Source organism: Uloborus diversus, chromosome 7 (genome assembly GCF_026930045.1).
Source record: "Uloborus diversus isolate 005 chromosome 7, Udiv.v.3.1, whole genome shotgun sequence".
Lineage (NCBI taxonomy): Eukaryota > Metazoa > Arthropoda > Arachnida > Araneae > Uloboridae > Uloborus > Uloborus diversus.
In genome coordinates this window covers 36,272,697-36,409,547 of record NC_072737.1, presented here as the reverse complement: position 1 = coordinate 36,409,547, position 136,851 = coordinate 36,272,697, and the positions used below count along the sequence as shown (strand labels likewise).

Genomic DNA, 136,851 nt, shown 5'->3' with positions numbered 1-136,851 from the left:
TTTTGTGCTATAATGATTGATATTGCATCAAATCTTGCAACAAAACATATGGCCAAATCAATCAAATGCATTTTGCGGCATTCCAATAAGAATGAATGAAAAAACGTTATCCGCATACAAAAAAAAAAAAAAAAAAAATATTGAAGTATCATTAATTTATTACGCTGTGAACATTGTGGCAACCTGGAGGGAAAACTTGGGTTGGGTCATTTTATACGGAGTACAAATCTTGTGTGTAACTTTAACGGTCATCGATGCTGCTCATCCATTGTGTATTGTAAATCTATGACTTGAAAGACATATTTGCAAACCCTTGTTGTTGGAGTACATAAGTTATGCTGTCCGTAACAAATTAATAATAGTTGTCTGTAGTGTTTTGAAGTAGACCATGGAAGCTTAAGTTGAAATAGAAGTCTGTTTACCAATCCAAACTATAAAAGAATGTGTTATTACGTAAAACGAAGAAACAATTTTTTTCCATGCAAATAAATATGAAATTCTCCCATAAGTGAAGACAGCGTTATTGTTGTAAAAATATTTCAGATGTAGATATGTTGATGTAGAAAATATTGTGCATCCATCGTTTGCTTTTTATGGGCAGACAAAAACCAGGAAATGAAACTGTACAGTATATTTTGCCGTGAGAAAAATAATGACACTGTTCAAAATTATTCCTGCGGCGATGCCATCGCAGACGATATTAAACTTTTAAAAACTCTGTTCAAGTGGTTTCTCATTACTTTCCCACAAAATGAAAATTCGAATACAAGTTGTAAGAAAAAGTTCTTGAAGCATTTAAATGTCATGAATTTCTACGCCATTTATTTTGGAATAATCGAGTTTCGATCTTCGATTGTGTTACCAGGATCGCTGGGACTAAGCATATCCCTGGGGAGTGGAACTGCTATTGCGATAGCTCTAAGATTATACTTCTGCAAGCAAGTGAACGTAGCGTGCGCTTCCCTAAACAACTCTGTACAAATTCTTTTCAAAATGCAGCAATTTTTTTACAGATCAAACAGAACTAAAATTCTTCTGAGTTTCATCTCGTGTTTTGCATTGTCTTGTTCATTTTTCGTAACATATATGATGGACCCAGACCTACCAGAGACACTTAACTTTTACGTCGATTATTTTTTCTTCGGCTTGGAATGCAAAAATTCAACACTGGCTACGTGCATAGTGCTGTATACTATGTGCGTCGTGATGGAATTCAATGAAATATTACTACTTTACACATTCCCAGGACTTATTCTGATATTCTGCTGCTTTCAGTATGCCCTGATTATGAAAATGAATGAAATTCTGATGAAAAGAATGAAGAGGAATGCTACTGTGAAGGGTTCATTGAATGAGTTCCTTTTATTTTATTCGGAGATTACTGCAGCAATTAAATCTACAGAGAAAGCATTATCTCCCATCATATTTATACTCTATGCCTATACTCTTAGTGTGTTATTTCAGGTAAGTTTTTTTTTTTTTCAAAAGTGAAATTTAAGTACAAAGGTTTTGAATGAATACGTGTGTTAAATGTAACGTCAAAAATAAATAAATAAATAAATAAGAAAAAAAAACAGCGGTTAAACATCAAAAATCCGAACGTACTTCCTTAACTTTTTATAAACTGCTTGGGAATCACAAAGGGGCAAATACATTTCTCAAATTAAACTAGCTGTGTCGCCAGGCTTTGCACGGTCTACCTCGAAAATAAAAGTTATGTCAAGTGACGCGTGTTCAACTATCAGGTTTGAGTATTAAAAAAAAAAAAAAAATCAGTAAAATTTTACGGCTGATTGCAGAAAAATAAGCAAAAGGGAAAAATTTTAAATCCCTCGATCGCAGGAAAAGCTTCAAAACAAAAGCCAGAATTTTATTTGTTCATAAATGGCAGATCTTTCTTCTCGATGATTTTCTTCACGCTACAAATTTGAATCAAAGCATTGTAATGGAAAGTTGAGACCAAGCACTGAGTAATAACTTGAATCGAGGAAAGCCTTCGAAAAAAAAAGGGATTTTATGTCCGCTAATTATTATCGTAGGATTATGTTAAATAGCCAAACATCAAGACGGAAAAATTACGAATCTATCGATACCTGGTTCGATGGTCAGTTCACTGGCGTTCGGGAGAAGTAACTCGGACATAGATACATACATAGGTACATACGCTCAGTTTTTAATTATTTGAGATAATATTACATACAATGACTGAAGCAATGAAACCAAATACAGTGTAATCTCGTTCAATCCTGGTCAAATATGTAGCTTAAAAAGTGTTCACAGATAATTTTAAAGTAAGATAGCAGCAATGTAACTTACAGTGCTGGCCAAATTATTAGACAAAAGATTTTTGTTTTTTGTTTTTTGTACACTATTTGTACTAAAATACTATTTATTTTACTGTTAGTACACACTGCACACTGATTATTACGTTATTTTAGTATAATTTAATGTTTGCAGGTGGCAGCACTGTCTGCTTTATGTTCTTTGTTTATCTACGTACCAGGAACATAACCACAATCAGCTTAAACAGTTCACTAGTTCTTTTTATTAGTGTGTTCTGTTATATTTAAAGTTAGTTTTAGGTAATTAGTGAGTATGTGTATGTGAGTATATATAATAGTGAGTATAAACAATTTTTACCTCATTTTTTAAAAAGTTAAGAGATGGTGTAAAACTTGTGAAAAGTATGCTAAAAAAACTTGAAATGCTCATCAAGAACAAGGGAATGCATACCAAATAATAAAAAATTATTTCACTGTTCGTTAATGTGTCAATAGTTATGTAATCAATAAATAATTTGCTTTTAAATCAGTCTTAGTCTAATAATTTGGACAGCACTGTACAAGAACACCGAACATTCGCTTTTTATTTTGATTAACTGTACAGCGCCTGTATAGATTGTAAAGTAAATAATGGTAATCTATCAAACACCACTGGGGTTGAACTATGATGATAAAGTGTTAGATTGACTTCGTATTATTTAAAAGTCATACGCGTTTGAACCATAAAAAAAGTGGAGCTATTTTTACTTCCTTTTACAAAAAAGGAAATATTGTATTCGCGAAAAAATTTTCTCTCAAAAATCGACCTTAATTTCCATTTTACTCACCCCCGAATGAATATTAAATTTTGTTTTCCTACTCGACCACACATGGATGCCTAAGAACGCATAGACACGCGAAATATACATAATGACGATTCGCGAGTTAATTAGAATGAATTTTCTCGTGACGTCTGTATGTACGTATGTATGTAGCATAACTCAAGAACGGTAAGTCCTAGAAAGTTGAAATTTGGTACGTAGACTCCTAGTAGGGTCTAGTTGTGCACCTCCCCTTTTGGTTGCATTCGTGTGTTTCTAAAGGGGTCTTTTGCTCCTTTTTGAGGGGGAATCATTGTTAGTTTCGATGTAAACTCAAGTGGTGTTATAATTTGGCGGAAACTTGGCAATATATCGCCAGTCTTTTGGTCGCAAAGTTTTGTCACCAACTTGGCGACAAATTTGGTGATTTTTTAAAAAATCTGTTTCAATTTGACCACTCTTGGTGATATTTAGAGAGTAAACTATTGAATCGCATTAAAATTGCCAGTAATGGGGAAAGGCATCAAATTGGAGTAAAAGGAAGTCATGTGATGCACACATCAGCTCGTTTGTTTAGAAGTTATGTGAAAAAGTGTTTTGATACTTTTTTTTTTGTCTTTTAAACAACTATACATAACTATTTTTCTCCATGGCCGTAGCTTAAGATGGCATTATAGGGCAATGCCCTATCATTTGTGACTGGTGCCCTACCTTTAAAATTACACATAAAATAATGAATTTTTCAGGGGGACAGTCCCTAAAGCCGCCTTTTTATAACATCAACAAGGATCCATTGGAATTGCATTTTAGGAGCTTCAAATTCTAAAAACTTCTGGAGAAGAGTATTGAACTTTTTTATCCTAACGTCATCAAAGGTGGCCTACAGTCACACATTTAGAACTACCAATTATAAAAAAAAAAAGTCAGAGAGTTCCAAAACCCATTCCTTTACCTAACGTCTGCATATATGGCCTACATATACAATTTTAGGGGTTTAAATTTCGGAAAATTTCTTCAGGAATGGCCCCAAACTTTTACCTTTCTCAAACACTACTAAAGGTGGTCTGAAACTGCCTTTTCAGAACTTAAAAAATGTTCCAAATTTTCCATAACATCATCAAGACAATTGCGTTGTTAAGACTGAGATTCGAAACACTTTCCGGGGGAGAACTCCTGAACTTATACTCACTTAAGATCGTCTAAAATTGGGCTTTTGGAAATTCAGTTTCAAAGAAGTTTCAGGGAAAAGTTTGAATTTACCCCACCCCTTCCCTTACCGTTTTAAATTGACCTACAAATGCGATTTTAACACTTTGTTTGAGACATTTCTGTGGGAAGACCCCAAACCTCCCCTCTCCCTAGTACCACTAAAGAGATCTAAAATTGTATTTTTGGACTTTTACTTCCAAACTTCCGAGGAGGAGTTCCGAATTCCATTCCTTCCTTCATCACGTATGAATACAATGGTGTTTTTTAGAACTTAAATTCTAAAAATTTTCCAGGGGAGAGACCTCGAATATCCCTTTCCTAATATCATTTTATATGATATTAAATTGCATTTCTGAAACTTCAATTTCGAAACATTTCTAGGTTAGATTCTTTGAATTCCAATGTTTCCTTCCTCTAACATTACCAAAGATGGTCTACGTTTCTAAGACTTCAATCTCAGAAAAACATTGGCCAGGAAATACTTCCCCCTAACGTCACAAAATATCGTTTAATCTTGCAGTTTTAGAGCTGCAATGTCGATTATTTTCTATGGATGAGTCCCGTACCCCTGTTTCAGTGCGAATATTAATTTACGTTTAATTTCATACTGCTAATTCAAAACTGACCCCCAAAAGTGAAAAATAACCCTGACTCCCCTTAGAAGTTTTAATGGCAGAGTCTGCGCCATGATACCTCTCCCCCCCCCCCTTCCTCTCCTTGGCTAATTATTATCTTTCTCCGCATATAACGTGATGCAATTTTTAAACCCTGTTACGGTACTGGGTTATGAATAATATGCGTGAAATTCTTCCCTTTTTGGTAGTGCCCTGCAACGGCCCTGGTGTATGCCCAGCGGTTGAAATTCGACCATATTCATAAATGAAAATTTGAGAAAACTTGTATGAATTTTCCTGTTTCCAACATTTTTATTTCTACTCCTATACATTCGTTTGCTGCACATCCGGAAACATACAATTTTTACATGTACTTACAATACGAAATAATTTGCTCCAGTTTTGCTTTTTGCATGTTAATCTCAAAATAAATGAATGAAAAGGGATATTTCGATAATTGGAAATTTGGAGTGGTTGTCAAATTCCTGGCATCAATAACTTTATTTTGGATACCATGTTGCTTTGTGATAACCATAGGCAAATATATCCCTCAAATACATCCTACTCTTTTACGTATGCAAGGGAAAAACATTTATCGTGCTGGCATTAGTGTTAAAAATCTGAAGCCAAAGGATAAAGATCACCAATTTCCCAACGATCGAAATCTTCCCTTATAAAATGTGCACTAGTTGGACCCCAAGTCGGGCCACCTCAAGGGTCTAGTTCCTAGTTTCCGACTTGACTGCAATGGCCTCTCATCGGCCCTGTACGGTAAACTAAATAAAGACGTCCAATCTTAAATCCTGTCTAATCAAATCCGCGTAAAATAAACGCGTGTAAAATGAGAGTGCATTGTATTTCTGAAATTTTTTTAATTTCTTTTAAACATTAAAATAAGCATAAGAGTTTTATCGGCTGAGTAAGATGCCCGCTATGATAGTAACCTTAGGACTGGATCTACGAGGGCAAATCAAAAAGTCTTTGCGCCTATTGTTTTTAAGCCAAAATATGGCTGGGTATACAAAACGAATATGTACGTTCCCAGCAGTGACAGTTCCTTTAACCGTACCTGCCGTATCTGCTTTTTGCTCGAAAGAGCGGAGCTGCTATCGGTCATTTAAGATGACGGTCTGTCTTCAGACGTCCACAGCTTATGAGCAGCGAAGTGTTATTCGTTTTCTATGGAGCAAAAGGGACAAACGCCCCTTGTGTCTCTCCAAGTGAGTTTCCAAGAGAGACACTTTTTCCCGTGCGTGGGGAGCATTTCCCTGCGAATTGCTATTGCGTTTGTCCCTTGCTCCATAAAAAACGAATAATACTTCGCTGCTCATAAGCTGTGGACGTCTGAAGAACGACCGTCATCTTAAATGACTGATAGCAGTTCCGCTCTTCGAGCAAAAAGCAGATACGGCTGGTACGGTTAAAGGAACTGTCACTGCTGGGAATGTACATGTTCGTTTTGTATTCCCAGTCATATTTTGGCTTAAAATAAATAGGCGCAAAGACTTTTTGATTTGCCTTCGTATTTGCTGCACGACATTTTGATTTTAGTTTGTTGATACTTCAGAACATTTCACATGTTCACCACATTTTATTCTTTTAGGTAACTACAGCAATCGTCATGACTTTACGAAGGACCGACCCGAGACGATACCTGCTGCTTGTATGCAGTTTGTTGCTGTTCATAGCTGGCATTGGATCCTTCATATCATTGAGCACGATAACCTCTCGAGTTCACAAATCAGCTCTAAATATCAGACGTAGTGTTTATAACCTTATATCGAGAAAGAAAAGCAGTGAAATCGACTACCGAACATTATTCTTGTGCTTTCTTATGGCTGATAATTTTCCTGATCAAGTATTAGTCACTGGTTGGGGCTTTTTCTCATTGGATGGAGGCTTTGCTTTGACTGCAGTAGGAGGAATCATTACGTACGCCGTTATACTGGCTCAGTTTCACTAACTCTCATAACTATAAATGCTGAATATCTATCCAACAAGAGGCTATTATTGGGATTGTACAAATTCGAAAAATACCAAAGGAGAAACAAGAAAATAACTTTCAAGACTTCTTCAGTGGTAATGATATTGGGATTTTTAGAGTTCGAGCGCATGGGCGGATCCACAATTTTTTGAAGGAGGGACGATTGTTTTGTTTACTTACTACGTATCTGATTTACCCCTGCTGGGTAAGGGAGGAGGTCTTAGAACATATTTCTTTCCTTTTCCGTTGATAGATGTATTCTGAAACTGTATTTTAGAAATTCAATTTCGTAATATTTCCGGGTCCGGGGGATTGTTTCGAAACCCACTCCTCCTAGCATCATCGAAAGTTGTTTAAGATTGCTCTTTTTGGTACTTCAGTTTTCAAAAACAAACGCAGGAAAGTCACTGTACCCACATTTTCCCATAACACTACCTGAGGTGACTACAATGGCGTTTTCAAGACTTAAATTTTTAAAAATGCCCGGGGGAAGGCCTTCAAACTCCTTCTCCTAACATCACAAAAGATCGTTTAAAATTGCCTTCTGGAAATTTCAATTCCAAAAAGTTTCCGGGACGGAGATTCGAACCAGATTCCTTCCCTTAACGTCAAATAAAACACAGCCTACACTTTCGGTTTAATTTCTCAATTTGGAGAAAAAAAAAATAGGAAGGGTCCTTCAAGGCCCTTATCTTAAATCCATTTTTGTTCGAACGCCTCCAAAACTGTTTGTGGCTGCCAAGCTAGGACTCACAAGCAAATACTAAATAGCTCTTTACGGCATCCAGAGACAGCAGTTTCACCCTTGTTGGTGATCATCAATCTGGAATAGCCACAATACAGCTGGAGGTAGTAAATTTAACATATATGCTGAGATTGCCTTTATACTGGAAGCTAAAACTAAAATTAGGACACCGAAGGGTCTGCAAGCATGGCGAAGCTCCACATCATATTTTGAAGGCAAGAATTGGATTTGGCAAAATTTCCGGAGCTAAGGAACAACTACAAGCAAGTACTAAACATCTCGTTAGGACACACAGAAGCCGCAGTTTCATCTTTGATGAGAATCATCAGCTTGGAATATCTATAACAGAGCTGGAGAGAGTAAACCTCACATGGATGACAATTAAAGTCGATATCCATTACAAGTCATCAGTTGAGTCGACAGAAAACAAAAGAGGAAATAAAACATTTCTTAAAATTCTATCAAAAGTTTAGCATTTTTAGTGCTACGAATAAAATTTTTTCCTTGTCTTTTATTTTTTAACTTATCATTACAAATTTGTGACTTTTCATACTTTTTTTTAATTATCTTTTCCTTTTTTTTTCCTTTTTGATTCATTTTGGCATTATTCGAAGAACGCACTAACCCAATATTCCTTACAATATAATATTGCCTCTTACATTTTTACGATTTAAGTGAAGTTTTCCGTGTACGTAGTTTTTTGTTTGCATATATTCATTATTGTAGAAACAGAGTGTCTAATAAAATAGTAGTTGAAGTTTTCCATCTAGTGCTATTCCTTTTAAGAAAGTTTAAGGGCCCCTGACTTAAATGGATCATAGCTAATAACTAGAGTTTAGATTTTATAAGCTAAAAATCAGTAAAATATGCATTTAAACTTTTAAAGTACGCACTAATAGGGTTTAGTCATTTTGCGGACAAAATGGTATTTTTGCCAAGACAGTGGCAAAAACCGGAAAAAACCTGATAAAACCCAGTAAAAAGGGAAAAAAGGAGATAAGTTATCTGGAGATGAGTTAGCTCATCGCTCCCCTTTAGAAGTTGACTGATATCTCCCCCCCCCCTTCCTTCTTCGTTGACGTGAGGGAAAATAGATATTTTTGAAAATTTACATACCTAATTTTAATTTGAAGTGGCATGTATATAATAAAGCAATTTTATCCAATCACTCTTACACTAAAAAAAAAAAAGTAAAACATACATTTTTAAAGCTAAATTTTCATTTCTTTTCCAAAGCGAACTGATAGTTATTTGAGTTACTTGAAGGAAAATATTTACCAAGATCATTGACGTATTTTTGAAAAACAGATGTTTTTTTTTTCAAGAAAATTTTTGTTTTCTGAATTGGAATCTGGAAGAATCAAAAACAAAAACTTCGGTTGTTCACTCAGCAGTTAAAAAGTCTAACTCGTTTGTAACGAGAGCGAAAGGTCAGCGATATTTGGTCGTTATAACCGAGTGCTCGCAAAAAATATTTTGTTAAAAAATCTTAAACTTAATTTCATAAATTTAAATAACTTCAAATAAATAAATAAATAAAAGTTGAAAATTCGTGTCGTGAAGCGTTCACAGTCGTGTGACTTTGACAGACTAATTTCAAGCCTGATCTTAAGCAAGATGGAATACTCTTTTAAACCGACTACTTGAATCAAAGAAATCTTCGAAAACCTGCATTATTTGATAAGTTTAAAATGCCTATTGCTTAAGTTCGGCCATAAAATAAATGTGCGAAGTTTATTACCTAAAAATGGCGTAAGAAAGAAACACTAAGACAGCTCAAATCATATTAACAAAATTCTTTGGAACTGTAAATACATTTTAATAACAGATTTTTTTAAAAAATACTAAGCACTTTTCATAATGCACTCAAAAGAACAAAATTACTTTTCTGGATCAGAAAGGACAATTTTAGTATTATTGTAGTTTTCAATTATTTCAACAAAATGACTCCACAAACGAAGAAAATTGCTTCTCAAGTCAGGCAGAGAATTTCTCTTATCATTATCTAGCTTTCAATCATAAATTTGAGAGTTGAAACATGCATATTTTTCAGGGAAAGCTTAATTTGAAATGAATTGAGCCTCACTTTTCTTCGTATGTGATGTCATTTTCTTGGAATAATTGAAAACTACAAGAATACGTAAATTGTCCTTTCTGATCCAAAAAAGTTATTTTGGTCTTTTGAGTGCATTATGAAAAGTGCTTAGTATTTTTTTAAAAGTTCTGTTGTTTTAAAGTTTTATGTTTTCAAACAAAATTTTTATTTAGCGTTAAGTTGTACCTTAAGATTAAACAAATTATTAAGTAAAACTCCGAAGTCTCTTAGTGGTCAAGTTGCTGAGATATAAGCAAAAGAATGGTTCACATAAATTTTTGTCCTACTATAATACCAAGATGTTGCAAAATTATTCTTATTAAATTATAGTCATGATTTGAGGTTCAGTATTTTCAATATATTCGTCGGGTACGTATTCTTTTGTATTGCTTAAATTAGTGTGGTATATTCAAAAATGTATGTTATATATTGATAAAAAGATCGATGTTTTAAAACATCGATGCTTGGAAACACCGATGTTTGGAAACATCGATGTTTTTTAGTCGATGTATCAATACCATCGATGCTTTAATTTCTAAAATCGATGTTTTGAAGCATCGATGTTTTGTTATCGATGTCGCACCTCTAGTTCACAACATACAAGTTACTTGTGATTAAGGTCCTAATATGTCTCTTTACTTAGCCCCGTCATCGATCATTGGCGTAGGTGAGGATAAAAAGCTTACGATAGCAATGATTGAATACATTTCATGCTTGCTTCAGCGAAGCCTTGGTTCAAAATTTTCATTATGATTACTACATTAACATTACTGTTCCAAAGCAACAAAATTTTGTAACAATCGATTTTATATTTAAACATTTAATGTGGAAATTACATAAAATTTGCTGTTTTCCAACCCAACCGAAATAATTATTTTATTTTAGAATTTTAATTTTTCAGCGTTACGTTGTACCTTAAGATTAAGCAAATCATTTAGTGAAATCCCGAAGTCTCTAAGCGGTCTAGTTACTGAGATATAAGCAAAAGCAGGCCTCAGATTTTCCCGTGACAATCAGGCCAAGTATAATCAAAGTGCATAAAAATCAAAGCAAGCATAGCATGTATTAAATTTTATAAAATTTTCACAAAATCATTTTTTACGAACACTCGGTTATAACCAACAAATATCGCTGTCCCTTCTCAGTCGTTATAAACGAGTTTGGCTGTTTTTTACTGCTGAGTGAACAACAGAAAATGAAACAGAACGTTCCCAAATCACTTCGACTTAAGCAGATTTTTCCATTGCAATGCAACATCACTGGTGATTAATTTATCTGTTTTATTTAATCAAGACAAACTAAACTTCAGGGCACCGAGAGGTTCTAACACGTGATAATGAGTTCCTGATAACACTGAGCAAATTTTGTCTGGGGTGAAAAAAACAACAACCACATCGCACTGGATACTGTTTCTAACGTGTTTTTAAAGGTGCATCATTTGTTTTGATTTAACCAATTTTTAGGTAAGAGATTTGTTTTAAAAACATTTATTTTAAAGTCAAAATATTAATGTTGTAAAAATAACATTGTAATACGTATATGTATATGTGTCTCGCAATGTATGAGATCCGGTTTACTATAGAATGCCTGAGCTGGACATTTTACTTAACAGTGCCCGATTGTAATACCGGACATTCTTTTGAGTGGTAGCTGTTCATCTTAGATATTCAATAGAATGCTAGCAGTTTATCTTTAGGCATTCTACAGTATACCGGATTTCACACATTTTCGACTCTATACATGAAATAGCTTTGAAAAATTGGGAAATGTACAGTTTTTTTTTTCTCTTTTTTTTTTCATTTTTGTACATTGTCAATTTTCGCTTAAATTGTACTTTCCCTCGAGCACGCTGTTAGTTTTAAAATGATAATGGGATCGTTTCCAAAATTATTATAAGTATTTTTTTCTGAAAGATCATGCTTAAAAACATAGGATCTGACTATTTTTTAAATAATTTGTTTAAATTTCATATTTTTAAAAAAAGTTCTTAAATCGGTGTGCTTTCATTGTTTACACTTTTGTCGTGTGACATCACAAATGATGAAATGCCATTCTGTGTTGCCATTCACAGAGCAAAATATTTAATTTGCATCTTTTCTCACGTGTATTGGCAACGATATGGATGATTGCAAGCGTAGAGCGCAATTTTAATTCGCTTCTTGATTATTATAACGTGGAAACGCGATAGAAAGATGCACCAAAGAGCATCATTTGTGACGTCATCAAGACCACGCCTTGTTTGAAAATTCGGACATTTTGAAAAATTAATTAAAAAATAACTGTTGGGGAAATGAAAGTATTTTCTGGGTCCATGTTATTATTATAATAATTATTTTTTTTTTGCTTATTCTATCAATTTCAGTGACGAAAAGTAATACTTTTGATTGAAGGAAACAACCCCATTTTGGATCCTTTTACGGGCCCTTGCTCTTCGAAGGTCCCCGGCATCTGCGACATGTTATCGGTAACACGCATGTTTTTGACGTTTAAATAAATAGAAAAATTAAGTTACTCAAGCTAAGCAGTGGAAAAAATATTACTGAACATGATGCCATGTGAATGTAGAACATACACACACATAAAAAGTGTTTTAAAACAGTGGCGGACTTGCAAATTTCGGAAACTGTCGCAACGCATTTTTGAGATCCGCTTTGTCTATTATGGAACTACTAGTGGTACCCGCACGGCTTTGCCCGTAATAGAAAAATTAAAAAAGCTTTTGGTTCGCCTGTATATTTACAAATAATGTATGGTGAATTTTCTCGCCAATTGGCTTGTACCCATGTTACGGTTCCACGTTATGTTAATTTCGTATCTCGCCAATTGGCTTGTGCATATGTTACGGTCCCACGTTATGTTAATTTCGTATCTCGCCAATTGGCTTGTGCATATGTTACTGTCCCACGTTATGATAATTTCCTAATTTACTCGTCCATCTTATGATAATTTTGTTCTTAAAATTGGAATAGAAAAAAAACCACATCGAATTTTCGAAAAATCGCTTCCAGGTGCACACCCCCATGCTACAAACTAACTTTGTGCCAAATTTCATGAAAATCGGCCGAAAGGTCTAGGCGCTATGCGCGTCACAGAGATCCTGACAGACAGATAGAGAGACTTTCAGCTTTATTATTAGTAAAGATACTGCCGTGTGCAGGTAAACGGCTGTATCTGCAGAAATGAATTTTCGAGATATTTGAAGAAACGCGTTTCGGATTCAATATTAACAAATAGGAAATATTGGAATTAGACGTCTTTTTCGCGCTTTTTTTTCAGAGGAAACCAAATAAGTGAGCTTGTACAGTAAAGATAACGTACAATGGATGACAGAAATGCAAAAAAAAAAAAGTGAAAAATTTGCAGTTACTGCCTTTTACCTGCACACGGCAGTATATGTAACGTTTATCATGTGCATTTTTGTAACTCCCAATGGAACTTAAATGGTAATGGGGGGAGGGGGGGACACTTGTGATACGGTAAATTTTCCACTGTTTCTAATTTCTTGTGTGTTTCATTACATAGAGTATTTATTCACCGAGAAACTTTTCCTGAGTTCTATATGAAGCGTCATTAAAATATTTTGCGTTTTATTTCACTTAAATTGCTAAACAGCAAATTATCCTAAGAATAACTTCGTATTTCATATAGTCAATGAACTGAAAAAAAGCATGTTTCGAGAAATACATGAATAGTTTTTCTATAAAGAGAACAACTTCTGAACAACAATAATGTTGCCGTAGTTTGTTTCTGAATGAAAAAAAAGCAAATATATTCATACAATCCCGAAAATAAAGAGCAAAAAAAAAAAAAAAAAAAAAAAAAAAAAAAAAAAAAAAAAAAAAAAACAAAGAACTTATATTGTTCATAATAACAAGTTGAATTTCAAAGTAAGAAAAATTGCATGAACGTGAAAGAGGGGGGGGGGGGGCGAAGGGAGAGAGTCATGCAAATGAAAAGACGAAATACAGATACGGGGCTTTCCGTACAAGTGATGTAACTTTCTTTTCAACATATGAAGCAAAAGGATTAAGTGCCAAAATTAAAATTTCGGAGATAACCAGTAAAAATAATAGAACCTCTCCTTTGCATTGGGGCAAGAGATATAACTAGTAGCACTGGTGGGTGCTGCTATAGAGCATGATTTCGAAAAAAAAATCAATGAAAGACAACCTGGGATCTGAACTTCAAACGCGTTTTATAAGAAACTTTAAAAAGTCCACTTTGCTTCTCACTGCTTCACATATGACACAAACTGTCACACCTCCTTCAAAGCGTGGTATCATTTGTGAACGACCTCTGTTTCCATAGTGAAATCATTAATAAAACTGTGGCAATATTGATTACTGATGAACAATCCCTAAAAACCCAAATGTTATCAATGTAGAACCTAAAACAATATAAAATTATTATTGAAAGAAGTAAAAACAAATTATCCTAAGAATAACTTCGTATTTCATATAGTCAATGAACTGAAAAAAAGCATGTTTCGAGAAATACATGAATAGTTTTTCTATAAAGAGAACAACTTCTGAACAACAATAATGTTGCCGTAGTTTGTTTCTGAATGAAAAAAAAGCAAATATATTCATACAATCCCGAAAATAAAGAGCAAAAAAAAAAAAAAAAAACAAAAAAAAAAAAAAAAACAAAGAACTTATATTGTTCATAATAACAAGTTGAATTTCAAAGTAAGAAAAATTGCATGAACGTGAAAGAGGGGGGGGGGCGAAGGGAGAGAGTCATGCAAATGAAAAGACGAAATACAGATACGGGGCTTTCCGTACAAGTGATGTAACTTTCTTTTCAACATATGAAGCAAAAGGATTAAGTGCCAAAATTAAAATTTCGGAGATAACCAGTAAAAATAATAGAACCTCTCCTTTGCATTGGGGCAAGAGATATAACTAGTAGCACTGGTGGGTGCTGCTATAGAGCATGATTTCGAAAAAAAAATCAATGAAAGACAACCTGGGATCTGAACTTCAAACGCGTTTTATAAGAAACTTTAAAAAGTCCACTTTGCTTCTCACTGCTTCACATATGACACAAACTGTCACACCTCCTTCAAAGCGTGGTATCATTTGTGAACGACCTCTGTTTCCATAGTGAAATCATTAATAAAACTGTGGCAATATTGATTACTGATGAACAATCCCTAAAAACCCAAATGTTATCAATGTAGAACCTAAAACAATATAAAATTATTATTGAAAGAAGTAAAAACAAATTATCCTAAGAATAACTTCGTATTTCATATAGTCAATGAACTGAAAAAAAGCATGTTTCGAGAAATACATGAATAGTTTTTCTATAAAGAGAACAACTTCTGAACAACAATAATGTTGCCGTAGTTTGTTTCTGAATGAAAAAAAAGCAAATATATTCATACAATCCCGAAAATAAAGAGCAAAAAAAAAAAAAAAAACAAAAAAAAAAAAAAAACAAAGAACTTATATTGTTCATAATAACAAGTTGAATTTCAAAGTAAGAAAAATTGCATGAACGTGAAAGAGGGGGGGGGGGCGAAGGGAGAGAGTCATGCAAATGAAAAGACGAAATACAGATACGGGGCTTTCCGTACAAGTGATGTAACTTTCTTTTCAACATATGAAGCAAAAGGATTAAGTGCCAAAATTAAAATTTCGGAGATAACCAGTAAAAATAATAGAACCTCTCCTTTGCATTGGGGCAAGAGATATAACTAGTAGCACTGGTGGGTGCTGCTATAGAGCATGATTTCGAAAAAAAAATCAATGAAAGACAACCTGGGATCTGAACTTCAAACGCGTTTTATAAGAAACTTTAAAAAGTCCACTTTGCTTCTCACTGCTTCACATATGACACAAACTGTCACACCTCCTTCAAAGCGTGGTATCATTTGTGAACGACCTCTGTTTCCATAGTGAAATCATTAATAAAACTGTGGCAATATTGATTACTGATGAACAATCCCTAAAAACCCAAATGTTATCAATGTAGAACCTAAAACAATATAAAATTATTATTGAAAGAAGTAAAAACAAAAATTCTTACTCAAAGAGCTTGAGTGTTTTGTCCAAATCCTTTTCAAGGAAAAGGAAAATATCTACATTTTCTTTCAATATGCATGTATTTTTTTACTTGATTGACTATGTACCATTATCTTTTCACTCACGTAACTATATTGGTATCACTGAACACATATTTCAAACTAATAAGAAATAACGATAAAATATGTTTGAAGATTGATATTAGAACAAAGTAATTCAATATCCAGGTATTCATTTAATATACAAACATAAACATCTGTACTGTACAGAAGATAAACTTAGAACACCGATTCTTATATGTTTTGGAACAAAAACACATAATGATGAAAAGAAACAAAACAAAAATGCTTACCGCTGTTTCCCGCTTCACATGAATACCACCAAATCGTCAAGTTCATCCATTCCGTTCGTTGAAATCTTTATATTGCTGTATTAAATTACATCAAGTAATCATGTTCTAACTCTGAGATAATCCTAGGACAGTTCTGTGCTATAGATAGGCTTGCTGTTTGCTAAAAACTGACATAATTTTCATCAGTAAGTACATGATGTCAATTCTTTGTTTTTTGTCAACAAAGATTCAATCTTTCGCGTGCGGCAATAAGGCAAAGGTGGGCGGAGCCTATAATTGAAGTGCTAGTATACCATTGTTTAATTAGAAGTAAGAAACGAGAAATTCATTTGCTTCATTAATAGTTTGCAATTCTTTTTCTATAAATTGTCGGAAAAAAAAAACAAATGAAACCATAAATTTTCTGACTTTTTTGAATGAATATAAAAGTACACGATAAAAGTTTTTAAATGTATATGTATTTACTTAATACATATTTTTTAACTTGCATGACTGAGTATCACACTAATATTGAATAAACATCATAAGGAAGACAGATATCCGAGGTGGAGGGAGGAAGTCGAACCTGCCACTTTATTACTGCTAGTTAATATGTAACGGAGCAGGGCGCAGGACCTCTCAGCCATGAAGAACTTTAGGATCTTTAAATGGAACGCTCTTGTCTTTACCTGGAGCATTATAATTGGGCGCTGCCCGGTTTTGAACTACACTCCTAGTTGAAACCTGATTTTTAGATCTACACTACTAACCGATTTTTAGATTCAGAGTATTTACGGCCGTAAACGAGTGACCAGACCAGTTTTGTTCGAAAAAAATACCCCTCCCCCATACGTTTTTGGCGTAACCAAGTTTGATCTGTGTGCACGATTTGCTCGCGTATGTGTGTAATCCGTTGGTAGTAAAGAGCAATGTTGTTTAACTAACACATACACTGTTATCGTTTCTTGCTGCAGTTTAATTGTTTGTGAGTATTTTTTAAACTATTAGACACTAATACTGTTTTTGGGGCTTTTTACTGGTTTAAGTGCAACATTATGAAAACGTTTTTCTTGCAATAAAAAAAAAACTATTTCAAATAATGTTAATTGTGTTCAAAATTAACACACATTTTTGAAAAATATCTTTAAACCACTATTTAGAACAAATTTTTAAAGATTTTAATACTTGATGCAGTTAAAAATGGAGAAATTGTGGGCAAAAGTTACTCTGAATTATTCTATATTATGCAAAACTACATGTAATTAAATATTACACTTTTATGTTGTACGTATCTTAAGGTTATACTTTTATACGGTCGAACCTCATTAATGCGAACATACTTAAAACGAATTAAGTACTACTAAGACGAACTACACCCCGTCTTACTATTTGTTGTTTATTGTTTTTCGGATAACACGAACTACAAGTGAGACGAATTGATTTCAAAGTTTCCTTGAAGTTCCGTTTAACGAGGTCCAACTGTATAAAAGTATAACATTAGGGTACGCACCACATAAAAGTAAAATATTTATTATTCTCACTCGTTTCTTTGCTTTGATTTAAAAAGAACCCAAATTTAACGGGACAATTGAAAACACTTGAACGGTACAATGTTAAGCCTGTGGGAGAAGAAATCGTTTTTGATGAGCAAACCCCGAATACGGTGAGCAATATTTTTCTGACTCAAGAAATTGTTTTGACTTCCACTTGTCTAGCTCAGTTAATCTTGTTTTGGAATAGTTCCTTTAATATTCCGAAGTTAATTGAGACTTTGTGATGATTTATAACTCACGAGAGCAAGAGAAATGACTGCCTTTCTTTTACTTTGTGGAGTAGAGAAACATTTGAAAGTGTGGTACCCAAAAAAATTATGTTAACAAAATATAACTTAATTTCGATACAAATTTCACAATTTCGAAAAAGCGAAAAAGATTTGTGACAGGAAAAGCATTACAACAACATGTTCTGACAACATACTAGAAAATATTTGTTTACGAAATAGAAAAAGTTATGCTGCAAGACTAATTAAGTACGTTCAAAATGATTTAAATTGCTATTTCGCAAGACATCATCAAAAGACGACTAGCAGAAGAAAAGTTCTCAGGACATCTTCTGTAAAAAAACAAAATTTTCTGATGCAATGAAGAAAAAACATCTTTCCTGAGATATGAAGCATTTACTCAAGATGTTTAAGGACTGAAATAAAATAAGTGAGCGGCTATGTGCATTTGTGTTTAGTTTTGATTCTTTTTTGGGTATTAAAAATTAGAGACGTACCGAGTAGCACTTTGGCCGAGTAGCCGAGTAACGAGTACTCGGCCTTTCACTACTCGGCCGAGTACCGAGTTACCGAGTACTCGGCCTTTCACTACTCGGCCGAGTTACCAAGTACCAATTATGTTTTAAGAAGAACCACCGACACACATGTGATGAATTTTGAACTTATTGGAATAGTAGTATAGACCTCCTTGTCCATATAATAGTTTTTAAAACTAAATTCATGCTGAAATTTAATTACGCATTATATAAACAATTTTGTTTGTGCCAAAAATTTTACAAAAAAATTATTTTTAAAATTAGAAATAAATAAAAGGCATGATTAATCAAGTTGGAATTAAAACAAATTACAGTAAAATCCCTCTAATGCGGACACTAACAGGACAATTTTTTTTGTCCGCAATAGAGAGGTGTTCGCAGGATAGGGGTTTAATAATGTTATTTGCATTGGAACTGGGGAATTAAAAATTGTCCGCATGAGAGGCGTGTCCGTTAGGAGGGGTTTCACTGTATATCAATTAATTATAGTTCCAGTCCGCCAAACATAAATAATTTTTAAAAGCAGATAAAACAAATGTGCAGGAACACTGCAGACACGTGTTTCTGCCCCCCCCCCCCTGTTACAAGGAACGTCTTTTTCAGTGCATAACGTGTGAGCTAAAGAATGTATAGACATTCGACAAAAAAATTCGACTTTTGTCGGATGCCTTTAAACGCACGAGCTCCCATTTTGTGCATTGGAAAAGGAGTTCCTTGTAACGCCAAAACATGTGTCTGCAGTGTGCTTTTAACGTTGTTTTATTTCCTTTTATTTTTTAAGCAAAGGTATTTTTATATTTTTTATAACCTATTTTTGTTTATAGCAAAAATCCATTTTTTAATGTAAAAATTCCATATTTTCTATACTTACCTTTTTTTACATATTTTTTAATAAATAAGTTTTATTGACTTTGGGGACATTAAAATAAAGATTTATTACATTGAAGTATTACAAACTTCATTATTCTCAAAATTTGAATTTGACTTATAAATTTTAATTGTAAATGATTGCAGAATATAACGCTTGCTCTTTTTTTTTTTTTATAAATTTTAGTATTTGTCTTGGAAAATATTCAATTTTTTGCAACTACTCGGTATTGGCCGAGTATCTGATCAGAATTTGGCCGAGTACCGAGTACTCGGCAAATTGGCCGAGTACCGAGTAGTTACCGAGTACTCGGTACGTCTCTATTAAAAATTATACATCGCTAATTTTACTTATGCTTCTTAGAGTAGTGTCATTCTGATTGTACTCTGCAAAGGGAAAAAGCATCCTATTAAAGCAATAATTTGTTCTCTGAACAGTTCTAAAGAAATTGGATACCTTCATGTTGTATTAAAAAAAAACCCATAAGGCAAGAAGTATTGTACAGAGAAATATTGCAAATTCGCTTTTGCAAATTCCCGGTTCAAATTCAAAATAATATTGCAAACTCTCCCGATTATCCACGACCTTTCACACTTTCTCTCTCTTTTTTGGGGGGGTGGGGGCATAACCAAGTGAATGGAGAAAAATTCCTCTATTTTAACTTAAAAAGTGTAAAATCTATTCTTATACATCATCTCCCTTCCAATGACATCAAATCTTCTAGCGTCATTGAAACCTGACTAGGTAAAACCTGATTTTTACATCAACACAACTTTCTGATTTTTAAGTCAGCATTACTTACGCACATAAACGAGTGATTAGACCAGTCTATTCAAAAATAAATTCTTCTCCCCTCCTCTACATGTTCTTGGTGAGGGATCTGTTTTAAACAACCTGTTTGCAGGATTTGCTCGCATATGCGTTAATCCGTTTGCAGAGCGATCCTTTTTTTTTATTTTTTGGTATTTACATATTTTTTTTTTTTACATACACTGTTATTGCCTTAGCTATAGTTTAAATGTTTGCAAGTGTGTGATTGCTTTAAGCTATTGCATACACTAAGTATAGTTTTTTTACCTACCTTGCAGATTCTACGCGGATACGCTTTTCCGCGGTTATCGTGCCACCCTTTCCCGCGATAATCTGGAGTTTACGGTATTTTGTTTTTATGTACGATTCTGCTCCTTGCGTTGAAGTAAGAAGAATATCAAAAATTTTTAGAGGATAGCAATATCCAACTTTTACGCTTACCAGGTAATTTTCTTCTTATGCAAGCAATTACAACTTTATAAGAAGTCGCAAAGTGCCAAATGTCCATAGAAAATCACCAACAAAGCGACATTTAGTCAAAACCTTGAAAAATGAGTCGTATCTTAAATCGCAGATTAAAAAAAATGTACAAAACTCTGAAAAGAAGTCTAGGCGAATTAAAGAATATCAGCAGCCAAAGGAAACGTGACCAAATATTGATATAGTACTCAATTAATTCTTCATTAAATGTTTTCACCTTTTTTGTTATTTTTTCGATGCTTTTCCTTAGCTCAATATATCTATAGGACATAATCAAAGTAAAATATGCTAACGGGTAAGAGCTTTGAAACGAACTTCATTACTGTTTTATCAAATCGTGAATTTTTTTTGAGTTGTACACATTAGTTTGGCAATCTACGTGTTAGCTATGTGGTACATTGCGAAGGGAATTGAAAATTGCTCACACATTTTTGCATAACAAAAGTTGTATGTCAGGTTTTATAATGCTAAATGAATCTTTATAAAACAAACAAGGAGTTTAATAAAGATGCTAATTGTATTTCCAAACGCGTATGCTATGTATTTTTATAGCGGTAACTTTTGTGTTTTATGAAATTCAAAATTACATAACTTCTTTTATGTGAAACAATATTAACGCAGATGATGCTTATATTGTCGTAATTTTTGGTGGTTCTTCAATCACTGGTTTTCCACGATACGAATCCAGGCAATAAAGAGAGGAAAATCGTAAAATGCAGTAAAACTTCAATTAAAAAACACATTTTTTTTAAATGAGTTCTGTACACTAACATTAACACCAAATTTACTTTAAGTCAAATAATACATTTTCATCACTTTGCTTTTCATTATTTTTCCTTCAATGGGAGGGGTTTAACCCCTAAAAACCTTCCCTTGAGACAGCTGTTATATTCATTCGCAACTTTGTACATTGAAACATAACTAAGCAATATGCGCTAAGTTAGGCAGCGTAAGTCAAAAATATTTTGACGTACAAAAGTACTATAAAACTACTACTTCTAAAAAAAAACTAAAACTTCTTTTTTATTTTTAAGCTCAGGTTTGGCTCCCCCAATGAGACATTGCCATGAAAGAAAGTAATTCTTTACAGCATACGTAGGAATAAGTTATAGCGATGTCTTGCTTCAATGCATTTAATTTCTGCTTAATCCGGCTTCGACTTATCTGTCGAACTCTTATGAAGCAGGTGAGTTAATTTAGATTAATTAAACATTGTTTTGCACTATGTGTATAAGTAAGGTCGTTTTACTCTTTCAAACAGTGCTTCAGTTAAATGTTTCGGAAGTTCTGAGGGGGGGGGGGTTGACTTTTCGGAATCACATTGCATTTCAGAGTCAAAAGTTGCTCCTGTGCATGCGGGTTCCCAAACTTTTTCGATTCGCTGCATCCTTTGAAGAGAGAATTTGCATTTTCTCATGATAATCTATCTCTGTTATATTATATGTATTGATACTGTGAACATTTTGCGGTACCCCTCGCCTCTCTCTGCGGCACACCAGACAGCCGCGTCACCCACTTTGAAAACCCCAGGTGTAGAGCGTTCTGCGGAGGCACGAAAAATTTTCCTTTGGATACTAGACGCATAGATAAAGTTTGATTCAATGTTTTCATAGTGTTACTGTTAAAGTCTTACTAATGTAATATGATGAACTTCTTGAATGTCATAAAACAAAATTTTTTTTAGTGGTTGCTGTTTAGCCTTCTAATCTCAAAGCTCTTTCTGCATTGAAAAACGTAGATTGTTCCATATTGTAAAGGACAGAAAGAAATATGTTTGTAAATTTCGAAATTACCTGATTTTTATAAAGGAAAATTACAGTGGAACAACAATTATTCAAGTTTATATAGACTAATTGTTGACTTCCGTTGACACAACCAACATATCGTTGCCTCAGAGCAACAGTAAGATATCTAATCCCAGAAATAACACTAAGATACTTTACTGTTGCTCTGAGGCAATGATATGTGGTATAGTATGGCCTATCATCCTTGTGATAGATAGAGTATGCGTTGTAACAATACAAGCAGCAATCAAGAACTTTATATGAGGCAGTAAGAAGCAAAGGGATGTAAGTGGACATTTTCAAGTTTTGAGTAAATTGCGTATAAAGACTACGTCCTAGGTAGACTTTCATTGAAATTTTTTTCCAAGTCATGCAGTACAGCAGCACCTACCAGGGCTAATAGTGCTATCTCTTGCCCCAAGACAGAGGAAGGGTTCACCTACCATTTGTACTATGGTTATCTCCAAATTTTTAATTTTGCTACTTGCATCCCTTTGCGTCTCACTACCTCATATGACGTCAGTTCTTCTTGTAATTCAAAAGTATCAATATTTTGTTCCTCTAAAAGCTGAAAATTGCTTGTTTCAAAAGTTGGGGCAAACCTAACCTGGTAGCATTGTGAAGGCTACGCAGATTCTAATTGCAGCATTACAACGCTGTCAGGCTAGGTTTTCCTCCCCGACTATAGTGATCTCTTTGCAACACTCCAATGGTTCGACGTTTTAAAAGAACGATTCAGAGGCAAGAGAGAGGCAAAGAAAAAATTTTGTTGACTGTTTAATAAGTGTTTTCATCATCTTCTGTTCCTCTGATTTAGATTTTAGCAGATAATTTTGTTATTTTTGTGATAGTAATTACAGGGCAATATCGTGATTGAAAATTCAAATGATTATAATTTTGATTACGTCAAAATATACTGATTCTGTTTACGACTACAGGAACTTTAAATATTTAGGTTACGATTCTGATTACACGAAGAGGAAATCGATTGCGAATTTCTGAAAAATAAATGCGATCATTCCAAGTCAGCTACTGCCATCAAAATCATCGATTTTCAGCACTCACAAAATGGCTGGATGATTGTAATCAAACAATTGCGTGTGCTCGCTGCACAACCAACACAGACGATTTTAAACATATGTTGTTGATAAATTCTGAAATGTTTTTTTCTGTAGGGTTTATAGTAAGAATGCTTCTCGTGTGATTGTTTTTCCTCCATTTCGGTTAAAGCACAAAACTTCTTGATCAAACGCACTTATTAGCCGTCAGTGCTTCTCTCCCCTCCAAGAGTGATGGCGCACCAAAAACTGGGGGCTTCATTCGGTGCGCCGCGCTGGGGTGCAACGTTCCCTTTACGGAGGACCACAAAAGAGCCGCTCAGAGAGAGTCTAGCAAAAAGAAAAATATCTCTTAAATAATCGCTCTAAAAATTTTAATGGCGCAGTCTGCGCCATAGATCTCCCTCGTGGGTACCATTGATTAGCACCATTTTAGAAACCATAATCGAAAAAAACCATGGAAACCATGGCCCCCTTAAATGAATAAATTGACTTCTCTGAGCCAGAAGGACTATTGCCACTTCCCGAACCCCTAAATGACGGGTCTGGTTCTGAGATTGCAAAAAATAAAGTCATTAACCATACCTTTTTGTTTTTTAGGTCCGACATGCCATAGGAAAAAGAACTAACTCACTCAAAACAGCAATATCAAAAAAGGCTAACAGGGTGAGATACCTTTTCAAGGAAGCCTTTTATCGAAACAAAATCAAATTTTGCATGAAAATGAAACTTAAAAAGAAATACAAACCATTTCGACGCTCTGGAAAGACAGAAAAATTGGTTGAACTGAATGAACTTAGAGAGACGTGTCCAATAAGAAATGATATCAAATCGATGATTTCATTTGATTACAAAGCTGCTGTTATCGTATGGTGTCCGGATTACCAGATATGTTCGGATTATGCTGCCAGATTATTAATTCAGTTCGGAAAACTGAACTCTAAGAGAGATAGATGGATAACAAAGCGTCAGTCATCACCAGATATAATCTGGGGAGGCATAGTAGCAGTGTATTTGGAGAAGGAAATGGCTATTCAAGCTGCAAGAAGTTTGCCACTTCGGTGCAGGTAACTATTGTAATTTAGTACAACAGAAGGTAAGAATGCAGAATAGGACTATATTTATTCTTGGTTACTTGTTCAGTCTAAGCCCCCTATAGTCAACCTTAGCGAAAACAGAAAATATCGTTTGTGTCATTGCCATATTTGTTTATCATTTTACATTCAAATGAAATCTGTATTGCTTTTTAATTACATAATATATTCAATTTGCGGACATTTTTACATTTGATAGAGTTTTTAATGATGTTTTATTTTGTTGGCGGATTATTTTACTTTTTAATTGAACTAACATTGTTATTGAATGACTTGTTTTATCTTTTGACAGATTATTTTACATTTTAATTGCTAACTATTGCACTTGCACATTTAGTGAAACTTTTAATAGTGTTTACGCCTTTCTTTGTTTAAAACCATAAAAAGTCAAAGTGATTTGTGGTACAAGCAAATAAAGTTTCCATACAACTTTGACCAAACATGGCTGCAAATACTCAAATACTATGCTTTCCGTGCAGTTGTAGCATGACGCCAATTGGGAAATCTTTAGTTTCCAATGTGATAAATTCTTCATACCGCCAATACATCATTATTCCGGATTATCGTATATTGAGAAAACCTCTTTTTGGAAATTCAGAATGCTATAAGTTGATAAAAAATTGCATCTACAGACCAACATATGCCACAAAAATGTTTATTTTTTCTATTATTTTTTAATTAAATATTTATTTTTTAAAAAACATTCAAGTTGAATGATGTAATTAATAAACTCGATTTTTATTGATTAAAAAAAAAAAAAAACCTTGCTCTAACGCAATGTTTAGGTCTCTCAGAACTAAGGATGTTTTTAAATTAAAGTTTTCACTATTAGCAAATTACATTGAGAAGAATAAAAAATATTTTTGACACTGTTCCTGCTGGTTCTTACGTAAAATGACCGCCTGAATATGATCCCACGTTTTTGCCCATCTTCTGCCATTTTTCGTAAATTTCACCCTTTCCCTATTTTTTAAAACTTTTCGACGATTTCATTGCCATTATTTAGATTTGGAGGAGAACAGAGCATTAAATTAACCGTTAACATCAATCAGAACGGCTAGAGAGATTGAAAAGTTTAAAAAAACAAACATTTGTAGCAAGAAGAGAAACTTGAGGGAAGGGGGTACATTTCCGAAGGATATATATCCCCTTATAAATCTATATATAATCTATCTAAAGGGGTAATCTATTTTATTTTGGGGTTTTATCACAATTTTTTTTTTCATTTATTTTTCAATGTAATGCAAGAGTATCCAGCTGACTATAAGCTCCGTATCCAAAAGTATGTTCACATTGTAAAATTAGAACGAGCTGATGTGTGCATCACATGTCTTCCTTTTACTCAAATTTAATGTTATTTTCCCATTAATGGCAATTTTAATGTGATTCAATAGTTTACTCTCTAAATATCACCAACAGTGGCCAAATTGAAACCAGATTTAAAAAAAAAATGCCAAATTTGTCGCCAAGTTAGCGACAAAACTTGGCGACCAAAAAACTGACAAATATCGCCAAGCGTCCGCCAAATAACATCACCTGAGTTTTCATCGAAATTAACAATGATTTCTCCCCAAAAGGGGCAAAAGACTCTTTTAGAAATACCCGAATGCAACCAAAAGGGGAGGTGCACAACTAGACCCCACTAGGAGTCTACGTACCAAATTTCAACTTTCTAGGACATTTCGTTCTTGAGTTATGCGACATACATACGCACATACGTACATACAGACGTCACGACAAAACTCGTTGTAATTAACTCGGAATTTGTCAAAATGGTTATTTCGCGTGTCTACATGTTCGTAGGCACTTATCCACGTGTGGTCGAGTCGAAAACAAAACTCAACATTTATTCGGGGGTGAGAAAAATGGAAATTAAAGTTGATTTTTGAGTGAAATTTTTTTCGCGAATAAATACTTCCTTTTTTGTAAAAGGAAATAAAAACGAAAACATCATTAGAAAGCGTCGCGGGCTCGCGTGTTGCATACGAATCACTCCACAGATCTTCTGCAAAGAAACTAACATTCACTGAAATAATTACGATTAAAAATGAAATTAAATGAGTTTATAATGTAGGCATTAATATATAATTATATTTCTGGTTCTTATTAGTGATGTGCCGGATCGTTAAAAAAGTAGATCTGCGGATACGGATACGGATCCGGATCATTAGTGTCAAGATCCGCGGATACGGACACGGATACGGATCTCTCTCTCTCTTTTTTTTTTTACCCAATTCAACTATCCAAGTGTAAATTTTGTTACGCAAGGTATTCCCGTCAGAATAATGGCACTGTTTCTTCAAAAAATGTCATCCACGGCGAAAATATTATCAAGACTATGATTTACTTTTCAAAGAAATCTCCGTTAAAATTGAGGGAGAGTTGGAAGGAATGGGTCAGCGCTGCATTAATGCTTAAATAGAATGTGGAAAATTATTTCTAACCTGCTCGGTAGATGTAGGTTACAGGAGCAAGAGTGTAAAGCTGCTATTGGACAGGCTAGAAACAATTTTCGTGTTTTATTTCAGCATACATGCAGCGTTGGCCCATTCCACCCAACTTACTCCGACCGACAAAATAACAGAGCCGTTACAGACAGTAAATAGAGAATTTAGTCTCACTTTTTTTGAAGGGTGCCAAGAAAAACCAAAATGAAGAATAACAGAAGCCCCAAATCAATAACAAAAACTAATATTAAATTAAAAATTAAAAAAAAAAAAAAAGAAAAACAAGTCCCAGAGGGACGACCTCATATTAAGATGAATTTTACGGGTCAGAACAAACATCGTTAACAAATATGAACTGATAGCAGATGGAAATTTTAACCATTGAGCTTTTTCTCCTTATCTTCTGACTATGAAATCGCTACCAATCATGCGTATAAAGACTTAGAATTGCATTTAAAATTTATTTAACACTAGTGGCACCCGCACGGCTTTGCCCGTAGTAGAAAATTAAAAACTCTTTTGGTTCGCCGGTATATTTACAAATGATGTATGATGAGTTTCTCGATAATTGGCTTGGTCATGTTACGGTTTCACGTTATGATAACTTGGTAATTTACTCGGCCATCTTATGATAATTTTGCTCCGTAAACTGTTCTTAAAATTGGAATAGAAAAAGAACAAAATCGAATTTTTGAAAAATAGCTTCGAGGTGCACCCCCCCCCCCATGCTACAAACTAATTCTGTGCCAAATTTCACGAAAATCGGTCGAACGGTCTAGGCGCTATGCGCGTCACAGAGATCCTGACAGACAGAGATCCTGACAGAAAGAGATCCGAACAGAGAGAGAGAGAGATCCGGACAGAAAGATATCCAGACAGAGAGACTTTCAGCTTTATTATTAGTAAAGAAGATTATAGCTCCTAGTGTTTGTAACTTGGAAGTTCCAAATAAATATCAAACGCAGAAAACTTCCTTCTTTCAATTAGGGTCAATATTTTTAGTACAGATAAGTTTTTACTACCATAATTGTGAAATACGTTTTTAATTAATATCTCCGGTAATTAAAGTTCTACAAAAACGAGACCAAGCTAAGAACACTTTCGATCAAGTCACCTTTTGAACGAAAAAGGAACTATCAAAATCGGTTCATCTGTTTAGGAGCTGCGATGCCACAAAAAGAAACACTGATACACACTTTTAAAACTTATTACCCCTTCCTTTTTGCGACGGGGGGTATAAATTGGATTCTGAAATGATACCTTATAATTTAAGTAGGGAATAAAACCTAATTTAAACGGAATTCAAGAGTCTTTTATTCAAATGTTTAAGAAATTTAAAAAAAGAAAAGATCCGTTTTAGATCCGTCAAAAAAAGTAACGGATACGGATACAGATCTTTATTTTCCCTCGGATATCCGCGGATACGGATACGGATATCCGGAACATCACTAGTTCTTATGTTAAGTTTTTGTGTTCAATTCCCGTAATAATATGCAGCTAGGTAATAAAATTATTTTTTTACTCTTCTCTAAAAAAGAAATGCAAATAACTTTTATTTATAAAGGAACGTAAAACTGAAAAAAAAAAGTTTATTGGGTAACATATTTTAAAACCAAAATTTGCAACAAAATAATTAAATTAATTAATTAAAATTAATAAAAAAAATTCTAGTGGAAAAATGTATCTTTAAAAACCTTTTTTAGCAGTAAATTATTGCAGGAACTAAACGTGAAAACTCGAAAACCACAACATAAATATACTTTAATTCTGTATCATAATTACTCTTAATTTTATTTTCAATCTTAATACATCAGCAAATATAATTAACAGATGTAATTTCTTTCTAAAAATCGGCAATGCTGTTCGTATGCAACGGTTGACGCTTTCACGATTTTTTTTTTTTTTTTTTCAAATTTTTTACAACGTGAACATATTTTTCGATCTGTTTTCCATATCAAAGGCTACTAAAGCGACTAATTATAGTAGCATAAAAATGATTGGAGGCCCTGGTGGTTTTACTAAAATACAAAATAACTGCCAAACTGTCATCAAAAGTTTTAAAAACTTTAAAAAAAAAAAAAAAAAACGAAATTGAAGAGCAAAAATTTCAAGTGCATAGAAGGCGTTCTGGGCAACACGAAATCTTCATTGAACACTGAATCAAAATCCACCACAAGGAAAATTAAATGGATCGTTGCCACACCGTGGGTTAAGTTCATTTAGTTTGCAATTTGTATAACTGAAATGTGTAGATGCAAACCAGATATCTCCAATTCCAATTTTTCAGCAAATTCGTTTTTTCCGGATTTTTCATAGGAAGGTCAACAACCTGAGGCAATCACAGAGTTTCAAAAATGGTTTAAACAAAACAGGAAAAGTTATTGTTCTTCATCATCTTTTTGTAAGGAGATCAGAGAGGATTCACAGATCTGTGAATTTTTCCGATTTTTTTTTTTTTTTTTTGAAGATACAGTAGAACTTTGCTTATCCGGTTCCGGTTATCTGAATCTCTGTTTTTAACCCTCGACACACACAGGAAGGGGATTATAAGTTTGAAGTTTGACGTGTGAGTGTGTGTGTGTGTGTGTGTGTGTGTGTGTGTATCTGTCTGTGGCATTCTAGCGTCTAAAAGAGTCGACCAATTTTGAAAAAAAAAAAAAAAAAAAACACAATTTGTTCAAAAGAAGAGTTGATCGAGAGTGTTCTTAGCTAGGTTGCGTCTTCGAATGACATTAATCAACGAAGATATTAATTAAAAACCCGTAAAAGTTTCTTGCGATTTTTGGTGTGAAAATATAATCAAAATTTAAAAATTTGGTACCAAAATAAAGAGTATTTTTTCTGCGTCTGATAGAAAGTGTTTGGAAATTTCATATTATATAGAATTCGAATTATAACGTATATTTAAAGCATATTTAATAACGGCAAAGTATTTATTCACGCGATTGATAAATGAATTCATTGTTGGCCGACAAGGAAATTAAAAGCAATGATTTAAAATTTTTATCCGTTGCCAGTTTCTATCTGTCAAAAAATAAAATACTTGTAATTGATTTTTAATAGTATAAGGCTTTCAAAAGGATTTTCAATTTTCCCTCTTGATTCTACAGTTGCGACTCAGTCGGTTTTTTACTTTCTTCTATATCTAATATATAGAAGAAAGTATTGGATTCGTGCAAATTTTCGAATTTCGAATTTTGACGGATTCGAACGTTTTGAGGTGAGCTGAGTCCATTTCGACCATTTTTGGAAAATGTCTGTCTGTCTGTGTGTGTGTGTGTATGTATGTATGTGTGTGTGTGTGTGTGTATGTATGTGTGTCACGTCTGTGTGTGACCAGTTTTTTGTGGCCGCTCTACAACAAAAACTACCGCATGAAATCGAACGAAATTTAGTACACATATGTGCCCCTATGTGAACTTGTGCCCATTAGTTTTTGGCGCGAATTCCTCCAAGGGGGGTGGAGCAATGGGACGTTTTTCGAGTTACGCGTGCTTGCTATTCCTCAGGAAGTTACTGGCGGAATCAAACAAAATTTGGTCCATATGTTGGTATTAGCAGGAACAGGTGCTGATTCAATTTTGGTGTCAATAACTCAAACGGGGGTTGAGCTGTAGAACGTTTTTTGTCGTCAATTGTGACTGCTGTATCTCAAGAAATAATGAACGAAATGAAAGAAAAATTTATCGGCAAGTAGCCCTTAGTGGGTATAAGAACTGATTTTATTTTTGTGTCAACAGCTAAAAGGGGGGTAGCGCAATCACCCGTTCTTTTTTTCCATTTTGAGTGCCCTATCTCAAGAAGTAATGCTACGTTCTGGTTGAAATTTGGAATATATGTGAATCCATATGTAAACAGGCTTTGGTTCTGTTTTGACGCCGATCGCTCCAAGAGGTGTTGATTTTTTTTTTTTTTTTTTTTTTTTTTTGCGAATAAAAATATTTTTATTAATGCAACAATAAGAAAGATAAATCGTAATAGATTGTCGTCTGCGTATTTCTCGTGATTTTAATTGTATGGAAATGATAGGAAATATTATCTCAATGATTTAAAATTTTGAACTGTTGCCATCTTATGTTTGTTAACAAATAAAATATTTGTAATTCATTCAAGCAAGGCTTTTAAAATAACTTTCAATTTTCGCTCTTTGCTTTGCTTTTGCATTAATTCAGACATTGGATAGTCGTCAAGTTTTTGCATGTGTCATTTTGTTTTTGTTGGGAATATTGCTTCCTCGTCAAGCATGGGGAGGGATCAGAAAAAAAAAAAAAAGAAAAGAAAAATATAGAAGAAAGTTTCGTGATGGCCACAACATACTAGTTTTTTTTTAATTTTAATTTAAGACTATCACTTGTATCCAGATCAAATTTCTAGAATTAAAAAGAAATATATTCACTCAAATAATAATTCTAAATTCTGTACCTCAAAGTCAGACGAAAGTAAATCACATTATGATAATTTTACAGCAGAGAGGAAAAGCATTTTTTCTGACTTATGCAAAGGATTAGACGCGCGCTCTCTTAACGCTAGTAAAAAATTGGAAAATAATAATTCTTTTTTAAAAAAGAATTACGTTTACATGGCTCGTAGGATTTTACATGCAATGCACTAATAAACAGAAAATCTCAATTTTTGGACTTACGTTCTTCTGGTTCTGAGGTACAGAATTATGACAGCAAGAAAAGAAAATATGTCAAAAGTTCGCTTTTTACTTTGATTAAATGTACAACTCTTGCATAGGTCGTACAAAAAATTGCAGATATCTAATAAACAACATGGCGCACTTTGGAGTGTCAGTCTGAGAACATTGCAGCTGAAGTACAAATGATAAACTATTTGCAAGATCCGATCCTATGTAATTTTGTTACAAAGCATTGTTTTTGGCTGCAATAAAAAGATATATCTGGTTATTTAAGAATCTGTTTAGCTAATTATCCATATTACCCGGATTATGCAGATTTTCGTTCATTCGGATTTCCTTTGGTCCCAATTAGTTCGGATAAACGAGTTATTACTCAAGGGCGTAGCCAGGATTCTCGTTAGGGAGGGTTAAGCATAGGCGCAACAAGATAGTGGTTTGAAGTCATCCCCCCCCCAGTACTGACCTCGGAAATTGCTTGAAATTATAACTCTCATCTTCTCCAAAAAACATTTAATGCTATTTTTGGTTATATGATGGCAGAAAAAGCGGCCACGCAGCTCTCCCCGGAAATATTCAAAATTGAAGTCATAAAATTACTGTTTTAAATTATCTTTAGTGACATTTGGAAAGAGCGTAGGAGTCAGGTGCTCTTCTGCGGAGGGGCAGTTGCCCCTCCCTAGAAGAGCATTACGACCATGCTACTGTACCTACTTTTGCATTTTAAGTTACAATTCACAAGCTTCAATGTTTCCTTTCTTATAAGATGACAATGACGGTTGTTGGTCAACATAAAATGATTTTCGCTGTTCTGATTTAGATACATAAAGACCTTGCTTCTGTCTGATCTTCTGGACTTCATTCTGACAGCAGAGCTACGTCAACGGGATTTCCATTCGGGATTCACCAATGTCATCATTCTTAGAAAGTCATCATTTAGTGACCATTTAACCAAGCGCTTGGAGACAATGCTCCGGAGCTTTGGGAACGTCTTGAACCTGAGTTTTCTAAACGAGAGAAAGAATGGAACAGTGTGCGTAGCGTCTTATGAGTATGCCACGCATGCCATCATCGCGTGGATTATGCTGAATGACGTCAAGGTCGGTAGAGGAAGACTTCGGGTAACAATTCAGAGTACCTCTAAAGAACGAACTATTTTGAGAGAAGTCAAAGAAATGATAAAGTACTATGTAACATATAATGTGTATGGTTAGCAAATGTTAGCCTTTCTCAACCTTTTTTGACCCGCGGACCGGCCAAAGCTTTTGAAATTTTTTAAAATTTATTTTATGTATTTATTTATTCAAAAATAAATAAATAAATAAATAACACCTTACACGTTATTAAATAACTGTCATAAAACTATTAAAATGCTAATACAAGTAATTGTTGTAATAATTATACGCAAGTAAATGAATAGTTGTGAGAAATTATAAAATTACGAGGATTTATCACAAAATTCAGATAAAAATTAATTCTCGTTTCGTTATTAATCATGATTTTTCCTTTTTCTTTCTTTACTTATTTTAATTAACTAATTAGTTTTATTTATTTATTTTATTTTATGTATTTATTCATTCATTTATTAATTATTTTTTTGAGCAAGAAAATTTTTTTATTGTGAAAGAGAAAAAATCTGTCAGCCGGTAAAGATTTTCTGCGAACCGGTGGTGGTTCGCCGAACCACGGGTTGAGAATCGCTGGTGAAATTTATCTCTTTTCATACAAAAGAAAGAGAAATACTGTATTTCTGGAAAGCTTATCTGATTCGGGCAAATTTCACTTGTATTTGAATTATTGCTTCATATTGTAAATGTATCATATTCCATGTACATACACTTGTAAGATAAATCATTAAACATCGTTTTAGTTTACTACTTAGTTACATCGTTTAGCTACTGCATTGCAGAACTTTTCCAGCGTGCGATTTATGATCAAGTTCAACTGATCAAGGAACCACACCAATTGTCTAATAAAATTAAACTAAAGTTATATGGGTAGCAACTGAAAAAGCTTAGTGAAAAAATTTCAATGGTGCTGTCTGTGCTATGACTTAAAGCTTAAGTCCAAAAACTGCGATTTTCAGTTTAAATAGTGTTATATAACTTATATAAATTCCTATTCTGCATGGAGCAGTGTGAATGTATTTCTTTAAAAAAAAAAAAAAAAAAACTTTTGTAATTATTTATCATCGTTAAAAGAGCGCAAGTCCGATCCTTTGTATGCAAAAGGTAAATGTTTTGTCTATCTCCTGTAAAGTAGCTATTATCACTTACGTCAGTCGGGCTGTAAGGTACAGAATTATCTTAGTATAATACGGAGTCTCGGATATTCCTAAATAATATTTTAAGATTGTTTTTCATTTTCTTTTTTTGTTTTTATTTTAATGTTACAGAATCCCATTTGAGGTAGTGAGAAGCAAAGGGATGTAAGTGGCAAATTAAAAAAATTTGGAGATAACCAGTACAAATGGTAGGTGGACCCCTTCTTTGTCTTGTGGCAAGAAATAGTACCAGTAGCCCTGCTGCTGTACAGAATGATTTAGTAAACAATTCAGTGAAAACTTACCCAGGACGTTATCATTAAAGTGGTTTTACTCAAAAATTTGGAGATAACCAGTACAAATGGTAGGTGGACCCCTTCTTTGTCTTGTGGCAAGAAATAGTACCAGTAGCCCTGCTGCTGTACAGAATGATTTAGAAAAAAAATCAGTGAAAACTTACCCAGGACGTTCCACTTACATCTCTTTGCTTCTCACTGTCTCATTTGTCATTTTTTCCCCATCTGTTTTATTATTATTTTTTAATATTTAAGAGTACGAAGGTTTTCTTTTTTTCTTTTTCATTACCACAACGAAAATTTTGACCGTTTTTCTGAAAAACTTAGCACTCCTATTCCCCCTCCCTCCTTCGAGGGTACCCGAGCCACAATGTCGTCCCCTTGAGATAGAATCAAACCATGTTTCCTTTTATAAAGCTTGGTGGTTCCACATAGCGGCGGACTGGGTCCCACGAGAGGGCGCCAACATTTAACCCTAAAAAGCGCACAGATTCGAGGTGGCAAAAAAAAAAAACAAAAAACTCTATGAAAGCACCAAAAAAAAAAAAAAAAAAAGGGTCCTCAAGTTTTAGAGCGGGGGAAAAAAAAAAGAAACAACAAAGACACACAGGCTGAAAGCGGAAAAAAAAAAAAAAAAAAAAAAAACGAAGATGCAGGTTAAAGGGCACAAGAATAAAAAATAAAATAAAATAAAAAAAAAAAAACTGAAGGCACCCTAGTTTAGACCCTAAGAATAAAGCGGAAAAAAAAAGAACACGAAGGCGCACATGTTCGAAGGCGATTAAAACGAGCTGATGTGTGCATCACATGACTTCCTTTTACACCAATTTAATGCTATTTCCCTATTATTGCAATTTTAATGGGATTCTCTCTCTAACTCTTTAAATATCACTAGCAATGGCCACATTGAAAGCAGATTTAAAAAAAAAAAAAAAAAAAAAAAAAATCGCCAAATTTTTCGCCAAGTTGGCGACAAAACTTGGCAACCAAAAGACTGGCGATATATCGCCAAGTGACCGCCAAATTATAACACCACTTGAGTTTGCATCGAAATTAACAATGATTTCCCCCCAAAAAGGTGCAAAAGACCCCTTTAGAAACACCCGAATGCAACCAAAATAGGAGGTGCACAACTAGACCCCACTACGAGTATATGTACCAAATTTCAACTTTCTAGGACATACCATTTTTGAGTTATGCGAGATACATACGCACATACGCACATACGCACATACATACAGACGTCACGAGAAAAGTCGTTGTAATTACCTCGGTGATGGTCAAAATGGATATTTCGCGTGTCTATACATTCTTAGGCACTTTTCCGCATGTGGTCGAATCGAAAAAAAAACTCAACATTCATTTGGGGGTGAGCAAAATGGAAATTAAGGGCGATTTTTGAGTGAAAATTTTTTCGCGAATACAATACTTCCTTTTTTGTAAAAGGAAGTAAAAAAGGAAGCTCACACGTCCGAAGGCGGAAATAAAATACAATAAAAATAAACTGAAAAAAAAAAAAAAAAAAGAATCGCGCAGGTTTGAGGGCGAAAAAAAAAAAAAAAAAAAAACCGAAAGCGCTCAATTTCGAGAGCGCAACTAAAAGAAAAGGAAAGAATCGAAGTCGCACGCAGATTTGAGGGCGCTGAATAGAAAAGAAAAGAAACAAAGTTGCATATGTGGGAGAGCTAAAAAAAAAACAAAAACGCACAAGTTTTTGAAAAAAAAAAAGAAACCGGAAGCAACCGAACAAAAAAAGAAGTCTCGCAGGTTTGAGGGCGAACAAAAACTAAGGTGCACAGGCTCAAGACAGCAAAAACAGCCAGACGGGAGGGCGCATCGCCCGCCCTAGGTGGCACTGCCCCTGTGGGCCGATGAGTCATAATGTCCCTGACTGCCTGGCTCCACCCCCTGCCCTCTGCTCGTTGACGCTAACAAATTCCAGAATACTACTCAGCAATATGTTATTTGGTTTTCAAAGATTTCAATCGTCTATTACGAAGAAAAAATGAAACAGAAAAGAATAAAATGAAAATCCCCATCTCCCCTTTCAGTAGAAAATAACTTTTAAGACTTGGAACTACAACTACATTAAAACTCCGCTTGATGGAAATATGTACCCAGTAAGCAAAATATCTTGCCTCAGTATTGCATAAAGGTTGACATGCAAGAAAAATCATCTTGCATTAATACTGCCTCAATGTTGTTATGTTACTCCCTTTATGCTGTCAGCAGGCTGCCACAATATTGACTGACAAGGTGTATGCAGCATAATATCAGGAAAATATCAAGGTAGGCTGTTTTTGTAACATTGCATACGTATTGATATGACAGGATAATATCAAGATGTTGTCATGACAGCATGAAATCAAGGTCTAGGCAAGATGATCTTGCTTTTGTAATATTGCATACGTATTGATATGACAGGATAATATCAAGATGTTGTCATGACAGCATGAAATCAAGGTCTAGGCAAGATGATCTTGCTTTTGTAATATTGCATACGTATTGATATGACAGGAAAATGTCAGGATACATTGACATGACAGTATGAAATCAGCACGTTTGCAAGGTGTTTTATCCATTTATTTATTTGTATTATTTTCACTTCAAACTCGAGAATTAAACTTCATTCTTTAATTATTTCTGTTATTCTTCAAGATAGTTTTCTAGCCTGAGAATATTTTCTTAAAGCTGACATCTGATCGGAAATTCATATAAAGATATTAATAGTACTCGCGATTTAATTTAAAAAATGAAAGTTTCTTCGTTTTGCGTAATACTTGACTTATTTTTTAAATTCATGCTTCTAATTGTATTATAAAGACATAAAATGCTTAGTTAGGAATAATTGCGGAAGTTTTTATAGCACTAAAGGTAGCAAAATAATAAATAAATACAATAAACAAGTACATTTTCAAATAGATGTCAGCATTGAAAATATCCCATGGACAAAACATATGAATTTATCTTAAAGAACAACATAAATACCATTGAATAAAATTAATCTTACGTGAGATTGAAGTGATAATACGAAATTCTGAGCTTCATGTCCTTTGTTTCAAAGTCTAGGGACGAAAAAAGTTATTTTCGCCATTTCTAACATTGATCGCACATCGTCTGCGATATGACTTGTTTAGTACTATATTAATAAACAAATACAGTTATCAGTCATTCATAAGTTTTTCCTAAAACAATACTATTCCAGACTAATAACTAAGCAACCAACTTAACGAAGCCTAAAAGAATGCAACGCCACGTGCAGCACCTCTGAACCGATTGAGGTCGAAGCAGAAAGAATGTGCCAGCAATACGAGGGATGCTGGGTAGAAAGAACTGTGCGCATGCGCAAGTAGCAACGAAGGTCCACCTGTTCTATTGTGTACTAATTACCTTGACGGCGACAGCATGAAATCAATATCATCTTGACGGCGACAACATGTATGCAATGTTGTTATTGTAAGGTAATATCAATATTGATATTTTAAGATGAATGCAATGTTGCATACGTGTTGTTATTGTAATATTGCTTTTTAATCTTTATGCAAGCTTTATGCAGTATGAAACACGTCAATATTGACGCCGTCAGTATAATATCAAGATCTGTCAAGGTTGATGCAAGAAATTTTGCTAGTAGGGTATGACCAAGTCATTAAATCCCCCCCCCCCCCAAAAAAAGCTGTTTTGAAGAGTACCACCCGCGGGTTACAAACTAACTTGTACCAACTTGCAAAGGGGGCGGGGAAAACAAAGGGATATCTGTTGGTCCGGACCCCGAGCCTGAAGGGTCTCGAGATTTTTTTAAATAAAAATATTTCCACTAGTTATGTTTATACTATAAGATCATACATCGCATAATTAAATACCCATTCCGAAATACTAATTTTAAATATTGGATGTTAATACATCTCATGGCATAAGCTGATTATATTATATGTGTTAAAGTGTTGATTTTACGCAAATTTTAAAATTTCATGTGAAGTTCACGCTATTTACAGGTAAAAATAAATTGTGGGGACCAAATGGCTCCTGCACTTCTCTTGTATAAATTAACCATTTCTTAAGAAGAGATAGTTCACATAAACTTTTTCAAATATTAATTTTTTTAAATATTGTAGGGTCTCTTCTTATTTTCCGCAATATAAGATTTATGTCCACGTCCAGCCAGAGACCTCCTATTTTATTCAACGGAGGATACGGTCACGGTCCAGCCCCTTCTTCCTGGTGTTTGTGTTTGGAATTTATGTGCGGAAAATGGCATCACTTTAGTCACAGCGTTAAAAAATAATGGCTTGGTGCTTGATGTCTTTGTGTATTTAGCGGTGTTTACTAAATTAAATGATAATGTTTTTATCATTTACACCAGTTTTTTGTTTATTTTCACGAAGGAAAAGGACTTTTAAATAATGGGCCCTGTTTGCTTCTCAGTTCTATTGTCATCTCTGCTAGTATGTTGTTACTGTAAGTATTTTTTTACATTTTTTATAAATAGGTACTTGAAGTAATCTCATCGTAATCATCAAAACTATGTTTTCGTTTATGCTGACTTTCTTTTGTGCTTTACTTCTCATATATTTGCTATCGTTTAGACTGAAATCAAACAGATGAGTTTGTAATGCAGCGAAACGATGTCAACTTTATTTGTGGTAAAGTTCATTAATGTTTCTATGTTGACAGTCACATTTTCTAACTCATGACTAATTTTAATCAAAATCCTTACGTTTTAAGAATTATTACTGGATGGAAAAAAGCAAAATTCGATCCGATTTACAATTTTTTCAGTGAAATGTTTACCAAAATAAGAGTTTAAAGTTTGAATCTGAATTTAAGGATAGTACCTACTAAATATTTTTATTCTTGAAGTAACTTGCTCACAAAAAGGGCTGTTGTGAATTACATAATATTTTATGATGATGATTAAACCAGGCATCGGATTTAGCCATTTTCTTAGAGTTATTTTAGTATTTTTTACTAGGTAATAAATAGTAGGAGACTTAAAAAATATTTTTTATTGTCCCAAACCCAGGTCATCATAATGAAAGACAACTGTCAAATTATACTAATAAATGGTGATTAGCCTTGAAAAAATGAGACTTATTTATTTATAACTTGAAACTTACATGAAATTTCACCTACATTACATTACATTACATGCCAGGGTCCAGCTTTCCTACCACTAAAGATTCCACATACAATCACATGGTAGTTTAAAAAACTTGTTTCAATGAAATGGGGTGCCCATTCAAGGGTTTTTATATCACAGATTATGGCATTGAAATTTTTAAGGGGTAGGGCCATTTAATTTTAGATGGTTTTAAATTCCTATTTTTTTGGAGGGGGAAGCCCTCTCCCCCTTGGGCCATGGGCACCCCTGTTAAAGTAAAACTTTTTGAAAGAAAAAAAGTTGGATGCAGGACTTTATCCCAATTTTATGACGTCTATTAAATTTAGATTTAAAAAAAAAATCTCAAATTTTTAAAAATCTTACTCTAATTTCAACAGGGGTTGAGATTTCTCGCCCGTATCTTAGTTGTCCTAGGCTCTTAGTCTTATTTTACAAATAAATATTTCATTTTGAAGCTCAGATTTCCAATTGACAGCCCAAGGGAAGCACATGATATTTATTTGTTTTACTCGGCAGACTAATCAAATATTCTGGTCCACCGAATACTTAAATTTTCGGCAACCAAATAGTAAACGAATTTGAATGCTTGACAATTGGTGAACAACCCCCCTTTTTTTAACATGATGAATGAAAGTGATTGTATAATATCAGTGGTGCCCAACGTAAGACCCACAGGCCAGATTTGGCCCCTGTAGCTGCAGAGCTTCCCCCAGGATCAAAAAAGAGCATGCTGTTTTTTAAAAAAGGGCACTTTTTTGAGAAAAGGACATTTTTTAAAAACTAATACTTCTAAGCATTTGTGGATATAGTCGTAGGATAAAACCAATAAACGACGACAGCTTGAAAGCACTTGGTATTTATTTTCAGTAGTTAAGTCATTTGTTTTCAATTGAAATGTCCAAAATCATCCACATTTGGCTTACATGCTGAATTCTTTGTATTTTTGTCATATTTTTGGGTTTCTTTGATGCCATGTGTCATGCGAAATATTACCGTTTTGCTGCAAATCTGCAGCAGTCTTTTAGCATTTGCTTTCGGTTTTAGATATTTCTTATTATTTTTTCAGTAGGACACAATATAAAGTATATTGATCAAAAATACTCGGCGTGCATATAAAGCATTAATAATAAAACAGAACGTATTATCCACAAATTATGCGCGAAAACAACTGTTTCAGCATAAATAACTATTTAGATTAGTATAATAGACTGTAATAAAAAAAAAATTAAAAAAAAAATTGCAGCACAAAAAAAAAAGAAGAAAAAATCGGAAAAAATGGTGTGAATATCAGGTTAGATTTCAGGTCGGGGGATTTATGTCGCTCCACTGCACCTGCTTGATTTTAATTCAAAATGTTAAAGCACTACTAAAAACTTGAATTCGGATGAAAGATTATAAAATGCAGGGCTAACTTAACGTTTCTCTGACTGGAAGAGAAGAGTTAGAATTACCTTAAAACACATATCAATTGGACAAAGAAACACTTCCCTTGTCATGAAGCGATGAGGAGGAAGGATGACAGCCAGTGTTCTTCGCTGGAAACCAGGGGTTTCAGGAAGGAGAGGAGGGTTGGTCCGTGTGGGGGACTGAAATTAGTGACATAGCTACGGAAGCAGTCGCAGAGCAGTTTAAGAGAATTTCAGTAGAAAAAGGCATTGCTGCGTTCCTATTTTTGGACACAAAAAACTTAATTTGAAAAAAAAAAAAAATCCATGTGACCCAATTAACATTCTTTGATAGTAGTGTTTATGTCCCACTCATATTTTATGAGAATTGACAACATACATTTCAAGTTTGTGTACTTGGTCACACAGGACCCGTTTATGAGCTCACGTCCAAGATGACAGATAGCACAATACAGGGACATAGTGTAGGACAGAATTAACAGCACAGAGAAGGAAATTACAACCAGGACAACGGGCGGGAATCGAACCCACCACCTCGGGATTACTGCAATGACGCGCCAACCAAAAGCGCTACCGTGGGGGGAGGGGGGGGGGGCTACAAAAATAATTTTGAACTCAAATAAAATGGAAAAATTAAACTTCATCATGAGTGATATCAAAGTCTAATTAATATGAAATTAAATGAGGTTTGATTACAATTTAAAATAGTTTTATTAGTAGAAAATTGTAATGTATTTGAGTCATTAAACTCATAAACTACTACAAAAATCTTTTCCCGATTTGGAAGAGAAAATTACCTTTTCATTTGCTTGCAAAAATTATGTTCCCAAAAATTGTAGAGGAGGGAGAATCGTTATTAATATCTGCAATTATACATAGTAAAAAACAAATTTGTAAATAAATAATCATTGTATTTAATAACATTTTAGCAATTATCATAGTTAAAAATAATTATATATTTGCATTAGCCGAATATATATATAACAACTAGAGGGAAAACTACTGAGAGACTACTGAGAGAAGAAAACTACTGAGAGAGATTACCACATGGTACATTTATATGTCTGTTATGAAAGAAATTAACTATCTTATGAAACATTTTTAAAGCAATTACTGTTATTATAAGCAGATATTTTCCAAGTTCTGTTACTCGTGTATTATGGAAAGATTTTTGAACGATAATAATTCAAAATGTAAGCAGCTGTACATAAATGACTACAATAAAAAGTAAAATAATATAGTAAAATGTTCTTGTCGTAGAATATTAAAATAACTATAAAGGAATAAGTACAGAGTCTCAGAAGCTGGCTGGTGCATAACATTTCATTAGTAATCCCATACAGAAATATTGTCCTATGAAACATTTTTGAGAACAACGACCTTTACTTTAAACTGATATTTCTAAAAACTGTTTGTTTTGACTTTTCAAATGAATATCAATGATGACAATTCAAAACATACACATCCACAAAAAACCTATGTTGTAGCTGCTCTTAGTTTTTGTCATTAGTTATTTTATTTTTGCTTCTTTGAAAAGACTATGCAGAAATCATTGTACAGATTAAAAAAATATAGAGCAATTTTACGCATTTACGATTTCTGTGTTTTATATTCATTATAAAATACACCCCCCTCACCGTACAGAAAAGGGAAAACAATATAGGAAGGAACACTAATAATTAAAGAATTAATTTCAAAGCACTGGGATAGTTTTTGAAAAAAAAATTAAATGAAGAATGAGAAATTTTCCTGTTTCTTAGAAATATCATGCCCAAGGCCAGAGGAGCATGTGCGATAAATAGCGGGAGCAAAAAAATTGAAATTGAAGATGCAAACCAGTATTGAGCTATGGAAAAGCGTGAATCAGTGCTTCCAGGATGACATCAGAGAAGGTAGTTTTTCCCCCGTTTTAGCCAAGACACCGCAAAACTGGAAGATCAAAGAGATGGACTCCCCCTGGCTGAAAACTAGTGTAAACAACACTCCATTATTGAATAATAGGGGATGCAAACCCTGAGGCAAGGAGTAAGGAAGTGGTTCTGAGAATTCAGTAGTGGCTTATCCGTTGTGTTCTCAAAGTGTAAGGTCCTTGGAAGAACATTGTTTAGTCTCTACTAGAGTGCCTTAAGAACAGAGTGGCGACAACAGCGGTGTTTTTTCCCCCCGGACAAGCGTGGCCGCAACTTTCAATCAGATGCGGTGATAGAAAATTTTGACCGTTTGGCGATTTGCCACCAAGTGTGAATCGTTATTGCGGTTTTGGCTGCAGATGTAACTTCAGTTTCTGAAGCATTTCTCAGAGGCTACTGAGTTTCTCTCCATTCTTTCTTTTCACTTATCCTCCAAAAACAAATACATACATAAGCTTTCTAAAAAAAACGAATTGAAAATGATAAGCGACATCACCATTTTCTTTACATATTATGTGTGCGTGAATGAAAACAAAGTAAATGATAAATTTTAACTTTCACAAGAAAAACGAATCAGAGAAGAAAACCATTACTTTAAAATGAGTCTTCTTGGAAAAAAAAAATGCTATGATAATTGTTTTTAAGCGAGAGAAAAAAATGCAAAATAGGAAACATAATATATCTGTAGCTGGGCAGTTCAGGGCAAGTCACTCGATTCAAGATCGAGACTTTTGCACTATCTTTTACTCAGCATTTTAAACTCTATTCAGAAGTATAAGAAGAATTATATGCGAAGATTTAAATGAACAAATTTTCATTCAAAAAGCTCATAAATGGCAATCCAATCGAGTAATAAAAATTATCAGAAAAGAAAATTTTCTAACTCATCTCTTGGCTTTGTTTTTGTGACTAAATTCCCTTTGCCTCCCAGGTACAGATACATGCATACGAATAAGTTTAATTAATTTCTGCTATATCCAGCTTTTACGAAAATAAGAATTGAAAAGATCAAAACAAACTATTAGCTATAGAGAACTGAAATGAACTGTTTTAAAAATGTTGAATTGAAAATTCTTAATAAAATAATTCAATTATAGTTTTTCACTGTATAAATGCAGACAAATTCTAAACAGAATAAACAATTCATTTTGAATGGTTATCGCAACACAACGGTTTAAAAAAAAAAAAAAAAAAAAACTTTTTATCTTCAAAGAAATTAGAAAAAAATAAAAAGTATACCGTTAGCTGAATGCTACAACTAGGTAACTGCAAATTTGGGTAAAGTTGAATGTTTTACGAAATGGTGGTTTAATGATATTTTAATCTTGTGAAAAGATACTAATTCCTTGAGTTTTTTTCGAAACAGTATGAAAAATACCGAGTTGAATTTACGTTGAACGTACTTTAGGATTTACCCCACACTATGAATATGAATGATTTAAATTAATTTGAAATGATTTACATTTTGAACATTCACACTGTGAGTTATTAAAATTGAGTTTCACATTCCCCCCCCCCCCCCCATGGTTTCTGTGTGTAAACAATAAAGATGTGTACCAGTTTCAATTTTCTCTATAATGAATCATAAATAATAAGCAGCTTCAGAGAATAAACTTTAAATAATTTAAATAGATAATTATTTCATTTGAGTAAAAATATTACGGGATGAAACCCATTTACAAGAAGCGGAGAATGGTTGCCGCAACATTAGTGAAGCCAAAAAGCCCGCCAACACTATTGGAATCCAAAATCCCAAGATCAGTGCTCTATAATTAAATCAATTTCTCGCTTAGAGTTGCAAAAATTATAAAAAGTGATAGCCTATACATTTATGCACTTGAGACATAAGATGAAATGTCAGTATTAGTGTTGCTCTGAGGCGACGATGTATCATTTCTTAAAAAACTAGCCCACTGTCTTCTGTTCAAACATGCATGGCATATGAGTGAAGCATGGTCATGCTAATGCTTTATCCTTACTAGATCAAAATAAATAGCAAATGTTTGAACAGTTGCGTTCTTGCTATCATAATTTATAACTATCTATTTGAATACATTTTTTTTAAAAGATACAAAATAGCTTCGTCTCATCTTTTCAGTTGGTTCAATCAAAATTTCAAGCTTTTTCTACTTTGTTTTACTCTGCTTCTTTTTAAAAAAATACATGCATATTGTTTTACATTCCGTATGAATATTTCATTTTAGGTGCCTCTCAACTGTTGTTTGCTAACCGGAAAGACATTCGTCTAGTCGATGCTGAAAACAATCGCAGGAAGAATTCTTCTAAAATTTTAATTACAAATCTGGAAGATGCAGCTGCTTTGGACTTCTACTATGAGGATGGAACGATCTTCTGGGCCGATGTTGGACTGGAGGAAATTAAGAGCATGCATATCAATGATTCTAGGACAAACAAAAGTATCATCCACACCGGGCTGATGTCACCAGATGGGTTAGCATGTGATTGGATGGGAAAGAAGCTATACTGGTCAGATTCTGAAACTAATCGCATTGAAGTTAGCAACTTTGATGGTAGTTTCAGGAAAGTTTTGTTTTGGAAAGACTTGGACCAACCTAGAGCTATTGAATTAGTTCCAATGGATGGGTAAGCAGAATGTTAATAGCCATTTTGACTGCATTTTTAATTATGTTTCTCTGAAAAAGTGTCAATATTCAATAAATTGCATCATAATCATTCAGTCTTATTGTTTTTTAATGAACTACAAATGCTACCCAAGTGGCAGTTAGCTCCACTTCTATCATTTTGTTGACCATTCTTTCACCACCATCATACTCTGAGAAGCAAATGCAGACTCATGTATCATTTCTGCAGGAAACCTCTAATCATTGATTTTGATTGTACCAGAAATGTTAACATCTACTTTGCCTAAATTAAGATCCAATCATAACATTACACTTCGCCCAATCCAAAGTTGCGGGTGTGACATTTACACTAACTAAATTAGTCATCAGCAAAAATATTTTAGAGTATAGGTTTCAATTTTTATATTTTTCAATAAAGATCACTTGCAGGTACATTGATGCCAATTTGCAAGTTGATTGATATTTTATTTATTTTTTAAAAAATTAATTTCTACCCGTTGCGTGTGTGACATAAAAAGGACATGCATTTTCACCTTGCGATCAAAACATTCAAAACTCTGTGAATTATATCAACTGATCGAACTGGTCTTTTTTTATGTTAGACAGTAATACTTAACTAATTATTCTATACAAAAATTTAGATACTCACTCAATTAGTTTCACTGTAAAAAATATTCAAAGTTGCCGTTGCGGGTGTGACACCCCGTTGCGGGTGTGACTTGTGTGGCCAATAAAATAACAACTTACACAAATAGTTATCAATCAGACATTTTATGATTAGCACAGTAATAAATAAGAGAAATTGCAAATAGCTAAGGAAATTTTTTTTACATAAATCTCATTTCCAATCTAGAATTGATGATTTCAGGGGGTGTTAGTTTTCTTATTACAATGTTCTGTTTCTCCCATGATATGTCTGACTGATTGGGCCAGATGTATACATGTTCTGAAGGTTTTTTTTCCAAGTATTCGACTTGTATGTCTTCTCCATCTATTTGCTTGATTTGACTTTTTTTTTGAGGTAGAAAACAAAACAAATTCTACAAAATCTCCAATGGCATTTATATTACCAAGGGAGATCGTTTCCGACTGAGGCAGCAATGAAACTATCTTCAGTGCACTTTCTGCAGTTAGTGCCTGCCACTTGAATTGTACCCATATCGATCGGTACAACATGGTGTACCGATTGTAAGTTTGGTATAGCTTTGTACAAGGCAGCAGCGTGCGTGAAGCATTTTTGCAACATCTTTTGTGATGTCGCTCTCCGCAGAATAAAGTACTCTGATTTTTTTAAGAGCCTTTTCTGCTCAAATAGCAAAATCCTATGCAGAATTGACTGTTGCTCTACGCTGTAGAACGGCAAGTGACACCATTTTTTTTTTGTTACCGCACCAACACCATCCACAGCTCCTTATCCATGAGTCCTTTCAAAGTATGACCATGCAATTTTAATGTTGTAGTCTTTATGGTTGTATGACATTAACAGAAGATTGTACCTGTCTATGGATTGCATTACCAAAGGTTTGAGTTCTTCAAAAAATTGCCATTGACTCTGCTTCTACAGCTGGAGATGGTGTGGCCCCTTTTGTCGAAGATTTCTTTCTCTCTCTCTACACTTTCTCTGCCTCTCATTCTGGTTTTGCCTCTACATTTTCTTTTTTTTTCATGGCCACAGATGTAATTTTTTAAAGTAGTTTCCTCGTAATTTCTATTCTTGCTTTGTTTCTTTCCCTTTCTTTTAGAAAATATTCCGAGTATTTAGCCGAGTTTTCTTTCATCTTTTTACGATGATTTCGGAATCTTTCAGTGCTGTTCATTCTTCTGCAAAAAAAAAAAAATGTGTAAAGTGAATAAATATAGCACTACAAGTCCCAAAATACATTGTTGAACATGTTTTTTTTTTTTTTTTTTTTTTTTTTTTTTGAAGTTCTTTGAATTTTTTAACCCCAAATGAAATTAAAAACATTAAGTTTTGATTCATTTAAAACTTTAACTGACAGAATTTTATACAAATTTTTTTTTAATAAATATTTTAATAAAAGTTTCATTACTATTTTATCATTTCTTTATATTTATTTTGAATTTGAAGTAAAAAATAATCTGTCCCTAATATTACATTATTTGTTTTAAAAAGTAAAGGGGGAAAAGTCAAATGCTGAAAGCAAAATTATACATTTTTATACATATTAAAAAAGATAAAATCTTGTTTTGGTTTTTTAAAGTTTTATTTAAAAAAAAAAAAAAAAACAAATCTTACCTTATTGAATAGTTGCCTTAATTTTAAATCAAGAAATACAAAAATGTTTCTTAGGAGAACCAATAATATAGAATACCAAACTAAATAAATCAACTGCACATGCTCTAAAGATACTAATTTTGAATTAACTGGGGTCTAGACAAATAAGTCAAAGGCCAAAGGTTAGGTCAAAGGTTAAAACATTAGTGCTGTCATCTACATGCATTCCAGAATTACATTTGTGTTTAATTTAAAAAGATGTTGCGGGTGTGACTTTAACTAAATGTCACACCCGCAACAGGAACACGTCACACCCGCAACGCTTAATAACTCCAATTAAAACATTGATTAATTTTTTTTCTGTTTGTTATTCAAAGTGCTTTAGTAAACTATTTTAGAATACTAAGTTTCAAAACTTTTAGGCAAATAAATTTTTCTGTGGAAATATAAATGCATTTTTTTGTTGCGGGTGTGACACAATAATTAAGAATAATTAAATATGCTTACCTTTTGTAGTGAAGATTAGTAGAAATTTCTCTTCAGGAAAAAACTGTTGCTAATGAATTTCAGATTATGTGTGAAACTTTATAGATTTCTAGAATTATTTGTTCAGCTGTAATAGACCATGCAACATAAGCAGTTTTGGTGCAGTCTAGTTCGCACTGATATAGTTCCACTTTAGTAATTAAAATAAGAATGTTAATGACATAAATGAAATTTTTTTTCAATAAAATAAGAAATAGTATACTTTTAACAGTGTGTATGCAAAATTTCAACCATATTGAATGAAATTTGAATTTTCATCCTCATGTCCACTTTTTTTTGGATTGGGCGACTTGTAACTGTAAAACACCAGAATCGGAGAATGTCGACATTCACCGGGGATTTATCAAAAATATTTGGTCTTTGCTGTGTGAATGTTGAAATTTACCTGGTTTTGGCCTTTCACAGTAATTAGGAGCCATTCCAGGAATTTTTTCTCGCTACCTATTTTTGTGAAAGTATGGTAAAAAGTTTTTTTATCAGCGTTTTTTTTTTGAAATTTTAGAGGCATCCTAATTTTTGTAAAAGAGAAGTAGAACAAGTGAAATTTTAGTTCGAAAAGTGTAAATGTCATATAGTATTATTTTAAACATATTTCGTTTTTGGGGAAGGATAGCTAAAAACCTAAGAAGTACGAAAAATATCATCGTAATTTCAGCTTAATAGGCTATGTACTGTGTACAATATAGGAGATTATGACAAAAAGCGTTTCCCAAAACAGATGTTGAAAAATTGCGATAATATTGCATAAATACACTTTGGCGAGAAACAGCTAAAAATCAGTTAAAATACTACAAAAAGGTTTCTATTTAAGCGATTGTTCATATAAATATAAACCTGCTTAGAATGTTTTTTTATGAGTAAATTTTGTTGAAACAAATTTTACATTTTAAAATGTGAGTTTTTGTGAAGCCACTGATTTTATAACTTGTTTTTTGTGAAAGTACCGATTTCAAAACAAGATTTTTGTAAAGGTACCGAAAAACGGTAGCAAAGTCAGCCTGTATTGGACCCTGGTAATGTACGCATTTCAAAAATTGCTATGAAACCCAAATTTCTCCAAGGCCCTTCTTCGTGTGCCCTTTTCTCACCACTCCTAAGGTTGGGTGTGCTGACATTTGAGGACCCTCTGTGCGAAATCTTTAACAATCCTGAAACTGTTCAGTTGCAGTTCTCCACTTTTCACTAGAATTGAGACTTTCACTTATATTTTTATTTGTAGTTTTTAATTTCCTCTTTCACTTGCATTATCCATGGACAAGGCAACACTAGTAAATTTTCTGTTACATTCAAATTTAATTCTGATTGTGTGTTGTTGAATGAAATATTTAAAACCTTTTTGTTTAGATGGATATTTTGGACAGATTGGGGAGAAACACCAAAAATTGAAAAAGCTAGCATGGATGGAAACCTGACAAGTAGAAGCATTATTGTAAAAGATGATATTTTTTGGCCAAATGGCATAGTTGCTGACTATGACACTAAAAGGTATTGTATATGTACATCTCTTTGTATTCCTTTTACTAGCTTACAAAAAATGAAGTAAAAGGAACTTAAAGAAAAATAAAAAGATTAAAGCCAATTAATTCTTATAAGTGATATATTTTTTGAAAAGAAACGTGCAAAAAAGATTAAACCAATGTTCCTTGCAGCTAAAAATCATGCTTGCTGTTTTATTTTGTCCTTTTGGCTGTTTTTTGGCATCAGACAGACTTGACACTGATATAGGTTCAGCCTCATTGGCCTGAGCATTGTTCTCCTCCTTTTTCATTTTGTTTTTTTCCTTCTCTCTTTTTTTTTGTATGATCATACATTCATTCTGTGCTTAGGATTCTCACTAAAAACAATGCACTGAGAAAATTAAAAAAATTCTGAAATTTGACAGAAAAGGCCATTTTTTCCCTTGCTTTCTGATTGAAAAGCAAATATTTTACAACAATGAATGTAGGAAAACTACTTTCAATGGAGCAATATATGCTGCTAAATACAATTTATGCCAAGACCATAGAAATAAAATGATCATTGAGGGAAAGTGATGGATTAGGGTTTCTGTAGTACAAGTAGATTACTAATACAGTAGTAACTCCTTTAAGGAACACCTCTATTTAACGCAGTTTTCTTGGTTTCAATCCCTTTGAATAAGGACCTCCATGTATTTGCGTGTGATTAAGGAACAATCACAGGGAAAAATCTATGTATAAATGAATAAGAGACATGGAATTTTCTGAAATTCAAGATTCACTTTTAATCTGAAAATCACCTGGTGTAAGTTTGACAATATGCAAAGAAGCCAGTGTGCATTTTCATATTCTCAGGGCTCCCAAATGGTCCGCTTTTCCCGCCCAAGTCCGTTTTTTAAGGTTAAGTCCGCTTTAGACCGCTTTTTAACATTTTGGTCCGATTAGTCCGCTTTTATAATGTTTTTACTTAAAAATCAGATTTTAAAAGTTTCCATTGTGTTCAAAGATACCCCCAATGTGTACACCCAAACACGCGGCCGCGGCGCCTTAACCTGACTTTCCCATATTATTTCGCTTCAGATTGACGTCATTACTCCTTCAACCGCTGCAGCATGGAAATCCATAAAAAAGAGGTTTGGGGGAAGAGTTATGACATCGAATCGCGGAGCAGGGTGCCACCGATATTTCTCGGAATTGCAGCCTCACGTTTGCAATAACGAATGAACTTTCCGATCTCGGATCTCGATAACTCGAATATTCATCTCAAAGTTTTCATTGGATCCCAAGCTCTTGAGACTGTTGTGTCGTGCGTTCACTGTAATAGTAACGCTGCTATGAGCCACCTCTTTTGCAAATAAATTCGAAAGTAATCTCGTGGGGCATGCGCCATTTTTTTTACAGGCGCATATGTTCGTAAATTTTACGCCCTTGAAAAACCTTGAAAAGTTCCTGAAAAATATAAAGTTTTTTTTTCCAAGTGCTTGAAAGCCTTGAAAAAGTATGAAAATTTTCTTTATTGCTTGATTCTTTCAAAAATCATTACAAGCAATCTAAAGCATACTTTAGATTGCTTGTAATTCTGTTAAAAATATTTCATCAGTGCAATTTTCTGAACATATGTTCAATATGCAGTATCGCGAAAAATTGCTTTCGTGTTTGAGGTTTCAATCCTTTTGCATCTTGTAAATATTTTGATGTTTTTTACAATCGGAAGTTATTTTGACATGTGCTACCTTAGATTAGCTTATTTTTCGTTTAATTTCAATAATTAACGAAGGAATTAGTTTGGAAACCATGACAACATTGAACTTACTCAAACTTTGCGGAAAACTGCTTCTCGCGTTTGAAATTTCAATCCTTTTGCATCTTGTAAATATTTTTATTTTTTTAACAGTAGGAAGTTATTTTGACATAGGCTACTTTAGATTAGTTTATTTTTCGTTTAATTTCAACAATTAACGAAGAAATTAGTTTGGAAACCATGACAACATTAAACTTAATCGGACTTCGCAGAAAACGGCTTCTCGCATTTGAAATTTCAATCCTTTTGCATCTTGTAAATATTTTGATGTTTTTGACAGCAGGAAGTTATTTTAACATATACTACTTTAGATTAGCTTATTTTTCACTTAATTTCAATAATTAACGAAGTAATTACTTTGGAAATCATGGCAACATTGAACTTACTTGGACTTCGCGGAAAATGGGTTTTAGTGTTTGAAATTTCAATCTTTCTGCATCATGAAAATATTAAAATATTTTGCCCAATCGAATGTTGTTTTCCCAAATGCTACCTAAGATTAGCATGTTTTGTGTTTAATTTAGTAGAAAATAAATAAATTTATTTTATGGAAAGTATGCCAAAATTGAACTTGGTTCGTGAAAATTCGCTTATCTGAGCTTTCAACCGTTTTGCATCTAATAAATATTTTTATATTTTTAGCAATTTGAAGTTGTTTTGACATGCTGCATTAGATTAACTCGTTTTAATTTTTATTTAAATAACTAAAAAATTAATATATATTTTTTTAATTCAAATTTCTAGTTTTGCAACCTTAACTTGCAAACTTAAGTTTAATTATTACTAGCTGCGTTGCCCAGCTTTGCTCGGTCTATTTTGAAAAAAAACCATTGCGTCAAGTGAAGTATCTTCAATAACCAGGGTTAAATGAAAGAAGAAAAAAAAACATCATGCAAAATTTTCTTGCCAAACAATGACGACAGATACTAAAATACTTTTAAGCAATTAAAATATAATGAGAAAGATGGATTTAAAATGCGTAACCATGGAAACACAAAATAAAATAAGTTTAAGAATTGAAAATGAGAAAGATGTAAATAAACTATGGATTCAGAAAGCGTTACCGTGGAAACGCAAAATAAAATATTTAAAAACTTGAATAGAGAACAGATTTTTGAACTTCATTTAATTCGCTTGTAACTTTTTATCTAATGGAGATAGAGGGTTAAATTTTCGACCTTAGGTCGAGTTAGATCTGGAGTAAAAAAATCAGCTCTTTCCAATGCTGTCAAAAAGAAAACTGTGGGACAATTCCTTCACTTCTTATTGATGGATTTAATAAAGAAAGTAGTGCTTAAATTTCAGCTAAGCCTAAAAAAATTCGAGCTAAAAACGTAAAAAACTCCCGCCGCAATTAAGTTAGAGCATTGGAACAAATTGCGTGGAACGTGGAAAACTCTTCCCTTTCCAACGATATATAATATTACTATTTGCGAGTAATTTTTCACCCCCATATTCGAGAATTTGTGTGAAAATTGGGCTTAAATTGGAATAAAAAAAGAACTATTCATCGAATTGTTTTCGAACTGTTCTGCAAACCTTCTCAGGACTTAAAGGAACAAACTGTGAAAATTTCAGCAAATTCGGCCGGGTAGTTCCTGAGTTTTGCGAGTTCAAACAAACAGACGCTTTTTGGAGACTTCATTTTATACTATGTAGAGATTAGCTTATTTTCGGTTATTACTGTTTCTCATAGGGGGGAGGGGGGATATTAAATGTAAACAATTGAGTGCATAACATTTTAATTTAGTTTTTGTATTTAAAACAAAGTTGCAATATAAAATTTTATAAAGGTGAATTTTTGTACATTTTTTTCATTGTCATGATGCCTGCTAAAGAGGGGAATCGGTCCCCTCCCCACCTGCATAAAAGTTCAAAGCACTCATGGTCTTGCTATCATGGAGTTTTTTTAAAAATCTAAGTTGATCTGCTTCTCTTTGTGATTAAGCATTTCAGACATTTTTAGGAAAACTTTCAATACAGTAATTCTTTTATTAAAGTGTCTCTTGTAGAAAAAGCAGTTTGTTTTCGTATACTTTTTATATTACTTTCTTTTATTTATATGTTAGCATTAAATGAAATCTTCATGTAATATTTATAGTGCGAATTTAGGGTAGTACCTTGAAAAACATTTTTTTACACTTGAAAAGTGCTTAAAATTTTTTTTCTCCCTAAAGGGTATTCAAATATAAAATAATTTTACTTTAAACTTCGTTGTAGCTTTGTTGAAAAGCAAAACAATATTTTTTAGGTTTCAGTGTGTCATGAGGAAGTGCAAATTTCTCAGCAAATAGTTAGATGAAACTGATGAAGATGGGAACAAAATTAGAGAGTGGGGAAAACAACAAGAGAATAAAGTTTTTTTTTTGTTTGGTGTATGATAACGCTATATTAAGAAGCATTAAACGACAGAAAAACAGAAAAATAATTTTAAACTAAATAAAGATGAAGTGCAACTTCACCTATCCTTCAGTGAGACGTTAAAATGTATCATTATGCCTATTTAGTTCTAAAGAGGCTGCCTTAAGTGCTGAACTAAGTGCCCCCCCCCAATGTTATGCACTTTTATCAATGGATTAAAAAAAAAATCAGTTTCACTGGTGATAAAAGAATTGTATCTCTTGTTATTCTAGTTAATTAACGAATTATCTTCACAAATTTAGCAACTGGCAACTAATTTGCCTTTTGGTGCATCATGGGTTTAACTATAAGTGGTCCTCCCAAGGTCCTCTTTTTGATCCTAACTGGTCCTCTTTAGTCCCCTTTTTGATTGAAAATGGTCCTCTTTTACCCTTTTCTGAAGCTAAAATGTGTTGGGAGCCCTGTATTCTTGCTGAAACCTGTAATGCACAAAGGCGGATTCAGCTTCTGGTTTTGGAGGGGGTCATTCTCGGATAGGGAGGAGTCAAAAAAAAGCCTGCATCTATAAAGTTTGACCCCCCCTCCTCCTGCAAAAAATCAGCAAAAAAAGACTGCCTACTGGATTTCTATGTCACTAAGGACCGTTTTCGTGCTTCCGGACCAGGTTGCACTACACTCTGATAGGTTGCACTACATAGAACAAGTCATGTTCCTCGGAAAAATGGACAAAAACTAAAAAATTAAAATGTTAGTGTGTGGGAAGTATGTGCATTTATTTCTAAACAAACTTCTTGTTTAAGTACAAGTTTTTTTTTTAAAAATATCTTTTGAAGTTTTTGTTATGGTTTCCTCTCTCTTTTGCATTTATGAGTTTTGATTGCTGTTATCTCTTTTAATTTACGAAGTTTCTCTCCTTTTAAATTAATTTTTTCTTTATTCAGTTATGTTGTCTCTGATATTTATTCTAATGACATTGAATAGTGTATGTATATATTGTGAGATTGTAACTTATGCTATTTTCAAAATTAGGATATATTGGGCAGATGCAAAGCTTCGATTTATTTCAAGCATGGACTTTGATGGTAAAAGTAGGCAGGTCATTGTAAATGGAAACCTTCCTCATCCATTTGCATTGACACTCCATAACGATATGTTATACTGGACCGACTGGGTTACAAGAGCCGTACATGCTTGTAATAAAAAAGATGATTGCATGAAACGAACTACCTTTGGTGGTTTTTTGTCACCAATGGGCATTCATGTATATCACCAAGATAGGCAACCACCTGGTATGTACCTATTTTATGTTTTACATGGTTGTTGCCTTTTGCTTATTTTGTTATATACAAGCTGTTCCATTTTAACCTGCAAGACCTTTATTTTCGCAACCATTAGTCCTAGATGTATACTTCCAATTGCAATGTTCAAAATCAGATGTTGAGTTAAGATATTGAAAGTTTGAAGTAAAAATAAAAATAAGTCAAAAAATACAAAATTTAACTTTTCATATGGACCACAGGTCCCTTAACTAGGGAAATAATCTCCATTTAAAAATAATTCCAACACAAAAAGTTTGAAATTAGTGAGACCAATATTCACTGAGAAATGAAACGCAGTATTTTGTGACTTACACCACTTTTCACTGGCCGTCAAATAACACCTTTTGGGAAAAAATCTAGTGGTTAACAAGGGTTCAAAACTATATGTGTGTAGAGTGTGGTTTTCCAAATTGTTCGAGGGGTTTTTGTGTGTTTTTGCATATTACGGTATAACATTTGCATTTATTTTTGAATGGCAATGAAAAATATAAATACCTTGTTTTTCTTTCTTTGATGACCTGTCATTCTTCTGAAAGGGCGATAAGTTCCAATCTCATCTTCTGTATGCCCAGTAGCAGAAACTTTCTAGCCAGTCTGCGACACTACTTCCGGTAGTTGAAAATAATCTGCAGCATTATTATTAGTTTTATTTTAACTTTTAATAAAATACACAAGTCCTTTGTGAAGGCCAAGACTTGGACAATTATCCAACTGGCCAGTGGCCACTAGACCCGAAAAACTTAGTGGCCATCACTGTCGCTGAGTTTTAAAGCAATAAGGGGGGGGGGGAGGAAGCAGCTTTCACTACTTTCATAAAAATAAATAGAACTCTACACACTATGAAAACCAATTCTTCAAGACATATTAATTTTAATATGGAAAATTTGCATTGAAATGGGTTTTTAAATTTTTTAAATTAGTAAATGAGAAGTAGGCAGGAAACTGCATTTTAGATGAAATATTTAGCTTATAGCAAAGCCTTCAAATCAATGAGGATCAAATACAACTGTGCAGATAATAATTCGCATTTTTAAAAAAAATATTTTATAAAAAGAAAAAAAAACATGATTTATTGAACACTTTATATTATCTTCAATAGTTTGTGTTGAGGTAAACATCCAATTCTGTTTTTGGAAACTTAGGTAAGTATTAGTATCCTTTATTTCTATCTTGAGAATGGCCAAACATGGCGTCTACGCGAAAAATTCATGGTTATAAATAGATATTTGAATTTGTTGCATAAAAGTAGCAATAAATTCAAAATCATTAAACAACTACAATTTATGTGAAATAGTCAGTTTTTAGCACATTAGCCTTTAAAGCAATGAAGATAAGATAATATTCTGAAGATAAAATTTTGCAATTTTAAAGACTATAATTAGGAATTATCCAAAAAAAAAAAAAAAAAAAGACACATTTTGCTTAATTTTCAGCAGTTTGCATTGCAATAAACATCTAATTCCGTTTTTGAAAACGTAGGCACTTCATAAGTCTTACGTACCAACATCTTGGCGACCTAACATGGCGACTACGCTAAAAATTAAGATATTAATTTCTGAATTTGTTGCAAAAAATATTTTCAAAATAAAAATCCTCATGAGACTAAACTTTAGTAAAAAAGTTTTGGCGCTTTTGCGTCCAAAGCAATGAGGATAAGGTGAAATTTTCACATAAAATTTTTCACTTCTCAAGAAAATTACTTTAAAAAATAAAAATAAAAAAACGAATTGCTGTAGATTTTAAGTTATTTTCATTTCTTGGCAGAAAGATAATACATCCAATTCATCTTTGTTTTTGAAAACTTTTGCACTTTTCTACTTCGATTTTGAGAATGACCAAATAGGGCGACTATGTTTCTAGTTGAAATGCTGAAGCATCCATCGCTCAAAAAGCGATCTCCAAACGATCTTTTTAAAGTTGTATTTCTTTTTTTTCCCCCTTCCTTTCGTTTTGTTCTTTGGTAAAATTATCTGCAGGCCGCCGAAAAATCTGCGACGCACGTCTCGCGTCTCGCAGTTTCTGCTACCGGGTCTGTATGGTCCCTAAAAACTTTGAACTCGAATATCTCGAGTTTTAGTCGCACAAATATCAAGTTTTTTGTGTCAGTAATAGTTTTCAATGTAGATTATTTCTCTAAATATGTATTAGAGGGCCTCTGGGCCTAAAATTTACAAAGTTAAATTTTGTATTTTTTGACTCATTTTTATTTTTGTTTCAACCTTTCAATATCTTAACTCTGCATCAGATTTTGAACATTTTTGCAGTTGGAAGTATACATCTAGGACTATTGGTTGCAAGAATAAAGGTCTTGCAGGTTAAAACGGAACACCCTCTATATTTTACTTTATTTATGTATATATATTTTAAATTCCTGGTATTGTTTAACTGGCATACATAATTTTTATTTCATTTATTCATTTGATTTGAAGACTTGCATTTAAAACCCTAACTTTTACGCATTTGGAAAAGAAAGTTTGATTTTGGATTGTTTTCGAAACTTTTTGCACCGTTTAGTAACCAAGTTACTAAGACTGACCTAGCTGGGGTCACTAATACCTTGTTGCTGAATGAGTGAGCTTGTCCATGTCCACTCATCCATTCTTTTCAAAATTTACTCTTCTAAAGCAGTTATTAGCTAAACTTCAATCAAAAGTTGAAGTAGATTCTCCCAAAGTCTTTCCAGCTGTATGTTAGCTGCTTCAATCGTAGCATTATCTAGTCTTGAGTAGTGATGTAAATTTTTTTTAGTGAGGAAAAGGTAATGCCCCCCCCCCCCCATTTCTTTGTGGAAAAAATTGATTTTTTATCAGTTAAAATGTAATTTCAAAGCTAGTTTCTTACAAAACTTTAAAAAATCTACATATTTTCACATATATACTGTATACATTTTTTTTTCTTTTCAGAAATATGCTTAAAACTTTTACAAAAATGTTAAAAATAAGTGTCATAACTTATGGACTTATTGCTACTTTTTTGGTTCCTCTCTTTAGTGACTTGCAATGCCAATACTTATGTTTTATTTCAGACCTTTGTCCAAATTGATCTCCCCTCATTTCTCTCCCAATTTATTTTATTTCTTCTTTTTTAATTTTTGGACAACTAGATGCAGTTTGGCTAATGATATTTATTCCATTTAAATTGTCTAATTTTTTTTTGCTTTTAGTGTTTGTAATTTATTTCTTTCGTCTTTAATTTTTCGCGCTTTACTTTTACTCTGTTTCATTCTTTACGTACTTTGGTGTGTCCTAAGTTCCAGTTTCTATATACATTTTTGGATGTGTTGTTCAAATAATGTTTTGTACTTATTTCTTTACTTGTCTCCATGGATGTTGGTTTTTCGTATTTTCCTCTTCAAAGTTCTCTTAATTTATATTATTGTTATGTGTAAATGCATCATTTGTACTCATTTTTGTTTTTGAACTAGCTGTGTCACCCAGCTTTGCATAGTCTACCTCAAAAGTAAATGTTATGTCAAGTGAGGCATATTCAACAATCAGGCTTTAACAAAAAAAGGAAAAAGTCCTACAGATTCCGGAAAAATTACCCAAAAAGGAAAATTTTTTAAATTTCCCGATTACGAGAAAAGCCTCAAGAATTTTATTTGTTCACATTCGAGGAAAAATGACACCAGATCTTTCTTTTCGATGATTTTCTTCATGCTACAAATTTTAATAAAAGCATTGTTCAGCAATGAATTTCTAATTGAAGGCTTACCTACCTTTTAGCATGAAATTATCTAAAAAGAGTTATAATTCACGTTCTAGTTATCATGGACCATTGGAACAAATTTTATCTGATGCAGAAAAATCAGCTGTTTCCATGGATATTTTATTCTGATTTTTGGGAGAATTTTTTCGCCCTCTTATTGTGGAAAAACGCCATTTTTTTGTCTAGAAATTTAAATTTCAACGGTTCAGTTCATTTTTGGAGTTTGACCCCCCCCCCCCTCAACATTCTGTCTCAGGTGCCCAAGTACCTCCCTGCCAAAATTTGGTTGAGATCCGAAGTAAACTGGATTTGTATAGGGATCGTACACATGTATATTCTTTGTTTTATTTATATCGATGTTATTGTGAACCATGAGTATTTGAACTTTTCTTTCATATTTCAAATTTTAGCATTTATCACGTTGGTTTCTTAAATGTTTTTACTCTCATTTTTTAAATTCAGCATTTTTTGTTATTTTAGTTTCTTTTCTCTTGTTGTATTACTAATGCCAGCTTTCATTTGTATTCCATTGTCTATTCGATGGCCCTTGAACTCATACATATCAAATTATTACTCATATAAATGACAAACTGTTTCTACTTGTAGAGAAAAATATATCAAGATTTTGTTTTGATTTATACAATTGAACTCGGTTAATACGAAATGCCAAAAATTCAAGACTTTGTTTCTGTTTTCGTTATTCGTAACAATCTTGAATAAGTAAAATAGGGAAAAATAAAAAATTCATATGTAAATTTAAAACAGAATTACATACCAAAATTCAAACAGGTTCATTGCCCAAAATTGCGTGTCTTTGAGATTTCAGTGGTTTTGCATCTTGAAAATATTTATTGCGTAGAAAGTTTAGAAGTGTTTTATTATTTGCTACCCTAACTCGACTCATTTTATTTATTATTTTAGTAATTTATTTATCACCATTATTTTAATTGCTCCTTCATACTTTGTAAAATTAACCTAAAAAACGTGGTTTGACATCTAGGTTTGGATTTTAATAAAATTCTGTAGCTTTGCTCTTGCTATGCATTTTAAAAAGCATATAAAATATTTTTGGAGACTTTCAATCGGTTTAGGTTCTATAAAATTGCATAGCAACAGTAAAATTTTAAACACTGGAAGAAAAAAAAAAAGAAAACTCCTGTACGAAACAAATTTTGATTTAGGGCTGCTGATTTCTGGAAAAGGTCCCATTAATTGTTTGTGTTTTCCATGCTTGAAGTACTTGCAGAACAATTTTGGTCAAATGATTTTATGTTGCAGAGCATCAAGCATTCTACTTTGTGGGTTTTGGCTTTTCAGTAGTTTAAAAATATTTTTATGTTCATAGTTTAACTATCACAATTTTTTTTCTTCTGAAAATGCTTTAATTTTATACTTGCGTAATAAATTTCATCTATTTTTTCCCCTAGGTCCTACTCCTTGTGATAAAAATAATGGTGGGTGTTCTCACTTATGTTTATTGTCTGCATACAAACCATTTTATTCATGTGCCTGTCCTACTGGTGTACGTTTGAAGAATGATGGAAAAACCTGTGAAAATGGTAATTTGCAAATGAGCTATGTATTTTTAGTGTATACATTTATCATTGATAAAGTTATTCATAGTATTTGCATATTGTTTTCTTTAATTTATATAATATTTTTCAATATTTGCCTTTTTAGATTTGAACCTACCCAAAATCCAAAATGCTTTATATAACAAAATCTTTCTTGAATTAGATTTGATAGATCTAAAGTTAATCATATGAATTTAGTTACCATATTGAATATAATGACATTTTTAAGTTTTTAAACATGTTTACATAGTTGTAAAAATATTTTTTCAGAACCCCAAGAACTTCTCCTGCTTGTTCGAAGAACTGACTTGAGAAGAATTTCATTGGATACCCCAGATTATACAGATGTTGTCCTTGAGTTGGAAGGGATTAAGCACGCTATTGCTGCTGATTTTAATCCTGTTGATAACTACATTTATTGGACGGATGATGAAGCAAGGGCTATAAGAAGAGCTTATATGAATGGAACTGGTATGTTTCCTTTTCGTGTGTTAAAAGCATGATCCCCACATTTATTGCAGGGCCCTTTTGCCAGATCATGCTGCAATCTCCTAAAACTCTAGACAAAGTTATGAATTGTAACCAAAATTTTTTTTAGTAATCTTTTTTAGACAAAAAAAAAAAAAAAAAGAAAATCCCTGAATTGACTCATTTTCTGTTAGGTTGACACTTTAAAAGGAGAAAAAATTATAGTACTTGACTAAATCAAGGAACAGAATGCTTAATAGATGCAGTAGCAATTAGTTAAGGGGTCACAGTACCTTTCAAACATTTTTTTAAAATTTAAGTAAATTTTATTTTTTTTTTGAAACCATAACATGCATACTCTTTTTGTAATCAATAATTTATTTCCAAAATTTTAAAATATTGCCTACTTTTTTAAAAATTGAAAAAAAAAAAAAAAAAAATTAGAAAAATTTCAATTTTTCAAAATTCTTAAGTCTTTTTTATTTTTGCACTAATTAAAAAAAAGTTTTTTGCTAAACGATCACTATAATCATCTCTCAAAATCTTTGCATTCATTTGCTTATGAGTTTATTAGAAAATTTTCTGTGATTAATTATGTAAAAAATCAAAGTTAAAAAATTTTTTTTTGGTTTTTTAATGTTTAACATGCTCTAAACATTTGAGTAACTTATAAAATGCTTATCCAATGCACTGTTTTGTCAAATATGTTATCCCAATTACAAACAGTATTTCTTTACTGGGTGCGGCAAAAAAATGGCAACTTTATTTTTTTGTATAATTTTATCAAAAAAATTTTTTTTTACCAATGTAACAATTAATAACAATAGCATGGACCTATGGTCATAACATATTATGCCTGTTTCAAAGTGACCCCCCCCTGCGACGATACATAGGTCCAGACGTGACCTGAAATTTTCAGCGATGGGCCGCAGGTCCTCCGGCAACAATCGAGCCCATTCCCGGCGTAAGGATTGCTTCAGCGCCTCTAAATTTTTGTGGGGCTTAGCACAGATCTTAGCCTCTAAAATGGACCACATGCTGTAGTCCATTGGATTGAGGTCCGGCGAGTAGGGCGGCCATTCCGCCGACGAGATGAAATCTGGAAAATGGGTCATTTTTGCCTTGTGAGTAGGCGCCGAGTCCTGTTGAAACGTCCAATTTGCATTGCCGAAGTGCTGCTGAGCCCAGGGAAGCACAACAGCCTCAAGAATGTCGCGCCGGTAGACTTCTTGGTTAATTTTCACCCCTTGATCCACAAAAGCGAGTGGGGTCTTACCGCTAGCGCAGATTTCGCCCCAAACCATCAACGAAGCGGGATTTTGACGATGCTCGACGACTGCTGAGGTACTTGGAGCTTCTACGGACCATATTCGGTCGTTTTGGTGGTTGCTCGACGGTGAACAGTTTCTCGTCCGTGAAAAGGATACGCTCCCATCGTTAAGCAGCGGCCCGACGCTTGAGTTGGCAGCATCTTTGCAGTCATACGCGTTTGTTGTCGTCGGTGAGAAGCTGAACTTTCCGGAACTTGTAGGCCTTGAGGTTGAGCTCCTCTTTTGCCACTCGGCGGACTGACCGATCGCTTATGCCGGTCTCACAAGCGATTTTTCTCATGGAGACCCTCGGATTTCGTGCAACTCTCTTCTTGATGATTTTGCGGTTAGCAGATGTGTTGACAGTCCGCTTTCTGCCACTTCCTGGACGGTGGCCATCGTGGCCAAGCTCCTTGTATCGTTTAATTGCTTAAGACAGTACGTCCTTTCCAACAACGAGCAAACGCACAATTTCACATTGATGTTTCCCTTGTCGAAACAGCTCCAAAATTGCAACACGTTTGTTTGACATTCTGCATAGAAAAGTCAATTCAAATTAGTCAAATGTCAATTAATCGATGGAAACATGATAAATGACTGGCACAGAAAAATAATGAGAATTTAATAGTAAAAGAATCATGTGGCTGCATTTAAACATGTCCGTGTAAAGACTGATACAAAAAGGTTGCCATTTTTTGCCGCACCCTGTAAAGCTGTATCTTTAATAGAAAAAAATCCTTAGAGATTCTAATGACATGAAAACACAAAAAAAACTCATCATCGAGAAAAAGCAATTGAAAGTTTTTCTTTTGCGTAAGAACACATAGCAAGCATGGCCTAAAACCACTCATAATTTTTTTAATATTTGAACTAAAGCAATGAAACTTTTCCCCTGTGTTTGGAATAGTTTTTAGTTTTGAAATAAACAATAAAATTTTTTTTGATCGTTTCATCATTTTTGAAATACTGTAACCCCTTAAACACCTTTATTTTACTATCAAATAAAAAGCTATAATCCTCATAACCCAGTCCACGTTGCACCAATGCCAAAGCTACCTGTGATAAAGCCTGGAGTACAGAAGCCTCGTAAACACCCTATCTTGTAAACCTCCATCCCTCGTAAACCTCCATCTCTCTTTTTGTTCTACCGAGAAAATTGTCACTGCAAGATGTGCAGCACCCTCCTTTCACTATTAGTAAAAAACGAAAAAAACGAATATCATGTCACAAAAAGAAGGCAAGGATAAGAAAATACCTCAATGATGCCCCTCATGTTTGTGAGGAATGTTTAGCAATTTTCATTAGATTCATTTAAGGGGTATTCAATACAGATACACAGCATTTTTTAATGTTAGTCTTGGATTTTGTTCTGTTTTTGAAGAATTGATTCAATTAAGCATTTGGTTCATTTAACCACTGATTGAATTATCCAGTGCAGTAGCATAGATAGAATTTCATTTTGATGGGGGTTCAAAGAAATTTGCATGTGTTCAAATTTGAATGTTATGTATATGAACAGAAAAGTTATGTTTAGTAAATTCAACATTTTCATTTTTGTGTTTTCCTACTCATTTCAGAGAGGGTTTCGACCCCATGTACTCTCCCCTTGGCTACGCCACAGTCTCAGCACTGTTTAGAAACATATTTTCATTGTCAGAAGCATAGATCAAAGTTCTGCAATTTATTTTTACAGAACATGAATGAAGATAGCCTTGTGAAAATTCTATAATTTTTATGGAAGAATCGCATCTAGTGAGTCATAGAAAGTTAAAAGCAGAAGACATAGATTTTGAAACTCTAAATGTAGCAGATACCCTTTTTACTGTACAAACTTCTGTATGGTTTCTGCTGAAAATAAAGCATGATATAAAGGTCAATTTTCAAAACTTTGCTATAATTTGTGGGTAATCATAAACTTGTTTATTCAAATGTATAGGACTGCTGATTAGATTTTTTTTTTATTCTTGGAGGTTTGACTGATTGAAAAAAATGGCTGAAAATCAAATTGAAAAAATACAATGTAGTTGAATTTCAGAATGTAGCATATTTTAGGAAAATTCATCCACAATAAACATTGGGGGAAAAAACATTGAATTTATGCTTTGAAAGCAAGGAAATTGAAGTATGAAGTGAAAAGGGGGGCGCTTGAAACGAGAGTGAGCACTGAGATCCCAGATCTATTGTACTGTACCCGCTTAGTACCTACTAAAGGAGCCCAGTAACAGAAAAAAATTTTAGCGGTTGCCTAACCGAAATTCTAGGCAGTTCCCAGGGATCTACATAGTGGTATCCCAAGTAATCAAATCTTTGCGCAGAGTAGAAGTCACATTCACATAGCACATGAATTGAGCTTTCATCTGCCATATGACATCCTCTACATGAAGGATTGTCGGTAACGCCCATCAGATTAAGATGCCTATTAAGGAGCAGTGTCCAGTTAGTAACCCAACAGACTTCTTGATCTCATTCCTACTCAAATTAAGCAGTTCCTTGGATCCAAGCCAGGAAGACTGCTGGTTCAGAGTCTTGGCCTGTCTTTGAGAGTCGGACTGAAGCCACAGGGCATATGATTCATCCACAAGAAGGTTCTTTGCAGTAGTCCTTACTGCATTGTAGGGCAGGCTCGGGTTATTGAAAAAGCAGGGAAATTAAAAAAATTCAATATAGAGAGGTTGTGAGACAAGCACATTTGAGAAAAATAGGTTCAACTGCATTAGTAATGTTTGGTTTTTTAAAGTTGTAAATTTATTTTATCCTTTTCAGATAAGTAAGAAACTAGTCTATTTTACCCTGTATTATTAAACAATCTTGGTTATGAAATTATTTAAATATTTACAGGCCAGGAAGATTTAATTACCTCAGAAGTTCACCATCCTGATGGCATAGCAGTTGATGCAATAGCTGGTAACATGTATTGGACAGACACTGGAACAGATAGGATAGAAGTGGCAAGGTTGAATGGTTCTTCTCGTAAAATATTAATTACTGAAAATTTGGATGAGCCTCGGGCTATTGTTCTTGATCCACCAGAAGGGTAAATAATTACATATGTATATATGTATGTGTATATCAGGGCTTGAAAATTGTATTGCCCAACAGCCTAAATCATATACAGTCATGTACTGTAGTAACTCATTTCAAATGTATATTTATATTTTTTGCCATTACATGCAAATACTTCAGACTTCAAACTCTAGTTCTAAAGGGTGGGGCGCAGGAACTTCCTTTTTTAAAAGGCAAAAAAAAAAAAAAAAAAAAAAAAAAAATTATATACCTAAAAATTCTTTTTTTTATTCTTTTTCCTGTCACACATAATGGGAGATAATGCTTTACACATTTTTGAAAACAATATCATGTAATGTTGCCCTCCAATGTCAACACACTGATTCAGTCGAACTCGGAAGCTTTGGTCAACTCTTTGGAGCAAATGCAGTACATTGGCAGTTTCGGCTTGAATGCATGATGTAACAAAACTTCCCATTCAGATCTTTCCGTTTGAGCCTCTCCCTACTACTCTGTAATGCTCTACATTTTTTTGTGTGCCAAATTCAAAAAAGAAAGTTTCCACGCCCCACCCGGTATAAAGTTGAAAAGTTTTTATATTTGTAATTTTTACTTGTTATAATCATTTAATTTATCACTTATTTACTTATTAATTTATTTATTTCTTTATTCATAGGTATATGTATTGGACTGATTGGGGTTTGCGTCCTAAAATTGAGAAGGCAGCTTTGGATGGATCTCAAAGAGTGCTACTTGTAAATACTTCTCTAGGCTGGCCTAATGGACTCTCGATAGATTTTAGAGAAAAGAAATTGTATTGGGGTGATGCAAAGACAGATAAAATAGAAGTCTCAAACTTAGATGGAAGTGATCGTAGAGAACTAGTTTCAGACCAGCTGCCTCATATTTTTGGATTTACTTTACTTGGTAAGTATGTTTTGAATTATTTTTTTAAATGTTTTTTCTTGCTATTACTAGTTTTCTCCTGCTTTGTTAGGAGTCTTCTAGTACTGTTAAAGCCACAGTTAAGATGTAGTACAAGTTGTAACATTTTCAGACTGTTCAACCAATCAAAATCCTTGATTAGTGCTCATTGTTTCCACATAGAAAAGATAACGTGTGCTCATGATATCAAGCCAGTGTTGTAGCTATTAAGAAAAAGCTGTCGGAAGTTGACAATATGACTTAGCAGAATTTTGTTTCATTTTTGTAATTGCTGGGCCGAAAGGCCATAGTGGAGTTCGTACAATGCGTTGTGTTATGATTTGGTGGACTTTTGGACTGTAGGAATAATAGTTGGATTCATTTTTGCACCATGAAAGTTTATTAAATAAAATAGTACATATACAGTTCTAAACTAAGCTTAGATATTTAGTTAGGAGTTAAATATTTATATTCAAAACATTAAAGATTTCAATAATTAAGTACATCATGATTCTGCTCTCCAAAGGAATTAAACTTTAATCTACTGGTTTAAATTAAGTTGTGGGAAGTGGGAGCTAGTATTGTACGTACCAAGATTTCGGTCCTTTCTCCATTAAGTCATCCAAAGGCGCAGCGCGTTTCTATCATGACTCCGGACAAACGTCTCGGAGAAACGCCGAGCTCTCCAAAGATCGTCTCCTCTACCTTCCAAAACTATCTCTTCTTCTCTCGAAAAATCTTAACTCCTTGTTTTATACTGGGGGATAAAGTTCCCTGATCGGGGCACATTCTCTGGGGATCATAGTTCAACATCTGGAGATCCAGCTTCCAGGAAAACCCTATGCTTTATGGGGTACGGAGTGTCGCAAAGTGTCAGAATGGAATTTTGTTATTCCCAAGTCTTCTATTTTATGGGCTCGAAAATGTCAGAACTTCAGAAGTTATATCCTACAGCTATGACTCGGAAAGGGGGAAAATGTTTGAAATGTCCGAAAGAAGCTAACCCCTTTTGACCCACTGCGGGTGTCACAGAAAATTCCAAGTGTCGCTTACTCAAAACAAGCGGAGGGAAACTTTCCCGCCAAAATGTGTTTATTTCTAACTCTCTATTTTATGAGATGCAACTGCTCGGGGGTCTGAACTTATTTCCTGCACGGGAAAAATGTACCGCCGCGCCGCGACAAAAAGGTCATCTCTTCTTAACCTAAAAGACGTTTAAAAATGCGAGGGAGGCTATTTGTAGCGGAAAGAAGGTTCAGGGGATGGATATCCCTTTCCAGGCATGTGGGGCAGAAGGTCAAAATCGGCCCCACAATCCTGGTTTGGTTTTTGTTTCGTTATCTAAATGCGATAAATTAAAATCCGATTCCTTAAACTCATCCTTCCTTAGTTGTTTAATTTTTTTCATATCCCGTATTTCAATGTCCGAATTAATGTTTGCCATTTTTGTATTTTTGTTGAGGGATATTTCCTCCGAAGAAAGGTTTGAAATAACAACCGAAACAGTTTTATCCTTTGAAATTTTCGCAACCGCTGAATGTAACTCTAAAAACGGATTACGTAAAATTGGAGTTAACAAAATGTCGTCTCCTACTTTAGCGGGGATATCGACAGATAAATCAATAATTTTGGTTTCATGTGGTTGCAGCGTGTGCTTTTTCCTGAGAGTGGCTGTGGACGAAGGCAAATTATTAAATGAAGTGGAATTAGCATCATAAAGTCTCGTTGAAACAGTATTGGATGCAAGCGTGTCATTGTGAAAATTAAGGTGAAATTTGTGTAATTTTAGAAAATCATAGCCCAAAATAGCCCTGTATTGGGACGGAAAATTTTTTGTAACAAAAAAATTGTGTCGAAAATGCTTATCACCTATTGTTATTGGTACGGAAACACAACACTCAAATTTTAAAGATTCGCCTGAAATGGTTTTTATCAAAATGTCCTTACTAACAGGTTTAATTAAAGGATCATTTTTAATTTTCTTGTACACGAAATCATCAAGGAGGCTGACACTAGCTCCACTATCAGCAAGACAAACAGTGTCGAGGCCTGCAAATTTCATTAGTAATACGGGTAAATAAAAATTTGAAATATTTGGGTCAATTTTCTGGGTATTCAAGACGCATGGAAACGGCTTATATTTCTCGGTTTGGGGATCGCTAACCGTTTCATTTTTTTCTCTTGTTCCTGCGAGCCCCACTTCTAGTTTAAAGGACGATGATTTGTAGAGGGGTGAAATGGAGGAAAAGCGCACTGCTGATCTCTGTTATTCTCGGTCTGGGACTGAAAGTGAGGATGGAAACTTTGGCGCGGGAGATAAGAGTTGTTGTAAGGGGATCTGCTGGAGAACTGATTCTGCGGGGGGAGGACGGGGATGTCATTTCTTGTGCGATTTCGGAAATAACATTCGCTAGTGTAATGATTCGTCCTATTGCAAATTTCGCAATGTCGCGCATAGTTTTGTTCGTATGTGGGTGGAGGTCTGAAGTTTCGGGAATTATTTTGCCCGTGTGTATTTTCTGATCTGTAATTGCCTGAAAAATTTTGCCTATAATTAGGTGGAGTTCTAAAGTTATTTGTTCTGGGTTGATATTGATTTCGATATTCACGAAAGTTTGAAGAGATTTTTAAATCCTGGATATCTTTAGTTAAGGATGAGATCATTTCGTGCGTGGCACGCGCATGTTCGGACAGGATGGTAGCAAAATCGCTGTTAGTCGGCGAGGTTGTTGTCTGAGTTTTTGTGTTATTTACTGCGTGTTCATTTTCAATTCTGTTCAACTGTAGTAATTCCACGAAGTCGACCGCTTCCTGGAATTCCGTGGGATTTTTCATTAAGACTGATTGTTTGAATTCTGGGCGTAAGCCGTCAATGAATTTGGACAATTTTGTGTTATTATAAATTTTCTTAACGTCATCGTTTTCTAACGCGATGTCGCCAAAAAATTTCAATGTGGCGGTTGCTACCCTAGCAGCAAAGTGCTTAGCTGGCTCCTTTTCGTACATTTTACACGATGAAAATAGCTGTTGTCGTGATGTTAAACTGGATTTAATTTCAAAAAAATCTAAGAATTTAGTTTTGAAATTATCATAATTAAGCTCAGAAGATAGATCCGGGCAGTTTATCAAGTGGTTTAATGCGTCACCTCGGATTCGTGATTTTATAACAAACAATTTCTCTTCATCGGAACAATTGGATGCGGTGGTAAGACTATCAACTAATTGTACAAAATATCGGGGTGTGACAGCAGAAGAGTTATCGAATTGTGGGATAAGGGACTGAAAGGTGGCTAGTTTTGAAATAATGGGGAGGGAATTAGCACCAGCGGGAGGATTTTCGGAGTTTGTATTTTGCATGATTACAATTTTTTTTTCTTTGGCAAAATATTTCAATAAACAAATAATAACGCAATAAATTTTCTCAAAAGAACACAAATAAAATACATTTTCAATATCGATCCGTCATAATAGAGAAAAATTAAAGCGATAAATAATAATTTCATTTCACAAAAAAATCAGCAAGTATAAATTCAAACAAAAAAAATTTCAAGAGCCTTAAATTGTTTTTAGACATGACTACGTAAAGAAATAGACACCATTTAAAATCCGAGAAAATAATTGAGTCTTATTTAAAAGTGATATAATATTACAAGTATAAAGTGATAAGATGAATCCAACTATAATGAATGCAAACAAAGTAATTTCTCTAGCAAAATAGAAAAAGTCACGGTATCATTTAATGTTGCCTTTGACTAAATTAAAAATCGCGTAATCAATAAACATTCAAATTTGCACGGCATCATTTACTGTTGCCGTTCACTAACATAAATTTCGCGTCGTCAATGACCGTTCGGAATGGTCACGGCATCATTTACTGCTGCCGTTCACTAACATAAATTTCGCGTCGTCAATAACCGTTCGGAATGGTCACGGCATCATTTACTGCTGGGCCGATAGGCCGTATAGTGGAGTTCGTACAATGCGTTGTGTTATGATTTGGTGGACTTTTGGACTGTAGGAATAATAGTTGGATTCATTTTTGCACCATGAAAGTTTATTAAATAAAATAGTACATATACAGTTCTAAACTAAGCTTAGATATTTAGTTAGGAGTTAAATATTTATATTCAAAACATTAAAGATTTCAATAATTAAGTACATCATGATTCTGCTCTCCAAAGGAATTAAACTTTAATCTACTGGTTTAAATTAAGTTGTGGGAAGTGGGAGCTAGTATTGTACGTACCAAGATTTCGGTCCTTTCTCCATTAAGTCATCCAAAGGCGCAGCGCGTTTCTATCATGACTCCGGACAAACGTCTCGGAGAAACGCCGAGCTCTCCAAAGATCGTCTCCTCTACCTTCCAAAACTATCTCTTCTTCTCTCGAAAAATCTTAACTCCTTGTTTTATACTGGGGGATAAAGTTCCCTGATCGGGGCACATTCTCTGGGGATCATAGTTCAACATCTGGAGATCCAGCTTCCAGGAAAACCCTATGCTTTATGGGGTACGGAGTGTCGCAAAGTGTCAGAATGGAATTTTGTTATTCCCAAGTCTTCTATTTTATGGGCTCGAAAATGTCAGAACTTCAGAAGTTATATCCTACAGCTATGACTCGGAAAGGGGGAAAATGTTTGAAATGTCCGAAAGAAGCTAACCCCTTTTGACCCACTGCGGGTGTCACAGAAAATTCCAAGTGTCGCTTACTCAAAACAAGCGGAGGGAAACTTTCCCGCCAAAATGTGTTTATTTCTAACTCTCTATTTTATGAGATGCAACTGCTCGGGGGTCTGAACTTATTTCCTGCACGGGAAAAATGTACCGCCGCGCCGCGACAAAAAGGTCATCTCTTCTTAACCTAAAAGACGTTTAAAAATGCGAGGGAGGCTATTTGTAGCGGAAAGAAGGTTCAGGGGATGGATATCCCTTTCCAGGCATGTGGGGCAGAAGGTCAAAATCGGCCCCACATAATGATCATGCAGCATAAGCAAATTGTCGTGTTTCAATTGCTTTCGTCTCATTTCAAGCAACTTCAATCACTTTTCCGTCATAATTTTATTAAAGCATTTAAGATTCAGTGTGCTTCTCACTATGAAAACTGAAATTCAAGAAGAACAAGCTTGGTGAATTGAACGTATCAGTTTGTTCAATAAACGGCATCTTTTTTCTACTTTACTTCAATGAAAACGTAATGTCACAAATAAAGGGAGTCGGCTCCCTTTATGATCAGGGTTCACCATTATAACAAGACAAATGATGTGTGGGGGGGGGGGGGGGGAGAGAAGTTTTATTACAGCATGCCAACAATGAACACGGGCTTAGCAGTTAGTTCTTTACTGTGCTTACAATTTCAATCCTTTTGCATCAATCAAGTTTTGAAATATGAAATTATTTTATCATATGCTAGCTTAAATAGACCTTTTCAATTTTAATATTTTATTTTACTTATCAATACATTTTTGGTTACTTGCATATTTTTTGGATATATAAGAAAATTTGAAAGAAGTAAGCATTTAAGTGTTTAATCTTTCATTTTTTGAAAACTTATTTTAAAATGCTCATTGAAGTTTATTTTTAAATAAAATAAATTTAAAAGAATGAAAATGATATTCAATCATGCGAACATTAAAACAAATAATTTGCAAAAAACTGTTTCCCGTTTCAATCCTCTTGAATCTTGCAAATATTTCCTACTATTCTGAAATGTAAAAGTTATTTTACCTCTCTGAGATAGCATTTTTAAGTTAATAATTTATTTTACTTATTCATTAATTTTTGTTAATTGCATATTTTCTCGGGAACTACCAAATATAGAGAAAGAATTCATAAATTGTTTAATTCTTGTTTTATTTTCAAATTTAAATTTTATGTCTATTAAAAGCTCTTGAAAATGGAATCAAAAGCAAACTATACTTAAACATGTCAACATTGAAGATGTGCTTAATTGAAAATTGCTCACTGTATTTGAGATTTCAATTCTTTTGCATTCTGAAAATATATCAATTAATTTAAAGTTATTTTATTTTGTGCGAGGTTAAGATAGCTTTTTGTAAAGGAATTTTTTATATGCTTTTTGTGAACTTGAATTTAGTTTAATGATAAATTATTGATACTTACTTATTTCAGTACCGAATTGGAACGTCGTGTAATTGTTTCCAGGGTTCGTACGCCCTTGAAAAACCTTGAAAAGTGCTTGAAAAAAAAAGTTCATTTTCAAGTGCTTGAAAACCTTGAAAAAGTTTTAAAACCTTGAAAAAGTTTCTTAGTGCTTATATTCTCTCAAAAATCAACGAATTGTGCTTAGAAGTTTTAAAAAAGTATTTCACCACTGCAATTTTCTGAACATGTGCTCAGTATGCAACATCGGGAAAAATTGCTTCCGTGTTTGGGATTTCAATCCTTTTGCATCTTGTAAATATTTTGATGTTTTTTACAACCGAAAGATATTTTGACATATGGTACCTTAGATTAGTTTATTTTTTGTTTAATTTCATTAATTAACAAAGAAATTAATTTGGAAACCATGACAACATTGAACTTACTCGGGTTTCGCGGAAAATTGCTCTTGTGTTTGAAATTTCAATCCTTTTGCATCCTGCAAATATTTAAATATTTTGGCTAATCAAATGTTAGTTTCGCATATGCTACCTTAGATTAGTATATTTTTTGTTTAATTTTAATAAAAAATAAATAAATTTATTTCATGGGAAACATGCCACGTCGAACGAACTCAGTCTTTGCGAAAAATTGCTTCTCGTGTTTGAAATTTCAATCTTTTTGCATCTTGCAAATATTTAAATATATTTACTAATCGGATGTTATTTTCATATTTGCTACCGTAGATTAGCATATTTTATGTTTAATTTCAGTAAAATATAAGTTTATTTTATGGGAAACATGACAACATTAAACTTAATTCGCGAAAATTTGCTTCCCTTGTTTGAGATTTCAATCCTTTTGCATTTTGTAAATATTTTATATTTTTGGCAATTAGTAGTTATTTTGACACTGCTACATCAGATTAGCTTATTTTATTTTAATAACTAAAGAGTTAAAGAATTTATTACCTTGGTCTTGTTTAATTATTTGCTTATTTATTTTTGCAATTTTGAATGATTATCTTTACCTAATTTTTGGTCATAACAGATTTTTTTAAAAAAAAATTTAAATTTCAGCAGTTGAGCACCTAACAAATTAACTTAAAGTTTGTATTTTAAATATAAAGTTGATTTATACAATTTTATTTATAAGTACATCATTTTTTATGTCTGCTAAAATAAATAAGGTGTATAACAGGGGTGGTTGTGTTATGATTATTCACTTGAAATCCAGTAGTGTTCGTTTTTATGCTTTTACCTCCCTATATCTCCAATTTTCCCCTTTTCCTCAAATGTTCAATATTACTACTTTATTAAGGTTGTGGGTACTTGGAGCTTACTGAAAGAGGCTTTAATCAGCAAAGGGGTAGATAGCTTAAGGAGGGTCATTCATCTTCATTTGGATCTAATAAATTGACCAGTACCAGCCTAGCTAGGCCCAGTACCTGTTGCTGGTTATCAACACGCACTGGGCATTGTATTTCTATGCAGAATATTTTGACTTAATAAACTATTTTATGAATTGTATGCATAGCAAAAGTTATTGTTGTACATATGTATATTCAAGTAATAGGGGTCTTAGTTTTAAAAATTATCCCCCCCCCCTCGCCCCATTTTGCTCTTTGAAACTTTCAGGTAATTTTTTATGAACTCAAAAATCACAATTACCCCTGAATATTATTGCCTTTCTAAATTTAAATTCTAATATTCTATTGCAAGTTTTTAAATTCTATTGCAAGTTAATCAATGAAAGCTGAATAGGCTCAAGTTTGCATTCAGAGTATTTATCACTGCTTAAGCTGCTTTTGTATATTTTGAGGTGTAGAGACTGGACTGTGGACTTTCATCAACTTTTCTTACTTCCTAATTTTAAAATTTACTCGAGGACAGTTGAAATGCCTTATTGGCTGAACAGCTAATAAATACATACGAATAATTGATTTGCATACTTATAAATGATTTGCAAACCTAATATTTTTAGAACTTAATAGTGCAAACTGAAATAACTTTCTGGGTAGTGTTTTTGTCCTAACCGCCCTTACATTGTAATAAACCACTGTATAGATATTGGAAATAAATGTTGAAACCAGGGGGGGGGGGGGAGTGACTTCAAAAACTCCTCTCTGGCAATGCCATTGAACATGGGTATTTTAGTTTCTTCCCATAAAAGTTAAAAGCACTTATGAAAGGTTTTTTTTTTTTTTAAGTATTAATTTGCTGATTCTAGAAAATATACAAACCTCTGACTGCTGCAACCTTTGAAAAACCTCAAAATCAAACCTCTTGGTATCTGCTTCTCTTTATGACCAAACTTTTCAAACATTTTCAGAAAAACTTTCAACGCAGTAGATCTTTCATCAAAGTGTCTCTCGTTGTATTAAAAGCAATTTTGTTTTCCTATACTTTTTTGTATTATTGCCTTATTTCTATGTGTTTGTAGTAAATGAAATCTGCATACAATATTTTTAGTACAAATTTATGATATTGCCTTGAAAACAAAATTTTTTACCTTGAAAAGTACTTGAAAAGTGCTTGAATTTTTTTCTGCCTAAAGGGTATGAACCCTGGTTTCATTTTTTCTTGTTTTAAAATGAAAATAAAATGTTTCAATTTAAAAAAAATGGCATAAATTTAAACAACCACAAAAGGTATTTAAGCAAGCCAACACTGAAACATATTCTTTGCGTAAATAAACTTAACTGCTGTGTTTGATACTTTAATCTTTTTTGCATCCTGCCAATACATTTCATTTATTCTGGAAATATAAAAATTCATATGCTAACTCAGATTTTTTTTTCTTCAAATTTTTGTTTACATTCATTATTAAATTTTTGTGGTTGTATATTTTTCGGAAACTACGAAATTTTGAGGAATAAGTACTTAAATTGTTTGATTTTCTATTGTTTTTAAATTAAAGTAAAATGTTTATTGGAAAAATTTAAAAATAAGATTAGAAATATTAATTATTTAAACATGCCAGTATTGACCTTTCACTTCACAAAAAGTTGATTACTGCACTTGAGATTTCTAGTTGAGAGTGTTCGTTTTCCTTCTTGCAAGTCTCAATTATCTTTAAATGCAGAAATCATTTTATCATCTCCTAGCATGGAATTGCTTCTTTCTTTCTAACTTTATTTGTTTAATAACTTTTCTTATTTTACTTTTCAATAAACCATTTGTAAAAATAGTTAGTAATCCAATGTTATGAAGCACAAAAATTGCAAATAATTACAGACACCTGTTTTGGTGTTACAAGGAACACGTGTCTGCAATTATTTGCAATTTTTGTGCTTCATAACGTTGGATTACTATTTTTATTTTCATCACAAAGGTATTTATTCGTTAAACCATTAGTAATTATATATTTATCATTGGAATTATTGAATTTGAAAGTATTAAATATTTTATTGTTTCATTTATCATTAAAGTAAAAAAATGCATTGAAAACATAATTTCTGAATTTCTGAATTAGGAAATAAAAAAAATATTTAACCATGGCAACATTTAAATGCATGCTCTTTATATAATTGCTTACTTTGTTTGAGGTATAAATCCTTATGTATCCTGCAGTTTTTATATAGCTTTTTTTTTTATTTTCCAAATGTTTCAAAATATGGAAATTATTTTATCAAATCCCAACTTTGAATAGTTTAATTTTATTATTTAAATTTTTATTAAAAAAAAAAGTGATATGTTACAGCAATCTATGTAAATAAAACAGTATATATGATTCAGTGAGAAGCAAAGGGATGTAAGTGGAAAAATGAAAAATTTGGAGATAACCAGTATAAATGGTAGGTGAACTCCTCGTCTGTCTTGGTGCAAGATATGGATACCTCAGTTGCCAAATCGATTAACTCCACATTAAAAAAAAAAAAAACCTCATTTCTGCTTTAATAGTGCTTAATCAATACTTAGAATGTGAATTTATATTAAAATTTTGGTTCATTACATTTCTGATCCTGCCATGGCAGAAAAAGTAACACCAGGACCCATTCACTTCTATGTAAAATGCTGTCTTCTTCATCAGTTTTCTGGACTTTTTGTTTTATGGAGTTAATCGATTTGGCAAGTGAAGCATCCATATAGTACTGGTAGCCCTGGTAGGTGCTGCTGTACAGCACCTACCAGGGCAATGTTAGCCCTGGTAGAAAAATCAATGTTAGCCTACCTAGAATGTTATCTTTAATGTCATTTTCTTCAAAACTTGAAAATGTCCATTTGCATCCCTTTGCATCTCACTGCGTCATTTGTGTGTATGTTTATATGTTTCCTATACAAATCCACAGTTTATTTGGAAGGGAAGTACTTGGGCACGAGAGAAGGAACATAGGTTTTTTTTTTCAAATGCTTAAAAAGTATCGAATCGTTAAAATTTTAATTTTACGGCCCGAAAGTGGCATTAAATGGCCTCTTCTACCGGAAATAATTATTCAATCAGTTCAAATTCAGCGCCTTTTGGAAGCCCGCGAAAAATACCCCTGAAATTGAACTACAGTTGGCTCTCTGTTTAATGATTTTCAAGGGACTACAAAAAATCATCCTTAAGTAGAAAACGTTCTTAAATAGAATGCTTTTAACACTACAGTGGACCATCTGGGACCCTAAAAGCCGTTGTTAAATAGAGAAAGACGTTAAATAGAGCATCGTTAAACAGGGAGCCAACTGTAATTCCTTCAAATTTCCAAAAAAGAGAAAAAAGAAACAAGGCTGTAAAATCCACTTTTTTTTCTCCACTGTGACTAAATAAAATTTTGTTTTTGCTTCGAGGCTAAAATTTCTTCTTTTGATTATTATTTGGTGATTTATCTTCTTTCTTTTTTTAAGGATTTCAGGTGTATTTATAGAGGGTTGCATTTAATTTATTCGGGAATTTTTAATTTGCTGTCTTCTTTCTTTAAGAATGATTATTTTGACAGGTTATTTTACAGTATTTTTTTTTTCCTCTAATTGAAGCCCGATTGTTGAAAATGCGTCACTTGACATAACTGTTATTTTCAAAGTAGGCTGTGCAAAGCCAGCTGGGCAATACATCTAGTAAAAAATAAAGTAACCTTATTGAAAAAAATTTTTTTTATTGATTTTGCTTCAATGTTTTGTTGCCAACAAAAGAATATCTAGATTTGCCTTTGTTTTGATTTTTTTTCTTTTCTACATTTGTCTCTTTTTTATAATTTTCAAATCTCTTTTCGCTGCATTTTGGAGTGTCCATCTTGTTCTAAGGCATGTAATACCCAGATGCTAATATCTAATCAATCAATTAAAAAATGCTCTTTGATTAGTAAAGGCTGGAAATGTGCATAACAGCTTAACAATCTGAGTACTATCAAAGTATGGTTACAGGAATTTTCACATATGAACCGTGTGGTATAAGTTGTATGCCTGTACTTTGAATTTTAAAGAGTATATTCCACTTTTTAGTACCCATCTGTTAAAGAAAATTATAAGTAAGCAGCAATCTTTGCTACTTTGCTCATTATAGGGGCACAGGTGAAGGAGATCTTTTTTAAATTAATGAGCTTTTTTTTATGATTTTTTTTTGATGATGAGGTATTTTTAAATGATTTAGTTTTGTGTTTATTTCCATGTATGACAAAAAGAAGTTTTTTGAACTGTGTAACTGTAACTTTAGAAATATTAATACTACATTTTTGCTTTTTTTTTTTTTAGGAAATTACATATATTGGACTGATTGGCAAAGAAGATCCATTGAACGAGTTGATAAAGTTACTGGTGTAATGAGAGAAATAATTATAGACCAGCTTCCTGATTTGATGGGTTTAAAAGCAATAAGTTTAAAAGAAAAGCTTGGTAGGATTTTTTCTTGAAAGTTTATTTTATGAATAAGAACACAAAATCAATGATTTTTATTAAGATTTTTGCATAATAGTAAGTAGTCACAGTAATGATTCACTAAAAATTTGAAATTATAGTTTCAAACAAAAAGTTTCAGTACTTGTTTGCTCTAGAAATCCAATCTCTTACCCCAAAAGAAATGAACTGTTCATTTTTGCACCCAATAATAAAAAAAGAAAGTAGAAAAACTGGAGCTTTAAAAACAGAAACTTTTGTTTCCTTTATTCAATGCAAACATTTCAGAAACTATTAAATGCTTCATATATTTTTTTTTTTTTAAGCTAAATCTCTTAAGTTTGCAATCTAGTTTTTATGTTCTGTTCCTTAAAAATAGCTATTGCTTCCCTGCACTTATAACTTTTCTTGTTAACTCCAATAGACTGATAGTTGAACTGTTTCTTCCTCCCACGTGTTTGCTCAACATTAGAGCCATTAGATACAAAATTCGGCATCCTTTGCCATTGTTGACGATCTCATCTTCTGTAAATTGTAATTTTGTCTGATTATTGTATCTGTGCAATGCAATCTTGTAATTGCAATGTCTTACCTTTTTCTTCCTACTGTATCTTTGAAATTTGGAACTTGTATACATCCAAGTTCCAGAATGTAAAACTGATGCTTAGATAATTTTTGACGAAGTACAAAAGCTAATATAGGGTGTCCATCTTTATTTACAGCTGCTTAAATTTCCCAAATTCGGTTTGTACCACTTTTTTTGCTTATACGTAATTTCACTGTACTGCACATCTTTGTCCTTAATTAAATTAATTAATTTTATTTTAATCTTGATGAAAGAATTACTTTCAGGAAGAAATTTAAAGCATAGTTTAAAGACTAAATGCATTTGTTTTTCTTTTTTGCAGGTGTCAATCCATGTGGCATAAACAATGGGAACTGCTCTCATTTATGTTTAAATAGACCTGGGAGCAATTTTACTTGCTCTTGTCCTGGTGGACTTGAGCTTACCACTGATAACATGACTTGTATTGTACCAGAAGCCTTTTTATTGTTCTCACGGAAGGAAAATATCCGCAGAGTGTCCTTAAAATCCCATAACGCAGATGCTATTCCTCTTTCTGGTGTACAGGAAGCGAATGCTTTGGACTATCATATTAGTGAGAGCCGAATTTATTGGACTGATACTAGCTTGAAGGTGAATATTAAGCTTTTTTGAAAAATCTTGATCAAATTTGAAATGCGAAACTTCTTTACTCAATACTTAATTTTAACTTTTACTTGTTTCTTTTTTCATTCGTACATTTTTGATGTGCATCCTTTTTTTTCTTTTGTAATTGCATAGCTGCCAACTTGTACGATTTAGCCGTACATTGTAAGATTTTCGGTCGTTTTGTACGATTGTACGGTCTTATGGCAGATTTGTACAATTTTTAGTTTTTGGTCTGTCTGACGCGTTCACATCGCACACGAGCCAGGCAATGCATCGTGCATGAGGCAGTGTCTGGCTATTATCACACGCAGCGATGTGTTTGTTATGAGAATTATATGTGGTGTTTGAAAGATTGCTATTCATTTAAGTAGGACTAGACAGAGCTGCACACTTCTTTATCAAATAACAGCATGGAGAACATTTTAATCTGTTAGAACTTAAAAAAAACTATTGTTTTGAACAAGTTTTTAATAGACAATTTTTGAAAGCTGCAAAGTCAGCAACTGTTCAAAGTTTAAGATCAAAGAAATAAAGGTTTTTTTATTTACTTATTTTTAAATTTATTTATTTATTTTTGCTTATAAAAGCACAGATCAAGTAAAGGTAAGGATTTGAAAATATTATAATACTTTAAATTTTAATACTTTGCTTTATAATGGTCAAAAAAGCGTAGAAATATAGCCACCGCATACATTGTAAGATTTTTTAAGTTGGCATGTTGGCAGCTATGTAATTGCATTGTGAGATATAATTCAATTACTTATAAAATGAAAAAAAAAAAAAGTGAAAAGATACTGCCTATACTGTCTTTCATTCTTGAATTTTTCTTGTGCATTTCTCCCCCCCCCCCCCATCATTGAACATAGCATGGGTTCCCAAAGTGGGCATTGCAGCACCTTTAGGTGTTTCAAGGAAAGCTTAGAGCTTCCGGGAAGTGTCCATAGTATCAATTGATCATATATAATAGAGATAGACTGGGATGCCATGAGAAAATTTTATTTCTTCAAAGGTTGTTGCAAATCATAAAAGTTTGGGTACCACTGGAATATAGAATAATAATTCAATTACTGAAAAAGAAAAGAAATATTGCACACATTTCTGAAAAGATAGCTTGAAATATAGCAGTGTAAAGGCCTTTTTTTTTATTTTCTTCCTTGCTATTCGTTTGATTCACATTTCAGGATTATGTTATCAGCATTTAGGTCTATTTCAGCATTACTTTACTTAAAACAAGCAATTTCTCTCAAACTACTTTGTCACACAGTGTGAAACGTTTGCTTTATGGGAGATTGCCTTAAATGAATGGTACAATAAATAAAAATAAGAAATAACATACAATTGAACAAAATTGCAGATTTATTGCATACACATGTTTTGGGGTACGTGTTAACCCTTTTTCCATGCAAAATAAGTGAGCTTATGGATGAAAAGACATCTAAAAAAAAGATGTCTTTTACATATAAACATAAATTAAAATATGAAGTGTAAAAATAAATTAATTTGCTTTGGTCATATTTTTTAAAACTTTTTTTGTAAAATAGGATATTGTTTTTTTACCCTTTAAATTAATTGTTACTTCATGACAGCTTTTATAAGTTAAAATATTTACAAAAATTGTTAGGGGGATTTCTTAATGATAAAGGGAGAACACAGGTATAAAAAAGTTTAAAAGCCACTGCATTAGTATATTCTTGGCCATTTTGAATTTAAAAAAAAAAACTACATTTTATAATGTTTAGCATTCTTAAGTGAATATCTCTTTTTTTTTCTTTGCAGACTATCAGCAGAGCATTTATGAATGGTAGTTGTGTCGAAACACTTGTGGAATTTGGTCTGAATTATATTGAAGGTTTGGCCGTAGACTGGGTTGCTCAAAATCTGTATTGGACTGATATGGGCTCCAATCGTATTGAAGTATCCCGTTTGAATGGCACTTCAAGGAAAGTGTTACTGTGGCAAAACATGGATGATCCACGATCTCTGGTTTTGGACCCTAATGAAGGGTAATTGAAATTTTTCTCAAAAAAAAAAAAAAAAAAAAAATTCAATCAAATAAATTTATTTTTCTCTATAAAAAGTAATGTTGTTGTTAATGAAATACTTTTGTTTTTATAACATGATAACACTTTTTGTTGTAAATGTACAACTTTTTTGGTGTATTTTCAATATCTTTCATTGACTGTTTGTTTTAAAAATAACTTCAGTATTTTCTTTCCTTTGATTATTTGATCCTTCTTTTGATTTCCTCTTGCAAATTGGGTAACTTAAAATGTGAAAGTTAAGTAAAAAGTTTGAAGTAAGATACCTGATTTTTACCCCTATTATCCCATCTCCTTTGTTGCTAAAAGTTTTCAATTGTTTTTTGGGTGAACATTAGGAATTTTCTAATATATTGTTGTTGTTTTTTTCAGTTATATGTATTGGACAGATTGGGGTACAAGTGGTCGTATTGAAAGAGCTGCAATGGATGGATCATATCGTAAAGTTCTCATCAGTAAACTTGGTCGTCCCAATGGTTTGACCATCGATTTTGTTGAGAGAAGGCTCTACTGGATTGATATTGATACTCTAAAAATTGAATATTCTGATTTATTTGGTAATTTTTAATTTTCCCTTCTTCTATGTGCTGTTTCATTTTGTCATTCGATTAATCTCCCTTCTCGATATTTTGAGTTTTAAAAATCCAATTTTAGTACTAACATTGTAGGCAAAGCTCCCATGAATTTTTAAATGTGTTTTAATTCCAGGTACCTGTTACAAAAGTCTTTTGAAAGTACTTAATTTTTTATTGAAAATCTTTTTCAAATATGGTGCTTCTAATTGGTTTTTGTTTCAAAATTAAAAGTTTTTTTTTATTTTATCAAATAATTTTTTATCTACCACAAAACCAATTATGCATTAAAGATGAAACTTTTATTTTGCTTGAACTGAAACTTTTTTAGTAAAAAAAATACGTTTTGTACATATTGATGTACAGTAGAACCTCGTTGATCGTCGAATTTCCTCAACCCAATATAGATCCGGATCTCCGTATAAAACTTGTGTACTTTTCTCTTACATTTCGTGTTCACATAAAAAATTATTTTTAATTATTGTAGCAAGAATGTAAATCTAAGAACTCCAATCAATCACTTTTTATTTTAATCTATCAATGATAAAGCATTTGCTTGACAGATCTTCATTCAAGCACCACACATGTATGAAAAAGAAGATAGTGGGCCAATTCTTTGTTAAGAATTGGGAATTTTTTAAAAATATGTTTCAATGTCTTTTAAACAATTCTATGCAATTTTTGTTACTAAATATGTTTTTTTTTCATAATAAACAGCAAGTTTGTTGAAGGATTTGTTTTGCTCATTATCTATATTACCCGAATAATACAAATTTTAGATTCTAATGATTGCTGTTAGTTCAGGTTTGTATGGATAGATAAAATTGTACTGCATAGATTGTTTTTAAGGTCCCTTGGATTCTGGAGAGATCTTTCAATGCAGAGGAAAAGATGGCGTGGGAGGGGAGGGGGGGGGAGCAAAAGAAAGTATTTTTAGTAAGATTAAAATAATTTTCTAAATGCAGAATGACATACAGTCAAGTCCTGACTTACGCGAGGGATGCATTCCAAGACCCCTCAAATAAGTCGAAATTTCGCCTTGGGGAACAGGGTATGTGTAAAAACTTTTATAAACATACCCAATTGTTTTATACACTTGTAAACACCACCTCAAACTGTTCAAAACCATTTCTTAACCATACATTACTGTTTCTTTTATAAAAAAACTGAATTTTATGTATGTTTTAAATAAAAAACCCGTTTTATTCAACATAAAATACTGCTACGATGCAAAAAATCAATGATCAACGGGAAAGAAAGACATAAAATAAACCAGTACGGTACGTACAGTATGGTGTAAGAAAAACAAATGCACCCTAGTTTTATATTTGTAACTTTAGAAATTGAAAATGTTGATGATTTAAGTTGTGAGATCTAATTGTTAATTCAAATATATTTTTAAATGCAATTGCTTCGCTGTTTCTTTTATAACGTTTTCATCAGTGGCCGCACCCCTATCCCTGCTTTCTTAAATTCACAAAACAAGAGCAGCTTCCATTTTCATTTTTTTTGCGTTTTTCTTAGATACTACTTGGTGAACTTTTACGGATTTCCTTTTCTTGACTTTTAATTGTACAAATGGACGTTTCACTCACACCTAATTGTTGTGCTACCTTTGACGCATTTTATAGTTGTTCAATCGCATAATCTTTAGCTCAAGTCTCTTTTTCTTTCGATCTTCACAAGATAAAACTTTACTCTTAGGTGTCATTATATTTCAACAACTTTCATATTTAGAATGAAAAAAAAAAGGAAAATGAGAAGTAGTTATTTGTATAAGCGATGTATCAGAGCAGTACGGTGTGAGAACTTCCGCTCTCAGTGATGCTAAAAGTATGAAGGTCCATTCACAATTTTTTTTGGAAGCCAATAACAAAGCCGATACTTACCACAATTCCCTTCCGAAAATTTTCCTATTCGCTCCTGTTTTCGCCCCTGTTTCAGGGGCGATTAATTCGTGTTATAGCCATTTCGCGTAAGTCGGATCGCGTTGTAGCTGGAGTCGACTGTACTTGATTTTAAGCCAATCAATCATATAAAATTTTCATAAAGTTATTGAGAAAATTTGCATCTTTTGATATTTCTTACATTTTAAGAAATCATGGCAGTGTTCTGTTGTATAAAGAAGCTAAGTTCTTTAATTGAATGCTAATTATAGTTGTTTAATTTTCATATTTTTGTTTAGGTAATCACCGTGTTCAAGTTCTTGACAATTTGACTGATCCCTATAGTTTGACCATTTATGAAGATTTCATGTATTGGACTGATTGGAAAACCAATAGTATCAACCGAGCTAATAAAACAAGTGGTGGAAATATTACTGTCATTCAAAGAAATTTAGATCACGTGATGGATGTCCTTGTTTTTCATACATCAAGACAATCAGGTATTTGCATTTGTGGGAACATAATTTTTATTAATATTTAGTGTATAGTATAGTCATCGTTGTGATTAAATTTTTAGTCAAATTGCAATATCTCTATATGTTTAATATCATAATTGTTAGAGCTGGAAATCCAAATTTATTATAAATAGTCAGCGGGACTACTGGAGATTTTTTTTGCAACCATTCTGTTAATATTAGTGATCAATTTTTAAATTGACAAATTTTCAAAAGTTTTTTTCTTTGGCAGAAGAGTTTTGTTTTGCATTTTTACAAAAAAAAAAAAAAAAAGTAAGTGAATTAACTTCTTCCACCGAAAAATATTTAAAAAAATAATTTCTGATGCACATATTTATTAAATTATTAAAAAAAATGATATAACATTTTCAAATGCTAATAATTTAATTGAAAACATTACAAGTTTTCTCTTAAATGGTTTTTCTTTAAAAAATGGTTTTTTCTTCTCTAAGAATTTCATTGCTGGTACAGAAAGTGGATTTTTAAGTAATGTCAAGCTAAGTGAAAAAAATTGGTAATTTTTCAGGGTGATCTTGCACCACACTGAAATTTAATATGAAAAACAGATTGTCATTAAAAGGTGTATTCAACTTCAGACATTTATTTCAAAAGAGAGAAAAAAAAATAATTACATTAAATTTTTTGCAGATATAGGTAAAACAACTTGAAAAGGTTTTACAGTTCTCTTTGGTCATACATTATGTAATACAAATGAAAGCAATTTATTGAAACTCATATCCCCCAATAGAAAAAGCACTTTTTTACACCATCACACCGTAATTTATACCATCTTGGTCTAGCTTTTGTGAGAGGTATCAGAAATATATTGCAGTAGAAAATGTCAAGATTGCATCTCTGCTTTAAATTTTTTTGATGAAAATTACTTGTCAATTAAAATTTCCTTTACCATCCTTCATTTAATAATTTTCTTTTTTTTTCATTCATATTCTTATTTATATATTTTTTAAATTAATTCACACTTTTATTCCTTCATTTACTTTTTCTCATATATGAACTTATTTATTCGTTTATTGTTTCATTTCCTTTTCATTAAATCACTAATTCTTTTTGTTAACTTTACTCATTTATTTGATCAATAATATCTTTAAAAATTGAATAAAAAATACTTCATTAAAAAAAAAACATTTTATTACCCACTTCCCCAGTGACCTTTTTTTTTTTTTTGAAGGTACGAGTTTACTGCCAAAAATTAAAAATGTTTTATGTTGATTAATATATATATATTTTTTTCAAATACATTGTTCGTTCTTTGTGTACCGTAATTTTCAGCGCACATTTCTACTTTGTTCATTTTGAAAAAAGTAAGTTTTCTTAACTATTTCAATTTGCCCCACATTTCCCTACTTATAATTTAATGATGTATGTAGAAAAAGTGTCTTAAGAGTTCATAAAAATATTAAAACTTATTTTAGAAAAACTGCATTTAAGCAGGATAATCTGTACCTCACATACATGCATCCATTTCTTTTAAAATATTTTTGAAAAAGTATTTTCTTTAGCATATTATCTACTGGCTGCTATACATACCTGCATCGATTTTGTTTAAATTTTAAAACAAAATGTAGTTTATTCAATACATTATCTACTGGATACTATCAGTGTTTAAGAAATTTTTTTCTGGTAAGTGACACATTGACATTGCGTAAAGTTAAATATAATACAAATATGTATGGTCACGGCAGGTTATGTGTAAATCGACATATAAAAGAGTAATATGGAGAGTCCACATCCTTTTTTTTAATAATTTTTTTTTTCAGCCATTGAAATGTTATTCCTGAAAATGAACTGCTTAATAAAGGTTAGAAGTAATGTAAATCTATTGCCGGAAAAGAATCAGTTAGCTCTCTTTTTATATAAATGTTGATAAATGATTTCTTCAGTAGTTAATTAAAATTTTGAGATTTTTTAACTTTTTTTTAAAGGCATTTTAAAATCGTCCAAGGTCTAAATACTGAAAAAGTCTTTAAAGCTTGAGGAACTTTTGTTTTTTTTTATTTATTCATTTTTTTTTCTAAATTTTATTTGTCAATGCAAGGCATTTGTCAGCCAAATGCTAAAAGTAAAATTTCAGATATTGATGCAAGATGAGAAAATTTAAAATGTTTTTTGCACCAAAAACTTTACTTTTCAAGTCGGCTAATCAATTCAAAAAAAAAAAAAAAAAAATCTTTTTACCAAAGTGAAAAAGAATCTCACATCTTTATACTAGCTTCTCATCCCCCTCCCACCCCCCCCTTTTTTTTTGTAATAATTAGAAACTGCTTATAAATGTTTTTTGAAGTTTTTTTTTCACTCTCTCTTTAGATTTGTATGTAATAAATATAAAAAAGGCGTTTTTATATTAAAATCCTTTAGTTTTCTGTGTTATGTAATGCTATGAATAAGTACATGACAAATGTTTGCAACAACTGCTTAGAAACAGCTCTGTGGCTGTTTGTCAAAAGGTGATAAGTCAAATTTGTCATCTTTTTATGAGAGGGAAAACAAAACATATGTAGACTTAAGAAATTTTGGTGTAGAATTATATGAAAGTTTTTATTATATCATGTTTGGTGGTTCATATTTTCTTCCGCTTAACAAGTTTAGGCATAGAAAAATACCACTGTAAACACACATCATGATTGGTAAAATAGAACATGGTCAAATTTGACTTAATAACTTTTGACAAACAACCATAGAACTAAGTTGAGATTCTAGTTAGATATGTATTGTGAGAAATCGTACATATACTAAAAATAGTTTATGCACCCTTTTTTTTAATTACAATGTTGTTACCAAATTGGGTTTTAAAAATTTACTATGTACTTTTTTGCAACAAATGTTTTGTATTTGCTTCAAACTGTGTAGTGACAGTGTACAAAATTAAAGGTTTTGCTAAGAAACCGTGAATTCACCTGATACAAAACTGATCATTCTGATACAAAACTGTTCATTCTGATACAAAATTGGCAATTTTGCTGATACAAAGCTGATGCAGAAATGAATTTTTGATTTTCCACCCCTGATTGAGTAAATTGCTGGAATGTCAGTATTATAAGCATGGATCAGGAGTGGGAATTGGACTGATTTTAGGGTACAGGAGTAGGAGCTAGTCATTTTCCTTTCCAGTCCGCAACCTGTCAAAGGAGGGGTGCAGAGTGGGATTGATTTTGGGGGAGGGAGTCAGAATCAGAGGGCCTTAAAGTTCCTGGAGTCAGAATCAGTCATTTTCCTCTTGGTTTAAATATGGCAATGTTTTGATTACATATGTTTCCTCCTGAAATAAAAAGAACATATAGTGAAAACATATAAATGATGTTTTAATGGTTGCATATTGCAAAGTTTTATCTGAATGTAATTTCAGGCCGAGGAGTCAGTTACCTTTCTCACCTTTAGTCACCTTTTGAAAATTTGGTTACTTTTAGTCACCTTTTGCAACTTTTGTCACCTTTCTCGAAATGTCTTATGATTTTTTTTTTTAAATAATTAAATCCTTGAAAAGTATCTGAATGATAACAGTGAAATTAATTTAAAAAGTAGCATTAAATATGCCCCCCCCCCCACCTTGTTGTTGTTTAAGAAAAATAGCTATGCTACCGGAAAATCCGGGAATTTTTTTTTATTGCTTGCAATTGCACCCTATGAGCGGAACCAGTCTTTCTATCCCCCTTCGACCGTCAGACGCATTTTCCACAAGTCTCGTCTAAACGCCATTTTGTTTCCTATCGTGTTTCTGGCCATAGAGTGTTGTTCGACTAAAGTTCAGCAGTGCAATTTGTTTCTACACACTTTCATCAAATGCAAGTTGTCTTCCGTGTTTATAAAATGACATCATCTGAAGTCTCTGAATCTCACGCTCCAGGTGCGTTACTTGCTTGTTTCACTTTTACTGACTTCAAAAGTCGCGACTAAGCAGCCACAAGTGGTTCGATTTGAAAAAGGGGTGATGGGTTAAGGAGGCGTGCCTCGATGTCTTCTTTGAGCGCGGAATAGTGAAAAGTTTTGGTTTGTGTTTATAGTGTCACTTTGTGTTTGCACAGAAATGGTTAGTTTGGGTTTTATTTTTGCTGCACAAGTGCGAAGTGAACTTGGTCTGTGTAAACATTTCTTAACATTTCCCTTTTTGGTGCGTCTCAGAGAATCTCCGAATTTTTTTTTTTTTTTTTAGGTTTCAATGCTTTATATGGCTAGTTCCAGTAAAAATAAAGCTTTCAGAAGCAAATGCTAGCCAAAAGCTTTATTTTATGTAACGGCGAGATTGATTTTATTAAAGTACGGTTTTAACATGGTTTGGTAATGTAATGATTTGGTTCTTCCACATTCATTTCAAAAAGCTGCTGATTTTATAATCCAGAGATTTTATAAGTGGCGGTTAGTGTTTATTTATTTATTGAATTAGAACAAAAAAACTGCTGTAAACCTATTTGGAACAAAATGCACTACGACAGTATTTTTGATAAATGCGATATTATTTTCCTAGATTCAATAAGGAATAAATTTATGTTTAAAAAAAAAAAAGAAAAGAGAAAAAAACAGCCAACCAACGCATCCAACAAATGAGTCCCGATTGAAAAAACAAAACAAAAGTACCCTCACATCTTTATCACCCCTATTTTGATCAAATCAGAAGAGACCATGACAGCATTCCTGCTTATTCGTCATTATTTTTTATTCCTAAGCCTGATATGTTGGGGATTGCAAATTGACTAGGACCAGTCTAGCTGGGCCCAGAGCCTGTTGCTGGTCGTCACTTTTGTATTTGTAATTATTAATAACTTGATTTAATACTACATTTTTTACCTTCCATGGACATGTCATGGAATATTTTCAGAGCTTGTTAAAAAAATAAAAAATAAATAAAACAAGAAAGAAAAAATCATGAACATTTTCAGGCATATGAAATGATATTTTCATCATATTATTTTTGCATTGTAAGTACAATTATCATTTTGTTAAAGTCTGATTTTTAAATTGGTTTTCTCAGTTATTCTCTACTGTCAAGACTTTTGATTTAATATTTATGCTTTGTTTTTACTAAGAAAAAAGAAAGAATGCTGATAATTTTTCAACAAGCTAAAAAAAAGAGAAAAAAAAACAATACTAAAAACGTGATTGAATAACATAAATTATCTGTTCAAGAAATGCATCATCTTGCTTTTTACTTCACAATTTCAAGCTTTATTATGCTGATTAAATATATATATATATATATATATATATATATATATATATATATATATATATATATATATATATATATATATATAATAAGGTTACATAGAGTTTACAATGAAATTTTTTTGAAAATGTCTTAAAATTTTTATTTTACTACTTCTAGCCTTATAATATTCATTTCCAAAATTGTAAAGATATCTTTACAAGAAATATATAGGCTATTTTGGTAAAAGTCAGTAAAAAGGGATAATCCTTTTGTTTTTTGAGTTCTTAACAAATTGCTTTTGGTCACCTTTTAGTTACTTTTTTGTCACCTTTTAGTCACCTTTGTTTTCAAATTTGTCACCTTTCTCACTTTTTTCAAAGGCCATCAGCAGTCCTCGGCCTGTAATTTCAAATAAAGTGCTTTTCTTTCTAAATGAAGTCCATTTTAATCAAATAAGAAACGTTTTCAATAATTTTTCTTAACCTTGTTATATTTAGTTCTCGCAATGTTATATGCCATTACTTATTTTCTTTCACTTGTCTCCAATATTTGACCAAATTATTATTCTTGGTTAAAACAATGTTTTTTTATCAATCCAAGTTAGTGACTTTAGTTTTCGCATCATAAACTCCATGTTTCATGTGAAGAATCATTCCCAGCTGCATAATAAATTTTGATAAGATCTAAAATTTCTTCTTAGGGTGGAATCCGTGTGCTGTTAATAATGGTGCCTGCACACATCTATGCCTTGCTTTGCCAGCTTCAGTTCAACATAAAACATACACCCACCATTGTGCTTGCCCTACACACTACAGTTTGGATTCTGACAACAAAACATGTTCTTGTAAGTATAATTTTGTTATGTAATATTTTAGAAGGCAATTTTCATGCTTTTTTTTATATTTCTCATTCTTTTTTATTTTTTGGTTACAGCCATAGGTGTACAGTACTAGGAATAAGTGATTGCTAGATGTTTGATTATGGCCCCCAAATTTCTAAATCTAAGTGCCTAATTTGATGCCTAAAATTTTTCATCTCTGTAAATTTATCTTTCCCTGCTCACCACAACCATGACTCACAATTGATGTGCAGGAGCAGATACATTTCTTTATTTTTAATGCATTTTAAGTGCATTATGTATTTCTATTACATGGAATTTTTCCAAACTCATGTATGTTTGATTGATTTTAAAATTGCACCTTTTCATTTTAACACCAATAAAAGAACGTGCGTCCTATCTTTTGCATGTGCTATATAAATGTTTTTCCTATCTCCTGTAAAGTAGCGATTATGTTACTTATGTCAGCCTGGCTGTAAATTTGACCTGTAAAAAAATATTGGATTAGCCTGTGAGGACTTTTACAACAAGGTTTATGCTCATAACTAGTAACCATTTATTTGTAGCATTGAGAATGAACTACCTTTTAAAACATGCTAAAAATCAATCTGGAACCGTCGATGTATTCCCTTTTGAATACTTGCAATTGGGGAAAGGGTATTCCAGTGTCCCCGTTGAACATTTTAGAAATCTGGCAAGCCTACTGATACTGAATAGGTTTTTCACGATTCAAGCTCGATCAATCTGATATTGGGATTCTCATCAGGATTCTTTCGTGGTATATACGTTTTTGGATAACCTGTAGTAAAATGCTTCAGTTAAATTATTGTAACAGTTAGCTTTTTTTTTTTTTTTGAATTTAAATGTTTTCTTGCATTTTGTGAAAAATGCAGTTGTACGGGAAACCTATATCAACGAATGATTTTGAGTTTTGTAAAAACATACTTTAAAAGTTTTAACACATTTGATAAATATTAAGTGTAATGTGTATTTTCTTTTATCATGTCCTTTTGATTCAGATTCTTTTTTTCTTTTCTTTACAGATCCTCAAAACTTTATGCTTTTCAGTCAAAGGAATAGCATTAATCGATTTCTTGTAGATACTCTTGATTCTCCCGATATAACATTACCTATCCATGGATTGAAAAACATTAAAGCCTTAGGATATGATCCTGTTGAACATTTTGTTTACTGGATTGATGGAAGGACGAAAACAGTGCGAAAAGCTCATGTCAATGGAACAAAGGTAAAAACAAAACTTGTTAAAAAGTTTTATATGCAACATTTTTTTCCCCTTTCCTCCACCCTTCAAACTTCTTTTTTTTTCTTTCCACCCCTTTGCAGAATCTGGGAAAATTTTGGTTAAATAATTTGTAGAGTGTCAAGGTTTAATATTTCACAAAGTCTGAAATAAATAAGTCTGCTTTGAGAATAAATTAATGTTCAATATTTATCAAGATTTAAAACAAAAGGAATTATTTGAAGGTAGTCAAGTTGTTCCCAATTAGATTTTAAAAGTAGTGAGAGGGTAAGATAATCTTCCAAAAAAAAAAAAAAAAAAGAAAAAAAGAAGAAAGAAATCTGTTGTTTTTATAACAGGAATGCATTAAACATTGCTGCATGAGATTTTACTTTTCATGGAATTTTAATTAGCTATAATTAAGTTGATTAGTTTTTACATATGTCTATCACAATAAATTATTCTGTCTTATTTTCAGTGTTAAGTATACTGAGATAACTATTTTATAGTTTTCAACTTTATGATTTCTTTATTAATAAAGATATCCTGTTGTTTATTTACATTTGATCTTTTTTTTAATAATAGAATATTTGGCAATTATTTTAAAGTTGGAAGAGAAAATAAAACTTTATTTTTTCTTTTCTCTAATGTTCCTTTTTTTTCTTTTTTTTTTTTTGAAGTCATGATTTTTGCTAATAGTTCCATCCTTTTTAAAAGTTTCCTCTCGTTTTAATTTTTTGAGGAAAAAAATAAAAATAAAAAAGATAAGTCCTCAAACTGTGCGATGGGTCATTTCACCGTCACATGCAGGACAACTAGACTCTATAATTTCACCAATATTTTGTTATAGGTCTTAATATTTTAATTAGATAAGAGTTAGCACATTTTTAATTGTTACAGTTGATGCAAAGATATTCTTGGCAGAGTTTTATTTTTATTACATGATTTTGTTACTTAAACTACTTCATTAAAATGCGTTACCTGCAAGATATTTTAGATCAAACTCTTGTAATTCGCAGTACAAATTTGGTAAAATTTTTGCTTGATTAATATAGCAATCACAAAAAATATTATATTGTTTTGAAAGTTTAGGTTTCAATGTAAAGGAAACATACCTCATTTGTTGAGAAATAATAATTTAAACTGTTGAAAAAAAATTATGTGCCTATTTGTAATTAAATATATGTTATTTGGGAGCAAAATGAAGAAACATATAATTCAAGCAAGTCAATTTTAACTTTCTGTTCAGTGTTTAGTTTATGGAATTGGTAAAATTGTATAAACCTTTCAGAGCGGTTTATGAGTAAAATTTTCTTCTCATGTACTAAGTTTTAATTTTATGAAAATACTAGTGGTACCCTGGCGTCTTCGCCTGTAGTTGAAAATTAAAAGGTCATTTGGTTTGCCTGTATATTTACAAATAATGGATGATGAATTTCTCCCCAATTTGCTATGTTCATTTGCTCGCCATTGTTACGGATCCACTTTATGATAATTTGGTAATTTACTCTTCCACGTTGTGATAATTTGCTTAGTAAAATTTTCTTAAAATTGGAATAGAAAAAGAACAAAATCGAATTTTCAAAAAATCGTTTTGAGGTGCACATCCCCATGCTACAAACTAATTTTGTACCAAATTTCATGAAAACTGGCCGAAGGATTTAGGCGCTCTGTGTGTCACAGAGATCCAGAGAGACTTTGAGCTTTATTATCAGTAAAGATTGCTGTTTTTATTATTCTTTCATTAAACCTTATCTTGATTTTTCAACAGGCTTCTATAGTTGTTTCTAACCCAAGTGACAACATACATCCTTATGACATTGCCATAGATCCTTATTCCCGTTCAGTGTATTGGTCATGTGCTCAGCATAATACAATTAATGTAACAACTATGAAAGGTAAAGCTGTTGGAAATGTAATTGGTGATCACGATGACCGGCCTCGTTTTATTGCTCTTCATCCAAATAAAGGGTAAGAAATGGTTTCTCTTTTTAATCAATTTTTCTTATTGATACATTCCCAGCCTTTTCTTAGTTGCTAAAGACCATTAGTTCCCAAAAGTTCTAAAATTCAAATTTCACAGTAGAGGAAAGTTTTCCTTTAACAAGTAACTTGACCCAAGTGTGAATCACCAATTTGAAACTTTGCACGTTGATAAAACACTTCAAAATATTAAACACATATTTTTTTTTATCAGCAACAAACACTTTTAATGCGGTGAAATGTACTCCTAAATGTTGGATAATTGTGATTGAAAATTAGAAAAATCTAAAGAAATTAAAGTTAACATGTTTCAGGATTTTTCTGAAAATATTTTTGATAGGGGTAAACCATATTTCGCAATCTTACCCTGTCACAGTGAATGACCTTAAAATTTAAATTTATCATAAGAAAGTCGATATTAGATCAATAAAAAGCTCTATGTTTCAGCTTCATAATGGTTTTTGAATTTTTATTCTACTATAATAAGGAGAGAATTTACAGTCATTTGTAAGAACACACTTTTCATTTATTTTGAGTTTCTTTACAAGACTATGTGTTGAACAATTTTCAAAATTGAAATCTAAAAATTGGCAGGACTACTTATCTTGATTCATTATTATTCTTATTTATTATTATTCTTATTCTTATTATTCTCATTTTATTATTCAAGAAGGTGATTTTTCTCTCATAGGCAACTGACCTGCGATGGCGTAAGATTGCAAGGGATAGTTTACCCTATAAATAGTGTATTCAGAAAAATCCTGAAACACGTCGACTTTATTAGTATTTTCAAAATTTCAATCATTATTTGGATTTTTGTAATTAAAATTTAAAAGAATATATTGTACCCTCTAATATCTCAACTATCCAACATTTAGGACTAAATTTCATCCCATTAAAAGTGTTTGCTGACGATAAGAAAAAAATATTTATTCAATAGTTCAATATTTTTAAGTGTTCTATGCAAGTGCTAAGTTTTATTCCTTCGGTGATTCACACTTAGGTTAGGGTTACTTGTAAGTTTCTTGTGTGAAGAGTATCATGTTTTTTGGGGGGAGGGTAATAAAAATAGCAATATCTTGTGATTATTTCAACCTTTTATGTATTCCCACATTCAAAACTTTGTCTATTGTTTTGTTTGTTTCTAGCCTAACTTTAATTAAATTCATAATTATTTCTTAGATGATTCCACTATTAAAGGCAGTCTCTCACTTTGACTATTTTCTGGGAGAAATCTGAGAAATTTTTTCCAATTTTTTCTGAACCATTTTTTCTGTGTTAACAAGTACATGAACGTGAATTTCCTATTTCTTTCCTATATACTAGTATGAACTCTATTAAAGAATAAATTTTCCCACTGTTGATTTTAAAGTACAGGGTGGTCCATAAAACTTGATAAAAGGTCAGCAATTACTGTCGGAAAAGACCCTATGCAAACTTTTTTATTGTTTAAAGATATATGAATGACATGGAATATAGAAGATGCTCAAAATGTCTAGCTTCCCTACAGCTTTACAATGCTGGTTCCAAAACTGCATGCACAAGCAAAACTAACACCATTAGAGTACAGAAAATCCTCATCTCAGGTTCGTTTTACCACTGCATCCATAAAGGGTCATGGTGGGATGTGCCTTATCCTTGAAGCAAATAATTGTTCCGATATTTACTGATGGTATGGTCACTGGAGTATGGTGTTGAGAGTTTCTAGCGCATCACCTAGGCTCTGAATGGGGTCGTCTCAACATGACTCATGTCAGTACCAGTTCATGCAGAGTGGGGTTCGTTCACATATAGCTGCTGATGTCTTCAAGTGTCTTACGACATTTGGTGAGTGTTTGATTGTGTTGAGTACAGAAAAAAATTAGGAGGAATGCGATAGACTGGTCCTGATACAGTCTGGACCTAAATCTGTGTGACTTTTTATGGGACATTCATCAAGGTCAAGAATCTATAAAAATCCCCTTGATCGATTAGAGGACCTGAAATCAGACATCAGAAGTGAGATTGATGCAGTTATTGGTTTCAGCAGGCTCCAGCGTGTTATGGCAGTTTTGGAAAGGGCTTCAAAATGCTATAGTCAGGGGCCATAGACATTTCAAACATCTATATTATTAATTTCTGTGAGTGTCTGTCTGCAACCCCATCTCCTCGGAACTGGCAATATGTACCAGACTGTTGGCTACAGGACCTCCAGAGAAAGTGATTCTGCCCTATCTCACTCCTCTAAACCTTAAGGGGCAGGACTTGGAGTCCTGAGGATGTCCTAAGGAGATCCAGGGATGTCTTGACACACTGAAAATCAACTGTAACCCACCGCAAGCAGCATTGGGTGTTAAACCAGGTTTGATGTTGGTGAGCAAAGCAAGCAGGGGTGCGGAGCCGTCTAGTCATGTATATTACATTTCATTCATATCTTTAGTCAACAAAATAGTGGCTGTGGTGTCCTGATCGGTAGGGCATTGGATTTGTGACCGGAGGGTCCCAGGTTCGATCCCAGTCGGTTGAAGATCCACCATCTTCGTTAATGGTGACTGGGGGACGTTAAATATGCTCATGGTTACTAAATCCTCCAAGTGAAAAGATACCTCTGAGGCTGCTGGACCAGGGATTGCTCAGCTTCTGGTCTGGATCAAAACATCAGAGCTGTCTTCAGGATCCCGTCCAACTGGTTAAACCACAAATAGTGGTAGCTATGGGGGACCCTGGAGTGAAAAGTCAACAAAATAAGTTTCACGTTCTTGCATATATTGACTTTTTTCCACAACAATCACTTACTTTCTATCATGTTTTGTGGACCATTCCGTATTTATTTTGAGGAAAATATTGGCCACGCTTTTAGTAAAACCAGACTTGTTGCCAGTCGTAATGTCAATAAGGTCAGCATGGCTGTCACAGCAAACAGATCACTGAGGTTCATTTCTAAATTGAATATTGAATTTTCTGAGTTTTTCCATTTTTTCAGCAGTATCTCGAAATTCCTTGAGAATTCCTGACTTTTTCTGCTTTGAAAAAAAGAATTCTTAGTGAGCCAAAACAAGTGTATGCATTCAAATTTGATTTTATAATGTTGCTTTTTTTATTCATTAAATGTAGCTTAAAAAATGTGTTAAATACTGTAATTTCAAAAAAAAAAAAAAAGGAAAGGAATAAGTTGGGTTTTCTGTGACTTTTTCTCAAATGTTTCTGCATCCAAAAGCTCATTCCTATTTCATTAGATAAAGGGGTTTCTTGTGACCCTGTAGCATGTCCTTATTTTTTGTGCAATCTTCTGCGCCTTGACGTTCGTTTTGATTTCTAATTTTTCAGAACAAAAGTTAACTTTTGGCTTTTTAAAAAAACATGTGCATGTATCTCTGCTCATTTAACTCATATAGCATGTAAAAAGCATATTGTTGCATCAAAGAAACAGTAGGATATCTTACTGTTAATCCTGGACTTAGATATCACATGAGTAATTTTAAAATATTGAAACATTACTCAAACATTATATCTTTTAAAGCTAAATTTTCTATTTTAAATACAGTAAAGCACCGTTTATACGTTTTTGAAGGGACTGCAGGGCCGTATTTGGACGTGTGGAGGCCCCGGGGCAACGAAGGAGTGGAGGCCCCTAATCAGGGTTCGAAAAGATCATCAAATTTTCGAAAATGTCCGATACTTTGATATATATCCGAATATTTTGATATATATGTATATATCCAATATTTTCGATTAAAAAAATTTCCATTTAAGTCATTCTGTCAAATAATTCTTAAAATTTTGAGCTCAAGAAGCGAGAAGTTGTAAGGATGACCTGCAAAGTTAACCATTTTTCGGATTTTTTTTTACTTACTTTATTTTCCTTTAACTCATAGGTACACATAACAAATTGAACGAATAAAAAAAATATATTGCCACTGAAATGCTCGATCAAATAAAAAATTGATAGTAAATGGATACTTGCAATCAGGGCTTCTGATATGTTATTTTTGTGCAAGCATTCTTTCTAGAAATACAAAAAAGAAAATGTCTGGGAGAAAAAACGTAAAATTTGCTGACCCATTAAAGTTAGGATATTTTGTAAAAATTTTATTGTGGGGGCCCCTTTGTTGTGAAGGCCCCGGGGCAGTTGCCCCTCCTGCCCTTCCCTAAATCCCGCCCTGAGGGACTGTATGAAAAAAGCGTACAAACGAAAAAACATATAATAGTTATAGGTTAATGTGTATTAGACTTTGCTGGGACCAATTTTAAAAACGTATAATTGATAAAAATGTATAAAAGAGAAACGTATAAACGGTGCTTCTCTGTATTTTACTTTCATTCTTCCTTTGTTCACTTAGTTTTTTTTTCTTTTCTTTTTTTTTTTGTAGTTTGTTATTTTGGGTAAACATGATTCATCCACCACTCATTGAAAGAGCCAACATGGATGGTCATATGCGTCGGATCTTATTTTCAACTGAACTGGATCGACCCGTTTCTCTTACTGTTGATGTTTCTGATAACCTAATCTACTGGGGTGATGTTGGCTTAAGGAAAATAGAAAGATCCACTTTATCAGGCTCTAACAGGTAATTTTTTTGTGATTGTTTTAATAACTGATGAAATTATAAATATTTTGGAAAATTTAACTATTTTTTTAGTGTTAGTGTCATTGGTCTGTTAGTGAAAAGTGTGCATGTCCTTTTCTTTTGTTTTTACAGTTTTTTTTTCTATTTTAGGATGTGCTCCATAACTCTAATAATAATATGGCTCATAAGTGTTTGAAAAACCATGGAAACTGCTTAATTTTTTTTTTTTCAAGTCTTTGAAGAAAAAAAAAACTTTTGCAATGTATCTTAGGTCTAAAAACTTAATTTTTTGATTTATTTTAAGAAGGATGTGTAAAAAAAACTTACCAAGGGATTTTTGGTGTTGTTTTACACAGAGTGCTTTTGATTTTACTTTTATACTCCAAAAATCAGATTTTTTCATAAAAACCCTATTACTTTAGGAAGTTAAACCGGAGTCATATTTAGTGCATTGTATGAATTAGCTTATTTTAGACTTCCACTTGACTGAATTTTCAATTTATCTGATTTGATAAAAATTTGTTTTTAGAAACTGTCTCAGATACAGAATCATGCTTCGCCAGAGTAGCATGCAGTGTTGAAATTTAAATTCTTGTAGGCTGATATTCAAACTTTCTGCTTTATTTTGTGAAGGGAAAAACTTAGTTTGGGACATACCCTTTAAAGGAACTGTCTTGGGGATTTTTGCAGCTTTTATCCCTGCATTTTGTGATGAATATACATTTTCGATAAACCATTGAATCTTTTTGTGCTTTCGAGTTTGCCTAGATCTAAACATCTTGGTTATTATTATTATTTACTGAATTTTTATTCATACCTAAAAGTTTTCTTAAAAATTTAAACTTTTTTTTGTATTTTTAGAACTGTTTTACTTGCTGGAGACTTGCTTCATCCTGTTTCTTTAACCATTTTGGGTAAACACATATATTGGATTGACCATGATCAACAGATTATCGAGATGGCTGACAAACTAACTGGAGCTGGCAGGCAACGGGTACAGGCAAGAATGCCTCTTCTGACCAATCTTCTGGCTGTTAATTTACGTGATCCAGATCATTACGCAAACCATCCTTGCTCTGTTAAGAATGGTGGTTGCTCTCACTTGTGTCTTTTAAATGAAGTTGGCAAAAAGCGGTGTTCTTGTCCTCTTGAGTTAGTGTTATCTACAGATAAGAGCACATGTATTGATATCCCTGTTTGTCCCCCAGACAAATTCAGATGTCTTTCTGGTGTAACCTGCTTCCCGGAGAAATGGCGGTGTGATGGTATTGCCGAGTGCGATGACATGTCTGATGAAATGAACTGTGAGGAATGCAAACCTCACCAATTCAGGTGCCAAAATGGCGATTGCATAGATTCTAAACTGAAATGCGATGGAATTCCGCAATGCAAAGATTACAGTGATGAACAGTGTTGCCAAAAAAATATGTTCCTATGCTCATCTTATGAATGCATCGCCTCATCTGCACTCTGTGATTCAAAAAAAGATTGTTCCGATTCATCAGATGAAAGTCCTGCTAATTGTGAAGTTATGTCCAGTCAAAGGCACACTGAGACACACACGAAAGTAACACTTATCATTGTGGTTGTTGTTATTGTCTTTATTGTTATTGTTGTAGTATTTTTCTGCCAAATGAAAGGCATTGTTTCCTTTTGTAAACGCAAAGGACCTGCTAAGAATGAAGAGCTGAGGGATGTTATGTTACCTTCGAGGCCTTGCAGTGCAACTGGAAACTCTACGAGCACTGTCTGTCCAAGAGGCGTGGCAGTTTCTTCATTTCAAGGCTCAAGCTGTGCGGTGGGCGTAACGCCAACTTCACTGCCAACAAGCTGCAGCAGCATGTATGACCGAAACCACGTTACAGGTGCCTCTTCCAGTTCTTCCAGTCGTACCTATCCGCTTGAAACTTTGAATCCACCTCCTACACCAGTTACCGTGCGATCTCAATACATGCAAAGTTATTCATTGGGTTCATACAAACATTATCGCTCCAGAAACAAGCCTCCTCCTCCAACGCCATGCAGCACAGATGTCTGTGACGACAGCGATGCTTATGCGTGTGGTAGTTGTTACTACAGCTCGGGTATGGAGATGTCGTATGATTCTGACCCTTTCATCCCCCCTCCTCCTACGCCTAGAAGTCCTTGTCTATCTGACGAAAACTATGAAGCACTGTTAAGGGGCTGTCCGGAACCCCCTCCACCATCCCCTGTGCCTGCTAATTCATGAAAATGGAATTGTTAAAGTATTCTAGTGAAATGAGCTGATTGCTTCGAGCTTTTTAAAGCCTTTCCACATCCATATTTTTGATTTGTTTTGCCATGAATTATGACAATGTATGTATTTAAAAAAATTAACTAATGATGGAATTATTTTGATGAAACCAGTATGAGTAAGGCATGAATTCATTAAAAAAATGAAGCATACATTGAAGTTATGTAAAATGACTTTTTCAGTGTAATACAATTTGGTTTTTCTCTCACATACTACTAAGTGCACTGGAGAAGGACCACATTCTTATGCCAAAAACCATGTCAGCCATCTCTAGACCACTGAAAACTAATTCCAACCTCCACAAAGTAAAACCGCAAGTTCAGTACATGCAATATGCAGCCTGGTTATCCCATTTTGAGACTGCAGTTTTGTCTTTGTTATGAACTCGTCAGTCTGGAATAGGAAATAACCAAGCTGGAGGCAGATGTCATCTCATTGAAGTGAAGAGTGGACGGTAGCTTACTGCTTAATACACACAGATTCAGTGATTGTTCGCTGTCAATTAAAAAAATTAACATGTTACTTTTATTACCCTTTTTTCCCCCATATTTTCAGCAATTTGGAATTTAGATTTTGTCAAGCAAAATCAGTTTAACGTTTCTGCTGCTAAATTGAAGTTTATTGTTTATGAACTTTTGCAGCTTTAAATATGGAAAATATGAATTCTTTTTGCATTCTGGCATTGATCATAACATGGCATAACAAACAATTAGAAATTAAGATTTATGAAAAAATGTACTGTAGTAAGATTTCCTGTTGCACAATATGTAATTGGAAAGTTTTTATGCTAATATATGAATACATGTATATAAGTCGAGTAGTTTGAACTTTCAATTTTATTTATATAAGTCTACAAATTTTAAATCTTATAAATAACTTTAAAGTATTTTTCTAAGTGAGATATTTTATACCTTTCTACAAATGGGTAAAAAAAATCATAATTGCATCATTTCAACTTTTGATATGGTGATACATTTATTTCACAGATTGTAAAAACAAATTTCTATAAAATTTGGATGTGGTAAGTTTTGTTGGTTTTGAACATTTTCCTATATTTTCTGGAAAAATGAATTATTTTCATCATATTTATTGATTTGTTTCAAACAACAAATCTATGTACATATGGTAAATATTTTAATTAAAAAAAATATCATGTAAATAGCAAACATGTTGATCCAGTAAAGCATTTAATCTGTGTTCATTGAAGAGCTGAGAATCTTCTATTAATTGAGAGATTTTTTTTTTTCATTGTTTGAAACTCTATTTATTTATTTTTTTTCCATTTTGGATCACCTAAAAAGTTAAGTTAAAGACAATAAGAAAATCTGTATATGCTACCCCCTTCCTGAAACTTCTGCCGCTAGATCCTAGGATCTTATGATAATATTTTAACAGATTTTTCTTTAACTGGAGAATTTGAGGGGCTTTGAAATTGAAGGGCTTGGGGCAGAAATGTGACAAACCTCAAGGAGTGACTTTTCGGTCAAAATTCTTGTTTCTCATAACTAAAATTGAAATAAACATGACAATGGATAATACATGAAATACACCGCCAGCTCAGTCAATTCCAGCCGAGGACTGCAGTTTCGTGCTTATTAGCTCTCATCAGCCCGGCATAGGAGTGACTGAGCTGGAGGTGGTAAACCTCTTAAGGAAGCCAAGAGTGCCAAACAAACTGATAGCTAATACAGTATTAGCACAGACCAGATGAGTGACCGAAGCAATGGTTCGGTTCAACTCTAATATTGAAGGCAAAGCGTGGTATTTTCAGTAAGTTACCGCCCTATAACCAGGGCTAAGGCAGAAATACATGAAATGCACCGCTAGCTCAGTCAGTTCCAGCCGAGGACTGCAGTTTCATGCTTATTATTCGAGTTGAACCAAACCACTGCTTCGGTCACTCGTCTGGTCAGTGCTAATTCTGTGTTAGCTACCAGTTTGTTTGGCACTCTTGGCTTTCTTAAGAGGTTTTCCACCTCCAGCTCAGTCACATCCTATACCGGGCTGATGAATGCTAATAAGCACGAAACTGCAGTCCTCGTCTGGAATTGACTGAGCTGGCGATTTATTTCATGTATTTCTGCCTTAGTTCTGGCTATAGGGCGGTATCTTACTGAACAATGGATAATGTCATTAGGAGAAAAAAATATCTGGTTATAGTATTGCAGAATATAGAATGTATAACACCTTTGAAATATTCTACAAATATTTTTTATAAATTGGAACTTGGGCTGCTGAAAATTCACATGTAGCATATCACATTCTTGTTCCGAGACCTTCAATTATAATCTGCAATTTGTTAGTTGAGTGTTCTCACCTTCGTCATTTTGTTGTTAAACTTTCTTGAGCAGCTACAATATCAGTTGCAGGGGTTAAATGATTTTTTTTTGGCTGTATAAGATAACCATTTTATCTCTTGTGTTTTGAAAATAATCAGTTTATAATTATAATCAGTTATGATGTTATAATTACAATCAGTTTCTGATTATATGATTTTAATCAGTTACTTAAGTAAATATTAATTGCAATATGTTCACGTAGAATATTTTTAGCAGTGCATTTACATTTCATATGCAAAGTTGAAAAATCATTTTGTTTATTTTGTCCAGACACTACATGCATTTATATTTTCATTTTGCTGTGTATTCAAAAACTTTTCACCTTTTTAGCGATTTTTGGTTATTGTTATATTGCAACGTACTGCTTATTTTTATTAAAGAGTTTCATTTGTTGGATCATCCCACATTATTTCATCCATACAAGTTTTTCTAAGTGAAGAAATATTTTAACTAATTTTTTCCTAAGCAATAAATCATTTGTATGCTTTGTCCTTGTTTGTTATAATTTACCCAGTGTTACAAAAAAATTGTTGAAAAATGTTTCTTCATCTTATACATATATCACATAATGTTCATTTGCATACAAAATTGGGTATTAAAAAAAAAAAAAACATGCTAAAGAATTCATGAAAAACTTTTACTACTTATTTTTTATTACGACTCATTTCTACTTTTGTTGATGCTAATTTTTACTCTACAAAATTTATGTACATGATGAATTTTATTGCTTATGAATTTTCTTTATTTATATTGATTCAATCTTGATGTGGTTACACATTCATGCTCATTGACATGTGTTTTTCATGCACACAGAGGGGCTTAGCTCCGAATCATTTTCATTTCTATGATGCATTTTTATCTCATTTGGAGTTGGAATAAAAAGACAAAATCAATTTTTGATCATTCATTCTTTTTTAAATATGGGCAAACTGTTAACTAATGAAATTTTGATTTAATCTTGTAATTTTTAAACATGTAAATCAATGTGTTTCTAATTTCAGTGAGCATTGTTTTGGCATTGAATGATCTGCATATAAATACATAGACAGACACATTCAAAAAATTCTCATATTGTTCTTAATTCTAAGGTCATGTTTAAAAAAAAGTTTTTATTATAAAAGTACACATGTACGATAGTATTAAATGTATAAAATTTGAATTTCAATTTATTCCTAATGATTTTCATTTGAAACATTTCTTGTATTGTTAAATCTGCTTTCTGATTTTGCATCAATTTTAATTCCTTTCCCCTTTCTAAAAAAAAGTTTGTTAATAAGCTCCATAGTTAGAAAAAATTGAATCAAGAATTAAACTAAGACTTTTTTTTCTATATTCAACCAAAAATATTCTTTTAGTTGTAAAATGAAATTAATTTTTTTCATTCTTTTTGTAATTATATGATCTTAAATTTTTCAGTCAACATTTTATGTTTGTTGTGTCTATATCATCCTGTATATGTACAAAACATTGTGTACAAATATTACTTGCTTTTTACAATCAAGGTATTTTATTAGAGCCTATATTTTGAAGATAGAAATAAATATTTTTGTATTCCTGTAGTTACATGAACAATAAAAGTGAAATACATAAAAATATTTTTAATCAGCAGAGAATCGTTTGAAATATAATGACTTGTTAAATTGTTCATGTGTTGAAATATTGAGCTGTATTTATCAGCTTTAAATCTTGAAATTTTTTTAAATATTGTATGGGTACTTTAATTATGGGTGAAAAGATCAATTACTGCCATGCATGAGTCATAGCTGCAATTTTCAAATATTTTAGATTGTACAAATGAAGCAGGATTTTACAGGGCTGTGGAGTCTGAGTCGGACTGATTTTGGGGTAAAGGAGTCGGAGTTGGAGGTTGAAATTTCAAGAGTCTGTGTTGGTCATTTTCCCCAAAGTCCGCAATTCTGCCAGTGCTTGTGGAGTCAGAGTCGGACTGATTTTGGGGTAAAAAATAGTCAGAGTCGAAGTCAGTCATTTTTCCTCCAACTCTGCAGCTCTGGATTTTATCTAAATTTCAATAAGCATTGGCACATGACTAAAAAAAATTTTTTTTGCTGTGTTTAATCATGAAGTTTATAAAAATTTTAGAAATTACAATTTTACTCATGTGATATAGTATAAGTTTAAGTTAGTTTGTATACAATAAGAGGCAAATAGAAGTTATGGATGCATTGTGCGATGAACTTACTATTAAAAATAAAATATATAATGTTTGATAGATTAAATATAACTTTAAGTATGTTAGGTAACATTTTCAGAATTGAAGGATTTGTATTTTTATAAAATCTTTAATCCATTTTAGGTGTCAATCCCCATATGGGTGACAGACACCCAGGGCAGACCACCCCCTTTTGCGACACTACTGTGCTAACTTTTTTAACTGTATCAATTTATATTCGACCCTTCACCCATTTCTTCTGTTTGATTTATGTTTTTTCGCACACAAAAAATTGTTTTGAAGCAGCTCTTACAATTATGACTACTTTTAATAGCGATATGAATTTTTCGATTTTTCTTAAGTGATTTATATGAAAGCAAGACTTGCTCATATATGAATATTAAATATATGATAACAACAATAAAATTAAAAATTTAAAACCCCTCCCGACTGAGTCGCAACTGTAGAATAAAGAGGGAAATTTTAAAATATTTTTAAAAGCCTTGTATTATTAAAAATCAATGTCAAGTATTTTATGTTCAAGTTTTATTTGCTATTAAATAGAAACTGGCAACAGATAAAAATTTTAAATCGTCACGTTTTATTTCCTTGGTGGCTAACAATGAATTTGTTTATCAATCGTGTGAATGAAGGCTTAGCCGTTATTAAAATCTGCTTTAAAAAACATTATAATTCGAATTCTATAAAACGTGGAAGTTCTAAACACATTCTATCAGACACGGAAAAAAAATTCTCTTTATTTTGTTATTAAATTAAAAAAAAGTTAAACTATGTTTTCACTGCAGAAATTGCGAAAAACCTTTTAGAGGTTTTTAAGTAATATCTTCGTTAAGTAATGTCATCCAAAGATGCAACCTAGCTAAGAACATTCTTCATCAACTCTCCTTTTGAACAAACTTTTTTTGTTTCAAAATCGGTCCATCTGTTTAGGAGCTAAAGAACCACAGGCAGATACATAGACTCGTCAAACTTATAACAACCCTTCCTTTGTGTGTCGGGGGTTAAAAATAAACAGAAAGGAAAATGCATTTTAGGTAGAAAGTTAAAACGGGTGTTTAAACTGACTGTAAATAATTCTTTACTATCTGTTATTGTTTATATTTTTAATGATTCGTTTAGGAAACATGTTGAGAATTGTACAATTTTAAATATTTCTATAATTTTTTTCTGAATAGCAGCTATTTTTATGTAAAAATGCTTTGCGCAGCTCATTCCATTTTCAGTTGTACATTTATTCAAGTTGTTAAAATACTGAAATTGTAATTGTTTTAGTAAAATAAAAAAAATGTATATACATGATTTACTGTTCACTTTTATTCTGGATTTTATTTCTGAGACAAACTTTTTGAGTTCTTTTTCAAATATTTACAAATATTACGAGGGCCACAGTGCTTGAGCATCACATGGATTTTTGTGTGGATGTTCACCTCCGCTCCAAACTAACTGAAGAATTAAAATTTATTCCTTCCAATGTACTTGAACTACATCTTTCAGCTATTTCTCTTTAACTCAGTTTGGTACTATTAGGGGCCAATTATAGGCAGGGCCGATCCAGCAGGTGTGCAGAGTGTGCACCGCACACGGGCGGCCAAAGCAATGGGTGGCCGCAGGCTGCATCATATAGTTCTTTTAATCAAGTAAAATTCCTGAAGAATTTCTCACAAGATAACATAATAAGTCGAATAAATATGCTGAATTTTAAATGTTTAATTATCAAAGTGCCAATTTTCATAACAGCATAGCATATTAAGAAAAATGGAATGTTAGAGCACATTGTGTTGCTCCGTCATCCATTAATATCAACTCTTGACACACATGCTTCATTTGGTTGCAAAATTTGTGACAGAACTGGTAATCAGGCATGGATACAGGGGAGGGGCAATGAGGAAACTCCCCCCCCCCTGAAGCACGAAAGGATGCCTTTTAAAGGTCACTAATGCTTCACCTAGCCTCCCAAGGTTTTATTAACCCTAAACAATGAAGACATACATGAACTATGCTGATAGGATACTCTCGCAAGTATTCCAAGCAGCAAATTCTGTGTTCAGAAGTCGTGGAGGCTGGAGAGACCATTCAAAATTGCGACTCCCCTGAGAGTCAAACATATATAATCAACAAACTAAAATTTTTAATTTTCCCCCTTTACAGCAATTTTTTCTAATTAAAATCACGAATGAACTGCCAAGTTTCAGATCAAGGCCTTTGCCCTGGGTTACAAATTTTAAGTGTGGCTCCAAAAAAGGATGCCTTGACGAGACTAAAGAAGGCTTCAAACTGCATTTTTAGGACTTTAATTTCGGAAAATTTCGCTGGTTCAACCACCGATTTTAAGGATCCAATTAAGTCTCTTATTAACTCTTTCTTCCTTAATGTAATCAAACATTGCCTAAAAATGATGGCTCCAAAATGTCTTTTCTCGAGACAGCCCTCCCTAACGTCATCAAAAACTGCTCAATGGCATTTTTCGAATTTCGTTTTCGAAATTTTTGAGGTAGAGGGCCCTGAAATCCATTCCCTAACATTACCGTTTCTTTAACATCACAACTAAAGATAGCACAAAATCGCGCTTTTTAGAGCCCCAAAATCCTTCCTTCACAAAAATAGCCTAAAATTGATTTTAATTCCGAAAAATATTTCAGTTCGGAATATTTTCCCGTTTCCCCTATCGTGTCCAAATCTAGCCAAAAATGTGTTTTTGAAACAATAGTGCCAGTAAATTACCGGAGGAAAGATCCCAGACCCCCTAACGTCACCAAAGACAGCCTAAATTTGAGTTTTAAACTTCAGTTTCGAAAACTTTTGATAGGAGACGACCGAGTCTTCCTCCCTCCAGCAATTTCAACAAAGATAACCCGAAATTGCGTGTTTAAAACTTCTGTTTCAGAAAATTTTCGGGCAGAGCGCCGATCCTTCCTAAAGTAAGGTCACAAAAAATAGCTGCAATATGACATCAATTTTGAAAGAATTTCTGAAAAGAACTCCAACATTACTTTTTCTTCAAGTCTCGAAAAATTTCCTAAAATTGCTATTTTTGACGTCAATATTGAAAATTTCTCCATGGACCTTGAATGTTCACGACACTTTTGTCCTTACAATCAAATACAACCAAGGATTAATTACAGCTATTTTTCATCCCCCATTTTCGTATATTTTTTGGGGGCGATCTCTCCCCCCCCCCCCCCTTCCTCTGATGTCTCCAAAGACAGACTATAAAATGCGTTTTTACGACTAGTAAATTTCGGTACCTATTACATTCTTCAAAGATATAAATTGTACTTAAGGAGTTTCTAACTTTTTACATAAATTCATCCTTCTTCTTCTTTTTTTTTAAAATTAGAACTTGATACAGAAATGAAAGATTTATATGGGTGTTAAGTATTAGTCAACATATGCAAATTGCTCTTCAGGGGCGGCACATTAGGTCTTTGCACACAGGTGGCCGACACCTTAGGATCAGCCCTGATTAGAGGGGAGGGGGCTCTCTCTTTTATCCCACAGAACTGCAAATTAAAAGAAGGGGTTCACATATTTTTCATTTATTTTCAAAAGGGAAAAGAATCAAAAACATCAGATCATATTCCTTTCCCCTAACTCTTTTTCTGCAGAAAGAAAATTTCTTAGGGTCTACATATTTTATTTTATCGTAAAATATAGGCACGTCATTACGAAAAGATTCATTTTTAGGTTGAATTTTATTTTTCTGCGAAAGTAGGAAATAAATAATAAAAATTTTAGGACAAAACTCAAAATTTTAGGAATTTTAGAACAAAATTTGAAATTTTAGGATCTTTAGGACAATTCCTACCCCTGAAGTAATGTCACATGGAATTATTAGAATTTTTAAGGCTAATTTGCGTGTTTACTATATTAAAATAACAGAAATATTTTACACGTTGAGATTTTTCCCAGTTGGCAGCTGTAAACTAAGTTAAAAATAAAAATATTGAAAATTTGATTCAATTTGTCAATGCGCATGCCCAAAAAAGGTGAATAATCTTCATAATTCCATATAGCAGAGTATATGAGGCAACGTAATAAAAGTAATTTCGTTGAGCATTGTAAACTTTTGAAAGCTATCGCCGATCTTATGAGCTGTATTATAATGAGTCTCAGATAGATGAGCAGGATTTACTGGAGATTTTTCCTCAGCTTAGCCACTTAGCCCAAGCAGCTTCAGCTTGTTGTTTTCTTCTGCAATTATCTTACATGTAAGGGGCCATTCATTAATTACGTAAGGGTCCCGAGGGGGAGGGGGGTAACATAAATCTCTATATACCCTTACATTGGGGGGAGGGAGGGATCAAACCCATTCTTACGTATTATTTTCCAAGTTGATATTTTATATTAGAAATCGCACAATCAAGTGGTTTGGAAGAGATCATATTTCATTTGCTTCAGGAAGGTGAAAAAACGTATAAGGATAAGCTGTTTTTATAACACGCTTTTATTAGCTTCACTTGTATGTTTGTGAATAACTCTCCTTTGGGCAAATAGCCAGTGGCTTATTAGAATTACAACGTACAAATCAGAGCTGTGTAGTGTAACAATGTTTGCACATGAATTTACCAGAAAGCATTCAAAATGAGTGTCTGATGCATATAATGCAATAGAATACTAAGATACATTCCATTTTAATAAAAAAATAGTTTAAAAAACTAAAAAAACACGCTTTAGTAGCAAAATGAATAAGTTAAAACTAATCTTTGGATGACAAGCATATAATGTAATTGACCAAACACTTAATTTTACTGTAATAGAAAAAAAGCTTGCGGGGCTTCTGTTCAGTTGTCTTAAATTTCTTCCACTTGTTATCCATGCAAAAATGTAAATAGGCAGCCACCCACGCTTTTTCTCTATTACAGTAAAATTAAGTGTTTGGTCAATTACTTCATATACTTGTTATCCAAAGATTATTTTTAACTTTTTAGTTCATTTTGCTACTAATGCATATTTTTTTAGTTTTTTAAACTATTATTTTATTACATGTTATACAAAGAATGAATAGTACAAAAATGTATTTAAAGAATCGGACAATTCATGGCATGCTTTATTTTCTATTAGTATCGTATCATACATTTGAAAAATAAAAATCTTTGATTTACGTCAAACTGGGAGCTTTAGTGTAACTGATCCTCTTTTAACAACATTTTATTACTATTTTGAAAACCGAAATGGAATCTTATGTAAGAATAGGGGGAGGGGTTTGAAAAAATCTTACGTACCCTTACATGGGGGAATGGGGGGGGGGGGTCAAAAATTGCCAAAACCATCCTTACGTAAAAAATGAATGACCCCTAAGGTTTAAAAAAAAATGTATTTAGAAGCTGATAAGATATTGGTAACTTTTTTTTTACACAGAAATCCAAGTGAGTGGCACAAAATGCCCGTAGAAGAGTTAATTGGTAAACGTTTTATAAAGTTGTGATATTTCAAGGTCAGTATGTTAATCAAAATGCTTTAATGCAATGATTATTCTTTTCTTTCTAATATAAAAATAATTTCGCTTCTTTTCTCATTCCAATGATAGCTGTATTGATGAGTCTCATACACCAGTTTACACTTGCGGTGTGAAAAGAGGGAGGGGGGGGGGGGGAATTCTCTCTTTGTGTTTTTGAAGAAAATAATTGCTCTATTGCTCGCCCTGTAATTCGTCTTAGTGCTTATGTTTGTAGTACTTTAAAGCCGCAATAAGAAAATTCCCTAACCAAAGGGGAAAATCTAGAAAAGTATCATTGTACGTAGAATTTTGTACCTGCTCCTTACTAGGCGGTGCAAAGTGGGATACTTCAAAAGAAGCAGTTTTCAACTGCAGGGCGTAATGTAACCGGTTGCTGTTGACAAGCAACAATAAAATTAAAAATTAAAAAAAAACCAGACTGAGTCGCAATTGCAGAATCAAGAGGGAAAATTGAAAATCCTTTTAAAAGTCTTACATAATTAAAAATCAATGTCAAGTATTTTATTTGCTACTAGTGGTACCCGCACGGCTTCGCCCGTAATAGCAAATTAAAAGGTCTTTTGGTTCGCCTGTATATTTACAAATGATGTGTAGTGAATTTTCTCGCCAATTGGCTTGTGCCCACGTTACGGTTCCACGTTATGATAATTTCGTATCTCGCCAATTGGCTTGTGCCCATGTTACGGTTCCATGTTATGATAATTTCGTAATTTATTCGTCCATCTTATGATTTTTTTTTCTTAAAATTGGAATAGAAAAAGAACAAAATCGAATTTTCGAAAAATCGCTTCGAGGTGCACACCCCCATGCTACATACTAACTTAGTGTCAAATTTCATGAAAATCGGCCGAACGGTCTAGGCGCTATGCGCGTCACAGACATCCTACAGACATCCTACAGATAGCCTACAGACATCCAGACATCCTCCGGACAGAGAGACTTTCAGCTTTATTATTAGTAATAAAGATTAAATAGAAACTGGCAACAGATAAAAATTTTAAATCATTGCTTTTAATTTCCTTGACGGCCAACAATGAATTCGGTTATCAATCGCGTGAATAAAGGCATAGCGGTATTAAAATCTGCTTTAAAAAACGTTATAATTCAAATTCTATGAAACATGGAAATTCTAAACATTATATCAGACGCGAAAAAAATTCTCTTTATTTTGGTATTGAATTTTAAAAATTTTAACTATGTTTTCATTGCAAAAATCGCGAAAAACATTTTAGAGGTTTTTAATTAATATCTTTGTTAATTAATGTCATCCAAAGATGCAACCTAGCTAAGGACATTCTCAATTAGCTCTCCTTTCGATTTTTTTTTTCAAAATCGGTCCATCCGTTTAGGCGCTAGAGTGCCACAGACAGACACACAAACACGTCAAACTTATAACCCCCTTCCTTTGTGTGTCGGGGGTTAAAAATCCCTACCCCAAGCAATAAGTCGGGTCCTTGCATTCATTTGGAAACGCATTCTATATGTTGTAGCACTACGGCAGGAAGGCATTTTATATTATTATGAAGGGAACAAGGAAATATTATCAATGGGGTCGTTTCCAAAATTTTAAAAGTATTTTTTTCTGAGAGAGCATGCTTAAAAACATAGGATCTGACCATTTTTTGATAAATTTGTTTACGTTTAATATTTAACAAAAATTACTTAAATCGGAGCGCTTTCATTGTTTACGGCTTCTGCCGATGACATCACAAATGATGAAATGCCATTCAGAGTTGCCATTCACAGTGCAAAATATTTAATTCGCATCTTTACTCACGTGTATTGGCAACGATGTGGTTGATAGCAAGCATAGAGCGCAATTTTAATTCGCTGCTTGATTATCATAACGTGGAAACGTAGTAGAAAGATGCGGTAAGTGCATCATTTGTGACGTCATCAAGACCACGCCTTGTTTGAAAAATCGGACATTTAAAAGAATTAATTTAAAAAAAACTGTTGGGAAAATGAAAGTATTTTCCGGGTTCATGTTATTTTTTTGCTTATTCTATCCATTTCAATGACTAAAAGTAGTCTTTTGACTGAAGGAAACCACCCCATTCTAAATTTTTGAGTCGCAAGTTTAACCACTAACATAACTGCAAGCAGACACCGATCTGCATGTAATTCTGCCTTAGCTCCAGTAATGGGTTGTAACTTGTAACTCTACACTCCAACAAAATGTCTGGTGTATTTTGGTCGTTTCCCAGAAATGTGAGAGTAATTTAAATTAAGAATGAATTTTTAACTTTTTGCTCTCTTCATACTGATTATCATTCATGAAATAAGGGTTCTTAGCATAGAGTAAAGAAATTTCATAGATAGGCCCCGCTATACTAAGAATTTGAAGCCGGAAGTTGCACCGCTGTATCCCAAGATCCTTAGCTTCTTGCTTATCGTGAGATGCAGCTTGATTCAAAACATTCCTTTACTGAATCTCAATTGGTTGTTAATTTAAACTTAGATATTAATGCAAGTTTATGAAGCACGTCTTTGAAATTGCATTAAAACATGAATTAAAATGCAAACCAATCCGCCAGTTACTTGATTCGGTCTCTTTGAGAGATTGGTGAAAACTATTCTCGCCAAGCGATCATGTTATCATAACCCCACTTATCATTGCACTGATGTATCCCGTAATTCCGGCTTCAATTTCATCTAATTTTTACCATAGATGGGGCCTCTCTATACATATTTCTTTACTCTATGATTCTTAGTCACTTTCTAATGGCTATCACACAGTGAAATCAAAACAAATTTATCGGAAATTTCTAATTGCAAATAAGTTATTTCGGTAAAATTTCCCACTGGAATTTAAAGAATTCCAACGAAGAGGAATAAACTAAGCAACAGAGCATGGAAAATTAATGTTAACCATTGCACAATCCTAGCGTAGCTATTTGAAAAATACAGCGGAAACTTATGTGGGAAGGGAATAAACTTCTAATTGGGCAAAATTCCCTCATCGAATAAACTAAAGTAAGTTTCTGCTTGGGTAATTTCACTAAACGCATAGCCAAGACATTATATAGTAGACTAAGCAAAATGAAAAGACTGTAAATCAAGGCATTCGTACTTCCCCTTTTCTCCCAAGTCGCATCTTTACCCTCCAAGAAACAGGACTCCTGAAGCGAAAACAGCTCAAAAGCCATTTCTGTTTAAAGTGAAAGTCAGATGTAACGAAAGCAAAATGGCGACCGATAGTTGTAGAAAAATACCAAGAGTTTTACTTGATGAATGCATTAGTTATGATGATTTTTCATTCTTTTGGAATTGTTCCGGTGTGATTTTATTTTTCATTGTTTACTAAACTTTTGTATATTTTGAAAAAAGAAGTAAAGAGAAAAGTTTATTCTTTGTTTTTGCTGAACAATGGGGTTGTTTCCATCAGTCAAGAGTACTACTTTTAGTCATTGAAGTTGATAGAATGAGCAAAAAAATTGAACATGGAGCGAAGAAAATTTTTTATTTTCAAAACGTTTGATTTTTAATTAATTGTTAAAATGTCCGATTTTTGAAATACGGTGTGGTCGCGTGGTCTTTATGATGTTACAAGTGTTGAACTTTGGCGCGTATTCCACTGGCGAGCTAAATGTGAGAAAAGATGCGAATTAAAATTGCGCTCTGCTCTAACGTCATCAGTGAATGGCATTTCATCACTTGTAATGTCATGAGCAGAAGCGAAAAAACAAAATTTAGTCTGCGCACCGATTAAAATAATTGTTAAAAATATTAAACTTTGTCAAATTATTTAAAAAATGGTCAGATCCTATGTTTCTAACTATGCTCTTTCAGAAGAAAATACTTTTAAAATTTCGGAAAGGATCTCATTGGTGACTTGAGATTTTCGAATTTTACCTGTAAGAAAACTGTTTAGAATTTCAAGTTGATTCACATGTTAGCATTAAAAAAGGATTTTATTTCGAATAATTACGTACTTATTGTACAGAACTGATGGTGGTATCGAATTGTTTATTCACCAAAATAACGAGCAAGTCTGTTAGTTCGTGAACTTTAAAATTTTTGTTTACGATTTTTACTGGAAATATACCTTTCTGCTTTGTGTAAATAGGCATTTCATCAATCCGGCTGACCTGGGACACAGTATATTTATTAAGTAAGAAATAGATATAAAAAAACAGAATGACGATCTCTTCCGATTGGTGTATCTCCTGAAAAGAAACACACTTAAATAAAATATTGAGTGATACACTGCAATCCAGCAAGCCACCAAGGAAAGTTTGGAAATGCTTAATATGACGCTCCTGTACTATTGATATCAACAAGAAAATCAGTTCTGGATTAAAACTGGTAGTCGATGTTGAAAAGAATGACGAAAACGTTAATCCTCGGCCCTTGAAATATTTATACTTTTGAAAAGATCTGTCTGTTCCAGGTAAATTTTACTTTAAATTGTAACTTTCAGAGCTGAATCTGTAACAGACTGTTCCAAACTACTGATTAACCTCAATTTTACTGATTTTCATTTACCGTTTTCCTACGCTTAGATTTATCTCCGGAAATTTTATTTGGTTATTATTCTTTGTTTCTGGATGTCTTTAAAGGTGATAAAAGAGGAATTATCCAACATCAATTGAGACTATTATAATGCATATTTTTCCTCAACCTGATTTTTAATAAATAAACCACAGTCATGGTCATCATTTAAAGAAGGGGAGGCGGGTACTGGCGGGAATCCCTCCCTCCAGATTTCAGAAATGTAAGATATTTCTGCACGCTTGATAATGTACGCTTATAAGAGTACTTCTGTACGATACACATTGAGAATTCATATCTTTCGCTTCCCCCCTCGGAAAAGCTTTACTGACTGGCCTGACAAATAAATAAATAAATAAATAATAAAAAAATAAAAATAATAAATAAAAATAAATAAATGAAAAGCATTTTACTTAATAGTATATATTAAATGCAGTGGTGGCAACAGTCCATTGAGGCCGAGGTTTGCTAAGCCCATCTCAGTTTTCGTGATCGAAGACTCTGCTGTGCAAGGCAGTTGTTCCGGTAGGTGGTCAGCTGAACGTGGAACCCCCAGAGTTTTGTTCTTTATCAGGCTTGGTACTCATTTTATCGACCTACTGAAGGGATATTAGGCTTAGCCGACGGTTCCCAAACTGGGATCGAACCCAGGTCTGCTTCAAAGTGAAGCACTATCACAAAGTATAACAAATAGTATGTAGTACTAGTTTATTAAAACAAAAACTAATAATATTTTAAATCTTTTAAACCATGAAACAGCTCAAATTACCAAAGTACTGCAATTTTGGTTCTATAATTGATTTTTATTTGATGCAGCGTTTGAAGCAGGTTTGTCAGGTTTGAACTAAATTTTTTTTTTCCATTTATATCGTCGTTTTTAATTGCTAGTATATTGTTGTGATCCTGTGTAAAAAAAAATCAATTTCATTTGTGATGCATATTGTAAACATTGATTCGTTAGGTTAAGTAAATCCTCTTCAACTCATGTGGAATCCAAATACCGAATTCAAGACGTTTTGGAAAAAAAAAGTCTATTGTTGTGTATAGTTGCAATACATTTTATATCCTCGCAACAAAGCTGAATTTTTAACTAGGCGAAATAAGCAGCTAGCTGAATAGCACACCAAATTTTCCCTTTTCGATCTTACTATTCTGGAAAATAAAATATCAGTAACTTTCATTTTCTTTACCGATTTATTTTCTTGTTAATAAATTGTTATTATTATTTTTATTTCATCGAACTCGTGAAAATCAATTGTTTTCCAAACACAACTTGCAATCAATTTGTTGAAGTAGTATCGCAAAAAGGACAGCGGGAAGACGTCAAACGAGATTTATTTGCATTTTCGAAGTAAAGTTGTCTTTGCTCCTTCTAATAAAGGTAAGGGACGCAGCAGTCTCTGGAGCTTAATTCGACTTTCCTCCGAAATCTCTATCAGATTACTAGGGCGATCAATTATGGTTTTGAATTAGTCATGGAAAACTTAATACGATCAGCCGGAATGTTTGTCGTCTTTGAGAGGAAAATCTCACAAATGGAATTTCTGTAATTAAAAATGAAACGGAGAAATATCTTTTAGTCGTCAACGGCCGATTGTTACAGTTTTATTAGTACGCACTTTTTTGAAGTATACGTTTCTAGTCTAAGTACCCAAACGATATTTTTTTTATTTCAATTGACTGAAGTTAATAATTATAAATTCGTTCATTAAAGACGGCATCCTGACTTTGGTGGTGTCTTATCAATTACTTAATGCCTTTTGTACACTTTACAGTCATTCATTTATTTTTACTTCCTTTTACAAAAAAGGAAGCAATGTATTCGCGAAAAAATTTTCACTCAAAAATCGGCCTTAATTTCCATTTTGCTCACTCCCGAATGAATGTTGAGTTTTTTTTTTTTTTTTGACCCGACCACACGTGGATATGTGCCTAGGAACGTAAAGACACCCGAAATATCCATTTTGACCGTACCCGAGTTATTTACAACGAGTTTTCTCGTGACGTCCGTATGTACGTATGTATGTGCGTATGTGTGTATGCGTATATGTACATATGTGCGTATTTATCTCGCATAGCTCAAAAACGGTATGCCCTAAGAAGTTGAAATTTGGTACGTAGACTTCTAGTGGGGTCTAGTTGTGCACCTTTCCTTCTGGTTGCATTCGGATGTTCCGAAGTGGGTCTTTTGCCCCTTTTTGGGGGGAAATCACTGTTAATTTCGATGTAAACTCAAGTGGTGTTATAATTTGTCAAACACTTGGCAATATATTGCCAAACTTTTGGCCGCCAAGTTTTGTCGCCAACTTGGCGAAATATTTGGTGATTTTTTTTTCTTAAATTTTTAAATCTATTTTTAATTCGGCCAATGTTGGTGATATTTAAAGAGTTAACCACTGAATCACATTAAAATTACCAATAATGGGGAAATAAATCTGTGTAAAACGTTTCTTTTCTTCGGTTCGCAAGCAACTAGGGGTGAAAATATTTAGCGTTTCTTTGCTTACTTCAAGGCTCTATTATCATTAAACTGGCGTAAAAGGAAGTCATGTAATGCAAACATCAGCTCGTTTTGTGTTGGCGGAGTGACACAGGCTATATATTATCCATGTATACATCTTTCATACATATTTTCAAGTTTCATTTTAAATCCAAAGTTCCATGCTTGCTTAAGTTCAGCAGCGGTGCCCACCCGTATAAGAGCAAGGGTAGCCTCCCCCCTAAATATCGCGAAAACCCCTCAAGAGCAAAAAGCCCCCAAAGAGGAAAATACCCCTCAAAGCAACCCTCCCTAAAAATTTCAATGGCGCAATCTGCGCCTGGACCCCCCCCCCAGGTGGGCACTCCTGAGTTTAGCCTTGAAATGAATTTTTTTAACGTTAAATATTAATTAATTTTTGCCTGAAACAAAACTGAATACAGCCGAATCACTCGATTCGACTTACGTGAAATGGCTATAACGCGAGTTTTTCCACGAGTAACGAATTTTTGAGCCAACGCGAATTCCTCGCCCACAACGCGAAAATTTTCGGCAAAAAGCAAAAGATTAATTAATCATTTTTTTTTCACCGATAAAAGTCATTTTAAAATATCCGCTCATTTTTACTAATAATAAGGCTGAAAGTCTCTGTCTGGATATCTGAATCTCTGATGCGCATAGCACCTAGACCGTTAGGCCGATTTTTCTGAAAATTTTCATAAAATTAGTTGACAGCATGTAGGTGTGCACCTCGAAGCGATTTTTCAAAAATTCGATTTTGTTCTTTTTTTATTCCAATTTTAAGCCACCATTGGTGGATTTAATTCCTCTGCAGCAATATCGAGCAAATTACCATAACATGGACGAGCAAATTAAGAAAGCATATTGGCGTGAAATTCATCATCCATTATTTGTAAATATACAGACGTAAATAAACTTTTAATTTTCTGCTACGGGCAAAGCCGTGCGGGTACCGCTCGTTTATTTTATAAAGTATCGTAAATTTCAGTATAACTTAGTGTTTTAAAACTACTACCAAGCTTCATTTCGATAAAAACCACACACTGCAATTTAGACTTTACATTCAAAAGGAATCCATGCGTAATTCTATAATGAGGAAGGGCCGAGGAGCAGACTTTCGGATGTAACTATTCATTCACACCGAAACAGCTTTAGCAGAAATTAGCTTCGGCCACGTTTCACTTTAATGGTGTTTTGCTAATTGGCCTGAGCTAATTGATGCCGGTCTTACGTGACGCTGCCTAACTCACCGCCCGTTTTCCGCCAGATAAAAGGAAAGAATTATTCAAGACGCTCTGGAGGAGTCTGTTGATCCTTAAGTTTAAATCCTAATTTTCCCTTGAGATGGCTGACGATAACATTGGATAATGGCCGTCTAGTTATTCATCCAGAAATGAGGTTGTTTCCTTCAGTCAAAAGTATTACTTTTAGTCACTGAAATCAATAGAATAATAAAATAAAATAAATAAAATATAAAAAATAAAATGTAAAAAAAACTTATTTTCCCATCAGTTATTTTCTAATTTTTTTTTTATCATGTCCAATTTTTGAAATAAGGAATGGTCTTTATGACGTCAGAAGTGATGTGCTTTGGCGCGCTCCTCCATTAGCGCATCGAATGTTTTGCCATTGTTAAAAAAAAAGGTTGCCATTAAACAGTTATATTGATAGAAATAATAATGAGAATTTTGAATGAAGGCTTCTCAGAATCAAACATGAAATTATTATAGTATTATTGCGCTATAATATTTTTATTTGGAACTTTAGCATTACCTCCCCATTTTAAGGGGGCTCATGGCTCATGCTAAAGAATTCTCCCCCCCCCCCCGAGCGAACCTACGGTTTCGAGCTTGAAAACTTTTTTAAAATGCTTGGGTGTCAATAGAAAGCACGAATTCAGTCGGTCAAAAATAAAGCTCCTAATTTAAAAAAAAAAAAATTGAAAAATAATTAATGAATTGAAAACATTTCAGAAATCATTTACATTTTATACATACAGTGTTTGAACATAATGTGGACGGATACTATTTATTGTCCACGGTTTAGGGGTGGGGGTCATGACCCCTATGACCCTCCCCTTGTATCCGCCACTGAATTTTTACTTTATCCAATGTCAAAATATTGCACTCTGCGCTGATGGGATCAGTGAATGGCATTTTATCACTTATGATGTCAAGAGCAGAAGTGTAAAAATTGAAATTGAATCTGTGCATAAATCAAAATATTATTTTGAAAATACTAAACTTGGTCAAAGTTTTTGAAAAATGGTTAAAACCAATGTTTTTAAGCATGCTCTTTCAGAGAAAAATACTTTTTAAAATTTTGGAAACAACTCAACTAGACGACCTACATAAAAGAGATATCACTGCTGGTATTTGAACGTGAAGGTATTGATTTTTTATTTGACTGTATGTTTTTTTTTTAGTTTGGCATATGTAGGCATATGTATTGTGATCACAGGGTAAGAGGATGACCGTAACAAGTTTTTCATTTTCACGAGAATAAAAAATGTAAACAAATGCAATGTAAACTTAAACAATATAACCTCAAACAATATAAACTTATTTTTGTACGGACACCCTAAAAAGAATTCCCTGTTCTTTTTTCAATCATTTTAGCTTTGGTTTGACAGTGGAAAGGATAGACTATTCGATTATTACCAAAATTCTTTAAAAATGAATAAATAAATAAAAATAAATAAATAAATAAATAAATAAATAAAAAAAAAAATTCGAAATAAGTTTCATGCTTACTGCATAATATGAAACAGTTGTCGTTCTCTGTGTTCGTTATATAGGAAAAAAAATGGTCATAAGTGCCGTTGGTGTCAGTCCATGCTTTCTTTTTTCTCCACCTAACTTTTCTTTCAAACATCCATGGTTTTCGGACGATTATTGTAACAGAAATAATTCTTGAAATACCAAATACGTTATCTTGGATGCTACTACGAAAAAACATAAATGGCTGCTTAAATGATTAAAAAAAAAAAAAAAAAAAAAAAGAAAAGTACAAAACGATTGGAGTTATAAACAGTGGCGGATTTACAGGTTTCAGAGCCGGTTGCAATCTTAGAGCAGGAATCAGTAAATGGAGGGAGCACGTCCAATCATTGGCTAAGCAAAAGCTTGGGCAAAGACCTCAAGTCATGTGATTCAACAACGACGAATGGTTTAGCTAAAGAAATATTATTTATTCCATACTTTTCTTTAAAATCTATCACGTGACTTGGGGTTTTTCCTTTTGGTGCCCTTTGTCTTTAGTACAAGAATGCAAAGCGTTTATCCCGTGCATTTTTGTATCCCCTTCGGGGCCCTTAGGGAAATACAAGGGTCCCTTGCTTTGAACCATTTGTGACATGGTACATCCGACACTGTTTATCGAGAGATCCAAGTTGACGGGGATCGACTTACTGAGGTTTTTCTACATATTAATTTTCTCCCCAAATCAAGGATTGTAATCAGCGCGCCAATAATGTATTCGTAGAATCGTAGAAATCAATACAATAAATAGCAAGCTGTAAGGCACCGTCTTACAGCCGAAGCTAAGAGAATCTCGGCTCCAATGGGAGGACATGTGCTTCTAGTTTGATTATGGCTATTCCAGATTAATAAGCCCAAAACAAAGATGAAACTGCAGTGTCTAGAATTCGCAACGGGCTGTTGGTCACTGCTGGTGTGGCAATGATCATCAGAAAAAACATATTTGTTTACGCTAGCATGCTTTTTTTTTGACTCATAAACCATTTGTCCATGTTTGCCCATTGCCCATGCTCCATGTTGGTCTAAAGTTCCAGGAAGACAAACAGTATTACAGCAGCGGTTCCTGGCAGAGTTGTGGACTATGAGGGAAAATGACCGACTCTGACTCTTGAAATTTTAAACCTTCGACTCCCGACTCCGACTCCTCAACCCTAAAACCAGCCCGACTCCGATTTCTGCAGCCCTAGATATTGGACAGCCGGGATTTAGGTTTGTCGGGATTTCGATCCTGTCGGGCTTTTGGCTTGTTGGGATTTTGGTTTGTCCGGATTTTGACCCTGTCGGGATTTTGGTTTGTCGGGATTTCGACCATGTCGGGATTCTGGCTTGTCAGTATTTCGGCTGTCGGGATTACGCCTGGATACTGTTCCCAACGTGTGGGTAACTACCCCAAAGGAGTAAAATCTTATTTTCAAAGGGTAAAGATCAGCCATCGTTCGGTCACTAAACTAAATTCGCTGAAAATAAACTACCTAATCTGTAATCATTTTTGATTTGTGTAGAAAAAGTAAGTGAATAAGAAAATTTTAGATAACTCGGAGCACAACTTACTATGTGCATTGACCGAAACTACACCAGATATTTTTAAAAAAAATGTCAGAACTGAGCAATAGTAATCGTCACATTGACTACTTCTGGTTTTAACACCAGATTACTAAAAAAATGTTTCTTCGTCGAATCCTTTAAATTAATTAAAATTATGTATTTATTGCTCAATATTTATGGAAATTATGCAATACTGAATCAACTTTGTAGACTAAATTTGTTTGGGGGTATTTGCAAATATATAACTTGCGTTTTGGGTAATAGAATTTAAAAGGCTGGGAATCGCTGTATTAGAGGGAAAGAGCCCGATACAACCTTGTTAAAAGGCGTTAAATTTTTTCATACCTGAACCATGTTTGTCGTTACCTTCTGTTTTCTGACTTTTCCCATTTTTAAATTAGTATAGCTGAATTTGTTTTGTATTTTGTATTGACTTGAATTGCAAAATTTCGCAATCTGAACGACTTTTGTCAATTTTCCACTCCTAAATAGCAAGCTTTGAGAAATGGCGCTTCGAGAAGAGGCGAAGGGAATGAGTTATGCATCAAAAGCAATTTTCGCTCTGTAATCTCGATCGCTGCTTATTTTTCAACAATACACTACTACATACTACTACATAGTTTCTACATTACTAAAGAAAGAAAAATTGGCTTAACATTGTGCATATTTTAAATTATATATTGAAATAATTTATTTAGCAAGTTTCAAATCGTAGCTTTCATTTATTATTTGTACATCTTTATCAGAGCCGAAGAAGAAGAAAAAAGGCTTTTCTTCAACTCTTTTAGGGCATTGGAGAAACATATTCGACTTTCCAGCGTTTAGGTATGAAAATTTCAAAACAGTTTTTGCATTGAACTAAAGCCAAAGAAAACACGCAATAAAAATAAATAAAATGTCATGCTCATTCAAATTCTTCTGAAACAAACATTTGAATAAAATCTGAATCTTTAAACATCGCAATTCCTTGGAAGAAATTCAAATGTTTGCTTACTCGTCCGAAACATCTCTGTAGAAAGATAAAACTAAATTCTGAATGCATAATTTTTTTTCATGAGAATCATCCGACTGTTTTTTTTTTTTTTTGTTCGAGTCGCTGTTCGAAGAAATTGAATATTTTACTGAATTAAAAAATATTTCTGATACATGCCTCGTTTGCAATTTTTTTTTTAATGCGACTAAGAACTCAACGTATGCGAACCTGGTACATATTCATGATTCTAAACTTTTACGTGTTTTGATAGTTTGATAGTTTAGTTAACATTGAAACTAAAGTCGATTTTCACGAATAAAATAAATTTGTGATTATCTGTCTTTGGCTCTGAAGTTCTTATAAAACCAATGAATGCCGAGGCATTTTTACAGAGAGAGAAAGAGAGAGGGAGAAAGAGATAGAGAGCGAGAGAGAGATAGACGAGATATAGAGATAGAGAGCGAGAGAGAGAGATAGACGAGATATAGAGATAGAGAGAGAGATAGACGAGATATAGAGATAGAGAGCGAGAGAGAGATAGACGAGATATAGAGATAGAGAGAGATAGAGAGAGAGACAGATATAGAGATAGAGAGCGAGAGAGAGAGATAGACGAGATATAGAGATAGAGAGAGATAGACGAGATATAGAGATAGAGAGCGAGAGAGATAGACGAGATATAGAGATAGAGAGAGAGATAGAGAGAGAGACAGATATAGAGATAGAGAGAGAAGATATAGATAGACAGATATAGAGATAGAGAGAGAAGATATAGATAGACAGATATAGAGATAGAGAGAGAAGATATAGATAGACAGATATAGAGATAGAGAGATAGATAGAGAGAGATAAAGAGAGGTAGAGAGAGAGATGGACGTGAAAATTGACGTAAATTTTCATTGGAGAAGTAAGGCAACAGCAAATAAAAATGCAATTGGCAACACGCTGACAGAGTGTTAGTACTAAGACTTATAGTTGGGGCAAAACCTAACTTGGTAGCATTGGGAAAGCTACGCAGATCCTAACTACAGCATTACGACAACGTTGCCAGGTTAGGTTTGCCCCAACAATAGTAGCTGTCGCATTCGGCGAAATCAACATCAGTAGCAAACGAAAGATCGAAGTTTTCTGCGTCCCTTCGAATAAAGCTCAATGATTTAAAATTTTGATCTGTTGCCAAATTTTACTTTTTAACAAATGAAATGCTTGTAATTCCTTTTAGTAGATAAGAAAGTCTCTTAAAAGGATTTTCAATTCAAAATTATTTGAAAACCCCTGTATCTTGATTTGTGATTGAATCGCAAAATCAGAATCAATTGATTCAGTTTTTGCGAGAAATTTTAGTAGTTGTGGTTCTCTTTCCTTTTCCGCATTTTCCCTGTTACTTAGAAGAAATTTAAATGTCTTTAAATTTGATATATGTTCTAATCTAACCCGTAAAATTCATCTTAATATGAGGTTGCCAAACAGGGTCGTTTTTTTAAAATTTTTTAAATTTAATATTAGTTTTTGCAAGGAAAACTCTTTAGTTGTAACGTAGACGTCTATATGTTACTCTACTTACTTTTTACTTTCATTAATTTTAAGCAATCAGTTACCGCGGGAAGGTGAAGTGCAGTATCTGCACATTTTTAATTTTTCGCTTTTTGTATTTTTGTCATCTATTGTGCTTTAGCTTTAATGTACGAGCTTTCTAATTTAGTTTCCGTTGGGAAAAAAAATACATCGAATTCCAACTATTCACTATTGGTAGAATGGAATCCAAAACAATTTCTCAACCGAATAAACCTCAAAAAAAAAAAAAAAAAAAAAAAAACATCAAATACCAAAACATATCTTAAATACTCATTTTTGCAGATACTACGCTCGCTTTACCTTCCAACAGCAGTCATCATCTCGAGAGTCATCATCGAATCCAAAACAACACCTCAATCAAATAAACACTCAACCCCCTCCCCCCCCAAAAAAACCCCAAACTCAAAAATACCAAATTATATCTCAAAAACTCATTTCTGCAGATACTACGCCTTACCTTCCAACAACAATCATCATCTCGCGAGTAAATTTTTCAATACCTGCAAAAAGCTTTAATTTCATCTATACTCACAGAGCATGAATGTTTGATGCGTTTCTAAAAATATCTGAAAAACAAAGGAACAAACTGGTCGAATGAAAATCCAACCTTTTTATCGGCTAGGTCGGCATTAAGCTCCTTTATACTCTACAATGATACGTTTTCGTGGGAAACTAACCGTTTTAAAAGAATGTGTAATAAAACTCAGCCTCGGGAAAATTTCATTCTTGCTTGCAAGTTTATGCATCCCTAGGGGTGAATTATGTAAATAGACGGCTGCAAGATTTCGGTAACCTCTGAACACTTTTTGTTCTAATAAGATTACCCTATCTCTTAGAGCTGATTTGTTTTCCCCGATGCGTTTACTATAATTACCAATTTAAAAGGATTCACTTCGGAGAGTCCTTAACAGCAGTAGGAAAAAATACCTTCTTTTTGTAAATAAATAAAGAGATTGTTTAATTGGTTACAATGTAACCGCGTAAGAGAGGTGATTGATTAAAAAGCATTTTTGTAAATAATTTAATTGAGGTAAGTAGCGGCGCAAATTTTATGCATTTCTTGGCAGAAAAACGTAATAACGTTTTCTTTTAATGCAGAAATTAGTTAATATTCCTTATTATCCGCCTTCGGCTAACACTGAGTTTTGGTTATTATTCATTAAAATATTTAGGGCTGGAGGAAAGAGATAGAAAAGGGGGAAGATACAAGACGTTAAAGGACGATGAAAAATGTAAAGTATTTTTTTGCACTTTTACGAATCCTAAATTCATGAGATTTGATTCTTTATGCCTATGAAACGAGAATAGCACACAAACACAGGAGGGTTATTTCACTTTCAACAGGGGTGCCCATCTAGGGGGGAGGAATCATGACGCAGACTGTGCCATTGAAACTTTTAGGGGGAAAGGGGGTTGTTTTGAAGGATATTTCTCTCTTTTTCTTGGGGGGGGGGGGGCTCTTGCTTGGGGGGGGGGTATTCGTGTTATTTGGGAGATGCGCCCTTGCTCTTGGAGGGGGGGAACCCTGCTTTCAAGGTCCTATTGGTCGCTAAGTAAAAGCCGCAATGAAAATGAAATTTTATATTGGTTATTATGTTACAGTAACCGCATTGGGTAAAACAAATCAGCGCTGAGAGATAGGGTAATTTTACTAGCTCAAAAATGCTCAGAGATTGACGGAATCTTGCAGACTTTTTCATATTAGAGTGAGTGAGAAAATAAAGGGTCTCTCGAACTTCAAAACGCTCAGGGTCTTAAAAGTTGCTTTTAAGCATCAATAAATCAACATTAAAGTTTCAGTTTCTTAGGACAGTATCTTCAGGATTCAAAATGGCCCCAAAACTGTCCAAAAGTGTCTAGTGTTTTTTGTACTTATATTAAGAAATTAAAAAGATATAATTTTGAAAATGCTTGGGAGTGAAAATGGTGACAGTATTTTCTTATAATATTTCAGTTCAAGATAATTATTTTTTGGGTGAAACGGATATGCCAAGTTTATTTGTACAATTAAGTACAAAAAAAAAAGTTGTCAAATTTGATCAGAATTTTGGCGCGAAAAGTACCGTAGAGTTTTGAAAATCCGAGGTATTTGGGGCGCATGATACCTCGAACTACTGAAAACTTGGATTATCCGGAAACTTCTAAGAAATTAAAATTTTATACTATTCGGACGGCATAAGGACGGGGACCTTTTACTTTTTCGTGTTATGAAAAGAATGTGTATTGTTATCACGAAAAATATCTCGCAAATTTCAACAAATGTACATTTTAATTAACCTTTAAAAGAATTTTATTTAGTTTTTTCATGATGTCATCACATCAGATAAACACAATTTTTGTGTCAATGTGTAAGCTACCAAGAAATATTATTTTGAAAGCCCCATAATCCATTTTGAGTAGTTTATCGTAACATTTATGTGTGTATATGTAAGTACCACTCAGATCACGAAAACAGTGAGTGAAAATAAGAATTTCGCATATGCGACTCGTACATCATCAAGTTGTGCACTTCTCTTGCCTGATTGCAATCTGACATTCCAAAAGAGATGTTTCTTCGTCCTTTGTGGCAGAACAATATTAATTTTAAGTCGGTTTTCGTATTTAGTCGTTATCTTCAAATCATCTATTAATTCTTCTCGAGAGGTCGATAAATATTTTATGCCACTTGCCGAGCATTGCTGACGTTGACATCCTTATACCATTTTATTACATTATTGTGTGCAGCTAAGGAAACTTTACAATAGCAAAAGACTTTCATTTTGGAATTTTAATCCAAATCATTTTATCGCTTATAAAAAAAAATGTGCCTTATAATATAAATAAAGCACCTCGGACTAAACGGAACCTCGGACGTTTAAGACTCGGATTTTAGACTCTACTGTAATTCAAACATATGGTAACTCGTATTCTGAGATAAACCCTCACTTAGGCTCGGACGAAATGCTTACTTTTGCAAAAGCGGGAGTGCTTTTTATATACTTAAGATTAATGTTGGGTCTGTCAATGTTATTTTACATTATTTTCGCCTGTTTTGTACAAACCGTATGCAATGAAATGCAAATGACTCATTTACTATTTCATCTCAAAGGAAAATATTTCCTAAAAAGGTAAACTTCCGCTTTTTGTTTAAAATTCTCATCTAACATTCGTAAAATTTAAAATAAAAGTAATCTATTAGCATTCGTTACCCTTTTCTTGAATAATTTATAAACTGCTAATTTTTTGCTGGCCTCAATTGCACTTTAATAACTGAAGAGACTTAAATCGAAACTTGAGTTAAAGAAACGAGGCAATTCATCAAATAACAGAGTCTTACGTTAGCCGCAATTTTTAAATTTCATCTCCGTCTTTTTGACGGAATTTTACGAGGAGTTTTAGCTAAAAATCATTCCTTTTCTTTCGGATTCCTTAAAAATTTGAGCAGGTACCCTTCTTAAATTAAAAGAATGTAGTTGTTTGTTTCGGGTTCTCGCTCTTGGGCATAAATATATGCATGAGGTCTACGAAACGAGTACGGTTGAGTTGTTTTTCCCTGAATGTTAAAGTCGCGGTTTATCTAAGTACTGTTAAAGACATTAATCAATCTTCGAAGTGCTGCGAATTCTTTTCGGAGCGCAGTTCTTCTGGAGGGAAGATTTATTATCTGGCACGGGAGCGAAAAGTAAGAAATTTTCAACAACCTGGATGTCGTGGTTTAGAAGAAAGTTATTTACGCTCAGCCAAATTTTCGAAAATGTTCTGTGCACCGGGAATGTACCCATTTTCCTTCGGAGTATTTTTTGGCAAAACTTGACGAATTTTTCTCCCAAGGTAGCTTAGCGATATCGAAAGAAATATTTCTTTTCGCTCGATGCAATCAATTTATGAGAAAAATCCAGGAAGAGTAAGGATATTAAGCGACTGAAGAAAACTATTTTAAAGGCAACGGTAAAGCTAAAGATTTTGCATTTATTTTTTGCATTAGAGGAAGTTTGTCGGCTGTAAGGATTTTTGAAAAGGTTTAAAAGAAATAAAGCCCTTATCCTACATTAACAGATAAATTACAAGAAGAAAACGATGCGTCAAATGTACTTACAGATATATAGACAGACAAATATATATTGGATTACGAATACGTATATAAATTGTTTCTAGGAAGGTCTAAACAAAACAAAAATGCGTGCGGGTACTGCTAGTTTTGTTATAAAAGAGAAGTACTTTACTATTTTGGTTATGAGAAAATAATGATAGTGTATCTAAATTGACCTCTATTTTGGTTTCTCTTAAAACACGTGGTGATTGTACCTTGGGACAGCCAAACATATTGTACCTTAGGACACGTTCCAATGTACAGCATATGCATGGTTCTTAATAATTAAGAAATGTTTAGGAACATGGAACAATGTTCTAATCTTATGTAGTTTTTTAAACACATGTAATGTTAGATAATAATTCATTAATTCATTATTCATGATTTAATTAATTACAATAAAAAAAAAATATATTTTTGTTTTTTGGTGCAAAAATGGTTCAAGAATATGGCTGTTTCCTGAATCATGAAGACTTTCGCATAGTACAACAGGATGTGTCCTAAGGAACAATAGGATGTTGCACCTTGGGACAGCTTGGAACTCTTATTTTAAATGGCTGACAATATATTATTTTCAAGCCGTCTGAATTTTAAAAAATATATTGCATAGAAATATGTTGGAGTATTTTAATCTGACTTTTAGATTTTAAATTTGATTCAAATAATTGACGTTAACAATTAAAACATGAAAAGTGTCCCAAGATACAACACTCTCCCCTATACTCACGATAAAGTGCACTTAATCCCGGATCAAGTTTCTTTGGATCAAGTATCCCCAAGTGTACTTTTCAAACTTATTTCGAATTTATCGTAAAAGAAGCCTCAAATTGGTATTTCTAACACTTGTAAACATTGTTATTCGTCTACCCTATCATAAAAATACTATGTGCATTGGTTAGCATCTTCAAGAAAGCTAGTGATATTTTTAATCCCCAATCAAAAAAGACCTCACCTTTGAAAACTGAGTGACACATAACTTCAAAAGCATGTGCAAAACAGATCTTCAGACACTTGGGGATGAAAACCAAAATTTTCTGCTCCGTAATTTTGCCATCATTAAAATTGTTTATTAATGAATATTCGAGAGGGGAATAAGTTTCCTGAGAGATCAAGTACAGGTGTGGTCAGAATTATAAAGACAGCCGAAAAATGCACAGAAAAAAGTTTTTTTCTGACATAATTCAATCAAATTTATACACAAAGTGCCTCTTTGTGCTAGAAATTGTTGTGTAAAGCAGAACATTTGAAAACATTGTCCTATTTAATAAAAAGATAACACTGTTAAAACTGGACAAAACTATAAGGACAACGAGCATTTTGCCCTGAAAAACTCTAGCAATCAATAATTCCCCACCCCCCTTTTTTTTCAATCACTTTTATCAGTCTTGATGTCATGGAAGTAGAAGAACGTCCTTGAAAAATTTTATCCTGGCTTTTTTTGATGGAGAAAAAAAGTTCTTGCTTGTTTCGACATTGAATGCCATTTTTTCATACTTCGGGGGATTCAGAACACCTCACAAAGTTGCCATTGTTAGATCGACCCTTTTGTCGGGCCAGTACAGCAAATTCAGGGAATAAAAATTAAACATAGATTTTGAGATTCGAGAAACATGCAATTAGGCATCATCCTGATGGAACAAATTGTTTAAAATAGTAATTAACGGTGTTTTTGGTTTTAAAAAAATGCTGCTCAGTACATCAACATAACTCTCAGAATTCATTCTGTCATGCACAAAAAAAAAAAAAAAAAGGTATAGTTTCCGTCCATAGCGAAATTTCCACAGATCATTACTGAGCCGCATCCAAATGTAAGAGTTGAGATTTCTTTTTATTTCACAGAGATCGTACCAGAAGTAGTAAAAACCATCTAGTCCATCCTAATTAATTTTTTTTTGCATCAGAAAAGATTACATTGTCCCACTTTTTACATAACCATCAAGCATTTTCGGCAACGCTCAACCCTTGATCTCTTATGAATTTTATTTAGAGTCTGTCGTGACATAAGTTTCACATCATGAAACTTTTAAAAACATACTTGAGAACGTATAGACGCATGAAATACCCATTTTGATGATTCCCGCAGACACTTGGCGATATATCGCCAATCTTTTGGTCGCCAAGTTTTTGTCTCCAACTTGGCGACAAATTTGGCGATTTCTTTTTTTTTAAAAATCTGGTTTCAATTTGGCCACTGTTGGTGATATTTAGAGAGTTAACTATTGAATCACATTAAAATTTCCAATAATGGAGAAATAACATTAAATTGGTGTAAAAAGAAGTCATGTGATGCACACATCAGCTCGTTTTATAAAACATGTTTGAACCCCAGTTCGAGAACTGCATTTTAACTTGAATTCCCATCTAATATGTCTTGATGTTTGTTTTTTTGGAGTTAGCTTGTCTCATTATCATGTGTTTCACACGTACAGAAACAGACGACTTTCTGCCTGTTCGTCTTTGTGGTCTTTATTTGCCGGGATTTGTGAGAAAGCTCTAAATGATCGATCTCTATCTATTCAGATTTGTTGCTATTTTGACAAGCAACCACTTTCGTTTTCTCAAATTCTTTAAGTTTACTACCTAACGACTTGACTAAAAATAGAATGTGACTTCCCAAATCGTTTACTGAGCATTTATATTGTTTTGCAGTGCAGTGTGCAGGACAAAAAACAAACAAATTTTGCTTTTTAGAACACACAAATCTAATTGTCCTTATGATTTTGTCCGAATAACAGGGATGCATAAATTTAAACTTCATTGTATGAATACGAAATTTCCATGTATTTCCAATAAAAGTAGGGAAGACTGTTGTACATAGACCTTGGTGTACCTTGCGCCGTGCACTCTAATCAGCTAGCGCTTTTACCTAGGATGAATCACGGTACTATGTCAGCCATGACAGTCTCTCCACCTGCCAGAGTGAGTTGTAGGTTGAAACTCCAGCTTTTATGTGTACAGTGATTGTTTTGTGGTTTATGCAAACAAAAGTAAATAATTCCAGTGTTACTTAAATGAAATTAGACTTTTAAAGACTAGTGTTAACCAACTGATTGATCATTATATCTATTTCCTATCTCTCGGTAAGTGTATTCAATATTTAGTCTTTACTTTTTACGTAGCTGTTAGGTTAGAGTAGCCACTTTTGTATAAACATGCACCCTCGTGTTCCTTGAAACCAAGCTCCATCTTGTACCTTGAACCACTGGATCAAGGTAAGTGTTGTAGTGATTGTTTTTTTTTAGGTAGGATTTCATCATGCCTCGAAGTAAAACTCTATTCAAGAGGGATCCAGTAGATGTTGAGGCATTGCAAAATGCTATTAAAGCAGTAAGAAGAAATGATCCTGATAAAAAATGACTTTTAGAGAGCCCGAAAAAGTATTCAAAGTGAGCAGGCATTTAACCATTACTAGGCATTTAGGAAAGTTGAATGAAAGTGGGTCCAATAAACTTGAATACAGCGTAAGTTATGCAGTTAGGCAAGTACAAGAGGTCTGTCTCAAGGTACACGAGCATCATGTACCATGGACCAAATTACATAAAATTTGTGAAAAATATACAAAAATTGAAAAATTTTGTTTTTATAATCCGAAATATTTTTTTACTTATGCAAAAAGGCTTGAAGTTAAGTTTTAATACCTAAAAACTATAAAAATTACACATTTTGTTTTGAAAACCAAACAGTTTTAGAAGTGGTCTAAGGTATAACAGTCTCCTCTACTAAAAAAAGGTATTTTGTCATTAGTTTAGTCATAAAATTTGCATAACTTTCCGATCAAATGCAGCGAAGATCTGGGGATTTTTCTTTTGTATTTATAATTTTGACCGCCACTGTATCCTCACCCTTCCCTACCCCATAGGAGAGAAAAAAAACACACACCTAGGTTCACGAAACCCCTCCGGACCCGCGGCTGATGGTGTTATCGAACTTGTGCATGAAACTTTTAAAAGGCACTACATGTGCATACACTAAAAAGATTTCAAAATGTTACTGATTATTTCCGTGTAATATTTTGGGATTTCAATGGTTTTTATCCACTTCCTGGAAAAACCAAGTGTCTTTGTTAAAAAGTTACCTGAATTGTTACAAAGTTGCACGAATGCAGACTTCGCACTGTTGTGAAAAATATTTTTAGCTCAGTTTAAAGATTAACTGAGCCTATTTATAAAGTGTATCAGCTAGAGTTCGATAAAGGCTCGTCCAGACTGATTAAGCTTCCAAAGGGAGCGAATCAGTCCATGAACTGCGTAGCTTTGCAAGAATTGCATTAGAGTAAAATTCTTGATACTTTCTTGCAATGCTATTTAAGCTTTGGCCGAGTTTCCAATACTGGTTTTGGAACTTTGTTGATAAATTAGAATTGTAATTACGTTTACTCTAAAGTTCTAGAGACGCGACTGGCTTTAAATGGGAAGATTTCTGAACTTTTCAGGAGGCTTTCAGGATAGTATCAGGAAGGTACCTGAATTTTAGCGGAAAACATTCCTGGTTTTTGTAAGGTATGTTATTTGCAGTAATTGGGCACATCAGTTGCACATTATTTTCCAGGAACGTTTCTGAATCGTTTTTAAAGTGTATACTGAGAAAATGCCGGTATATTTTTAGAGCAATAAATTTAATGCAGATTTCATTACTCAAAGAAACATACCTTTGAATAAGTTTAAAATAATTTTCGAACTCCCTCTATCTCTTTCCTCTTGAATTGCATAGAAATTTTGAAAAGAAAACATTTTCTTTCTATCTGACTATCTCATACCCTCATATAAACAATAGCGAATTCACTGATAGAGTAACGCTCCTGACGTCACCAACAATGAAACTCGCTACATAACATGATAATTTGATAATATTTTTTGGTAAGTTCGACATGCATCAGGGAAACGCTTTTTTGAAAAGGCTCAACTGAATCCGGCAAATTTAATTGTTTTACTGGTAAGACTCATTTTAAATGAATGAAGAAACGAAAAAGTGGTCAACAATGAACGCTATGTACCGAAGTTCAGTGTTAATCCACCGGAGTTAGGGTTAAAATTTCAACTATCATAATATCTACAAACAGGCAATTGCTTCGTTCAAAAGTAGAAGCAATTTCTACCCGTCATACCTTGGCGGGCGATTTTCTAGTATATATATATAATAGTCTAATTAGGACAATCTTTCAGGAAAACACGTACAATACTCATTAATTAAATGAAACTTTTATTTATTGCTCAAAGAAATTGAAACCGAATAAGAGCAATTTTAATTACAGTTGTTTTTAAAATTTTAAAATAACTCTTTGTTTTGAATTTGTTGGAAAATATACCATAATTTGCTAAATGTATATTTACTTAAGCAAGTATTCGAGACTTTTCTAAAGAAAAAAAAACATACCAATAGCAGTGCATTGAACGTTTTTGTAATTCTAATTAATTCATACTATATTGGAATGAAAATAATTAATCAAAATACCAGACATGAAAAAAAATTATGAACTACGTTTTTTTTTCCGATTTGAAAAGCAAAAATTTTGCTTTAAAATCCGATATAATTAAATGAATTATTTAAGCTTTATTATTTCTCATTTTACGGTTTATTAATTTCGTTTTATTTTTTATTTAATAACTGTATAAAAATTTTAGGTACAATACTGCAATGTAAAATAAACAATGTTTTATTTGAAACTTACGTAAATTGAATCACCTTTATAATGAACGTTAAAGTATTCCTCCTATATTTTAGAAATAAAACTAAAGGGAAAAAATATATTTTTTTCCCATGAATGAATTAAGTTTCTAAAAAAAAAAGTTTCATTTTAATTAAAATGGAACGGATTTAATTAAAACAGGATAGAAAGTATGTCCACAAAAAGAAAAAAAAAGTAAATAAACTAGCTTTCGGAAAGTACAGTGTAGCTCAGATTTCGTTAAATAATTTAATTCGGTAATTTTACTTCCAAATGAAAGCTTGCGCCGAAATGAGAATTAATTGTAAATTATATGCACAGCGCTTTGTGTATTCGAGAATAAATCTTTGAATAATTATCCTGGGAATGCCGAAAATTTTAATATGTGTTATAATAAACTCTAGTGCTCGCGTTGCAAATGCCACAGGATTAAAGGGAGGGAAGAATTAATGGCCACGTGACATTTGAGGCAGAGAACGTTGCTTAACTGCATTAGAATTTAGGTATCCCTTTTTCTTGTGCTCTTTATTAAATTTTATCATTTGTCATGCCATGTGCTATTTGTGTTTATTATAATAATTTTTTTTTTGTTCATTTAAAAGAATTTTTCGTTGGTACCGCTTTATACGAGTTTAATTATTTAAATACTCTTAAGTTATTAAAGTTATAGGTTGGAATTTTAAAAACAAAAATCGTTTTTTTTATTTTTTATTTTAAACTTACTGAAGCAGTGAGAAGCAAAGGGATGTAAGTAGACGTTTTAAAATTTCGATTAAATTGCGTTTAAAGTTTAGACCCTAGATAGGCCATTCATTGAATTTTCTTTTCTAAATCATGCTGTATGCAGCCTATACCAGGGCTACTAGCACCCAGGGGTGCACCGATGGGAGGTTAACTTGACCTCCCAAAATCTCCTTATTCAGAAAATTTTGTCTGATGATACGGAAAAATTATTATCATTCGGCGAAATTTGGAGTTCTGTTCGGCAAAATTATCATCATTCGGCCAAATTTGGAGTCCCATTCAGCAAATCGAGAATTTCCGCACCCCTCTCCCAAATTTGAAGTTATGGTGCCCCTGCTAGTACCATTTCTTATCCCAAAGCAAAGGAGATGTACTGACATACTATTCCGTTTGTACTGATTATTTATAACTTTTTAATTTTATCACTTGCACCCCTTTGCATATGTAACTTATAAGTAACTAACTATGCAATGTTGTACTGTCTTGTGGACCTGAAAATTAAAATCTTCAGTTAATCACCATTGACCGGTTTCACTTTTAGTTAGCCACTTTGTTATCATTAGTATACAGGAAATTTATAAAAACATTTGCATATGAAACCTAAATGCAAAGTTATATGTAGGGTAGACCGAGGCATGTTTACGGGGATTTTTTTAATGAATTTTCTAATTTTTATGCTTTAACCGAGGAAATTTTAAATATTGTGGTTGCTTGAAGCAGTTAATGGAGTCAAAATTCGTATATTCAGTTGATACGCAGCTTGTGTTTTTAACCGTACAAAAAATTCTTTTAAGTCTAAGTCGTTTGCGTACACTTGCCCCGAACGCGGTGCAAATTTACGCATAGTAAAAATCCTAGCAAGGAAAAAGTGTATGAAATATTTAACGAAATTTAAATGTTTTATTTATCTCAAACACTTCAATAATAAGAAAATTACACACAATTAATTTGCCGGACTAACGCTCTAAAGTATACTGTGATGTCTGTATTGATTACTATGTTTTGTAGTAAGATCTATTCTGGTATTGTACATTAGGGTGGAGTGAATAAAACGAAATTGAGAAATGAGTATGCGGAAAAGCAGCCTCTTACCAAGCCTATTTAACATACAAAATTTCAGATAAATCAAATAATATCTTTAGCTGCGCATTTGACTGTGAAATTTAAGTAATTAGTCGGATTTTTCACTAAACTGACGATAATGGAATGATAAAATATAACTACCTGTCATTTGAAACTTTGAATGTTTGAAATGAAACTCATTATAAATAAATACTTTATATATAGTTAGTTGAATGGCTCAGCTGATTGCGAAATTGCTTTCAAACGTGCATTAAGCGCATCTAATCGCATATGCTCTACCAGCGCTCTTTCTTTGCGTTCACTGCTATCAATTGCGTTCTTTGTTTTAGACGGTTGTCTTTCTTTTTTAAGCATTCTATTTAGTTCGAATGATTTTAAACTATTGAGTTACAACTTCAAATGTAGATGAAAGCGCTGTTTTTGCATTTACACCATTAAAAGTCAAGGTTTTTCTTTAGCATCGTAAATGAGATCAGCGTCAGTTTTTATAAGTGTAACTGAATTCCAGTCAATTAAAGTTAACTATTTATCTATATTGAAATTTACTGTAGGAATCTTGAATTCTTAAACATAGTTATCGAGTTTAGCCATTTTTTTCCTTTTAAAGCTGTTGAACGCCCAGCTTTCTCGCATGTTTTATATTGTTGGTCAGCATTGACAATACAATGCGTTCTTGACATGACACTATGTTGTTTTATTATACTGTAAATTGTAAAAGTAATCACTTCCAGTCCGACGTGATAATTTAGATTTAATATTATAGAGTATACTCTAACATCATATTACGTTGATACTTTCACGTTCTTTGATAGGCATTTTCTCGAAACAGAAAAGTTCTATTTGTTGTTGCTAACCTACTTTAATGACTGTATTCTTTCTTAACAAGCAGAATAAAATATATTCTTTGAAATTTTAATCCACGTTTTGTAGGTACCGTTGATTTGTACTAAGTTCATCAGGGGCAACCTCTGCCGAAGATACATCTACTTTTTAAAAGTTTACTACAGCCATATATTTTCAGAGGACTCTAGTTTTCCCCCAATTTCTAAACAATATCCTTTTGGCCCAGTGATTATTTCCATTCAAATGTTGGAGTAAGTGGCGTAATTGTTATTCACTTGCATAAAATTCATAAATAAACCATTGGAAAGAACGTCCAATAGATACTTCAATTTTCCTTATAACTCTACGTTTAAAACCTATATTGATCACTGTTTGTAATTAACCTACAGCACGTAACTTATAAATATCAATAAATTTCTTTCAAAAAAAATAATATGCTTATTTTAATGTTATGAGAGTTACCAGTCATAAGAGTAACAAGGATATCATACTTTGGTTTAAGTTATGAGAGTAAAACAACTTGGTCTTCTGTTGTCTTTCTA

General features: G+C 33.1%; 1 protein-coding gene across 1 annotated transcript; it reads left to right on the top strand.

The window, feature by feature from the left end:
• The first annotated feature begins 38,420 nt into the window (after nt 1-38,420).
• Nucleotides 38,421-100,026, top strand: LOC129226657 (low-density lipoprotein receptor-related protein 6-like). The gene is made up of 18 exons (XM_054861287.1): nt 38,421-38,602; nt 44,787-45,186; nt 49,312-49,452; nt 54,616-54,875; nt 60,041-60,172; nt 60,458-60,658; nt 64,804-64,999; nt 65,645-65,895; nt 77,662-77,802; nt 78,711-79,000; nt 80,792-81,018; nt 81,427-81,611; nt 83,812-84,012; nt 89,889-90,032; nt 91,070-91,272; nt 93,038-93,237; nt 97,599-97,796; nt 98,658-100,026. Exons 1-18 carry the CDS (start codon nt 38,548-38,550, stop codon nt 100,024-100,026), a joined length of 4,794 nt encoding a protein of 1,597 aa, XP_054717262.1. The 5' UTR covers nt 38,421-38,547.
• The last annotated feature ends 36,825 nt before the right edge of the window (nt 100,027-136,851 follow it).

Bases quoted from the DNA above. Each gene is read 5' to 3' on its own strand.
- LOC129226657 (XM_054861287.1), top strand. From the start codon at position 38,548: ATGGGCCCTGTTTGCTTCTCAGTTCTATTGTCATCTCTGCTAGTATGT. The intron at 65,896-77,661 runs GTAAGTATGTTT...TTTTTTTTTTAG, and splicing joins TTTTGGATTTACTTTACTTG to GAAATTACATATATTGGACT. The intron at 81,612-83,811 runs GTAATTTTTAAT...ATTTTTGTTTAG, and splicing joins TGAATATTCTGATTTATTTG to GTAATCACCGTGTTCAAGTT.